The following is a 130,313-nucleotide window of genomic DNA, read 5'->3' on the forward strand; positions in this document are numbered from 1 at the left end:
AACTTTCTTCTCACTCTTTAAGATCTAGCCTAAAGGAACTAAGTCTGGCAATGCCCCATCAAGTATGAAAGAAGCAGGTATAGGAGAAATAAGGATGGAAACAGATAACAAAATATTGAGTACCTCTACTTCTGGGGTCAAATTCAATACCTGGATTCTGGTTGCAAGCTGCTGTCACCCATAGCTCCTTCAGGGACTGGCTGGCACTGCCCACAATTTGGATACAATCAGTCAAGAAGGAAGTGGGGCAATAGCAATGACTCAGCACATGTCCAGTGTGGTTTCTATCAGTATGAATTTTATGGAAGCCTGGCCAGAGTTTAAATCTGACTCTGCAACTGGAGGGCAGTGGCAATACTACCAACAATATTCCCAACTGGTGTGCAGCACATTGTACCCTCTACTTGTAGACATGACAACTTGTTTAGGATTTATTTGTCAATTTTTTCTTTAATATTTTTCCCCTCCTATTTTCAATTCTGGAGTCTTATAAAAAGATATGTTAATAGTATATTTGACGAAAAGGAAGGATAATTTAGCAGAGCTGTTAGGAACCCTTGAAATTAAAGTAGCCAAAGTCTTTCCATTATAAACCCATTTTCAGCTGTTTATAACTCTTCCCAACTTTAACAACTCAGGCTATACCTTTTCATGCCAGGTATCTGTCCAGGCTGAACTTTTTTATGCTTGAAAAGCTTCAGATGAAAGAGTTAACCTCATTTTTTGAAAATAGCTGAAAGGAAAGTAGGTAGTTTTGTCAATGTCAAAAATGTCTTCTGTTTCTTTGAAGAGTTTTACCATTGTGGTCGGTTTGGGGCAGATATTTGGCGGAGTACCTTATGTAGGTTCCATGAAAATCCACCTTCTTTTGGCAGAATTACAAGTCGCGCTGACTGAAGAGTGATTATTTTTCATTGGAAGTTCTGAAAAAAGTTGTTTCAATTTTTTTTCTAAACCATTTTTACCAAAACACAAATTTTTACCATAAACAAAAAGCTGTCTGAAAAATCAAATCAGTTTCTGTTTTGGTTAGAGAAACAGAAGATTTGTTATAAGTTTCAAGAAAATGCCATTTGTACACTCAAACTTTGTTAGAGCCTTGCTGATAAAATTTTAAAACATCCATCTGCACTGAGAGCACGTACCAGTCTCCCAGATCCTTTTACATGTCAACTGTATTGAGCATGTTCCCAAAGGCTACTAGGTATCCAGAAAGAATGCAGCAACAGCAGCTGCCATCCTCCTTTGACCTGAAGAAAGATGCACAAGGTTGGAAGCCAGCATAAGACCATGAGTTTTAGTCTTGGTTGTTTCACTATCTGGTACTAAGTTTCTGATGTTCATAGCCCCCTGCTATTGATCAAGATGTCATAGAAGGAAGGAAAGCATAATTTTACAAAGAAGTCAATTGAGAAGTTGCAAAAGGTCACTTCTGACATAGTTGGGGAGTAGAACCCATATCTCTAACATGGCATCTCTTAGCCACAATGCCTTTCCGAATGAATGTAAAAATCTGCGTTTAGCAAGGCTTTCTAAAACCACTAGCCCACACCCCCATCCAGAAACTAGTGTCTCTTCCTGAGACGACTTCTTCAGTGGAATACTATTGCCACTACAAGTTAGTAGTTCAAGTTGCATTTACCTTAAATTACCAGCATTAATGTTTTTATATGATCATAGAACAGAAATAGCATATTACTTGCCCTCAAATGTAGTAAGCACACAATAGTTTTGAAGAAATCCATTAATTCATCCAAGAATGAAAATAAAATCAATAAAATCCTGTATAGAATAGAATGAACAGAACGCACAAAAGAATGTCAGTAATTACAAAGTATGGAATGATATATTGATTTATTTCACTGGGAAAATATTTGAAACAAAATTATAAAACCACAGTTTTATGAACTATAAACATCTAAAGCAAAAAGTGATATTTGCAGTTTAAAAAATACATCCCATAGTCTCTCTTTTACCAAAGTTTTGTCTTCAACTAACTTGGTCTGTGTACAGGCAATTTGAGTGAGATAAAGAATTAGGAGCCGAGGCTCTCACTTTTCCTAGAGTTAACACAACCGATATCAATGTAATTTCTCCTGATTTATACCAGTATGAAAGGATATACAGATCCTAGGTGTCATACTGTAGTATATAAATGCATGAGTCTTTCACTGTTGGAGACTTTGCCTGGATAGGGTGACCACATGCCCCGCTTTGGCCAGGAAAGTCCCTTTTTTAAGCCCTGTCAGAGCACCCAAACTTTGTTTGTCAAAAATGGGCATTTGTCCTGTTTGCTTTTGCCAACTGTTCAAGTTGGCAAAAGCAACTGGGACAACTGCCCAATTTTGTCAAAAAAATGAGGTGCGGAGGAAGGTGTGGAGGGAGTGAGTGGTGATGTCAGCCCTGCGCTGGGGTGGTAAGAGAGGGCTCCGGGGATCAGCAACCACCAGCGTGGGGAGAGAGTCTCAGGCTAGCCCCAAGCAGTGTCCCATTTTCCCTCTGGGAAATATGGTCACTCTACGCCTGGAACCAATGCAAAAAAGACATCAAGGTAACAATAGTCTGAAAGACGCATTATCTTTGGGAGAGAGAAACGTCAGCAGCAGCACTACTGAACGACAAGAAAGAATAATAGTGAAAAGAAAATTAAATATGAGTAGGAGCAAAAAGGCCAGTGGAAATTTGAGTTGCCAAGGTAAGAGAGAGCCTAGGGACTAAAACTGTATTTGACTTTAAGGAGCAGTCTACATGGCAGGGTCCTTTGTAATGTTCTACCTTGCACATGCAGACAAGAGACACTAACAAAGTGGTGCTATAAAGCTCTGGTGTGACAGCATCTAGAATGTATTAATTAAAAAGACTGGAAAAAAATCTAAATGTGCTTCCACAAAAATCTGATTTAAAACACAGATCATTTAAAAAGTTCGGAGCCAATGTTTTTCAAACACAGTTTGCTTTGTAAGTGTCAAATCGATCTAGAAAGCAGGACATTTCTAAGCAATGTAAATGCAAAAGTTTTGATCTGAACATACAGGAAAAGTATACCTCTGGTGTTTGGATATCTCATCAATGACAATGGATTTTGCACAAACTTTAAAACCAAACAAAAACCCCATTGAGCATTTCAGTATGAAAAAAAATCTTGACAAACAGAGCAAATATAAATGATTATTTGAAATGATGACATGGATTATTAGACTGATTGTCATTAGAAACTTCCTGACAATGAGCTTTACTGTGGAATAAATTACCCTGGCAACTAGTTTTGATGAATTGAAATATTTTCTAAAACCAAACACTGTCATTGAAACATTAAAACTGTTCTGTAGGAGAAGGGGGGAAAACTCTTATTTTTACCTTCAACCTTTTTTTAATTTAAAGATAATTTGAGTTATTCAATTTAAATTGTCTTTTTCTGTTTGCATACTTTAATAGCTTACTGTTCCATTGAGCCCTGAGTTTCCATTTCACTTACACTGCAGATTCCTCCAAACCAAACTCTTTTGTCAGCAGACTTATTACATTGCCAACCACTGTAGACTATTAACAATCTTGTACTGTACACGTTTTAAGGAAATGACATTTTCTTTTCCTTTTAGTGCTTGTGAAGGAAAGAAGCAAGACCGACAGCTCTGGAGCTTGAAGTAACATATCCAGGGCACAGATGCAGAACAGGCAGAGGGTATGCATGTTCTTATCATCATCCCATTGAGGGAGCTAGTGAACAGAAGCAGCAAACAGGTGGGTTCTGTGAGAGAGTTCTCCAGGGGAGAAGTAACTATGTGACCGTTGGGGTGAGTTGGTCATCTGTCTTTATTTTTGTGCCTGCTTGATTTAAGTTTATAATGTGGTCTGTTTTGGGGAGCTGTGGGCTGTGTGCTGTGCATAGCGGCCTGCTAGGCAAGGCTGAGAGCTTCCTAACAAGGCTCTAGCCTGCCATCCTTTGATCTCTAATCCCTTTAGGATCACTTGATGAGGGACCAGGGCTAACTCAGGGAGAACAGGAGTTTAAAAAGCCAGCTCCTAAGTAACCAGAGGAACCAGTGAACAGAAGCAGCAAACAGAAGAGTTTAGTGACGGAGTGTGAGAGCCAAACACACTTAATTGACATTCTCTAAACTTAAGCCAATAACCACCCCTCATGGGGGAAAAAAAACATGCACAAAGAACAACAAGAACAACAACAAAAACAGTGCGAGTAAAAATAATGCAGGCAGAAGTCCAGCAACAGACTATCCAGTTTATTAGAACATAAGAACATAAGAAAGGCTGTACCGGGTCAGACCAAAGGTCCATCTAGCCCAGTATCTGTCTACCGACAGTGGCCAATGCCAGGTGCCCCAGAGGGAGTGAACCTAACAGGCAACGATCAAGTGATCTCTCTCCTGCCATCCATCTCCATCCTCTGACGAACAGAGGCTAGGGACACCATTCTTACCCAGCCTGGCTAATAGCCATTTATGGACTTAGCCACCATGAATTTATCCAGTCCCCTTTTAAACATTGTTATAGTCCTAGCCTTCACAACCTCCTCAGGTAAGGAGTTCCACAAGTTGACTGTGCGCTGCGTGAAGAACTTCCTTTTATTTGTTTTAAACCTGCTGCCTATTAATTTCATTTGGTGACCCCTAGTTCTTGTATTATGGGAATAAGTAAATAACTTTTCCTTATCCACTTTCTCAACATCACTCATGATTTTATATACCTCTATCATATCCCCTCTTAGTCTTCTCTTTCCCAAGCTGAAAAGTCCCAGCCTCATTAATCTTTCCTCGTATGGGACCCTCTCTAAACCCCTAATCATTTTAGTTGCCCTTTTCTGAACCTTTTCTAGTGCTAGAATATCTTTTTTGAGGTGAGGAGACCACATCTGTACACAGTATTCAAGATGTGGGCATACCATGGATTTATATAAGGGCAATAATATATTCTCAGTCTTATTTTCTATCCCCTTTTTAATGATTCCTAACATCCTGTTTGCTTTTTTGACCGCCTGACCGTATTTATTTGCTTTTTTGACCGTATTTATTGCACTGAATACAGCATGTATGATAGGTGGGCAGGTGGCATGTGTGCGTGAATTTGCTGCAAGCCACTCCTGGTTCCCAAAGACAGAGTATGGCCTCTTGAGAGAGGAGGGGCTTAATTGGAGGAGCTAAGGGAGAGACACTCAGAGTGGTCCTACCCCCAGTCTGACAGGAGGAGGATGAAAGTCTCAGGGAAGGAGATTGCAAGCTGGAGTGAAGGGAAACAGTCCCTTCATTGGGACCTTCCTTCCAAATGATGTCATGGTATCCCTTTCAGACTGATGATATCCATCTGTGGAAGAAAACCCCAGTTATTAGAAAGAGGCAGGTAATAGTTATGGGGGATTTGATTTATTAGAAACACAGATAATTGGATTTGTGATGATTGGCAGAACCACATTGTGAACTGCTGGGTTGCAGACCTCTTGAGATATGTAGACAGCTTTATGTGCAGTGCTGGGGAGGAGCCGGTGGTCAGTGACATAAGAAAAGCTAGGAGAGAGGATCTGGAGGTCAAATTTGAGATGCTAAGAAAGAGATTGTTTAGGACCTGATGGTAGCAATCTCTGAAATGCTTCCCATTCCACAGGCAAGGTCAGTTAGACACGCAAAACTACAGGGTCTCAATGTGTTAATGGGACAATGGTGTTTGGAGAAGGGATTTAGAAATATTAAGACCTGGGGAACCTTTTGGGAAAAGGAGGTGCCTATAAAGGAAGTATGGACTTCACCTAAACCAAAATGGAACCAAACTGCTGGCATGTAGAATTAAAAAGGTCAGAGGAGTTTTAAACTCAGGGCTGGGGGAAAAGCCTACAGGTGTGGAGGAGCACACTGTTTAGACAGGCACATCCCTTATGGGAGGATTTATTAAAAGGGATACTCTATAGCCTAGTAAAGAGTAGAGAATAGAAATTGATCAAGCACAGGCAGGAAATGAAGAGGAACAGCTAAACAAGAGAGTCCCATTCAATTACATCACATGAAGGCAGACAACTAAATATTGACAAATGTTATAAGTGCTTGTATACAAATGCCAGAAGTCTAAATACTAAGATTGGTGAACTTGACTGTATTTTATTAAGGGAGTGTATTGATATAATAGGCATCACAGAAACTTGGTGGAATGATGATAATCAATGGGACATGGTAATACCAGGGTGCAAAACACACAGGAATGACAGAGTAGGTCATTCCAGTGGGGGAGTGGAATTAAATGTGAAAGAAAGCATAGTCAAATATAGTAAACATCTTAAAGGATCTGAATGGTAGAAATTCCATGCTTGAATAATAAGAGTATAGCAGTAGGAATATACTACCAACACCTGACCAGGATGGTGACAAGTAATTGTGAAATACTCAGTGAGATTAGGGGGGGTGACAAAAAGCATAAAACCCAATAATAAAGGGGGATTTCAACTATTCTCAGATTGACTGGGGACATATAACCTCAGGACAGGATTCAGAGAGTATACAGCATTAATGATGGCTTCTTGGAGCAGCTAGTCCTGTAATGCACACAGAGAGAGGCAATTTTTGATTTAATCCTAAGTGGTGCACAGGATCTGGTCCAAGAGGTAAACATTCCTCAAGAGCTCAGTAATAGGAACCATAATGTAATTAAATTTAACATCCTTGTAGGAAGGAAAATACTAAAGAAACCCACCACAGAAGCATTTTTCTTCAAAAAGGGGAACTACCCAAAAATGAGACTAGTTAAACGCATATAAAAAGGAACAGTCACATGAGTGAAATGCCTGCAAACTGCATGGATACTTTTTAAACACACTGTAATAGGAAGCTCACACTATATGTATACCCCCCCACACAAAAAAAAAACCCTACAACACAACGCAAATAATAGGACCAAAAAGTGCCACCATAGCTAAACTAATGAGCAAAAAAGAGTCAAGTAGAGACAAAATGACATCTTAAAAACTGGAAGTCAAATCCTACTGAGAAAAACAGAAAGGAGCATAAACTCTGGAAAGTCAAGTTTAAAAGTATAATTAGGCAGTTTATCGAACAATTTGAAGGGCGACTAGCAAAACAACACAAAAAATTAAGAACATCAGAAGCAGGAAACCAGTCAAACAATCAGTGGGGCCACTGGATGATCAAGGTGCTAAAAGAGCACTCAAGGAAGACAAGGCTGTTGTGGAGAAGCTAAATGAATTCAGTGCATTGGTCTTCACTGAAGAGAATGTGATGGAGACTCCCCCAGCAAAGCCATTCTTCTCAGGAGACAAATCTAACACAATATATAAACCTACAAATTGGTTGTCCAGAGGATCCAGAGAATAGTGTACTTGGACTTTCAGAAAGCCTTTGATGAGGTTCTTCAACAAAGGCTCTTAAGCAGTCACAGAATAAGAAAGAACGTACTCTCATGAATCAGTAACTGATTAAAAGCTAGGAAACAAAAGGGTAGAAATAAAGGGTCAGTTTTCATAGTGAGGGAAACAGAGTCCCGCCAAGGATCTGTACAGGGACCAGTGCTGTCCAACATATTCATTAATGATCTGGAACAAGGGCTAAACAGTGAGGAGGCAACGTTTGTAGCTGATACAAAATGACTCAAGATAATTAAGTTCAAAGCTGCATATGAAGAGTTACAAAGAGATTTCACAAAACTGGGTGACTGGGCAAAGTAATGCACATTGGAAAACATAATCCCAGCTACACATACAAAACAATGGGTTCTAAATTAGCTGTCAGTAACATGTGACTTTTCAGTTTGAATTCTGCCCATACTTGTGAGCTAGGAAAGTATTACCATCACCAATAATAGCACAGAGATTAAGTGACTTTCCCTAGTTACACACAAATGATGTGGCAGAGTCAGGAAAGGAACATGCAACTCCTAAATCCCACTCCAGTGTCTTAATCAAAAGAGCATCTTTTCTACTGTTAGTATTTGCACTAACCCATGAACAGATCATTAACTGCAACCCCCCTCCCAAAAAAAATGCCCATGCACCTAAAGCACTTTTTAAATGCATAATTTGGTGTTCTGCTTTCCAGAATCACCAAAAGATGGGCATAGGACCCTTCCTTCAAAGACTTTGTCTCACTGAAAAGCCCAGTCATCTGAAAGAAGTGGAATCTAAACTGACAGATAAGATAACTCCAACACAGCAAAATATCTACAAAATGAAACAAAGTTGATGGGAAAAGAATATGATCAGCATCAAGGACTATGCTGACCCCTAAAAAGCTGGAGGTGGGAAAGCACAGTAATTGCTTATCTGTGCAGTTCAGTATATCCGCTATAACTCTCACAAGAGTGAGTGCCTTCATATACATTTCTCTTCGTATCTAAGTGACAATGGGGAGCTAAAAGAAGCAACTGCATGTTCTGGGACTTGGCACTGACTACAAATGTTTAACAGGCTAATCATTCTACATAGTGGCAGAATGATAGCTTTAAAATATATATATATATATATATATATATATATATATATTAAAGTTAAAATTGGTATTCCTAAGCAGGAAAAAGGCAAATTTGACATAGAATGATTCATGATAAGGTAATGACACTAAGGATTTGTTCAACAATAAAATTTGTGGAGCATGTTAATTTAATGGTTAGTACAAAGTTTAGTTATCAAGATTTATAGCATCCTTCAGTGAATCTGGCAAACAAATACCACACAAGAAAACTTCTTCATTTAACACTATTAGTTTAAATCATAGCTTTGAATGATTCGTGACCTACTGGTTGAAATATACATGTTCAAAAGCATGAGGATTGGAAGTATCTCTTATAATAAAAGAGAAGAAAATTGCTACGGCAACGCCAAAAGACATTAAAATAGTAAATAAATTGATGATTTAAAACTGTTGTCTCCTCTAGACACAATGCATCTGGTTTGAAATGCTAATTCATATGCAATAGTATTTTTGACTCCTGAACTTTTCACTGAATTCGAAATTGTCATTTTGAAAGCTAGCTAGTGTCACTTTCAGACAGTTATGTTTCACTGACATTGCTCTTCCGGTAGTTATATAGTTCAACTACTGTGTTCCACTTCCAATGAAAAGGAGCAAATGGGCTGGTTGAGAAGCTAATAATTCATTTCTAACTTCAAAATGGGGTTTTAAGTTTGAATAAAATAAGATACACTAAGAAGAGAATACCAAGAAGAGAAAAGAAAAAAAAATCAGGAAACAGTGAGAAATCAAGCAACTTTTCACCTGGGAATAACTAAGGATCTGTCCCCATATATGGGTCTGACCTTGAAACGTTTTTGTGTTCAGATCTCTCATTGAGGCCAATAAGATTTTCTATGCTGATTGATTGCGGGTTTAGGCCTAGACAGTACGCTCAAGAAATAAAATTGTCAATGGAGATAAAGCATTATATACAAAATCATGATATAATTTGTGCTGTGGGAAAAAATCTTATTGTAGCATATCAATAAATGTTTAAATTTATTAGAACTTCATCTTAAATACCTGACATACAATATTAATTGAATGCATAAAATAGAACATTTGAGAAATGTATATGTTCTAATCTGACATGCAATATAGCCAATTGAATCATTCTGATGCCTCATTCATTTATATCATGGCCTATTATACAACTCCAAAGAACTAGATAAATTCATGGAGGATAGGTCCATCAATGGCTATTAGTCAGGATGGGCAGAAATGGTGTCCCTAGCCTCTGTTTGCCAGAAGCTGAGAATGAGTGACAGGGGATGGATCACTTGATTACCTGTTCTGTTCATTCCCTCTGGGGCACCTGGCACTGGCCACTGTTGGAAGACAGGATACTGGGCTAGATGGACCTTTGGTCTGACCCAGTAGAGTCATTCTTATGTTCAGAGTTAGGGAAGGAGTTGTTGAGCCACTGACCATTTTACTCCTTTATAAAGGCTTCTGAAAACATAGCATCTGATTCTCCATTGCCTTGCACTTTGTGGAGTCATTTCCACCTTTGCAAAGTGGATGGGTAAGGCCAGAATGTAGCACTTAAATTCCACTTCAGCCTTTTCTGGGTTATACAATGGTGACAAAAATACACCTTTTAAAAAACTGAATTTATCACCTGGAATTTTCAAATGGGCTTGTTCTGGATAGGTCCTTTCATTAGGTGAAAATAATCTATAACATTTAAAGTTTAAATTTTAAACACTCAAGTTTCATCCATGAAACTTTGGCTGCTTTGGGAAACTATGATGCTAGCTGCAACTTCCATGGTAAAATTAACTCCTTTACACATGGCAAGCTCAAATGTAGTGCCCATATAAACCAATACTTCCACCATGGAAAACATCAGGCCAAAAAATAATTGTTCTGAAAGTTCAAGCATGTGAAAAAAAAACAACAGGTTGTTGATGTAACATTGACTATATAGTTTTTTCTGGATCACTTTAGCGACAGGTAATGGTAGTGTATGACATACAAAATATTGTTTATTGGACATTTCACATTTGTTTAATTTACTGTGGTCAGAGTTTATTTGCTCCATTGGAGACAAAGAAGATACAGATCCACGGAATGTCTAATTTAAGTCTTCATGGGGGATGACAGGCCAAAGAGCTTTCTAGGTTTAACAGCACTGCCTTTTATTGATTGTTGTGTTGTATGCACTTGGGATGTGTGTGTGTTTTTTGCATGTTGAATTGTATTGTTTGTACCACTGTCTTTAGTAATCAGTTTAATCTGTGTGTGCTGCACAGAGGAGAGGTGAAGGACTGGAGAATCTATTTTTCACCTCCATTGGATATAGGTACTTTTTCATAACCAGACACAGCCTGTGACTATTCCAGAGGAATAGCTTTACCCTCCTTTTACAGATAGAGAATCTAAGATGCAAAAAGACTTATTTATCCAAATTCCCATGGTGAGCCAATTGCAGAGCTGATAGTAGAACCCAGGAATCCTGCCTCCTCATCTGCCCTACTCTAGTGACATAGTCCTGTTTTGTTCCTGTCCTGTAACACATTTCAAAAGTGGTATGTTACAGGACACCAGAAGAAGCCCAGCGGGTGTGGGGGAGAGAAAGGGAGGCGGAGGACACAGACTTAGGGTACGTCCAGACTATCCGCCGTATCGGCGGGTAGCAATCGATTTATCGGGGATCGATATATCGTGTCTCGTCGAGACGCGATATATCAATCCCCAAATCCTCTCCTCGTCGACTCCGGAACTCCATCAGAGTGAGCAGTGGTAGCGAAGTTGACGGGGGAGCCGTGAGGACGTGAGGTAAGTCAGAATAAGATACGTCGACTTTAGCTATGGTATTCCCGTAGCTGAAGTTGCGTATCTTACATCGACACCTCCCCCCTCCCCCCCAGCGTAGACCAGGCCACAGTCTTACTCCTAGGTTTTGTAGTTGCTTAATGAAACATTGAGATTATGAGCACAAAAGGAACTACTATCCACTCAGGGCCTCCCCAAGTCAGACTGAGAATTTTCAGCTTGGAAAAGAGATGACTAATGGGGATATATAATAGAGATCTATAAAACAATGACAGATTATGGAAAAAGTAAGTGTTATTTACTCCTTCACAGATCACAAGAGCCAGGGGGTCATCCAGTAGGCAGTAGGTTTAAAACAAACAAAAGGAAGTACTTCTACACATCACACACAGCCATCGTGCGGAACTCATTGCCAGGGGATGTTGTGAAGGCCAAAACTATAACAGGGTTAAAAAAAGAATTAGATAAGTTCACGGAGGATAGGTACATCAATAGCTATTAGCCAAGATGATCAGGGATGCAACCCTATGCTCTGGATGTCCTTAGACCCTGACTTCCAAAAAAGGGGATGGATCACTATGATTGCCTGTTCATTCCCCCCCAGATTGGCCATTGTTGGAAGAGAGGATACTGGGTTAGATGGAATATTGGTCTGACCCAATATGGTCCATTTTTATGTTTCAGTGAGAACAACAGTCATTTGCCACATAAGAACCAGGATCAGCTAAACCTAGATTACACCTGACAGGTGTTTGTCCAGCCTATTTTTAAAAACCTCCATTGATGGGGATACCACATCTTCCCTTTGAAGCGTATTCCAGAAATTAACTACTCATAGTTGAAAAGGTTTTTTTCTAATATCTAACTTAAGTCTCCCTGGCTGCAGATTAAATCCATTACTTCTTGATCTACCTTCAGTGGATATGGAGAACAATTGAGCAGAGTCTCCTTTATAACAGCTCTTAATGTATTGGAAGACTGCTATCAGGTCAACCCTCAGTCTTCTTTTCTCAAGACACAGCATTCCCAGTTGGTTATCTAATCCTGATTTTTTTTGTTGTTCTCCTCTGAACTTCTTCCAATTTATCCAAATCTTTCCTAAAGTGTGGTGCCCAGAACTGGACACAGTAGTCCAGCTGAGGCCTCTCCAGTCCAGAGTAGAGTGGAACAATTACCTTCTGTACCTTACATATGACACCACCACTCCAGAATATGAGCCTTTTTTTCAACTGTATCACATTAACTCATTCAATCTGTGATCCACTATAGCCCTACAGATCCTTTATAGCAGAACTACCACTTAGCCAGTTATTCCCCATTTTGTAGCTGGGCATTTGATTTATCCTTCCTAAGTGAAGTACTTTGCACTTATCTTCACTGAATTTCATCTTGCTGATTTCAGACCAATTCTCTAATTTGTCAGAGGCATTTTGAATTTTAATCCTGTCCTCCAAAGTGTTTGCAGCCCTTCCCAGGTTGGTGTCATTTACAAATTTTATGAGTATACTCTCCACTCAGTCATCCAAGTCGTTAAGGAAAATATTGAATACCAGACCCAGGACTGATCCCTATCAGACTCAACTAGATACCCATTTTGACAGGGGACTATTAATAGTGACTCATAGTGGTTTTTCCAGGCAGTTTACCCACCTTATAGTAATTTCACCTAGACCACACTTCCCTAGTTTGTTTATGAGAATGTCATACGGTACTATGTCAAAAGCTTTACTAAAATGAAGATATATCACCTCTACTGTTTCTCCCCTCCCACCATACATTAGGCCAGTAACCCCATCAAAGAAGGAAACTAAGGGTACGTTTACACTTACCGGGACGGTCGACACGGCGAATTCGACTGCTCGGAGTTCGAACTATCGCGTCTGATCTAGACGCGATAGTTCGAACCCCGGAAGCGCTAGTTCGAACTCCGGTACTCCACCGCGGCAGGAGGAGTTGCCGGAGTCGACCTTGGAGCCGCGGAGTTCGCTTCCGCAGCGTCTGGACGGTAAGTAAGTCGAACTAGGGTAGTTCGAATTCAGCTACGTTATTCACATAGCTGAATTCGCGTACCCTAGTTCGACCCCCGAGCTTAGTGTAGACCAGGGCTAAGTTGGTTTGCCATGATTGACAAATACATGCTACCTCTCCCTTATAACCATGTTATCCTCCCAGTCCTTACAAACTGATTGTTTAATAATTTGCTCCAGTATTTTCCCAAGTATTGAAGTTATTCTGACTGGTCTATAATTATCCCGGACCCCTTTGTTCCCCTTTTTAAAAGTATGTTCTATGTTTGCCCTCCTCTAGTCTTCTGGGACCTCACATGTCCTGCATGAGTTCTTGAAGATAATTGCTAACAGTTCTGAGATTGCTTCAACAAGTTTTTTAAGTATCCTAGGATGAATTTTATCAGGCCCTGCTGATGTAAATACATCTAACTTTTCAAAATATTCTTTAACCAGTTCTGGAGCTACTTTGGCTTGAGTTCCTTCCCCACTATTGTTAATATTGTGTTGAGTGTCCAATCATTAACATTTTTAATGATGGCTGAAACAAAATAGGCATTGAACACCTCAGCCTTCTTCATGTCATATGTCACTAGCTCTCCTTCTCTGCTAAATAGAGGACCTACACTTTTCTTCATTTTTCTCGAGCTTCTAATGTATTTAAAGAACCTCTTCTTCTTGACTTATGTCCCTTGCTAGGTGTAACTCATTTTGTGCCTTAGTCTTTCTGATTTTGTCCCTATATGCTTGTGCATATTCTTTTGTATGCCTCCTTAGCAATTGGTCTTTTTTTTTCACTTTTTGTAGGATTCCTGTTTAATTTTCAGGTAATTAAAGAGCTCCTGGAGGTGCCATATTGGCTTCTTCATATTCTTCCTACCTTTCCTTCACATCAGGGTAGTTTGTAGTTGTGCCTTTAATGTTGTCCCTGAGAAACTGCCAGCTTTCCTGAACTCCTTTATTCCTTAGATTTTGTTCCATGGGGACCTTGCCTACTAGTTCTCGGAGTTGGTTAAAGTCTCCTTTTTTGAGGGCCATTGTAATTTTCCTGCTGTTACTCCTTCCTTTCATTAGAACAAAAAAAAATGTATCATTTCAGAATCACTTTCCACATTCAGAGCCTCACATGTAATGCTCTTAATCAATGTGCTTTACTATATTATTTTCTATCATCTTATCACAGCATATCTCCAGGACATCTGGAAGAGACTATACAAACATGTAATTTTCACTTTTACTGAACTGTACTTGTCTCTTGATAATGGTTTTAATAATTCACAATTACATGATATGCATCTATTAATTCTTTCAACCCTACAGGAGGTACCTAGTATTATTGCTCAAGAAACAACTTAATTAATTAACTGTTAAATGCTGTAGTAAATCATATAGCCCTTATACAGAATACATAATGGGAATATTTAAAAAACCTCCAGTTATATAAAACATGATATTAATATTGGACAAACTGTTAAAAGAACATAAGTAAGCTTGCAAAGTTAAACACTCAAAAGTTAGAAAACACTAGACCTCAGTCTGTTAAGTGGCAATCTGATAGCAATAGTAGGTTATCATCCTCTATGTCAATCAGCACTAGAAGGGGGTGATACACTTGGCCAGTGGGTTTCAAAGATCTTTGCTGGCAGCCGAGAAATGGTGAAACTCAGGAATCACAAATTTCATTCCAGGCTCAGGAGAGAAGTGTGCACAGATTCTTCTGCTCATTCCCCCCAAGCATGGTTCTCCCCATCTCCTGCAACCTGCCCTGTCCTGTGTCTTCCTCTGCCTGGCTCCTTAATCCATTCCCACTCTCCTCACCTAGCCAGTCAGTCTCCACTTCTCAAGCTTTTATCTGAGTTCCAGTTTCCTTGCCCAGTCATTTTTAATTACCCCTGCCTCAATCCAGTTCCTTTTCCCTAATCTTCTTGCTGAGCCAGTTCTAGTCCCTCCTCTCTTCCTGGCATCTGATCCAACCTGCCTCCCATCCCCACCACACATCCTGGCATCCTATTGCCCCTTCATTCCACCAACACTCCCCAACCCCATTGAATCTCCCGCCCCAGGCTCTACATCCAATCTTAGTGTCTCATCTCCCCATCCAAGCTCCTCATTCCAGTCATCTCCAACCAATCCAAATTCCCCCCCTCACATCCCAATGCCTGGTCAGATCTATTTCCCCTCTCGCCTCACCTCATCCCACTCTGAGTTCCACTATCCTTCCCCATCTCCACCCTAACTCCAATTCCACTCTCTTCCCCATGAGCCTCCAGCTCCACTTTCTCCCACGTCCCCCAACTTTTTGACCCAATCTACTCTTCCTGCCTTCAGATTTGGGTCTTATCTCCTTTGCACACAAATCAGAGAGTTTCCTTCTCAGGTGGCCTGGGCCCAGCGGGGGTGGGGGGATGGGGTGGGGGTGGGCACAGAAAGGGGAGTCATTGACAGCATCTCCCTGCTCCCAGTTCCACTGTCTGGACCTGAACCCGGCATAGTACACAGTAACCCAGAGCTGGTATTGTGGGGAACATCCTACTTAGCCCCAGGCAGAAGCGTTCTCAGGGAATTTATCTGTTAAAATCTAAGTCTGAGCAAGTGCAAACTGTAATTTTGGAAAGGCTTATAATTTGGGCAGATTTTCACAGGACAGCACAAAGTATATCCCTGACACAAAGGCACCATCCTACCAAATTTCAAATCCCAGCTCCAAAGCATGGACACACTGTAATGTTTTGTGGTTTTTGTTTGTTTTTTAAAGTTGCCAGAAATTTTTAACCTGGGTAAAACAGTTTTCACTTGTCTTGCTCTTGGAAATGGCTGAGCCATTTTTGCTAATTTCCAAAAAATATCAGGAGGAGGTAGACATTTAAAATTTCAGCTGAAATAGATTGGCAAAATTATAAACAACTGAAAACAAGGTCTTATAATGGGAGGTGTTGGGCAACCTTCATAAAAAGTAACTACCAGCCCTGCCTATAATTCTATTACCCTTATAGTTCAGACCTCTGATGAATGACTGTATTGACTTGTGAAAATTCACATCTCACATTTCAATAGCACTTCAACAACATTCTGTATTTCCTACCTTGCAGCAACTCCAAGTTGCCCCATCCCTTGGAGGCTTCAATCCTTTACTCCCTACTCCCTTCTTCATTTCATTCAGTAAAATGATCAGCAATTAAACAGATTATGCTGACATTCAAAGTGTCATTACTAAGCTTCAGAATTAACATTCTAAAGGAAATATTGAAGAGGAAAGGAGTTCAAGACTCAGTCATTATTTCAGGTTATCTGAAGCCTCAGGATGACAACACTGCATTGGGAGTACCAAGAGATCTAGAAACATTTGATTTTAAATGGAATCTTATATCCTACAGGTGCACAAAAATACATGAAAGAAGGCTAGACATTTGACACCTCTACATTTGGTAAACCCTGTCTGCAGTGTCACTTTATTTCTCAGTTCTCTGCTATTGTGTACTGTTTATAAAAACCCTTTAAACTTCTTAATTGTAGGCACAATTATATCTTTTCATGTATCATCTTCAATCTATTTAAATTATAGCCTCAAGGTTTTCTGTTGTATTTTGAGTTATGCCTCACAGTACTGTTTTCCTCATATTGCATACCCTTGTTCCCAAAGAATTTCATTGTTTTTACTATAGGCTTGTCTTCCTAGCCTAATTTTTGTTCCTGATCATTTTTCAATACTTGATTCCATTTACATTCCTTGAAAATAGTCCTGTTCTTTTTCCAAGAGAGAAAAGAAACTTCCTTCCTTTATGTATTCTGTTCTGCATATTTGTTTTCAGTATATATTGAACACAATAAAGCAGTTAAGGTATTTGGACAATTTAGAAATGAAATGTCAATGCATTATTATTGGAAACAGTAAACATGCACTGGATAAGCTGACACTTATTGCTACTTTTAAACAGAAACGGGTAGTTGTGTCCTCAGGGGAATTCTTAGGTATTCACAAATGGATCAACTGAATAAAGAAGAAGTGAATCAAAGAAAACAACCTTGGAAATAAGATTATGTATGAAGATATTTTTCATACAGATACATCTTTTGATTATTAAGATACAATGCAATGCAATTTTAGATTCAAATGCCTACACATTGTCATTTTGTACTAATATCTAAATCTAAGTTTACATTGAATAATCACTTTGTTTTTCCATAAAAGGGTGGGGGGAGGAGAAACACAAACATTTAAAAGTGAAACTGAGTACAACCTTCCTCTATTTCCTGAAGCTTTTTGCTGTAAAATACAAATCCATAACTGATTAAAAGCAAGTGTAGAATAAAGTTGATGGCTACTTCTTCTTTGGGTGACCTCTGCATATTCACATTTGAGTAATCAAGGCAGCTGTGCCTGGAGCTCTTGGAATCTTCCAGTGAGCAGTGTCTGTTGGCCATCTCCTCTCTCCTCCCCTTGTGCAGATTTCTGAAGGTATGAAAGGTAGAATGGTCTCAACCATTATTCTGCATTGTGTAACCATAACCTAGAGGTACTCAGTGTTCAGGGCTAGCTGCAACTCTGTCCCCTTTCTGGTTTCTCAGTGCACATCCTCAAATGTCAGGTCTCATTCCATTACTTTAGTTCAGGATCAGGTACCGTCCTGACTGTGTCAGCTGTTCATTACTGAACAGGCCCAAATAGGTTCTGGTGCCCACTTGGGGAACCTGTGGTCAGTGATATAGTGACCAACAACCTTTCTAAAACAAGTATGTTTATATTGGCCAATCGGGACAAAGCATTAGAGAAAATGAATTCAGAACAACAAATAGACTACAAGCATAATTTGTCCAATCTAGTTTTATTCTTCACTACAAACTGAGTTAGATGGGCCTCCCCTTTGAATTATAGGAAAGAACAGGCCAACTTACATTCTTTAAGGGAGCCAAGGAGCTCTTGGAACCCAGCCTGGGACCCATTTAGGCCCAGAACCCACAATGTATTTTTCCCTTTCCAGAAAGCTAGTTTGTTTTTTCCCCAACACCTTCTCTGTGTTCACTCCTGGGCCCAATCATCATATTCTCATCTGTCTTTCTGTCTCTGCCTCAAAGCGAAACTCAGTTTTACACAAACTGGATCATTATTTGAACTTCATTTGTCACCCCACATCTATTAAATAGTCCAGAAGCTGAAAGATAAGCTGATGTGTATTTTCAGAAGTCTTTCTTAAATAGGTGGGATGTGACTCTTTGCTGTGTGTATGACAGCAATGCAATATGTTGCTAAAGGAGATAAGCTGCAGTATCCTCACACAGTTTCTTGTTACTTTTATAGTCAGAGGTTTTCATGCTTTGAACAAAGTTAATAACTGTTGGATGTTTATCCCAATAAAACTTGAACTCTAAAGACCTATTCTCACCTGTGCTCTTTTACCACTCTAAGTGTAAAGAGGCCGTACAGTTGGCATAATCAATGTGAATGTAGTGTAAATGAGAATCTGGCCTCAAGATTTGAAGAGTTGTCTATTACTGTTCAACACTGAATTAGTTATTCCTCATTTATGAAATGTTAAAGTTTCTGGGGCAGATCCTCAGCTGGTGTCAACTTGTCATAGCTCTACTGAAGTCAATAGAGATTCACTGGAAAGTGGAATTCAACCTTAATGAGATTCAGATTCAATGGACTTGGCCAGTGCCTGTCTTATTTTTAAAGGACATGCAAGGGCTGCCATTAGGGTGCTGCATTCCTCAATCTTCTCATCCTTAACAGGCCTTAAAGGCTATCTATCTAAGGTACTTATATGGCTCTCACCACTGTACCATCTGAGCACCTCACCGTCCTTAATGTATTTATTCCTCACAGCACACCTGATAGGTAGAGAAGTATTGTTATCCTCATGTTACAGATGGGCCACAGAGTGGCTATGTGACTAGCCCAAGGTCACACAAGAAGCCAGTACCAGAGGAGGAACTTGAACTAAGGTCTTCCATGTCCTACTGCTGTAATCACTAGACCACCCTTCCTCTTTGTAAACACAATTTATGGCTATTACTCCTGAGAAGAGATCGGTAAATAACCAGAAAATATATTTTTATACACTAAAAAACACAAACAATTTTTGACATGCCATGTTCTGATCTCTATCCAATGTATGCCATTGAAGCTTATTCACACACATTCACTGAATAATGAGCAGATTTGTTAGAAAAAAAGTCTGTGAACCATCAAAAACAGAGGGCAAAATTAATCAAATGACTGTTCTTTACAGATAATTTACCTAATTCTATTCTTTGCCATAGAGATTTGGTCACCAAGACAGCATCACAAACAAAATGGTGCTTTTTTTTGCACATGCCTAGAACCATCTCTTTTTCTGATCATTGCAAGGACCCAATACATATGCAGCTGCCCTGAACTGTGATAATTACCATTTCATAATGAATCCCTGGCCTCACCTCCTTCTCCTGCAGCCATGGCCCCTTACTCAGGCAAACAGAGTCAGAACATATGAAATACTATGACAGATCTGTGCCACCAGAGGGTTCCTAAACAGGGGTGATTGTTCTGTGACCCAATGCGACTGCTTTAAGACTACCATGTCTCAACCATGAAGCACAGAGCAGCTGAATATCAGGATCAAACAATAAGAACACAAGCATTACTTAAAGAGAGAATTATTATGACTGAGACAACTAGATAGTGTGTCAATTCTGAGAAATCCTTTAAGCTCAAAAAGCACACTTAGTTTATAGGAGTGGACAACAGAAAATTAGGGCAAAGCTGGTCATTTTACCAAGCACACATATCACTCATATATCACTTTCTAAATTATGCACATAATATTAAAATTTTTGTCAAATGGCATCAAATATGTACAACTTCCTAACTGTTAGTACTACCTAGAGAACTACCTACAACTTAACAATCCGAGATATGGAATAGCAATTTTAAAGTTTATATGGCTTCTAGAGCCAAATAAATGTGTCTGAACCCAAACGAGCTATCAGGATACAGTTTGTTCATGTTTTCTTGACAACCTGATCTTTGATACATTCTGTGAAGATAAAGCAATCAACTGAGACTACAAAAATCCTTCATGTAAGATATATCTTACTGCTAATACAATATAGTCTTCTTCAGGGAGCCCCCTCACTGTATAAATATATTGGAACAGATAAACCTACTGAACCTACTAAGAAGCACCACTTTTATTTATATGATTTTTATTTAAAGCTAAACCTTATTATACCATGTTATACCACGATGACAAAAGGAGAAAAATGGGGCAACAACAGCCTTTCAGGCATGGAAGATGCCAAGATCTTACAGCTACATTGCATACCTACATCCACCCACATACACACACTCCCTGCAGATACATTTTTACTGAGAATGTATTTTGATGCATTAGCAGTTATTTAGGCTTTTTCTATCAGATGTCTAACAGTTAGGATGACATTCTCTTTGACTGTTATAAATAGCTCTATAGTATTTTCTGTTGAGAGGCTATGCCAGCTGGAGCATTAGTGACACTATAGATCACCTCATCTGGCTCATGTCATGGATCAAAACTATAGAAAAAGAAAAAAGGTTCTGACCTAGAAAACTAACATCTTTGATCAACCAGTGATGAACTGGTTTTTCTGAAGGCATAGAATGAGAGAGAGAGAGAGAGAATGGGAGAGTGAGATTAGTCAGCCAGGCTCAAAATGCACTATTTTCCTGCTATTCAAATCACTGATTAAATTTTGATTATTTCTTAAAATTAATACTGACATATAAATGTTTGTTTCTGTATCTGAAGTGACACATTTTTTCCTCCCCCAAGAGAAGGGATATGCTATTTCCCAGATCAGTTATATAATCATGGGAAATTAGTATCAGACTTGTACAAGCCTCAATCTAGACATTATCCTATATCCACATAATACCCACAAATATTAATATGCGATCCATACAAAGATAGGAAAGGACTGGTTTTAGATGCATTGATGTCATTCTTTCTTCTCACACTCCAACCAACAAGACAAAAAAAAATGTGTCAGAATGGCATTAGCAGAAGCCAGATTTACTGGCATGCTTCAGATGCTTCTGTTCTGGTGACACAAACTTGTCTCAACTACACTGTGAGTTTGCAAGTTTTTTTTGTGTCACTGAAGCAGTGCAACGTAGTTAGAGTATGCTGGTGAAATCTGGCCCATAGATGTTACTACATTCAAGGAACAAATATGTACTTTCTGATTTTAATTTTAGTTTAAGAAAACACAAGAAACAACAAAAACAAATGTTCTGAGAAAGCACAGCATGTCTCTCTACTTTGTAGCAGGTTGCAACAATGCAGACCAAAATGGCTTCTGAGTCTTCAAACAGCATCAGAAGACAGTTGGAATGGAGGTCATTTTGCAAATAGTAATATTACTGCACTAATTATAATTATTTTAATTTCACCTTTAAAACCAAGTGCATTATTTTCCCAAAAGTCAAAGAAAAAATAGGCAATGCCTAAAAAAATATGAGCTGCCAGCCTAAGTCTTTTTTTTTCTTGTTGATGTAAGAAGTGTAGAAACCTAGGCTTTTTCTGTGATTATTGATTTACTAAGTGTATTCGGTTTTAACGAACTGCTGGAACATTTCAATAAAACAAGCAAGCATAGGTTAAAATGTCTCTATCCATGCAGAAAGAAGGTACAAAACATCAGATGTTACCAATGCCAATCTTCTGTTCCATGTCAGGCAGTAAATTGAAGGCAGTACCAGAAGGTGCGCAGTAAAAAAATTCCATAAAACTTTGTCAATAAATTTTACTTGAGTAACATTTTTTTCAATCTGACTGTTAAAGCAGCAGTTGAAAAAAAAAACCACAACCTTTCCCAGTATAGCTGTCAGTTGCTTCCAGGAATATGGAACATTTTGCCTTTCGGGAAATAGTTTTTAGAATTTACCAACTACACACATAGGCTGAGCAATGCAAGGAATTACTATAATTTTGTTTTCCTTTTAGGTGACCTGATCATTGCCTCCTCCAGCATGAATGGAAATGAGTAATAGAATGAAGTTGGGTATAGGGTAAACACAAATGTGGTGTGTTATCACCATGATATGCACTCTAGGTGCTCTTCAGAGAGAGTGGTGTGAGGCTAGGATGCAAAGAGATGAGGCTTGCTCCCAAACAGTGCCACAGGGATTCTTGGCAAGTTTAATAGTGATTGCTCAACATAAATGTATTTTGGTTCCCTCATCACGCACCAATATCATACAGCATTGAGGAGGTGGAGGTGTGGAGGGAAGCTGCTAAAAGGAAGGCATTGACAGCACAGCTCCTATGTCCCCAAGCCCTGCTACACTCCTGAAATTAAGACCACCTGCAAGAATGTCTGTGGCCTCCGGACTCTGAGCTCTGGGCACTACATCACCTGAAGGAGAGAGGGTTGGCTTCTAGTGTTCTTTGCTAATATCTCCTAATCCCCAACCCTTCCCACTGACTGATTCTAATACTTCCAGCAAAAGCAGCCTAACCATAGTCATCTCATCAGCCTCATAGAACAGTTATAATGAAAACTCATATCACTCTACACTTGGATTGTGCTTAGAATATTGGGGGGCTCTAGAGACAAATTTGAGGTGAGGCACTGTAACACTCCTCTTCTGTAGAGGTACATATTCTTTTGAATATTCTCTTCTCACCCCTGCTTTCTCTGCATGGCCTTTTCAGTTAAATTTGGGAGACATTCCTGAAGATCTGCTGCTGTTGCTTTGCAATACCCTGTTTGAACAAGCACTACAGGGTCTGGAATATTAGATGTGAGGCACCTTCCTCTGGAAAATGGATACTCTGATGACATATTAGCAGCCATAGAATACATAGAAATGGTATGAAAAATATTTTTACTTTGATTTTCCCTTGTTCCTGAGTAGACCAGTGTTCCAGGCACCCCAAAGGGGAAAATCATCAGTACACTGATCTGTTATTTGCATTGTGATTTAGTGGCTATATCTATATAGTTTCTGGGATTTCTATGCCTAGACAGGTATCAGTCATCTTAAAACAGTAAGAAAACCTTAACCCTAACATCTCAGACTATATTAGAGCAAAACCAAGAAGGGCAAGACTCCAGTAATGAGGATATTTCTTTATGCAAACTTTCAGAAATATATTAACATTAACCAGCCATGGTTATTATGTGCCGATATACAATATTCCATTATTTTGCACTGTTAGGTCTCAAAAGCTTATTATTAATGGCTCATTTTTCTAGTTCTAATAACAGCCTATAAATGGCACAGTATTTTCATTAAAAATCTCATTGTTGGACTCCATTTTGTTGGCATTTCATATACACTATACATCATAATGAACTGTATGTTTGTGGGTATAAACAGTACTGATAGCGGTTCAATTACAATGAGATGTTTAATAATTGTCTGCTAATTTCACTTTGAGCAAGTGTTCTTTGTGTTTCAAATCTGATCTGCTTCTAGATCATTAAAGCACCAATAAGCTGCTATTGAACTTTTTTCATGTGTCTAATTAAAGATACAGCTTGAATTATTCATGCACTATGGTATCCCATGAATAATTTATGCAGAAGTTTCATTGACAAAACTTAATTTTTAACTTCAATAAAACCTTAAACCTTCTTACTTTTCAAGGTCTTTCACAATAATCTCCTTATGACTTTTTATAACCGTTACCAATTAATGTCACAAAAATGAAAGAAAAAAATATTAAGACAGGTTCATGAAATTGGTTTGGTTTACCTGAACAGCTTAGTTATAATGTCTGTATATTTTTGAAAGCAGGTCTGATAAAAAGGACGGACCATAATCTGATTAGAACAACATGATCTCACAATCCAACCAACCACTGGAGAATGGACAGATAAAAGGGCTAGTCACAGCTAGAAGAGGAGCATAGTTAGATATATAGCATATTAAAACAACAATAAAAGGTTGACTAGTGATCCCAATAAACGCTGAAATTTCATCCTCAACCTCCCTCTTTAAGGCCTTTGTATTGCTTCTGGCTTCAAAGTTAGGAGGAAAATTATGTGGCAGTGACAAACTGGGCACAAGGGGAGGCTTTGGCAAGCATAATGCCCCCAGCTATGAGGAGTTGGTAACTGTTGTTACTCTACTGAAAATGCATAAGGCCTGGTCCACACTAGGACTTTAATTCGAATTTAGCAGCGTTAATTCGAATTAACCGTGCACCCGTCCACACCAGGAAGCCATTTAATTCGACATAGAGGGCTTTTTAGTTCGAATTCTGTACTCCTCCCCGACGAGGGGAGTAGCGCTAAATTCGACATGGCCATGTCGAATTAGGCTAGGTGTGGACGGAAATCGACCTTAGTAGCTCCGGGAGCTATCCCACACTGCACCACTCTGTTGACGCTCTGGACAGCAGTCCGAGCTTGGATGCTCTGACCAGCCACACAGGAAATGCCCCAGGAGGGAGAACCTCTCTCAGTACCAGTGCTCACACAGCGAACGGGAGGACAGGTGGCATGAGGAAGACAAGCAGGTGACTCAAATGCTGCTTGGACTAATGAGGGAGCAAACGGACACGCTCCGGCACCTTGTGCATGTTCTGCAGGACCGCAGGCAGGAGGACAGAGCCCCCCTGCAGTGTATCTGCAACCGGCCTCCCCCGCCACAAAGTCCCATACCCCCCTCACCCAAAATAACCAGAAGGAGGGGCGCCAGGGGGCGTTAAAACTGTCACTGCACCCCAGCAAAGTGCTCAAGTACCCAAAAGCTCTCATACCCTAAATTTTGAGAAGTCCTTTCCTTCACGCCTCACCCAAGCCCCCGTCCCAGTTTCATCCCCTAACTGACTAGTTGATAATAAAAAATACTTTTCTGTTAATTACTGTTTCCGTCATGTTCTTTTAGAGGAGACTGTGTTTGAAGGGGGGGAAGGGGGTTGGTAATTGGACAGGACAATCACCTTTACCAGGGTACAGACACGGGGGCAGGATCAGCAGCAGGTCACACACACAGTGCAGTCAGTAGGCACCCTGGTCGGTATGGGAGGTGGTTTCCAGGTTCTGTGTGGGTGGGGGGATGTGACTTTGTAGCAGGGGAGGGCGGTTACAGATCTTATGCAGCGGTCCTTGTCCTGGACCGCTGAGTCACGCAGCAGAGGAATCTGTATCCGTCCTCCCCCGCCAAAAGGTCACATAGCCCCCGCACACAGAATCCCAAAAAGGAGGGATGGCAGGCTCCATTGAAACAACCAGTCCTGCACTGCAGACCACTCTGGGAGCAGGAGCCTGTCATTCCTCAAGTTCAGAGGCGGTCTTTACATCACCGCACACCCTACCCAGCACAGTCTGCGTCCCAGTTTCAACCCTTTAATGCAAAGTCATTAATAAAGAAACCTTTTTTAAGTAACAATGGAACATGTATTTTATTTTTACACGTGTGTTGGAAGTGGGGGAAACAGGGTGAATGGGGTATGTAACTGCAGAGGACAGTCAACAGTAACTGGGTAAAGAAACAGGGGCAGGTTCAGCTTCTCTGTAAAGAAGCTGAACAGTCACAGGTCACGCTGCTCGCTGGTACTTGAAGAGTTCCTTGTCGCTGTCCAAGGCGCCTGTATAGGGCTTCATGAGCCAGGGCATTAGCGGGTAGGCTGGGTCCCCGAGGATCACTATAGGCATCTGCACATCCCCAACAGTTATTTTGTGGTCCGGGAAGAAACTACCTTCCTGCAGGTGTCTAAACAGACCACAGTTCCTGAAAACACGCGTGTCATGAACCTTGCCTGGCCACCAGACGTTGATGTTGGTAAAATGTCCCCTATGCTCCACCAGTGCTTGCAGCACCATTGAAAAGTAGCCCGATTTCTCAGCAGCTGACTGTGGAAGAGGTGGACGATAAGGTGCGAGGAGGTGAAAACGGCCATAACTGCAGCGGGCTCCATGCTCGCAGTGCTGTGGCGTCCGCGCTGTCACTGACCAGAAAAGTGCACGAACACATTGCCCGCAGGCGCTTTCGGGAAGGGAGGGAGGGCATGATTGACAGTTCAATGATGACAGTTACCCAAAAGCACCCTCGACACATTTTTTCCCCCAGCAGGCATTGGGGACTCTACCCAGCATTCCAATGGGCAGCGGGGACTGCGGGAACTGTGGGATAGCTTCCCACAGTGCACCGCTTCCAAAGTCGATGCTGGCCCCGTTAGTGTGGAATCACAAAGTCGAATTAGTGTCCTTAGTGTGGATACAGACATTCGACTTTGTAAGGTCGATTCCACAAATTCGAATTAAGTTGAATCGAACTACCCTAACTCTGCTGAAATGCAGGGACACGGACCGTTACTCATTACTATCAAGACCATGTCTTACTGAGTCACTAGCACTGCTTTCTGTGCTACCTTAAGGTCTACTTCCACAGCAAATATATCTACACACAGATACCCTGCACTTCTTAGTTCCTAAAGATAAATTATGGTTACCTCTCTATATGACTGTGGGAGGAGCAGCCCTGGTATACCCCTCCCTTCCCCACAAAATTCAGCACACACACAATGATGGAATAATTGGTCCTAATGGTCAAGATTTTTTTTTAACTAATTCTTAGAGGAAAAGCATACTCATTTTGCTCTGATGATCAACCTGGAGTTATAAAGCTAAAATGCATTTTCACCATGAATAATTTCTGAAGTGTGTTTGAAAAATTGAAGTTCAAATTTCGGTGTCTAGAATTTGTTTTGATCACAAAGCCTGTGCAAAATGACCATGAGAAAATTAGGATTCTACCTTTCATTTTGATTTCATGATGATCTAACTGCTTTACAAAAATTAGGTCAGATGAAGAAATCAACCTGCTAAGTTTTCTCAGTAAACCATTTCAGAACTAAGTTCCCTACTAACAAACTCTGGGGAGAGATATTGATAAAGGAATGTGATTTTGCACATATATTTGCATGAAGCTAACTGACAGACGTGTGTGAAGTATCAGATAGATATAAATGCCTTTCTGACCTTGTGCATGTAAGTGGCCATGTACACTCAATTAATACACCATTCAAGAAGAGATACCCAGTATTTATGTACATATTCTAGGCTCATGCAAATGTACATAATTAAGAACACCTAGCGTAATGCTGAAAAATCTGGGTCCTGATTATTTACCAATATTGATCTCTAAATTCCAGTTACTCCTGCTTATCTCTCTAAGACTATCAACCTCTATCTAAGAATGATACAAATGAAACACTAGAATTATTAAGCGTCTCCAGAGAATCAAGGAAAAAGAATTCATAAAAAAACACGAGCGTGATTTAAAGCTCCTCTATAAGTATGACTGGGACAATCCATCATGTTGTGCAAGGGTAAATTATGTTGTAACATGTTAAAATTATTTTGAATAGTTAACAATATATAGATAAAGGAGGGGAACCAGTAGATGTAATTTACTTAGACTTCCCAACAAATTGTGATAAAAGCCTCTCAGAAGAGGTCATTAAGGGAACTTGGCAACAATCACAGTGTCAGAGGTGAAGTTCTGATATGAATTAAAAACTGTTTAAGAGATAGGAAGCAAAGTGTGAGAAGAAATAGGCAATTCTCTCAGTGAAAAGAGGTTAATAGCAGGCTGCCCCACGATCAGTATGTGGACTGGAGGTGTTCAGTGAATAATACAGAAAATATTATAATGGCATTAAGCTTGTATCAATAACTTGGTACATCATCACCTTGAATATTATTTTCAGTTTGGTCACATATCTTGGAAAAGGTAGAGCAGAAACAGAAGAGTTCAGAGGTCACTGACCTTGATTAGAAGTGGGTGAAAGTGAAATTTATTTTTAAATAATATCCAAGTCAGGGATCATTAGGTATAGAAAAGAGAAAGGGAAGATTAAATACTACAGAGAAATACTGGATGTCAAATTATGAAAGATCTAGGAAAGGCTAATCAGATTTTCCAGAATATATAAAAAATGTGATATTCAATTAAACTAAATGGTTAATCAGTTTAAAACAGATACAAGAATTTTCTTGCTAATGTAGTCCATATTTAGCTTGTTTCTCAGAAGATATTACTAAGGTAAAAGTCTTTGTAAAATTAAGAGAGATTCCACAGAAATAAAAATAGAATCTTCAGAAAAAAATTAACATTACAGGATTATTAGAAACCATAGTACTCCCATTTCATAAAGGAGATCCTCAGCCTTGGCCAGGAAGACATCTTCCCTCACAGCATGGTATCTCATTTACTAAATGCATTGTCAAGGGGTTTTTTTGCCTTCCACTGAAGTACTGGTCATAGGTTACTGTCAGAGGCAGAACATTAGTTAGGCAGACCATGGATTTGTTCCAGAATAATAATAATATCTGTTACCATCATATCCTTCCTCCTAATCTCTTTTTCCTCCAACTTGTATTAAGCACCCATGACTTACTGCAAATGTGCTTGCCTGCAATGTAGAAGACTATCAGGTTAATGATAGTTTTGGCAAAGCTATTTTTTCTCTGATTTGTAAATGTTCTAATGAAAATCATTTTAAAGAACAACCCACATCTTAAAACAAAAATCTATACACTCCAAGAAAACACAAATCACCATGTATAGTGCAGCAGATTTTCAACTAGCCAATACTCCAGTGTTATGAAATCAAAGCATCATGGGACAAATTTATAAAGATTCAGATGAATGCATAGTGGGATTTTCAAAAGCACCTATGCTCCTAATTGCATCCGGGGAGTTAGATGTGTAATCTCAGTACAGTGAGGAGACAGCCCTTTCCCCCTGTCTCTTAAACCTCACATGAGGGAAATGCAGTGGGATTCCAGAAATGGGCTGGGACAAGCTATGGAGGTGTGGGAGGGCTGATGGCAGCCTTCTGCCAGGTGGAAATAATTAAGGAAGGCATTATGACTTGCACTGTATGAATTATGTTAGTTCCCAGATGAGTTAAATAATAAAGTTTGTAGACTAATTAAATCACATCCATTGCATCTTGTCTTTCTTTCCAATAGTCTGGGAAAAGCCCACTGGGCACTTTGCTACATCTTTAGATGCCTAAATACCTTTCAAAATATGGCTTATACTTATGGTAAAATTGTGGCATAACAAAGAGACTAAGTAGAATTTGAGCCAGCTGTTGGGATCCATGAAACCTGCAGCCAGGGAGATCCGAATTCCTAAGTATGCACAATTGGAGGATGGTCTGAAATTTAATGGGAGACTTGAGTCTACTGCTGCCTACATGAACTGACTGTCGAATCTAAGGAAAGATGAGTGTACATCACTGTCATAGATCCAGATCTAGTCTTCTTTCCCAGTCACATAGGTGGAGGAAGAGAAATGAAGAACCATAATCTAGCTGACAAGAATCAGATTCAGTGAACACTGAATTTTGTTTGCTATAGATCTAGAGAGTACATAGCCTGCAAAATTATGTCACTGTATTTAAGGTGGTTGAACAAGTACAAATAAAATAAAAATGACCCTGTTAATCACTCAGAGCTTAAACCAAATGTGATCTGAATATATTACGAGATTCAGAAATGTTTAATTATTTTTTAAAACCTCTTCAGTCCATAAACTTGATTACTCTCAGAAGTAAAAGTGCAAAAATACCAATTCTCAGTTTTATCTACAACCCAGATGGAAATAAGAAGTCCCTAGAATCCTCTATGAAGTTATATTTCTGCCACATTTACCGTCCAATTCTGAGTAAACAAAAACCCCAAATAAGCTGTTTTATCTAAACCAAAGCTCCAGTCTTGAGAGGCCCACCCTTCACTCTCTGTAACTTGACGTAAACCTTTTATACTTTAAAGGACAGAAATATTAATCTCTAATTTGTTTCAGTGTATCACGATACCTGTGCCAAAAAAAAAAAAAAGTATTCAATGGCCCTACAAATTTGTCTTGGATTTTGTTGAGATGACTTGGTGATTGCACATTGAGTGATACTACAAAAAATATAAAGAACTAAAGCATCAATTCAAGAGCACTTAGTACATTTCATTTTATATTGCCTGCTAAGTGCAATGGTGAATCTTTAGAAAAGATTATGGTTTTGTTTCTGTAAGTAATGTCTGAATAGATCAGTTTAAAGAAGAAAAATGCATTCCCTATATTACTGATAACATTATGGGGAGAGGGGTCATCACCATGTTGAGTAACCATACCGAGATTGTGAGACAAACCTTAAAATAGTTCAGAAGTGTAACTTTGAACTGATAATCATATGAAACCTGGGACCAGCTGGCCACTATCTATAGACCTATTCATATATTATGTTTTGATTGGCCCTGTTGTTTTGTTATGTTGTTTGAATTCTGAAATATTTATATATATTTTGTTACAATTGAGTCAAAATTGGGAACATTTTCCTGTTTAAATGTATGCCACTACTACAAGTTCAGATGAGGCATCACTATATGATTCTACTGCTACCTGTTTACGTGTACCAATTGGTGGAATGACCATTGTATGGTTTGCTATAGCTTGCATTCTTCTTCAGGATGTAAGATTCATCACACTGACTTTTACTTCTCAACTTCTGAACTCACTGCTGTTATTTACTGGCCTATGTTACTTCTCAGTTTTGTTTCTCTCTCTCTTTTTTTTTTTTTTAAGGAGCTTGATTGACAAGATGCAGAGAATTTATGCAGAGCAATGGGTATCCCGTGTGAACTCTTCTCTGCATGCCTATACCCAGGGATCAGGAGGGAGAAAAGCATAAGTAGAATACAGGAGGAGAAGGGGTAGGACCAGAGCGGCTGCTTTGGCTTAGCTCTGTGTATAGGTCGTGTCCTATATTCTAGGAGTTAGACATTTAAAAGCAGCCAGGTTACCCACCGGGCTTTGGCAGAAACGTAAAAGAGCAGAGGTTACTTTTAAACTTGGACATTGAAATATATTTCTTGCAGAGGATATAAAGAACCTTTTTCTTTATCTGGTGGCTGGGAAGTTCTTGCTGATATACATTCTCTTAACAGATTTATCTTACTGACTATGCAATCAATATGGAACTGTCATATATACTTGTTCCTGCTAACAGCAGAAACTTGGATTATTTGCTGAATTAGCCAACAATTTTTAAAGGCCATTTGGAACCATCAAGTTGTGCAATAGCTACCTATGTAACTGTGATATGTTCTTTATACTCATCCTCCTTCCCCCTACATTCCTTCTTCCTTTTGTTTTTCCCCAGACTCATTTGTTAGTCTCTGCCATGAAGAGTTTACGGTCTATCGCTACATTGGCACAGCACATAACATAGTGGTCCTTTTTCTCTCCTCTCCCAATAAATATTGATAGTTGCCTCTAGGTTCCACAATAATACAGATAATAAGGATACTGAGTGAGAGATGTATACAAACAGCAAGGTTTTGCTACCACTAAATAAATAGATAAATAGACTTTAAGGTCAGAAGGGACCATTATGATCATCTAGTCTGACCTCCTGCACAACGCAGGCCACAGAATCTCACCCACCCACTCCTGTAACAAACCCCTAACCTATGTCTGAGCTATTGAAGTCCTCAAATCGTGGTTTAAAGACTTCAAGGTGCAGAGAATCTTCCAGCAAGTGACCCGTGCCCCATGCTGCAGAGGAAGGCGAAAAACCCCCAGGGCCTCTGCCAATCTGCCCTGGAGGAAAATTCCTTCCTGACCCCAAATATGGCGATCAGCTAAACCCTGAGCATATGGGCAAGACTCACCAGCCAGAACCCAGGAAAGAATTCTCTGTAGTAACTCAGATCCCACCCCATCTAACATCCCATCACAGGCCAGTGGGCATATTTACCGCTAATAGTCAAAGATCAGTTAATTGCCACTACACTGGCAGAAGCATACTTCTTTCCATGAGTAGCTCCATTCCTTTCAGTAGGGCCACTAATGTACTATTGTGAGTGGGAATGCTAGAAGCAAGCTCCAAGTTGTTAATTAGCATGTACAGTTTTAGTTTATAGAAACAAATCTTTGGAATATTATCATCAATTTAGAGTAAATTGGAGCTTCTTTAATAAAAACTCCATTTGGAGTTCACATCACAGAAGGCCAAATAAGGCTGAGCTACAGGCACTGGAAAGGTTAATCAAAATTAACTTTTTATTGATTTTCAAGCTCACTCTCTTTATTAAGTATGGCTGTGTTTGTTAGATTTTAAAATTAATTTTTGTCTTTCACTGTGACATGTTTTCAATGGAAGTTCTGTCAGGATTTTTTCTTTGGATTTGGCAATTTATATTCTGCAAATGGCTGTTTGGTATTCAGAAGCCACTTTGCCATAAAGGTTCAAAGAATTTTTCAATTTCCCACCCCCTTTATCTATGAAATGGGAATTTCAATAGATATTTATGGTCTGACTTGCATGCTAAAACTATGTAAGCAGCTAATTAAAAAAGTCACTATCCATCAAATACAGATCAGTTCAGAAAAAGTAATTCAGAGGCTCCCATTTGCCATTTCTATCTCAGACAAGAACAAGGAGGTGTCCAGTGAAATTAACAGGAAACAAATGTAAAACTCATAAAACATATTTCCTTTATACAGACACAACACAACTAATTTGTGGAACCCACTGCCACAAGATATTAAAACCAATAGTACATTCAGATTAGACACAAATTAATATTAAAGTCCATAGTTATTTTAAAATTTATAAAAGTGATACAAATCATCATGGGCAGGGCACAAGTCAATCAATAACTACCTGACTTTAGTAATACTCCTATGACTGGGTTTTTCATAACTGCCCATTACAGATGTCTTGCACTTTCTTGTGCAGTATCTGGTATTGGCCCCTGTTGGTTAAAGAATACTGGATTAGATAGATCACAGACATGGTCCAGCATGGAAATTCTTATGTTCCTAGGGCTTTAACAGTCAATGAAATTCCAGATTTTATATACTGTTTCAAGAATTAATTGTCTGTGGGTAAAACTGTTAAATCCACTAATTCAGTCATTATCACGTGTTATCTATCAATCATTTTTCCCAATACCAAGAGAGACTGAGCCGCAATGAAATGTATTGGATATTGTTGTCAATGTCAAGAGATATTTGCAAGTACAATACATTAATATTTTGGTATTCAGAAATCTTGAATTCAGATTTGTCAATATATGGGACAATATCTTGGCACAACATCGCAGGTTAGAATTTGTAAAAATTTTAGGTGTTTATCATACTGGAACAAAACCATTTTTGACCTTACTGCTGCACCTGACCCTTGGAGACATGTTTAATAATGCACATAAATTATGGCAATATTTCAGCATAGCCACATAGCAAATTGTATCTTATTGCTTAACTATCCCCACATCATGTCACCTATTATTGCTTATTGAATAATACTCTCTCATCCTTATTCTCTTTGTAATACTCTTAGCTGCTTTGTATTGTGAAAGATGATTGCGCAGGAAGTGCATATTGATCCAGGAAACATACCATTTTAAGAGTAAAAAAAAAGGGTGGTATTAATAATGAAAAAAGGAATTGTTCAGATCTTTGTTACTGCATACAAAAAATTGCTTTGGATAACAAAAGTTTTCATGAACCAAGTTATACAGCACAAAGGTTTGCTTGCACAAAATGTGTGCACTCAAAAAAGTCTTGTTACAGAAAGATCTCATTATGTGCAATTTTAATCCATAAAAAGTTGAGCAAAAGCTCCTATGTTGCATTTTTGCTGGAATAAATTTTGTGCATTAGCCTACAGAAAAAAAATTAGGCTTGAGCCAAAAATGCTATTAAGACCTCATTAACTATGAAACTCCTACACAGCACAGTGAAGAATACATTTATGAAAAGCAAAGAGGCTAGAAGTTTCTCTTAGCAGCATTTTGGCTCCATTTTTCTTCCTCTACTTAATGTTCCACATAACTGTATTTTTGTCATTTTGAATAAACCACTGGTGTGCCTATTTATATAGTTATTTTATTAAAGTTACACTGACAGTGAGCCTAATTTTCAAATAATGATTCCTGGAAAGAATGTGAAACCCCAATATTTGGATTTTCAAATCTGCCTTGTGGCTTGTGAATGCCTTTTCTGAAAACAAATTTGAGCATCCAAATGTGTTATCTAGATGCCCTGTTAAGGACCTCATGTTTGGAAATTGAGCCAGAATCTGTAATTGATGGTTAAAGGTTTGATGCAAGTGATGGGAAACTAGCAAGTTAAGGTTTATTGTTCAGGAATAAGTTTTACTTTTGACTCCTGTGTCAGTCTCTATGGGCACTGTTTCCAAGTGACGGACCCATGTCTGTACTTATTTCAGAGTGGAAACTTGCAATTCACCCCCAATATAAGGCTGAGTTACCATCTTATAGAACTCGTGTCCCAACCATATTACTTCTGCAGATACCATGGGATTTGGGCCCTGCTATAGATTTGTCTCCAGGAGCTTGTGAATTGTGTGAAATTGCACTTACTCAAGATAGGATACCTGTTTTGAAGAAACTATGAACAAATAAGTAAAGAGAAAGGGATTAAAATAACGAAAGTTTAAATGCATATTTTCCTATCTCAACTTAGCCTTTTCTTCTTAGTTTAAGGTGGTTCCCCTTGGCCCAGGAATCTCTCAGCATTTGTGCTGAATGAGACAGGCTGCATCCATTCAACTTCTGCCTCTTTGACCCCCAATCAGTACATCTCTCATAGGTCATGGGCTGTTTATCAATTTCAAAGTTCCTTTGTTCCAAACCTCCTGCCTAGGTTTTCCTCCTTTCCCAGGATGTTGGTGAACCTCCAAAGGAATTTGCCCAATCACCAATACATAATATAATATAGGCATCATCTAAAACCATGGTCTGCCTTCTTGCAGTCCCTCTGTACCCCCTAGTACTGAGTTAACTCTTAAGATTTCATATAGCACCCACCCACTCATAACCAACAAATAGAATCCCCACAGTATTAATAAAAATGGCACAGATAGCTCCCATGATCTTTGCAGAAGTGAAGGGAGTTTCAGGGATTGGAGGGAACAGGATTTGATGGAAGATAATTTTCATGTTCAGAATGAGGATGATTTGACCTATATGAACAAACTGCTCCTCTTGATTCAAAATATTTGAGAAGCTCCCTTAGGAGTTCTATTTTTCATGACAACCTCAGAAGTTAGCATTTTGTGAAATCTTTAAAAAATGTTGCATTAGTGTGTAGACTGTAAATAGAACCAAGTATTAATTTAAATATGTGCTAAAAGAGGAAAACAAAAATGTGCTATGACAACTTGACAATAAGGATGCCTATGAAAGCTCACAACAAATATACTGTTTTCCACTTTTCAGATGATTACTGAAGCAGACATCATACTCAAACATGGTTATTAATTTGGGGTTTTCTTTTTTTCCAGCACATATTCTCATGTCAGATCACCTCTGATGTTTACAGGAGTCATATCAGAAACTGTCCTTGATCAAATCCTCTAGTGTAAAAGCACAAACAGTCCTTCAAGGAATGTACATTTTCTTAGGCTATCCTTCCCTCTCCCCATCATAAAGCATTTTTTCAGCTATTTCAAGGAATTTTATCACCCACCCATAACAACCCATGTCTTCTTTACAGTACAGAGATCACTGTCTTAACTAAATAATGTAGCCAGAGTTTTCATTACATTTCTTCAGAATAGTAACTAATAAATAATGTTACTATACTGTTAACATTATCTAATGATCAAAGGAAAAATCTGAAAGCTTTTAAAACAAGATGTTATACTCTGTGTGGGAAAGACGTCACATACAACTGGAGCTGTGAGAAAACCAATTTTTTTTTGTTTCAGTGGCTGAATAGAAACAATCCATTCATTTCAACCCCATGTGAAAAGTTGTTGCATTTTTTCCAAATGGAAAAGGTAAAAAGTAAAATTAAAAAAAATAGGGAAGGGAGGAATCAAATGAAACATTTTGATCTACTTGAAATGAAATGTTTAATTTTTCTGAGGGTCTTGGGGGTTACCTTTTAAAAAAAATAAAGTAAAATTTGAAATGAAGTCATTTTGAATTAAAGTTGAAACTTTTCATTTTTTAAAGTGTTGAAATGAAACATTTCCAGGTTTTCAGATATCCCTCCCCTTCCATGGAAATAATTTGATGAATTCAACACAAATTCTATATATTATTTGTTCGCCCCAAATCTGCATTTTTCAGCAAAAGAAGTTGCATCTGAAAAAGTTCACCCAGCTCTCGACATAATTATTATGTAAATCACAAATGCACACTTGGAGGCGTCACTAGATCCCTGGTCCTTCAGTTCTCCAAACATAAGTATTAGGACTAAAAGAAAACTCATGTAACAACAGTAGTAGCACCTTATCTTCTGTGGGCCCACCACCAGAGTTTTATGTTTATTCAGTCCTTAAGACATGTAAATCAATCCAGTGTTTTGTCAAAATATAACCTTTAGGGCATTTTCACCCTGGGGAGAGCTGGCAGACATAAAACTAATGCTCCCTGACAGACCTTCTACCTGAGGAGGGCAGTTATACATTCTAGCTGGGGGGGGTCCATAGGAATCCTGCCATTGAAGGCTACCTAGGATATGTGCCAAATCAACTCATCTCCTGGCTGACCTTGCACTGCCCCGTCCTAGCAGTACAGGATGGCAATTGGCACCCTGATGGAGATGGAGTTGGAGTTGAAAGTGGCTTGTGCTGCTGTGCTCTGGCAGCTGGCAGTCATCCACTCACCAGGGTCCTTTGTTCTGTGCTCTGCTTATGGAATCCTGATGGGGAATTTGTCCCACTTATCAAATTCAAATATGTCAGTAATCATTAAACATAAAACATTAAAAAACAGCAAAATAGATTATATCCAAGCACAGGAAAAATGCCTTTACCCCATCAGAAGCTGAATAGATTTTTCCACTCAGACAGCAGTTGATAGGAGGTTGATGTACCCGAGTGCAAAATAAAACTGATAGTCAACAATATATGAAAAAACTTCATTAATTAATTAACAGACAAGAAAATGAAAAATGACTACACATACTCTGCATAACATTAATGAAAGTGAAGGAGAAATAAATAAGGATTCATCAATTACTTATTACATCACTAAATATTGCACACAGTACAGCCAGATCTTTAAATACACAAAAGAAATATTTATCCCTTTTCTTGGGTTTTTGTCTATAGTTATTTTTGCAACATAATGTTTGCTGTAATAATGCTGTAAATTGCTATAATGATTCCTCTGTATTGACCCAGGAATTTGTGGCTGCCGTAATACGATGAGACTATCGCAGGTGGTTTCTGACTCAGTGAACTTGAAGATGGCAGATTCTAGGAACAATCAGTGGGCTAGTCTACACTAACAAGATATTGCAGTTACAGCAATACTGGAATAGCTATACCAGCCCACTCAGGGAGATGCATCTGATACGTGTATTAGGAGACCTTTTGTCAATAGTTAAATCAGGACATGACTATTTTACCAGTATAGCTGTGTCTATGTGGCGCAAGGGAGGGGAGGGGAGGAGGTGGTCCTTGATGGCATACCTATGTCAGTCAAGGGTGTGGATTTTTCACCCTCCTGACCAACATAGCTATGCCAGAAAAACTCTGTAGTGTAGACCTGGCCTGATTTTTTCTTTGCTACAGAAGTAAAATTTGAGTAGCAACACTGAAGAAAGTGACCTCCTGGCAGTATAGAGCCTATAAAGCGTTAAGGCTGCAACCTTTGTAACTTTGCAATATATTGGTATATATTGAGAGCAATCTACGGTTCAAGAACTAGACTCTGGTCATCAGCAGTAGGTACATCCATATGTTAGCATAGACTGAAGAACAGAACTAAATCTGGATACAACTGATCACAACAGGATGGAGGCTATAAAATAGGGAGCCTAAAATATGTACCACCTGTATATGGCAGAATATTTAGGATGACTTAGAAGTAGGTTCATTTTGGCAAAGGGCATTGGGTAAACATTGCCTGCTATGAGTTTAGTAAATAAGACTTCCCATGATATCATGACATAATATAAGAAACATTAAATTTGCAGATAATACAAAGTTGGGAGGTATTGTCAATATGAAGGAGGACTGGAATATCATACAAGAAGATCTGGATGACCTTGAAAGCTGGAGTAATAGAAATGGGATCAAATTTAATGGTGCAAAGTGAATGATCTTCGACTTAGGGACTAACAACAAGAATTTTTGCTATAAAATTCTGGACTTATCATTGAAAGCGACAGAGGAAGGGAAAGACCTTGGATGTATTTGGTTGATCACAGGATGGCTATGAGCTGGTAATGTGAATCAACTGTGAAAAAGGCTAATGCAGTCCTAGGAGGCATCAGGCGAGGTATTTCCAGTAGAGACACAGAAGTGTTAGTACCATTATGGAAGGCACTGATGAAACGTCTTCTGCAATACTGTGTGCAGTTCTGGTCTCCCATGTTTAAGAAAACTGAATTCAAACTGGAACAGATGCACAGAAGGGCTACTAGGATGATTAGAGGAATTGGAAACCTACCTTAGGAGAGGAAGCTCAAAGAACTTGGCTTGTTTAGCCTAACCAGAAGAAGGCTGAGGAGAGACAGAGGAATAAATGCCAGGGATGGGGAGGAGTTATTGAAGTTAAGTGCCAATGTTGATTAAAAAACAAATAGATATAAACTGGTCATCAACAGGTTTAGGTTTGTAATTAGATGAAGGTTTCTAACAATCAGAGGAGTGTAGTTCTCGAACAGCCTTCCAAGGGGAGCAGTGGGAGCAAAAAACTGGCTTCAAGATTGAGCTTGATAAGTTTATGGAGGGGATGGTTTAATGATGCTACCTACAGTGTGACTGTTTGTAGCAAATATCTCTAACAACCGGTGATGGGGCACTACATGGGGAGGGTTCTGAGTTACCACAGAGAATTCTTTTCCAGCTCTCTGGCTGGTGGGTCTTGCCCACGTGCCCGGGATCTTGGCATTGGGAAGGAATTTTCCCTAGGTGAGACTGGCAAAGACCTTGGAGGTTGTTCACCTTCCTCTGCAGCATAGGCCACAGGTCACTTGTAGGTTTAAACTAGTATAAATGGTGGATTCTCTGTAACCCAAGATCTTTAAATCATGGTTTGAGGATTTCTGTAACTCAGACAGAGGTTATGGGTCTATTGCAAGAGTGGGTGAGCAAGGTTCTGTGACCTACAATGTGCAGGAGGTCAGACTAGAAGACCACGATGATCTCTTTTGGCCTTGAAGTCTGAGAGAATCATTTGGGTTTTGGTTGCTAAAAAACCTAGATGACTTTCAGAGGCCTGCTGTAGAACAGTGGAAAATTATCACTATCTTTATTAGTCATCTAGAAGATTGTGGGTTTCTTTCCCCATTTAAGGAAAAGTTTGACAAATATTGTATTATATAAACAATAAAACTGGCATTTTGAGGCTTTTGTCCTGAGATGAAAAATTTCCTTTTTAAGATCACAGTAGTACTATATTTCAAGAGTGTATAGTTACATAAGGAAAGAGAATCACAGTAGCAACCACAGCTTGAATACAATTATAGAGTTGTAAATTATGGTATTGTTCAATGATTCCATATTTTTGTGGACCTAAAAGTGTGAGATAACGAAAAAGTTGGGGAAAAGTGTCTCATGGATTTTTATGAAAAAACATTAACTAATTTTTCCCACCTCTACATACAACTCTGAGAAATTAGCTCACAAATCTGCTTAACCAAGTCTTTCATACCACTAATGGAAAATTTTACTTAGGAATCTGACTGGGAGTTTTGCTTAAATAAAAGCCGAATATTGGCTTTGCTTGGAATATATATATCTCCATCCCTCCGTCCCTAGCAAGGCCAATATATATTATATTTATTAGAATTTGGCCTCTATAGTTAAGACGCCTTTCTATCAACTTATAGACATACAAACTGCAAAAAAATTAAGAAGTATGGAACAAAATGGGTCCTATGCTACTTTCATTGTAGGGAGTGGTAAAACTCCCAATTTCAGTGGGAACTGGAATAGGTCCAATAATGACAATTGTATTAGATAGTCAGATTTTCATCTATTTATTCATCACACCATCTAACATTCTTTAAATTAACCACCTGTGTACACACAGTTCCCGATTTTGCATACAAGGTTTGAATACACAAAGAATGTGTATGTGTTTTTATGAAGGCTGGTTGAAAATTAGCTCCCATGTCAGTGCAGTACATTTTTATGCTTTTTCATTGATGCATATTCTCATCTAACATGTATATGTACGTATGCATGTACAGAAGAGAATTATTGCCTCAGCCTAAAAAAGGAAAATCGTCTCAAAGATTTCTATTTCCAGCCTTCATTATTATTTTTTTCAAAATTCATCTTGCAATAACTTGTAGAAGGTAGTCAAATCTAGGGATTGGATTGGCTTAAACCTCAAATTTCAAATCTGGATGCAAACTTCTGCCAAGTTTGAGGGGTTTTGGATTTCTTTTTCCAGCTTGGTGAATTATACAAGTAGGTCATGTTGCATGAATCCAAAGTTTCAGGGCTTCACAGCTAGTGTTTCCTTTAGGCCCCACCCAGATCTGACTATACCATTATTTAATATTGCAGTGTTTAATAAAAGAGACTCTGTTCTAAAGCCTCTAAATACTAAGCTTCCGCTGTAAAGCTACAGAGATCAAAGAATTATAGGTTTTGGAAGTCTACAGGTTTCCATATGTATTTACTGCTATAAGAGTTATTACAATAGTGTTACTTCAGGGCCAGTCACTACTCACACAGGGCAGTACCCTGTACTCAATGATTAGTCCAACAGTAAAGTGAAGTTTAAATTCAGTTGTACATTGAAATCAATGGATCTACTCACTGAGTAAGGTGTTACAGAATGTGAGAGGCTGCTCATTGATTGAGACCTTTACTATATTCTATGTTACCAAAAAACCTGCTAATGTTTTTAATATAAACTACCCAATACAAAGATACTGTATTTTCCACTTTGAATATCTTCTGTTTTAGAGAAAAAAGAAACAAAAATAAAGTCTCTAGGAGACAGCTAACAGTATGTAAAGCTCATATAGTCTGAACTGAACACACAATGACTGCCTGTCTCTGCAGAGGGCAGACTCCTTAAGGAGATAACGGTTATCAGTACACATAGGTAAATAAGCCACCTCCTATCATTGTTTCCCCCACTTGATATATATTAGAGCGATACAGAAGCCGGAATTTCCATTCCATCAACAATGTCACAGTTCCAAAATACTTTTTACATGTTGAATCAGAATAAGTAGTAAAAATGTGACATTGTCCATGGAATGCAATTTTTTGAAAAGTTCTGGGAAGGGAGTTGTCTGGCTGGCAAATGAGCTAGAAAGCCCCAAGGTCCTTCTGCCTGCCAAGGTGTATCCTGGGAACTAGCCAGCTGGGGAGTGACTGTCCAGGGAGACCAGTACCCTAGCCAGCCCTAGAGCCAGACAGCTGGGGAATACTGGAACCCAGGAACCCTCCTGCACACCAGGAGAACAGCCTAGGGAGCATGGGAGCCTAAGGAGCATGGCTGCCAAGGGAACATGGGATCCCAGAGAGCTGGGCAACGTGCCGGCCAGCTGGCTGGTGAGTGAGTGCACTGGCAGGAAACAAGGCAGGGTGACATTTCAATTCTATCAAATCAGCATATTCTGACAGAAAATTGTTCCAGTCAAAATTTTTCTTTTAGCTCCAGTTTAAAAAACAATATAATATGATTTGTTTCTACTTTGTTTATTATTTCCCCATCTTCTGACCACTACTTAACCCTCCTCAGGTATTTTCTGAAAGGCAGTTATCTTCAGAAATCAGTGGAAAGCAAATTTTACCTGTATCTGTATATACAGTCAGTTGAGCAATAAACTAGTCTATTTCATCTTACACAGGGATTGGCAAGTCCTCCTCAGATTTAGAAGTATTCAAACTACTCATTAAAACAGCTAAAAAAAGTCACAGCTAACAATCCATTCTACTTAGTACCAAAATGACTATTTTTAACTTAATATGGTAGAAAGGATATATTTCAATCAAACTCTAATGTTTCCAACCTAATCACACTCTATTGTGTTTTCTCAGACTCATTAAACCCTATATATCAAGGCTGCTACATTACTACTATTTGTGCTTACCTGGCAACATCTTCAGAATGCCTGCAGTTATTAAGAACAAAAACCCCTCAATATGCAATTTAAGCAACAAAAATTATATGAATATAATACTAATCAGTCTGAACATTAAAAAATAGTACTAAGGCACACTGTCCTAGAAGAAAAAGTCAACTGGTTCCATTTCTTGTTTGCATAAAACACGACGAAGGCCGCAGAGGTGAGAGAACATGCTGACTTTCATTACACTAAGGATCTGATTGTGTGATGTGCTGAACACCATCGACAATGATAATTGAAGGTGCTCAGTACCTCCCCCAAGACACTCAGAATCTTGCAGGAATGGGTCACAATTGAATCATTTCCCATGATTAGCAGTGAGATCAATAGAGCAAATAAATTTGTAAACAATAATTGATGCAAGAAATTTTTCTTCGTCTTTGTTTGCAAGCAGATTGTGATTTTCTCAGCTTTGACATTATTTGCCCAATAATTCTGGTGAATAATTCTGCATTGGAAGATTGTTCACAGAATTAATTGTGTACATTCAATATTTCAAATTTAATCTACACTTCGCTAGTCAAATAGATCACAAGGAATGTTTCTTCACACCCCTCCCCCCAGTTGGAGAAATGTCTTCAGTAAAGTTTCTAGTGCAAATCTGTGCACTTACAAATCCTAATGTATCTGTTCGCAAAGATTCTTCAATATTTGCTTACAATATTCCATTTTCACAAATATTCCCATTAGTAAACTCATTCTCTAAAATATTTGTGAAAAATGAACACAAAAAGGCATGTGGAAGTGTTGGAAGGCATGTGGAAAGCACATGCTGTTTGAGCTGTTCCAGAGCTGAAAGCATGATCTTTTATCATTTGAGCTAAAGGATTATGTTGTGTAGGTGCGAGCTGTAACAGACTCTTAGCCTCTGTGAATTAAAGGAAGACAGACAGTGGATTACATGGACATAGCTGAAGCAGATCCATTAAAAAATTTGAACAAATATTGGTGGCTAGCATATTGGAATGTCCACCCAGACCTAGAGATCAAGAATTGTTATGAAATGTTTAGTAATAAACATAAGAAGGTGTCTACAAACTAGAGAGTTTGACTCATCCTTTTTGCAAAGTTTGGAGGATGATCTTGGGTTTTGGGAGATGGGAGCAAATTGTAGAGGCTTCATGCCAACTGTGAACTCCTGCATAATGGGGAATTTTCAGCCTATTATATCTGACTGCTTTCTGGCCTGGTGCAAAAGGTCTGGAATGTAATTGAGAATCTGACCCTGTGACTTTTACAATAGTGGAATATAGTATTTTTCTTGGCCAAACCCCAAATCTACATCTCTTAACTTAATCCATTATTTTCATGGCATGATGAGTTCTGCTGATCTGTGTAAAATTCAAATTTGACAATCTGCAATTCGGCATTAATCTTCATCATTATGATGTACAACTTTGAATTTCACCAATGCCAAATTTTACTGGGTGAAAATGATTTTTGATCTAAAAAATTAACTACTCTCACACATTGCACTCTATAAACCAAACAAGGATTCCATCAGCAATGTGACTACTTATTTCCCCCCCCCCCAATTACTGCAGATGCATAGAAATAAGTCACTAATAAGCAATTAATATAGCCCAAAGTATCCCTAAGAAAAATTCTAGAATTCTTAATATATGACAATTTAAAAAAAAATGTAATGATACCCCTTTTGACCCAGGTGGTTAGTCAATATTTGGGATGCCTTGTGCGTTGTTTCAGTCAGGAGGAGAAACTGATGACAAAGTCAGTTGTTTCTTTAATGCAATTCTGTTTGTTTAAAAAGAACATATACAAAATCCTGTTTGCCTGAACACAGTAGGAACAAAGCAAAAATAGAGTTTCTGTGCTTACGGTTCCAAGTCTCTTTCTGGCTAGCATTCTTCCCAAAAAGTTTCTTCTTGGAGTTCAGGGTCATACTGCAAATGCATATCTTTGGCTTTCTGGCTGTCTTCTTTGTCTTCTTGTGGCTTGCACCACCCTCATACCTGAACCAAAACAATATCTAGCCCTCCATATTTGCATTTATCCCTCAGCAAAACCCTCTGCACACATCACTCAGCTTCTGACCACCTTCTGTACGATCTGTGTTTTGGGTGCTAGCTCCTACTGTTCCAGCTATCTTACTCCAAAAAGGAGGCAAACAATTTCTTACAATTATCCTGAATGAAGAGTATGATCATGCCCACCAACTTCAACACAGGTTTGCCCAACCTCTATAGCAACAATAGATTTTACAGCAAAGTTATCTCCAGGTCAAATATTTGGCTTCCCTGGCCTTTTAGACTCATAGGTTATAAGACCAGAACGGACCATGCAGTCTGATCTCCTGCATAACACAGGCCATATAAATTCCCTGAACTAATTCCTGTTGGAACTAGAGCATGTCTTTTAGAAAAAAATCCAATCTTGATTTAAAAATGTCCAATTACTCTCACTATTAAATGTGTACCTTATTTCTAGGCTGAATTGGTCTAGCTTCAACTTCTAGTCTTTTGATCTTGTTATAGCTTTCTCTTTTACACTTAAGAGCACTCTGTGATAGATATTCCTTGCAATGTTATATTAAGTTTATGTATCACTGCAAGCCAGGGACTATATGCAACTCCATAGAGGAAGGTTACCACAACTCCTCCAGGAACTGCAAATAGTGTGTATGGGGGAGATTAAGGTGAATAACTTAGGTTGTAAACACCTCCACAGTGGTACCACTCCCTAAGAAGGTTTGCATATACTAGGTCAAAATGTGTTTTTCAAAGACCAGCAGACTCTCTCCTCCACCCACTAAAAAAGATTTTGGCATAAAAAAATGGTTGTGTTTAAACTGATTCAGTGCATTTTTTCTTATCCAGAAAACATACAGGACCTTCTGTCTAAGAGGGCTCCCGGCCCTTGTGGAATAGTTGGAAAGATTTTGGCCTGCTAGTGTCCCATAAGACTGATTAGTGTTTAAATCTGTAATGCTTTTACCTTAAGAATAAATGTGCCTGCCTAAAAAGAGCTGTGTGGTAACTAGTTACTGCTGGAAATGCACTATTCCTAGCCCTAGGAAAGAAAACAACAGGTGCTGGCCATTACCCACAGCATGTCAGTCTGCCAATCAGTCTAAGGCAGCCTTAAACTCTCCCCAGGCAGAAGGGCAGGGACAAAGTTCCCTGCCCAGAGACAGGTAATTACTGGACACCTGACACCTAACTGGGGACTCCTGAAGTGGACTGTGGATGGTGGTAAGCAAGATGCAGATGAAATTACCCTCATCTATCAAATTTCAGCTTCCCAGAAAGGTACTTATAGACTGTGATCACTCCCTAACTTTTTTTGTTAAAATAAGGAGATTAAACTCCTTGAGTCTTTCAGTTTAAGGCATATTTTCCAATCTTCTAACCATTGTTGTGGCTTTCCACTGAATCATTTTTCAACATCCTTCTTGAATTGTTGACACCAGAACTGGACACAGTATGCCAGTCGTAGTTGCACCAGGGCCAAATATAGAGGTAATGCAAACTCTCTACTCCTACTCTATAGTCTTCTATTTATACAGCCAAAGATTGCATTAGCTCTTTTAGCCACGGCGTCACATGGCTGAACATGAGCTCTCAAATTATTCAACATGACACCCACATCTCTTTTTTCACAGTCACTGCTTCCCAGGATAGGGGATTCTATCCTGTAAGTATGGCCTGCATTCTTTGTTCCTCAATACAGCCAAATGTAAGGTCATGTACTGTAACATGTTATTATTTATGCCTTCCCTAACTTTTGGTCATCTGCAAATTTTATCAATAATGATTTTATGTTTTCTTCCAGTTAACAATGTTAAGCAAAGGGCAAAGAAGATATGTTGGACTTCACTAGAAATATATGTGCTCAATATTGATTCTCTGTCCAGGCCATAAGGTTTCACCCAGCCCACTGGGACATTAGTCATGGATCAAAAGCCAGTTTCTACCTATGAAAAGGATTAGAGCTACCACAGTCTCCATCTTCACCTATTGCTGTCCCATGGCAATGACTGTCTCCATGCTCCAATAGATAAGGTTAGGAGTTAAAGCTCCCCTCCATATAAACTCAGCCAAAAGAGTGTTGACTGTTGCTGCTTGTAAAATATGACATGGTGCCACTAGATACTACTGACAATTGCTACACTGGCATCGCACCATACAAGCCACTTGCACTCACCCCTCAAGCCAGAATTGAATGCTCAACTTCAAAATGTCAGAACATATATAAATGCAGGTCACTGATTCCTTAGGCAGCCATAAGAATTTTTCCACATGCTCCTAGATGCCCTCCCTTTGATGAACTTTGTTTGGTCACAAAAGTTGCATGGTTTCCCTATTAGCCCAGACTACCTTTTGTGGTCAAAATTTTGAGTCATTTTGTGATAAAAAAATTGTTATATTTTGTTTTTTTCTGAGCCAGATAGGAGAAAAGGCTGATAACAGGGAACAGATCTGTACTGCTTCCTACTGCAGTGCAGTGTATATCAGTAGCCACTTCAACATGCATCAAACAGCCATTTGTCAGGCAGAGCCACTCCATCCTTATATCTCCAAAGACAACAAGAACAGTCCATCTTGCGGATATATAGGTGGCAAAAGCAGGTCACTGGTCATTTTTTGCAAGTCACCACCAAAAAAGGGGTAGAATGGGATTGTTTAGGACAGGGGGGCATATGATTTAAATGAAATAAGTATTCAGATTCTGACCCTTTTCAGATCTTTCAGCACTACTAGATATGTCAAAAATGTAGACTTTCCTGGTGGACAATTGAAGCTTTTACAGCTTGGGTACTGTCATGAACCAAGAGTACTGGAAGGGCATGATTTGAAGAGAAATATTCTTTATGAAAGAATCTGAGCCAGCAGCAAGGGTCTTTTATGTTACTATCATTAACCTTCAGTAGAAATGTTAATTGAGATAGAATAGTCCCACATTTTGTTTTGATTGCACTGGGAAGCAATTTTGAACTGAAATATGTTTGTATGACCTTCATTTCGTGACATATTTTAAGCTAAAACAGTTTTTAACCACCATGTACAGCAAACGTCCATAAGGTGATGTTCACAGAATACAATTTACTCTGCAATTGCACCTTTAATTGAAGAATGTACTCTGGTGTTCTGCAGAAATAAATAGACTCAGCAAAAAGCTCATTGTATGATGAAGTGTGAAATGAAGTTTTGACAGTCTGCATACCCCACACTTAAGCAGCAATCAACTGCTGCAGAATTATATAATCTTCAGCATGCTGCTGTACAGGGTGAAATTAACTAGTCAAATACATAATGAAGTACAATATTAAGTATGAACGAGGCAGCAGAAAGCATCTTGAATGCATTATGGCTAGACCAAATTATGAAATATCAGTTCAGTTTCAGAAAGGAACAGAAGATTAGCATTTCTAAAAGGAAAACATTCATATTTACCTCTCAACTAAAGTGGGCAAAGTTGTGTGTGCATCTCTTTTGTTTTTTGGTGAGAAAAATGCATATTTTGGTCAACTAAAATAGTTCACATATGTGGGTCAATTTCAGTGATTTGTTTCCACAGAAAAGAAAAATTTTGGAGACATCAAAATAGTTCATTTTGACTTTTCTGAAGTGAAACTTTTCAACTTTTTGTTTCAGAATTCACCTGAGTTAAAAAAAATGTTTTAAAAGCTTTGAAATTAAAAATGAAGGATTTAAATTGTTGGTTAACAAACTGCTTTATATGTACATATAAGTACTTTTGGACCTGCACTTGAACTGAATATTTGATGTTTTTGAACAGCCCTATTCTTGACCACTACATGCTGTAGGCATTCAGGAATTAAGAAGGTATCCTATAACATTTACTGCACCACAAATTACTTCAACAAAATATTAAGTTGTTCGGTAGGTATTTTGGAGATATAGCCAAGTTGCACTCTTCTGAACATTCATGAAACCATCTATAGTAGGGCTGGGCATACTGATTTAGAAAATTAAATACTATTTTCTTTACCCAAAATTTGAACTGAACCAAAGTATTAGAGATTTTGTTTTGGAGGTTCAGAAACATTTGATAATGGATATATTTTTTCAAGAGTACCCATTAGGAACTCAAGTCCCACTTGCAAAATGGACTTTAGCTCCTAAGTCATGTAAGAGCTTTTGAAAATTTTACCCAATATCTTGGTGTGTGGTTTGTTTTTTGCATGCTTCTGCACCTTCTGATCTCAGCAGGGCAAAAAAATCAGATATTGCTTCACTTGTGGCTTGTTCTTTTTGCAGTATTTTAGACCCGATCAAACCAGTACACAGCAAATAATGAGAGAGCTTGGTTGTCGTGGAATTTCCTACCCAGGGTTTTTACCCAAGAAGTCCAGATAAGTTTAAATGAGCAACTGAACTTTGATTTTTCTTATCCCAAATTAAAGGGAGTGTATTTAAAACAAGCTTCCCCTTCTCGAATGTGACAGTCACAGTAGTGACAGTAGTTAATTGACCACAACATCCTTCAGCACAAAAGTGCCTGGCTTAAAATTGTATTGATAACTTAGTAAGTAACACTGTCCTTCCATGTAGTAGGGGACTCTCTAGGTGACTTCTGAATCCTTGTTCTAGGACAGTGATCCTCAGCATATCATTGATCCCTCTTTCAGCCTTAGGAGCAATGGGAGATCCTTGTGTTTATTTTACATCCTCTGGCAGTTATTTTGGGATAATTTTGTTGCTTTTCAGAGGATTCTTTGCATTTCCACTACTGGATAAATACAGTCATACAAAATAGAAGTAAGCCAGCTACCAGGGAAGAGTAATATGGGTCTTGCAGATGTAAGATAGGTGTGACAGAAATGGCATAGTTAATCATAGAATCCTAGAATCTCAGGGTTGGAAGGGACCTCAGGAGGTCATCTAGTCCAACCCCCTGCTCAAAGCAGGACCAAACCCAACTAAATCATCCCAGCCAGGGCTTTGTCAAGCCTGACCTTAAAAATCTCTAAGGAAGGAGATTCCACCACCTCCCTAGGTAACCCATTCCAGTTCTTCACCACCCTACTAGTGAAAAAGTTTTTCCTAATGTCCAACCTAAACCTCCCCCTCTGCAACTTGAGACCATTACTCCTTGTTCTGTCATCTTCTACCACTGAGAACAGTCTAGATCCATCCTCTTTGGAACCCCCTTTCAGGTAGTTGAAAGCAGCTATCAAATCCCCCCTCATTCTTCTCTTCTACAGGCTAAACAATCCCAGTTCCCTCAGCCTCTCCTCATAAGTCATGTGCTCCAATCCCCTAATCATTTTTGTTGCCCTCCGCTGGACTCTCTCCAATTTATCCACATCCTTCTTGTAGTGTGGGGCCCAAAACTGGACACAGTACTCCAAATGAGGCCTCACCAGTGCTGAATAGAGGGGAATGATCATGTCCCTCGATCTGCTGGAAATGCCCCTACTTATACAACCCATTAGCCTTCTTGGCAACAAGGGCACACTGTTGACTCATATTCAGCTTTTCGTCCACCGTAACCCCTAGGTCCTTTTCTGCAGAACTGCTGCCCAGCCATTCGGTCCCTAGTCTGTAGTAGTGCAAGGGATTCTTCCGTCTTAAGTGCAGGACTCTGCACTTGTCCTTGTTGAACCTCATCATATTTCTTTTGGCCCAATCCTCTAATTTGTCTAGGTCCCTCTGTATCCTATCCCTACCCTCCAGTGTATCAACCACTCCTCCCAGTTTAGTGTCATCTGCAAACTTGCTAAGGGTGCAGTCCACACCATCCTCCAGATCGTTAATGAAGATATTGAACAAAACCGGCCCCAGCACCGACCCTTGGGGCACTCCACTTGATACCGGCTGCCAACTAGACATGGAACCATTGATCATTACCCGTTGAGCCTGACCATCTAGCCAGTTTTCTATCCACCTTACCATCCATTCATCCAGCCCATACTTCTTTAACTTTAACAAGAAGTGTAAAACCACTATCGATATTGGCCAGGAACCCAGAATTGTTGTCTCAGATAGGGAGCAGGCATGAACCTCTTATCTCACACCTTGGGAGAAAAAACAGCTAATGAAGTGAGAACAACCACATCTGGACCCAACACATGGCTGGGGAGACAGGGAAAGAGATCAATGATTTGCCATTGCCATCTTTTCTGATAGGGTATAGTAGAAAGAATTTACCACCTTCATTTTACTCTAACTAAATATAAACATAATTACCATAATTATTTTTTGCTGATTGCCTGATACGATGATCCTAACTACTTGCTTTATCCAGCTATTTATCACATATGCAATTACAGCCTCTTTTGCATCTGACCAGCCATCAATTTCTATAATATAGTCATAATTGTATGTTATGTAATTGCTTTGACCTGATAATGAATGTTTTTATTTCTGACTTTTGACTCATTCCTGGTGTATATGAGTCAGCTAGGCAATCATAATGTGGGAACTTCCTTTCCAGTGCTATCTGGGTTCTTTTAAGTGATACCCTATTAACCTTGAGGTATGGGACTCCTAGGAAGTCTAAAAATTGCTTTTTGATTTGAAGGTTATAAAAAGAAAAACTAGTAGTTGTGTAGTTAGGCTGCTTTAAAACTAAAAGTCAAAATGCTATTAGTGGCAATGGGAATACAATTTAGATCTTGGACTACCCAAAATACATAGCAAACCTCCCCCCAAAAGCAGACCACATGGACACGTTATGTGTGTTATTTTAGTAAAGAGAAAATTCATTTTTAATCAGTCTCTACTGAGAAGAATTCTGTCCATTGGGCTATGTAGTTATACTGAGATACTAGGTTCACATATATTCTTGTGCCTATTTTGAAGCTCACATTGACTATAACTCTGTGAACCAGTGTTTGCATATGTAAATAGTAGGGCTATCAAGTGATTAAAAAAATTAATCATGATTAATCGTGCAATTAAAAAAATTGTGCTTAATTGCACTGTTAAACAATACCATTTAAATATTTTTAATGTTTTCTACATTTTCAAATATATTGATTTCAGTTACAACACAGAACACAAAGTGTTATAGTGCTCACTTTATATTTATTTTTTATTACAAATATTTGTGCTATAAAAAAGAAATAGTATTTTTCAGTTCACCTAAAATAAGTACTGTGGTGCAATCTCTTTATTATGAAAGTTGATCTTACAAATGTAGAATGTACAAAAAAAACCTGCATTTAAAATAAAACAACGTAAATCTTCAGATCCTACAAGTCCACTCAGTCCTACTTCTTGTTCAGTCAGTCACTCAAACAAGTTTGTTTGTTTATGTTTTCAGGAGATAATGCTGCCCACTTCTTGTTTACAGTGTCACCTGGAAGTGAGAACAGGTGTAGCCGGCGCTGCAAGATATTTACTTGCCAGATGCGTTAAAGCATCTGTCCCTTTATGTTTCAACCTCCATTCTAGAGGATGTGTCCATGTTAATGAGGGATTCTGCTTGATAACAATCCAAAACAGTGCAGACTGATGCATGTTCACTTTCATCATCTGAGTGAGATGCCACCAGAAGAAGGTTGACTTTCTTTTTTGGTGGGTCGGGTTCTGTAGTTTCCACATCGGAGTGTTGCTCTAAGACTTCTAAAAACATGTCCACACCTCATCCCTCTCAGATTTTGGAAGGCACTTCATATTCTTAAAACTTGGGTCGAGTGCTGTAGCTATCTTTAGAAATCTCAAATTGATATCTTCTTTCTGTTTTGTCAAATCTGCAGTGACAGCGTTCTTAAAATGAACAACATGTGCTGGGTCATCATCCAAGACTGTTTTAACATGAAATATGTGGCAAATATGTGGTAAAATGTGGGTAAAAATAGAGCAGGAGACATAAAATTCTCCCCTAAAGAGTTCAGTCACAAATTTAATTCTCATTTTTTTAAACAAGTGTCATCAGCATGGAAACATGTCCTCTGGAATGGTGGCTGAAGCAGCACACAAATGTTTAGCATATCTGGCATATAAATACTTTGCAATGCAGGCTACAAAAGTGCCATGCAAATGCCTGCTCTCACTTTCAGGTGACATTGTACATAAGAAGCCTTCAGCATTATCTCCCATAAATGTAAACAAACTTGTTTGTCTTAGTGATTGGCTGAGAAAGAAGAAGGACTGAGTGGAATTATAGGCTCTAAAGTTTTACATTGTTTTGTTTTTGAGTGCAGTTATGTAACAAAAAATAAATCTACATTTGTAAGTTGCACTTTCACGATAAAGAGATTGCATTACAATATTGTATGAGGTGAATTGAAAAATACCATTTCTTTTGTTTATCATTTTTACAGTACAAATGTTTGTAATAGAAATAATATAAAGTTATCACTGCACACTTTGTATTCTGTGTTTTAAATGAAATCAGCATATTTGAAAATATAGAAAAACATCCAAAATATTTAATAAGTTTTAATTGGTATTCTATTGCTTAGCAGTATGATTAAAACTGCAATTAATCATGATTAATTTTTTTAATTCATTTTTTAGTTAATCGCATAAGTTAACTGATATTAAATTGACAGCCCTAGTAAATAAATGTTTAAAGAGGCATTTAAATATCTAAACATGCTAATAGTGAATATTTACTTTTTGTGCCTATGCTGTATTTTAAGCCTCTCAATAAAAAACTGGTACATAAAGTAGAACCATTAAAAAGTAGAATGATTACACACACACTCTCTCTCTCTCCCACCCTAGTGCCCCCCCCACACACACCAGGTTCACTGTCACAGGAGGTTCTTTGTAACTAGATCTTCTGTTTTCACATTGCAGCACTTCAGCTGAGGAGTGCTTAGGGCACTGCAGGGATGGACAGTTCAAGGATGCATTTGAGCCGCTCACCCCCTCCTGCTCAGCGGGTGGCTGGTCTCCTGGCCTATGGCCTGATCTAAATTGAATTAGCACCAACAGCCCGAGAGACCATTCTAGGGTGTGCTGGGGACAACCTGGCCATATATCTTTCACCAAGAGCCAGAGAAAGGTAGAAATGTAGTAATTGCCACCATGGCCTTACCCCGGACGAGTATATCCTTAACTGAGGGAATACTCAAATGACCAGTGAAGATGGATTTAGGATTCAGAATGGCTGTATTATGGCTTTGCTTATGAAACAGTAACAATATATATTTATGCTGTGATGGGCTCCCGGGTCAGAATAAATATGAGGAATGATGAGAGCTAAGACTTTTCTGAATAATTTTCACATAAATCCCTAATTATAAGGAAAACTGCTAACTTGGGAATAGATTCTAGGCACCCTTTATATGGGCATGCAATGGTAGGGAGCCTTTCAACCTTCTGCCCCACCTGCATAAAGGACAACTAGAGTTGCAGCCCCTGAACTCACGCTATATGTCACACAGTCAGACACAAGAAAAGTTGTAAAACCCTTTTCTTCTCCTAATAATATGAGCTATATTTCTGTTAAGTATCCAGTGCCTGAAATAATTTGAGATGTAACATGGATGCCCTCATTGTTTGTTTTTGGTGTCCTGGATATTGGCCTTTATGTTATAACTTTACTTCAGATTTACCAAATTGCTAGATTTTTAATTTCTGAAATTAGAGCTATTCAACTACATAAGCCAGTAAGTCATAGTTCAGCTCCCTTTACACTCTCTAATTACCTGAAATGTTTTGTTATATACAATACTTGTGACAAGAAGATTAGGTAGAATTAGAGTAACAAGAAGAGAGAAGTAGGTCAAACACCCAATAGAAGAGTTTCTTTTTAAAACGGTTTTGCATGCTGGAAACAGCAGTTGTAAGTTCTGGTTTTTTCCCCCATTCCAACTTTGTATAAGCTTTGGATAATTAATTCAGGAAATGAATGTCTCATGTCATTTTGAGTAATTAATTAGCAGATACTTTTGAACAACATTGGGTAGGAGAAATTAGTGGGTACCTTTTAAAAAAAAATACATATACACATCTGAAGTTATCATCAAAATCACTGCTGCAACGCCACCCAGCAAGTCTTCTGTACCACTTAAGCAAGTGAGAAACGCTACCAAGACCTTGGACTGGTCCTCTGCACAGTGGTGAATTTCCCCTTGGTGAACATATCACATATGTTAATTAGAATAGTTTATGAGGAGATAGCTTTGATAGTTAAATAGAACTGCAGATAGAATATTTTTGTTTTGTCAGTTCTGCAAACTGACCTGCTACTTTCCAGAGCCATTACAGTAAGGAAACATTAAAAACTTCATATTCAAACAAGGGTGCAGCTAGTACATGTAGGGAATGGAAAAACATTCCCAAATTGGCTGAGCTCAACTGAAATTAAATCTGAATATTGTGGGTTCTTGTTTGATCATCTCAGTATTGCAATGAAATGATATGTGCATGACAACTAGTAAGATTTTTGCTTGAAAAAAAATTCCCATTGGAAAAAAACATTATATATATATACACACACACAGACACACACAGATTTGTGTTGGCCAAAACATTTCACAAATTGTAATGAATTTGACAAATAGTTTCAGTGGGGGGAGGTGTTAAAAATATAAACATTTGATTTTGATACACTCAAAACGAAATGTTTTTGTCTTTTGTTATTTACTTCATTTATTTTTCTAAATAAAACATTTGAAATTTGTATAGCTCTAATTATGTCATCTCACCCTTGAAACTTGGCTTGATGATGTCATTATGTTACAACACCTGCTCTGAAGACATTCTGCTCTAAGATCCCATACAGAGTTTGTGGGAAAAGACAACGCCCACTTCTTCCAATGGTTTTTCTTCTCCCACCAGAGGGGATGATACCTGGAAACAGCCTCACCGGGAACCTCATGAAATTTCCTTCTTCCAGACTCCCCTTTCACAGGTTTCCCCCTCCCCCACCACAAGGTAGTGATCAGTCCCCCCATTTTCAGTATATTCTGTGTATATGTCTGTCTGTAGGGATTTGATACTTCCCTTCTAGCTTCCCTTTCCCAGCGAAATTCCACAGCCAATGCATAACTTTCCATTCTAGTCCTTCTGGGCTGATGCCAGATATTGTTTACTTTTATCCTATCTGAGAATTCATTCACTCTGTTGATTAGCTTATTCAGGGCTGAACTGAAACTGTTAGAAGCTGAGGATCTAGCAATATTAATGCTCACAACAAGTGACACTCATATAGGCAGCAAAGGTAGGAGGCTTGCTGGAAATAGAAGCTCTCTGGCTCCCTCTATAAATAAAAAGGGAAAATTGAAGAGATTCCTATGTGCTGCCAGATTTCATTTGCATATATATTTTAAGGCTAGAAGTAATCAGTGTAATCATTTAGTCTGTCCTCCTAAATGATTGGCAGGGATGGTGTCCCAAGCCTCTGTTTACCAGAAGCTGGGAATGAGTGACAGGGGACGGATCACTTGATTACCTGGTCTGTTCATTCCCTCTGGGACACCTGGCACTGGCCACTGTAGTAAGACAGGATACTGGGCTAGATGGACCTTTGGTCTGACCCCGTATGGCCATTCTTACATACTTTCATTAAGTACTTAAAATTGTGTTATTTTGAGTTCCATTATTTTATGCCACCATCTGAGGTGGATAGCAATGTATGGGAAACCAGGCAGGCTACGACCTATACAAGTGACGTTCCTCTGCAGCTTCTGTACCGCATGGTCCAGCTTAGTCCCTTCTGTTTGGCTTCAATGTAAATTTTTTGGAGGTCCTATGGAAAATCAGATGGTAAAGAATACTCAAGGCATAATGCCTTAATTACTCATTTATCTTTTTCAAAATTTGAAAATATAAATTTTCAAATTTTGAAAAAGATAAATGAGTAATTTTGACAAAATAAATTTAAGCAGAGAGGTGGAAAGTTAGAATTATTAAACATAAACAGTAGAACTGAAATGCTTGATTAGATGGCCTACTGGAAAAGGTACACCAGACTTAGAATATTAAGCTGGCTGATCATTCTTGCTTTATAACCATTGGCTTCATCTTCACAACAGGAATTGGATCTGTACCTGATTGAAATAAATATGAATGACTACTCCTTTTTATGTGCTTTACTAGAACAGAAAAGAACTACTGGGCCATACCAGCTGGTAATTTTAAATGGTAACATACAAAGATTCAAAGCCCTATTTTCCCCTTATTGTATGATTCTTCTCCACAGAACCATATAATCTCAAAAGGAATCCTGTGATCATAGATCACTAAGCCGGTAGTAGATAACTGGAATTTTTAAAAAAAAGAAGATCTGTCATTGGTTAATCTAGTTCATCACTTTGTGTTTCCATCCAGCTAATGACAGGTGAGACCAAAAGATTTTGGAATATGTAACTTGTGGACATACAACTTCAAACCTCAAGGCTGTCTCTCTTCTAGGAGAGCTTTGTGAGACATAATATGCGATGGGGGCAGCAGCTGCAGCTGAACAGACAGGAGGCCACTAGCCCACAATGCTAAAGCAAGAGTTAATTAAGTAGGAACCATGGTTTGTGGAATATCATGTAAGCAACACTATTATTTATTTTCAATGGGCTCTTATGCTTCATGATCTGAGACCTGATAAAGCTCACTTCTCTAAGAATTGCATTAATTAATACATACATACTTCAGCTGTGAAACCAGCACCTGTGCATGTGCACACAAAATGTGATGGTTGAAATTTTTCCTAGCTTTATTAAGCATTTACACAATGGTATTGCAGTGGCTGAACATCTTAGAATTAACAGCCTCAAACACTTTAGTTACATAGTTAGATGACAAACAAAAATTACTTAAAACCAACCTTCACTTTGAACTATACACTATACATATTTATACATATAGTATAAATTCTTTAAAAAGAAATTTTGCAAATAAAACTCTGTTCAGATCGTCTTAAAATTATGGTAAACTGTATCATGGGAAAACAAACAAACAAAAAAAACCCAACAAGACTCATTCCCAGTGTTGGATCCTTTCATTCTTTGAAAGCGTAGCATCAGTTGCTCTATTGACGTTTAGATTTAGTTTCTTTCAGGTTATGTATGAAAGCAATATTAGTGCTCACAACAATTGAGGGCCTTGAGACAGAGGGCCTGATTCTGTCCTCCTTTACACTGGTTTTATGCCAAAATTAACCACTACAGTGGAATTGTGTTTCACTTATTCCAGTGTTAATGAGTTGAGATCAGGGCCACCCTGTGGGAAACTGCTATGCAACCATCTCCATGCTGCCAATGCACTTTAATACCAATTAAATGTACTCTTCCCTCCCCCTGCCCTTTGAGCATCTCTTATGCAAATCAAGCTAAATTGATTTCTGGTGGTCTAATTTGTAATGGAGAGTAGGATAAAAATCAAAATGTGTCCTTAAAATGCAGTTTGAACTCCAGTTGCCTGACTGGCTTCTCATCTACCCCACTTCAGTATCACAATCAGGACCCAATCAACTAAGATAACTCTAGAGACTATCCTCTGCATCTGTAGGGGGCTCCACAGAAGTGCAGGGGTCTACTTGTGTTTTGTAATAGCTAGGATCAGAACTCTTAGTGTTATACATATGTATTTTTTTGTATTTAATATCAGCATTTCAGATATACTTAAGTGAGCACCAGTGGTTGAAATAGAGCAGATGTGTAAAACAGAAGACAACTTACAATTCATTAAGATTGGTAAACAAAAATAAATTGGTTTTAAGTACACACTAAAGTAATAATATTAGCTTCTCAACATAAATATGTCTTAAGTCTTCACTATCTACCTGAAGTACTGAGTAACTGACAGACAGAGGGTCAGATCATCAGCTGGCATAAACTGGCATTTGACATCCAGCTATGGATCTGGCCCAGTAGGAATTACAGAATCAAAGCATGGGGTGTAACTTCTAACATTTGAGTATCATGTTTTACAGGAAAATATAAAATGTAAATTGCAGACTATTCACTGTTATAAGTTAATTGGGATGGTCATTTTAGAGCTCATAAATTACTCCCAATGACTAAATCCACATGCTCTATCCTGACAAGTTTATTTAATAATACTTACTATAATGAACTAGAACAGTACATATTGTGGTTTCTTTCTGCTTCACTGATATCATTGACAGATTATTGCTACTTTTCATCCACAAAGAGTTGCCCCTTTATTCTCTCTCTTATATCCTTCATTAGTATGCCATCTTTAATATTATGAACCAGGATTAATTTTCTCCAAATTGATGGTCATTTAGGCTTCCAATATTCTTCCTACAACATTCTCATCTAATTTAGTGTACTAGTTTGTAACATTTGCATCGTCCTTCTATTGCAAATGCAATGTGCAATACTAGAAGTTTCACTGGCATTTTACATCTGTGTCACACACACACACTCCCCTCTCCCCCCAAACGGTTACATAAATTGGCATGAGGCAGCATTTTAATCCTTTGCAGCATAGAAGGATGAGGATGTCATGCTTTTTATGCCAGGTGGCATAAACAATTGTGCAAGTGGACATTAAAATCAGTTACGGGCTTGGACCAACACTCCTTAGGATTTAATTTCATAATTGACTTCCCATTCACAGCTAAAGTTACTTAAGGGCCAAATTCAGTAACCATTTCACCATTTTAGAAAAGGTAGGAAAAGATAACCATGACAGATACTCTTCACAGTTAGAACTCTTCTCTCGAGCTTTCTTGCAAAGGCAAGCATATTTCTGAAAGGTGAACTGATATTGCAGATGCAGATTGGTAACTTCTATACATGGGGGAGGGGGGAAACTGTCACAATACAAATTAATCAAAAATTAAAAGGTTCACAGACACTTGTCTATTTCAATTGTGTCTAGAAAAAATATGACTGGATCATTGATAAGGATGAAACATTCCATTTTGACTTTATTCAGATTGGAACATTTTGATTTTTCCATTTTAAGATGACTTTTCAATACATTTAAAAAAAAAAAAAGGAATAAAGCATTTTGATTGACCTGAAACACAATTTTGTTTTGCAAGAAATCTTGACACTTTTGGTTTTGTTCTGAAATCGAAAGAAAATACTTTTGAAATCATAAAATTACCCTAGAAATCGAAAAATTGTTAGCTCTAGTTAGGAGTCAAGAATAGAGATCCATCTACATGACTAAGACAATATGCTAAACAGAGATGGTCATGTGAACACCATATACCAAATACCATGTAAAGTTTGCAAAAGTGATTTAGGCATTTAGGCACTTAATCCTGCTGATTTTCAGGGAGACATTTTTAAATGACTTTGAAAAAATGTAGCGAGTCTTTTGAAGATACATACGTGATGGACAAGGAAGTGGGAGCAATATAGAATTATAGTAAATACAGTGAACGTACTTGAAAAGTTTTATTTCTAGAGGTACCAGTTCTGGAGGCATTCCTTATTTGAAATAGGTCACTGAACTGGTCCTCTCTAAAATTGGAACTGAAGTATTAAGTCTTCCCAATTCTGACCAAGGGATTGTGTGTATAGATCTGTACTGGAATGCCAGAGTAGGAAAGGTTTTAGGCAGAAACTTTTCAGTGAAGTAGACAAATTAATTTTAGGGATAATATTGTTTTGCTTGTTCTAATCAAGTTCCTTCATCAATGTCTAAGAGAAAATGACCTATGTTGTTTTTTTTAAAAAAAAATCATCACAGGACACTGCTAAGTGGCTTAGATTGCTATTCTAATTTCACACTGCGTCTTAGTAATTCCACTCGAGTCCTTGGAGTCATACTGGCATAAGGAGGGATGCACACCACCCAGGGATTCTCACTACACAAGAGAAATGCAGAAGTTGCTAATTAAGGCATCTTTCTGATTCTTTTCAGTCACTGAGTATAGGGAAGGATCAAGTCCTGTGGGATGAGGGAGAGGGTGAAGGATGATGGTAATTTGCCCTGGGATATCAAGAGCCATAAACATGTAGTATACAAGTCCAACAGGAGAGAAACCCTGGTGTGTGGTAGGTACTGCTTTGTACAGATTCCTATGATATTCTCATAGAAGATTGTTTATAGTAGTGAATGAAATTGGAAATGTTGCTAATGTTATGAGAAAAAAGTATTTCCAATATTTGCACAATCCTGCAAATATTAACTTTCTCTAACATGAACCAATGGAGGGCCTCTGTAGACCCATATGTTACTGCAAGATCACACCTCAGACTCACTTTAGATGGTTCAGAGACTGTAACTGGCAGGCATGTATAGCAGTAAAGAGAGTCACTCAGAGGTGACTGAAATTGAGAAAGGCCTGACAGTCTGGGTTATTGGAAAATAGAGTCTAAAAGATATGAGTAATTTCATTTTCAGTCTTTTCTATTAGGCAGTTACAAGCCTGAGCTGTACCTAGATTAGCTATTGCCAATTTAGGCTAGATATGAATTTGTCATTTATTTTTAATTTTTAATTATTTTTTCCCTTTTCACTCTGTTTTTAATTTAGTTTCTTCTATGACACTTGAGTCTTAGACCCTTTGGGGGTAATTCATGCACAGCCAACCTAAAGGGAGAGAAAATGAACCTTGGACCTTTGAGGAGAGGTAATGAAATCTAGACTTAAACTCTTTACAGTTCTTATTCAAAGGCATGAGGCAGAAGGGCCTGTACTTAAAGTTGCTGTTGATGCAATACAGGGTGAAAACCTAATGAGGAGTGCAGATAAAATAGAGGTGGAAGAAATGATCAGGCTAAGATAAGATGGCTTAGAAGATACAGACTTCAGGTTTTTTGAGTGAACTGAACTTTTTCCTCTTTTGGATAGAGTAAGGAGTGAGATGTACATGGCTCTGGCATGGAACACCACTAGCCTAGGGAGAGCACCCAAATGAACCTTTAGGAGAGATGAAAAGTGTTTACTTCTCCCACTATTGTTTGTGTTTGTGTGTCAGACATCCATAAAACAAGGGATGCTATCATGGCATCTCCAGCTCATCTAGAAATAAGAGATGCTGGAAGTCTCATGAAAAAACCTTGTCTCAAGATTTCCAGCCCAACATTGCAGGTGTGAGGAGGATAGTTCAAACATACTGAACTTTCAGCTACTCTTTCAAATCAAAGAATTGAATCAGCTGAGATTCACTTAGTTTTTGGTAAGGTTTTACAGAATAATATGCTCAGCCTGCTCTATTCTTGGAAGATTTCAGTACATACAGACATCAGTAATAAAAATACGACTTGGTTGTTAGCTAATTGAATTTGCAGCTACCGACTAGCTTGTCACTTGCTACTCAAAGTCAACATTGCTTAGTATTCAGTTAACAAAATATCCCTTTACCATCCAACACGAAAACTTCAAGCTTATGGGAAAAAAGATAAGATGACAGTGGCCAGTTGGCATTTTGGATTGGAATGGCTGACAGCCAGTTGGCTGTCATTTCTTCAGCCACAGTGGAATGGAAAACACATTTCTTGTTGTATTTACATACCCATTTCTTTTTGTAGTTTGCCCCAGGAATGAACTAATTGCTGCTGTAAAAACTATTCCCACCTTACCCAGAATCCATCTATAAACCCTGGGAGAGAGAAATGTAAGTTAGTGCCAGCCTTTTGGTTTTGACTAACCAATTAATTGTTGGCTGCCAATTAGCTTTTCACACTGGAACAGTCAGGAATGAAAGAAGTCAACTCATGTAAATTAGATTCAGTATCTATTTATTCTGATCATTTTCTGTTTCATAAAATCATAGACATTAAAGTTGCAAAAGACCCCTTAGGTCTATCTCCCTACCAGGGCAGGATTATTCTCTTTTGTATACATACTAGTGTATTATCCAACCTAGTTATAAATGATTCAAGCGATGGGACTGCCATGACTTCCCTTGGGAGAGTAATTCAGATCCTCACAGATTTCAGCATCATGAAGATTCCCCTCAATCACCCTAAATGTTTTCTTAATTTACTCCTTGTTTTGTAAAACTTCTATACAATTCACCTTTTTGCCCCCTGCCTCTTTCCTGTGCATCCTCAGGTCAAGCACATGAAGTAATTCCTATATTCCCTCAAGTGTACTAACTTCAGTTTTCTCTTACCCTCATTTGAAGGGTGCTTGGAAAAAGCCTTCTCTCTCCCCTTCATGTTTATGAAACAAATCTGTCCCTCAAAGAGCAGTGCTGGCACACAAGTGCCTGCCCTCAAGTTACTTAGTGAGGGATGTTCTGACCCATGTACTAAAGGCCTCTCTATTTTGACGTACTGCTTTTTATAGAGGAGCTCTGAACAAAGTTAATGAGAAATTTCAGTTATAACCTACTTTTATGAATATTAAAGAAATTCCCACACAGTTAAACACAAAGGAGTAATCAGTCATTCGATCCCACAATGGGATGGAGAATCTACCAAAGAACGTAGTTCCTAATATATATTAAGTAATTAAACATCTTTGATATTGGGCCTCCACCTGTTTTTTTTGCAATTGGGTCTTAAGGGTATTGTGCCTTTTTCTGTTTTGTGTATCACTGAGCTCACTGTCAGGTGCACAATAAATAATAGAGTAGCTCTAAAACTATCATCATTACAGTGGCAAGAGCCTTTGCACTTTGGAATCTAATAAAAGACCATCTAATAGCTGATGGTGTTTACAGAACACTGAGATTTGCCATTTTATGGATGGCAAATAAAGATTAAATCAATTAAAAGAAACTTTACATTGACCATCATTTAAAAAAAAATAACTAAGCATATGGCAATTATGTGGTGCAGACTCACGTGTTGGCATTCTAAATAAAATTTTAGCTCAAAACAACTGTTCTCAAAAAGAACATTATGTTGCCTAATCTCTTCATAAGTAAAGTTTCCTATGAAGGGAAGCTCTTCCTATCCCACAAATATTTTTAAGTTTCAACAACTTGACTGTCCCAATTTGGGATGAAAAATTGAAATCCCCAAAATGTTTTACAACAAAAAAATTAACACACACAAAGTCAATTTGGATCAACTAATTTCATTTCATCCTTCGTCCTCCCTCCCAGCATTGATTTCAACTGGAAAACCAGGTCATTTTGTTTGACAATTTTGAAAAAGCTGAACTTTGTCAAAATTGAAAGTGTTCATAATTCAAAAAAATGGCATTTTTCAGTGAAAAGTGATTCACTGAAAAAAATTCTGACTTATTCCTGAGTAGAAATAAATATGCTACATGGTTCTGAATTTGAGCCTATGCACTTCTGTAAGTAATGGGAAACAGAGATATGTTTATGTTCCTGTCTCTGTATTAATGATGGATCTGCATGACCAACCTGACAAAAATGAATTAGAATTCTGCGTAGGGAATAGTTTATTTGTAATGAGGTATATATGATTTGAGGATTTATGAGGTTGGGTAGAGTTTCAATATACATGAGGTTTACAATTGAGATGAGAAGTCTTGTAGTAGCAAAGAGAAATATTCCTCTGCTAATCCTGCTTCTAATAAAGATATTAGTCCAGAAGTAGTAGAAGAGTAGTTCTGAAAACATTCCTTTCACCTTGAATTTAGGACTAGAAATAAACCCAAGATTTTTTCCTCCCTCACTTTCTACTCAGGCAAACTCCACTAACTTCAATGGGATTGTAATACTGTCCACTTACACAGTGGCTTTCCTCTGAGGGTCTAAAAAAAACAGACCACAGATTAGAGTGGTGATGCATCTTAACCTCCCCATAATTATAAGTAAATAAGGCCTGGTCTACACTAGGAGTTTATGTCGAATTTAGAAGCGTTAATTCAATTTAACCGTGCAACCGTCCACACCAGGAAGCTAATTAGTTCGACCTAGAGGGCTCTTTAGTTCGAATTCGGTACTCCACCCCGACGAGGGGAGTAGCGCTAAATTCGACATGGCTATGTCGAGTTAGCCTATGTGTGGATGGAAATCGACCTTAGTAGCTCCGGGAGCTATCCCACAGTGCACCACTGTGTTGATGCTCTGGACAGCAGTCCGAGCTCAGATGTTCTGATCAGCCATACAGGAAAAGCACCGGGAAAATTTGAATTCCTTTTCCTGTCTGGCCATTTTGAATCTCAATTCCTGGTTGGACATCGGGGCGAGCTCAGCAGCACTGGCAGCGATGCAGAGCTCTCCAGCAGAGGAGTCCATGCAATCTCAGAGTAGAAAGAGGGCCCCAGCATGGACTGACCGGGAAGTCTTGGATCTGATCGCTGTGTGGGGTGATGAGTCTGTGCTTTCGGAGCTGCGCTCCAAAAAACGGAATGCAAAGACCTACGAGAGGGTCTCCAAAGCCATGGCACTTGGAGGATACAGCCGGGATGAAAATCAAGGACCTGAGACAAGGCTACCAAAAAATCAAAGCGGCAAACGGACGCTCTGGAGCCCAGCCCCAGACATGCCGCTTCTACGAGGCACTGCATGCCATTCTCGGTGGGTCTGCCACCACTGTCCCACCAGTGACCGTGGACTCTGAGGATGGGATAGTGTCGACGGGCAGTTTCTCGGCGATGTTCGCGGATGGGGAAGATGAGGAAGGGTTTGTGGAGGACGAGGCAGGCGACAGTGCTTACAATACTGCTTTCCCCGACACCCAGGATCTCTTCATCAGCCTCACAGAGATCCCCTACCAACTCTCCCCGGCCGTTAACCCAGACTCTGAATCAGGGGAAGGATCAGTCGGTAAGTGCTATAAACATGTAAACATTTATTTTTTTAAAAACAGGAATAAAAACTATATGAAAAGAAGGTCAATACATATAGGGATCGAACAGAAATCCTCTTGGGACAGTTCCACGAAGCTCTCATAGAGGTACTCGAAAAGCCTCCGCAGGAGGTTCCTGGGGAGAGGTGCCTTATTGGGTGCTCCGTGGAAGCACACTCTTCCGCGCCAGGCCATCCTGAAGTACAGTGGGAGCATTGCCTCGACCAGCATGGCAGCATAGGGCCCTGGTCTGTGCAGGGATTCAGGCAGCATGCGCTCTCTGTCTCTCCTAGTGACCCGCCTCAGGGTGATCTCGCTCGGCGACTGCTGCATCTAATTAGGGGAATTACTGTAATGTTACTATTGTGAATGCTTGACTTTTTCTTTGCATAACAATGACCGTCGTTTAACAGCCACGTGGTGGAGGCTGCAGAGGAAAAGCATACAGGGATCTTTCCCGGGGACAGCCGCGAGGGGCTGGAACAGAGTCAGACTTTATGCTTTCCAGATTGCTTGCAGCAGGAGGGCCCTGCTATCCATTAACTGTTAAGCAGCCTAAAGTTTACGGCTTACCAGGCCTGGCTGCTACACGGATTCTGCTGTCCTGCCCCGCTTGTCCGATCTCCAGTGCAAGACCCCAGGCAATGAAAGCGAATGCCGAAAATTCGAACTTGTCCTGAGAGCACATGAGATAGGTGCCCTGTATGGTCTTGTTCACAGAAACTGAGTAGACTGTGTTCAGTGTTGGCAAACATGTATCTTTGCAAGGAAATCACTTCCTTTTTCCCATCACACAGCTGCGGCTCTTTCCCGAACTGCCCCGGCATCCCCCTCACAGGCTACTCAAATGCTGCTTGGACTAATGAGGGAGAAAACGGATACGCTCCGGCGCCTTATGGATGTTCTGCAGGACCGCAGGCAGGAGCAGAGAGCCCCCCTGAACTGTATCTGCAACCGTCCTCCCCCGCCACAAAGTCCTGCCCCCCCTCACCCAAAATCACAAGAAGGAGGGGTGCTAGGGGCCGTGAAAATGTCACTCCACCCCAGCAGAGCGCTCATGTACCAAACAGCTCTCATTCCCTAAAGTATGAGAATTGCTTCCCTTCCTGGCTCACCCAATCCAAAATCCCAGTTTCATCCCCCAACTGTGTAGTTGAGTATTAAAAATAGTTTGCTGTTCATTACTGTTTCCGTCATGTTTCTTTGCAAAAGACTTTGTGTGAAGGGGAGATAGGGGTTTGTTAATTGCATAAGACAGCCACCATTACCAGGATACAGACATGGGGGCAGGATCAACAGCAGGTCACACACAGAGTGCAGTCACTAGGCACCCGGGTCACTCTGGGAGGTGTCTGCTGCCCCAGGTCAGTCTGGGAGGTGTATGCTGCCCCAGGGTCCGAGTGCCTGGCATCCACAAATGGCAAGGCAGGCTGCCCTTACCATGCCCTTCCACCCTAGCCATGAACCTCTCCGATGCCCTGAGCCCCAGCCAGAGCCATCATCCCCCTACACCTACTCACACTTCCCACACATCCCTCACCCCTTCCTGCAAACCCACCCCTTCCTGCACACCCTCCTGTAACCGTCCTCCCCCCAGAGACCGCTGTAGGAGCAGGAGCCTGTCAGTCCTCGAGTGTAGAAGCGGTCTGTACATCACTGCACACCTTACCCACCACAGTCTGCGTCCCTGTTTGAACCCTTTAATGCGAATTCGTTAGTAAAGAAAACTTTGTGAATTAAAAATGTTCCAATAACTTTATTTTTAAACGTCTGTTGGAAGGGGGGAAACCTGGGGAACGGGGTATGTAACCGCTGAAAAAAGTGAATAGTAAGTGAAACAGGGGCAGGTTCAGCTTCTCTGTAAAGAGACTGGACAGTCATAGGTTACCCTGCTCTCTGAGGAACCTAGCTTTCAAAGCCTCCTGGATGCACAGCGCTTCCCGCTGGGCTCTTCTAATGGCACGGGTGTCTGGCTGAGCGTAATCAGCAGCCAGGCGATTTGCCTCAACCTCCTGTCCCGCCATAAAGGTCTCCCCCTTGCTCTCACAGAGATTGTGGAGCACACAGCAAGCTGCAATAACAATGGGGATATTGGTTTCGGTGAGATCCGAGCGAGTCAGTAAGCTCCTCCATCTCCCCTTGAGATGTCCGAAAGCACACTCCACCACCATTCTGCACTTGCTCAGCCGGTAGTTGAAGAGCTCCTTGTCACTGTCCAGGGCGCCTGTATAGGGCTTCATGAGCCAGGGCATTAGCGGGTAGGCTGGGTCCCCGAGGATCACTGTAGGCATCTCCACATCCCCAACAGTTATTTTGTGGTCCAGGAAGAAACTACCTTCCTGCAGGCGTCTAAACAGACAAGAGTTCCTGAAAACACGCGCGTCATGAACCTTGCCCGGCCACCCGACGTAGATGTTGGTAAAACGTCCCCTATGGTCCACCAGTGCTGGCAGCACCATTGAAAAGTAGCCCTTTCGGTTAATATACTGGCTGGCCTGGTGGGCCGGTCCCAGGATAGGGATGTGAGTGCCATCTATAGCCCCACCGCAGTTTAGGAATCCCATCGCGGCGAAGCCATCTATGACGACCTGGACGTTTCCCAGGGTCACTACCTTTGAGAGCAGGAGCTCAATGATTGCGTGGGCTACTTGCATCACAGCAACCCCCACGGTAGATTTGCCCACGCCAAAGTGGTTCGCTACTGACCGGTAGCTGTCTGGCGTTGCAAGTTTCCAGAGGGCTATGGCCACTCGCTTCTGCACAGTCAGGGCTGCTCGCATCCGGGTGTCCTGGCGCTTCAGCGCAGGGGCCAGCAAGTCACACAGTTCAAGGAAAGTGCCCTTACGCATCCTGAAGTTTCGCAGCCACTGTGATTCATCCCAGACCTGCAACACTATGCGGTCCCACCAGTCCGTGCTTGTTTCCCGGGCCCAGAATCGCCGTCCCATAGCATGAACATGACCCATTGCCACCATGATCTCTGCGGCGCGGGATCCCGTGCTTTGTGAGAGGTTTGTGCCACTCTCACACTTCATGTCCTCACCGCACTGCCGGAGCCTCCTCGCCCGATTTCTCAGCAGCTGACTGTGGAAGAGGTGGACGATAAGGTGCGAGGAGTTGACAACGGCCATAAGTGCAGCGATGATCGCAGCAGGCTCCATGCTCGCAGTGCTGTGGCGTCCACGCTGTCACTGACCAGAAAAGTGCGGTAACAGATTTCCCGCCGGCGCTTTCAGGGAGAGAGGGCGGGAGTGATGGTTGAATGACGACAGTTACCCAAAACCACCCTCGAAACATTTTTCCCCCAGCAGGCATTGGGGGCTCTACCCAGCATTCCAATGGGAAGCGGGGACTGCGGGAACTGTGGGATAGCTGCCCAGAATGCACCGCTTCCAATGTCGACGCTTGCCCCGTTAGTGTGGACTCACAAAGTCGAATTAGTGTCCTTAGTGTGGATACACAAATTCGAATTCATAAGGTCGAATCCACAAATTCGACCTAAGTTAAATCGAACTACTCTTGTAGTGTAGACATACCCTAACTCAGCTTCATTCTCACAGGTGCCACAAGTGCCCACAGAGATCTGGATGGTCACGCAGTGTTGGCTCACCCCACACTAGAAATGAGGGGGAAAACAGCAAAAGTTTTCTGAATAAAAAGCATCTGTATAAAAGGCAGCTACAAAAATGTATTTTCCCTCAAATATTATTTTTCCCGTGTGTAAGCAAATGCTGTAGTTGCTATAGGAGTGCTGTGCAGTTGTGAGTGGGAGAAGGGGTAGCCTTGATGACAGTAAATGAAGGGGGAGCTGGTCCATGAGAAATTCTTATAGAAAGGTGAGAAGAAAAGCACTTGGGTATCTGTCACAGGACTGACAACTTCTAGTTGCATTGTTTCCCAGGGGGAAGTGACCACACACCAGCAGGATTGAGCATGTAAAAAACTGTGTTACACTAGAAGCCAGGCAAATAGGAATTATCTTCACCACTATGAAGCTTTTTCATCTTTTCCATCCACCAATGAGAAGTAATTCACTAAATACATAAGCAACTCTGGGTAGATTAAAAGGGCCATTTCAGAATAATTACATTTCAACTTGCTGGTGCAATTTTAAGGGTTGTTGTTTTAGGGGAGGAGGAAGGAAGTTGGAAGGTGAACAGTGACATTTGATTTCACCAACTCTGAAGATAAAGACTCAGTTTGAGATTTTTAGTTTTGCTTAGCTGTAACTCACAACCTAGACCTTCTATTTCCAAAAAGCAGACTACCTTGTTTAAATGAGCTAGTCATTTAGCCCCCATTAATCCCTTCTTGTGGGACAGCGGTGGTCATGAAAAGGAAGAGTCCTAGATGTTCTTTTCCAAATTCTTCAGTCTGGGTATGAGGTTTGGGGAGGGGGTTGACTGGCCCTGGATGAATTAGATGATCCCTCTATCTGTGGATCTGGGAGAAATGACAGGGCCCCACATTTCTACAGCCAATCCCACCAAAGGAGGACCACACATGCTTACCAAAGTGAACATTCCCTTCAGACTTGGAATGCAAAGAATAAATCATAACACAAGTTGGGAAACAAAGGAGACTGTGTACCTTGTATTTTAAGGAGCAATAAGAAATGATTCCTGTTGTCTGAAGATAAAAGAATTTTTTTAAAAAATGTTTAAATTATGTTTGCTATGCACTTTGAAATGGAAAACTACATAAAACTAAGACAAGGTTCCCCTGTAAATGAAGACCATGGATCATAGCATTGTTTGGAATAAAAGGAAAAAAAAGTCAGCCACGTGAGTTATGTTGTAGAGATGCCTTGACCATGTATGTGCACAATACAATGAGCAGATCAAGATCAATGTCAATCACAGACTATAATGGGAGGGTTTTTAAATTTTACCTAAACTCTTATCCTTGGAAAGCCAAGGTCTATTGTTGCTCAGCTTGATTTCTATACATTACCATATTTTACATTGTGCAATGTGTTGGCACCAAGCAATTCAATTCAGCCTCTTAGGTCTTAATATAGAAATATGAGACAACACAGTAGTTGCTAATAGGAGACTTATCTCAGCCTTTAGAGGTAAATAGCATTTTGTGTTAAAACTCAGATAAGCTCTATTCATTCAAGCTGAGAATTGTACTAGGTACAGCAGCTATGAGGAATAATTTAGGAAGAAGCTAAGAACTGGAAGTAAAATAATGAAGTCCAGTGAATCTTTCTTAAAATAAAAACCTCCACCAAATAATATTTATACCAAAGGAATTATGTTTGAAAGCTTTCCCTGAAAATAATATACACAGTTAAAACAAACAAAAAAACAAAAAAACCACACACACATACACTCAACAACAGTCATCCACAGCAGGGAAAACGTGCAGACAAAGCTCTGGGACTGCCATTGTGATCAAAAAAAAATAATAGAAGAAATCATGTTGGCAAAAACAATTTTAGAGCAGTTTAAATTAATTTTCAGATGTCTCTGTTTCTTCTAATTCTCCAAGGTAGAATCACTGACGAGTGCCTATGTGTGCACCTTTTATGAGACAATCACAGTGGCCAGTTTATAGAATGCCTTTGAATACTGACTGGCAAAGGCATTTTACAATGAGTAATGAGCAGTCTACGCTAGAAGGCAAGTTTATGGGACCATAAACCTAAATATAGAGACTGGGCAAGGAAATTGGATTTCAGTAAAATATAGCAATCATAGGGCTGTTTTTGAAGTTTACAAATTTGTTCATGGTTCCTGTGAAAATTTGAGCAGAACATAGGAACAATTTATTGACTCATGTCCAAGGCTAGGAGTATCATTGTAAATACTTTTTTGGGGGGGAGGAGGGGAAGAGAAGGGTTCTTAATACAAAATGGGTAATGAGTAAATTGGTGCTCCCTTGCTGTGAAACTAAGATCTGATTGATCTAAAGCCCCTTGAAGTTATTGGGAAGACCCATTTAATCAGCTTTGGATCAAGCCTCTCAGCAGAATTATGGGGAAAATTGAGATTTTCACTTTGAATATTGGAATACAAAAATATTATGCAGCTGCAAGCAAAAATTTCCTTTGGTTTTGAAAAATACATCCAATGGAAATTCATTTCTCATGAGCCTATAATATGATCTTTTTAAAAAGGGCACAATGTTGTTGTTTTTTTCAGGGGGGGGTTAAGTTTTGGCCAGCTGTAACCTAGAATGATCATATTTCAATTAACAGAGAATTTTAAAATAATAATAATAAAAAAACAAAAACAGAAAGCAAAACATTCAGTTTTAATATATCCCAAACAGATCCTCTTCATTCCACCTTGAGGAGATACATAAAATATGTATTAGGGCAAAGAATTAAAAAATATTAGGCGGACTCTTCAACTATTGTGAAATTGCTTGAACTATGCCAATTTACATGAGCCAAGGATCTCACCAATTATGTATATGCACTAATCAAAAGTAAGCCACACTCATCTTCAATTATTTTCCTACTGGCAGACAATAGGGATAATGCCTCTATATTATGTGATTAGATCTGTGCCTAGGAACCCAAGACACTTCCCTCCCACCATGAAAATTACATTAAAAAGCCGCATCTTAGATTTTGTTTTGTATGTCTAATGTAGTATATCACACTACGTCCATACACAGGTTTTCGAACCACTTTAATTATATTAAAGGAGATAAAGGATGAATGTTTAAAAAAATAAAAAAATAGTTCTATCTGCACAACCCCTAGATTATACAAATAACTGTGCACAAAGTAGATCTTATATCAGCATAGCTTATTCTCATTTTCATACAGGAAGGAGAAAGCTATTCTGGTATAGTGTCTACAGAAAAAAAGAATCCTAGAGACATTATTCATCTGCAGACTGGGCTCTGCATAATGAGTTGCTGATGACACAGAGATCAGAAAGGTGATCAAGCACCAAAAGAAACAGTAAGAGCAGAGAAAAAGAATAAAGAGAAAGAAAGAAGAGCAGGAACACAGAAAAACAGGGCAGAAGAAAGGATGGAGAGAGAAAGAGGCAAATGAGACAAAAGAAGATGGGGGTGGGGAAGAAATTTCAAAGCACTTCCTAAATATTCTGCATTTGTTCATGTGTATGGAAAAAAGCACTGGTAGCCCTGCTTTCTGGAGCTAATTAAAAAGGTTTTGCCACAAAGAAGGAGTTTCACCCTTCCTTGTAAATTGACCTAATTCTCAAGGTTTGTGGAAGAAACAGTAACGGATGTATTCTACGCTCAACTATGATTGCCACAAACTGCCAGGTCAGCCGTACATTTTACTAAGTGAAATACATGGAGTTTTGACAACTTCCCCGAGCAGTATTCATTTTGATTTGTATGCTAAAAGACAAACAGATCAATAGTTCAGTGCCTGCCCAGAAACGAATATTTCGTCTGCAAGGTTCTGATAATGAAATAATTAGCATTACATAATAAACATTTTTCATAGTTTGTGGTGAAACACTGAATGACTCACATTTTGATGAATTATACTCTACTCATTAAATATGGGAGTCCAAACAAATGTAAGCATGGAGAAAGTTTGATACCTAAGGCCTGGTCCACACTAGGACTTTAATTCAAATTTAGCAGCGTAAATTCGAATTAACCGTGCACCCGTCCACACCACGAAGCTATTTAATTCGACATAGAGGGCTCTTTAGTTCGAATTCTGTACTCCTCCCCAACGAGGGGAGTAGCGCTAAATTTGACATGGCCATGTCGAATTAGGCTAGGTGTGGATGGAAATCGACCTTAGTAGCTCCGGGAGCTATCCCACACTGCACCACTCTGTTGACGCTCTGGACAGCAGTCCGAGCTTGGATGGTCTGATCAGGCACACAGGAAAAGCCCCGGGAAAATTTGAATTCCTTTTCCTGCCTGGCCAGTTTGAATCTCATTTCCTGGTTGGACATCGGGGCGAGCTCAGCAGCACCGGCAATGATGCAGAGCTCTCCAGCAGAGGAGTTCATGCAATCTCAGAATAGAAAGAGGGCCCCAGCATGGACTGACCAGGAAGTCTTGGATCTGATCGGTGTGTGGGGCGAGGAGTCTGTGCTTTCGGAGCTGCGCTCCAAAAAACGGAATGCAAAGACCTACGAGAAGGTCTCCAAAGCCATGAGAGACAGAGGATACAGCCGGGATACAACGCAGTGCCGCGTGAAAATCAAGAACCTGAGACAAGGCTACCACAAGACCAAAGCGGCAAACGGATGCTCCGGAGCCCAGCCCCAGACATGCCGCTTCTACGAGGCACTGCATGCCATTCTCGGTGGGTCTGCCACCACTGCCCCACCAGTGACCGTGGACTCTGACGATGGGATAGTGTCGACGGCCAGTTCCTCAGCGATGTTCGCGGACGGGGAAGATGAGGAAGGGTTTGTGGAGGACAAGGCAGGTGACAGCGCTTACAATACTGCTTTCCCCGACACCCAGGATCTCTTCATCAGCCTCACAGAGATCCCCTACCAATCCTCCCCGGCCGTTAACCCGGACCCTGATTCAGGGGAAGGATCAGTCGGTAAGTGCTTTAAACATGTAAACTTTTATTATTAATGGAACAGGAATCTGAACTATGTGAAAAGGAGGTCTATATATATGGGGATAGAACAGAAATCCTCCTGGGAGATCTCCACGAAGCTCTCCTGGAGGTAATCGAAAAGCCTCTGCAGGAGGTTCCTGGGGAGAACTGCCTTATTGGGTGCTCCGTGGTAGCACACTTTTCCGCGCCAGGCTTTCATGAGGTACTCAGGGAGCATTGCCTCCCCGAGCATGGCTGCATAGGCCCCTGGTTTGTGCTGGCTTTCACGCAGCATGCGCTCTCTATCTCCTTCAGTGACCGTCCTCAGGGTGATCTCGCTCAGAGACTCCTGCATCTAATTAGGGGAATTACTGTAATGTTACGCCTGGTCCAAAGTATTTTTAAAGAATGACAGATGGCATAGCAGAGACGCAGCACGCTGCTGCGTGACAAGCGTAACGGAAAGCCAAAGAATCAAATGGATGCTCATGGAGGGAGGGGGGACTGAGGACGCAAGCTATCCCACAGTTCCTGCAGTCTCCGAAAAGCATTTGCATTCTTGGCTGAGCTCCCAATACCTGTACGGTCAAACACATTGTCCGCGGTGGTTCAGGGCATAGCTCGTCAATGTACCCCCCTCCCCCACCCCCAGAAGGAAAAGGAAAAAAAATCGTCTCTTGACTCTTTTAAATGTCACCCTGTGTGTACTGAATGCTGTTGGTAGATGCGATGCTGCGGCACTGTACTGTAGCATCCTCTCCCCCCCACCTCATGGGTGGCTGACGGTGCAATATGACTGATATCCGTCATCATCATCAGCCTTGCGGTAGATGGTGTAGTGCAATACGACTGGTACCCATCCTCGTCATCAGCCCATAAGTAGACGGCCTGCTAACCGTCTTCAGCATAGCAACAGGGGGCTGAGCTCCATCAGCCCCCGCCCTTCATGTGTAAAGAAAAGATTCTGTACTGCCTGGACTGTCATAGCAGCAGGATGCTGTTCTCCTCTCCCCCACACTGCTTAATGTCCTGTCTGGACAATCATAGCAGCTGGAGGCTGCCTTCCCCTCATTTCATTTCACTAACAAGTCACTGTTTCTTATTCCTGCATTCTTTATTACTTCAGCACACAAATCAGGGGACACTGCAATGGTAGCCCAGGAAAGCTGGGGGAGGAGGGAAGCAACAGGTGGGGTTGTTGCAGGAGCACCCCCTGTGAATGCCATGCAGCTCATCATTCCTGCATAATCTGACACGGAGCGGCTGTGCTCTCTGGTTCTCTGATACACTGGATCTCTACTACACTTGCCCCATATTCTATGCAGGAATTATTCTATTTTTACATACCATAAAGGAGGGATTGACTCGGGGAGTCATTCCCAGTTTTGTCTTTTGCGCCCCCGGCTGATCTCGGCCAGGGGCACCTATGACAGCAGCAGAAGGTATAATGCAATATGACTGGTAACCGTCATCACATTGCCAATTTACAATGGCATGGTAGATGGTACAGTATGGCTGATAACCATCTCTGCTGTCATGCAAAAGCAAATGAATGCTGCTGTGTAGTGCTGCTGAATCGCCTCTGTCCGTAGCATCTAGTACACATATGGTGACAGTGACAAAAGGCAAAACAGGCTCCATGGTTGCCACGCTATGGCGTCTGTCAGGGTAATCCAGGGAAAACGGGCTCGAAATGATTGTCTGCTGTTGCTTTTCCGGAGGAAGGAATGAGTGACTACATTTACCCAGAACCACCCGCGACAATGAAATTTGCCCCATCAGGCACTGGGATCTCAACCCAGAATTCAAAGGGTCGGGGGACACTGCGATGGGGTGGGACAGGGGCAGAGTTTATGCTTTCCGGATTGCCTGCAGCAGGAATGTGCACGAGATAGGTGCTGTGCATGCTCTTGTTCACAGACACAGACTAGACTGTGTTCATTGTTCGCAAAAATGTATCTTTGCAAGGAATTCACTCCCTTTTTCCCATCACACAGCTTTGACTGTCTCCAGACCTGCCACAGCATCCCCCTCACAGAGGCTGGCAAAGATTAGGCGGCGAAAGAAAAAGACATGGGACGAGATGTTCGCTGAACTTATGGGCTGCTTCTGAGCCGAGGCGGACCAGCAGAGCCAGTGGAGGGAGACCCTCTCTCTGTACCAGCGCTCACACAGCGAACGGGAGGAGAGGTGGCGTGAGGAAGACAAGCAGGCGACTCAAACGCTGCTTGGACTAATGAGGGAGCAAACGGACATGCTCCGGTGCCTTGTGGATGTTCTGCAGGACCGCAGGCAGGAGGACAGAGCCCCCCTGCAGTGTATCTGCAACCGCCCTCCCCCGCCACAAAGTCCCATACCCCCCTCACCCAAAATAACCAGAAGGAGGGGCGCCAGGGGGCGTGAAAACTGTCACTGCACCCCAGCAGAGTGCTCAAGTACCCAAAAGCTCTCATACCCTAAATTTTGAGAAGTCCTTCCCTTCCTGACTCACCCAAGCCACAATCCCAGTTTCATCCCCTGTCTAGTTAATTATTAATTAAAAATACTTTGCTGTTAATTACTGTTTCCGCCATGGTTTTTTTACAGAAGACTGTGTTTGAAGGGGGGGTGGGGAAGGGGGTTGGTAATTGCATAGGACGGTCACCTTTACCAGGGTACAGACACGGGGGCAGGATCAGCAGCAGGTCACACACACAGTGCAATCAGTAGGCACCCTGGTCGGTATGGGAGGTGGTTTCCAGGTTCTGTGTGGGTGGGGGGGTACATGACTTTGTAGCGGGGGAGGGCGGTTACAGATCTTATGCAGCGGTCCTTGTCCTGGACCGCAGAGTCACGCAGCAGAGGAATCTGTATCTGTCCTCCTCCGCCAAGGTCACATAGCCCCCGCACACAGAATCCCAAAAAGGAGGGATGGCAGGCTCTGTTGAAACAACCAGTCCGGCACCGCGGACCGCTCTAGGAGCAGGAGCCTGTCATTCCTCGAGTTTAGAGGCAGTCTTTACATCACTGCACACCCTACGCAGCACAGTCTGCGTCCCAGTTTCAACCCTTTAACGCAAAGTCATTAATAAAGAAACCTTTGTTAAGTAACAATGGAACATGTATTTTATTTTTACACGTGTGTTGGAAGTGGGGGAAACAGGGTGAACGGGGTATGTAACTGCAGAGGATAGTCAACAGTAACTGGGTAAAGAAACAGGGGCAGGTTCAGCTTCTCTGTAAAGAAACTGAACAGTCACAGGTCACGCTGCTCGCTGCTCGCAGGTACTTGAAGAGTTCCTTGTCGCTGTCCAAGGCGCCTGTATACAGCTTCATGAGCCAGGGCATTAGCGGGTAGGCTGGGTCCCCGAGGATCACTATAGGCATCTGCACATCCCCAACAGTTATTTTGTGGTCCGGGAAGAAACTACCTTCCTGCAGGTGTCTAAACAGACCACAGTTCCTGAAAACACGCGTGTCATGAATCTTGCCTGGCCACCCGACGTTGATGTTGGTAAAACGTCCCCTATGGTCCACCAGTGCTTGCAGCACCATTGAAAAGTAGCCCGATTTCTCAGCAGCTGACTGTGGAAGAGGTGGACGATAAGGTGCGAGGAGGTGAAAACGGCCATAACTGCAGTGGGCTCCATGCTCGCAGTGCTGCGGCGTCCGCGCTGTCACTGACCAGAAAAGTGCACGAACAGATTGCCCGCAGGCACTTTCAGGGAGGGAGGGCGTGATTGACGGTTCAGTGATGACAGTTACCCAAAACCACCCTCTACACATTTTTCCCCCCAGCAGGCATTGGAGGCTCTACCCAGCATTCCAATGGGCAGCGGGGACTGCGGGAACTGTGGGATAGCTTCCCACAGTGCACCGCTTCCAAAGTCGACGCTTGCCCCGTTAGTGTGCACTCACAAAGTCGAATTAGTGTCCTTAGTGTGGATACACAAATTCGACTTCGTAAGGTCGATTCCAGAAATTCGACTTAAGTTGGTTCGAACTACTCTTGTAGTGTAGACATACCCTAAAGTAAAAGTGACAAAAAGTTCATTTGTCTCTAGTACAGTATTAAGAAAAAAAAGACAAGAAACTGCTGGTTACTAGTGCAATTACATTCCTAAGAATAGAAAGCTTTTTCACGACCTAAAAACTGGCTTTTCCTAAGAAAGTACAACACTAAGGAGAGAAAGAATAATCTTGGGTCAAAGATGGAAGTGGATAAACTGAAAAGATCTGGACCTCAAGTTTTGTTCAGATAAGTACACAATAGTTTGGATGCTTATCCAAACAGCTTGAATCTATAAACATCTAGACATCTCATGAAAACAGGCTCTCCCACAATAGTTTTGGTACTTCATGTGTCCAAATAGATCTATTGCCTTAAAAAAAAAAAGATAGCAGATGTACCATTGTATGGTACCTGTTAAATGTTGACTACAGTAGTATGTTAACAACTTCTCTTGTGGTTTTCCACATTTCCTCTCCCAGTTCCATGTAGAACCTGAAATGCATGAACTAAAGAAAGAAAGAAAAGCTTTCACAGACCTTTCAGAACTTGTTTGTTACATTCTTTGTTTACGGATATACATATTTTCAGAGGTAGGGAAATAACACATGAAACACATGTGTGTGTGTGTGTGTGTGTGTGTGTGTGTGTGTGTGTGTGTGTGTGTGTGTGAGAGAGAGAGAGAGAGAGAATGAATGAGTTTCCAGTTGGAATCTGTCTCTCTCTCTCACACACACACACACACACACCCTTACCTACAAAAATTTCTAACAAATGATTTAAAAAAAAAAGTTTTGTTTATCAAAGTTTTCCATGGGGACTGCAACCCCCATGCACAGCACTGAGCACATTCAACACAAAGAAGATAAAAATTACTCAAATAAGTTGTCCTCCCAGCCCCAAACACCAAAAGGCTCAGTTGTCAGTCTCTGCTTATGAAACACCCCTGCTGCTCTAGTTTTGGGAGGTTTTGATCAGCGTTGAGATGCACTGCTCTGCTTCAATTTGTTAGAGTTTAAGGCCAGAAGGTACCACCAGGTCATCGTGTTTGACCTCATGCATATTACATGCCAATACCAACACCTGCACATTAACCCAGTAGCCTAAACTAGACCAAAGTATTACAGCCCAGAGGAGATTAGATTATTATGTGCCACAGACAGATAGAGGTGTACCAATGTCTGAGGCCCCTGCAATGGCAGGTAAGTGATCAAGTCAGATGTACACAGATAATCCTGGAAACTGACTTGCGCCCACAAGCTGCAGAGTAAGGTAAAAAAGCCCCAAGGTTACATCCAGTATGACCTGGGGGAAGAAGTGTGGTCAAATGGAAGATGAAGACTGACACAACATGCAAGTTTTCACAGTGTTAGTCTTCACTGTACCTGACTCCAGCTACTTTCATTACTCATGAACACAACACTAAACATTTACTAAGCTTCACTACCTTTCCTCAGATAATATAAAAAATTAAAAAATAGCAGCCTTGGTTCTCATAGTACAAATGTCAAGCTCAACTGGAAATGCAAGTAAACAGACAGCAGAGAAGAATCAAAATCACAAAGCAATTGTATATAATTTATTGGAACTGAAAATACAGGACAGTGGCATCCAAATGCAGGATTTGACTGCTACAGAAAGGAAGCAGCAGCATGTTATATGTTGCCTTGAACACAAAGAAGCAAGCAACAGGCTGTTGACTTCAGCATGTGCCAATGTGATAAGAGCGGTTTTATCAATCAGTGAGAGCTGGGGGTTATTTGAAGGGTTGGGGGGGAGACGAGAACAAAAGCTTGAACAAAATTAAGCGCTGAGCTGACTTTGGTAATTTGCAAGAGAAGCTGTGCATATAAGTTGCCAGGCATTAGGTGAAAGCATGCAATTTACACTGTAGTTTCTGGTAACAGAAATAAACTCAAGGGTATTGTGTCATCTCAACACTTTGAAAGAAATAATCAAATGTTGTTAAAAAAAGAAATCATAGGAATATTTTGTGAAAATGTCCTAAAATGCTATAGAAAGTCCAGCATTGTAGCCGGATGCAAACACCCATAAAATTAGGTGAAACTTTTGAAACATGACTTGAGTATGATCTGCATGAATTTCTACTCATTCCTGCTCCATGATCCCAATATTGCATTCACCTGTGTGAGTAATCCTAATGCTATGGGAATTGCCTGTTTGTAGGATTGCGGATGATGCTGTCAACCATCTTGTAGATAGAATCCAGGCACAGGCAGGCACGCAGCAGCAGCAGCAGAATTTAGTCCTTTACCAGGGGGAGGCGGGGCGGCTCTAGGCATTTTTGCTGCCCCTGGTGGGAGGGATAGCTCAGTGGTTTGAACAGTGACCGCCTAAACCCAGGGTTATGAGTTCAATCCTTAAAAGGGCCATTTAGGGACCTTAGGCAAAAATCTATCTGGGGATTAGTCCTGCTTTGAGCAGGGGGTTGGACTAGATGACCTCCTGAGGTCCCTTCCAACCCTGACATTCTATGGTGAAGAAATAGTTCAGGGCACTGTAGTTTTAAGGGCCACTGATTTTACTATAGATAAAGTTGTCTGTATTTATAGTTGCCTGTATAGCCCACCAATTTGATAGAACATTAATACATAGATGTTCTTTAGAGTATTCAAAATCTAGATTCAGATCCATTGTGTCTGGCTTGAATCCACACCTAGATGCTTCTAGCCATGAGTTTGTGAACTAGTTGTCTGATGAATGTTCATTTTAAGCAAAAAGACTCCCATAGCAACTCAATATATATTAAGTATTGAGCAAGATTAGAAGGACCAGCCAATCATCTGCATATCGTACTAGAAAAGTAGGCACAGTTACAATATTCACAGTCAGCTACATCTTAACTGAGAAAGGACATGGCCTTACAATAAGTGCCAGGCTATTTACAGTATGCTAATATTCACATTACAAAGAAAAATTATGTACTCTTTTTTGCTTTTATATTCAGGGCTTGAGTGTTTTTATAATGTCATACTCCACAGGTCTTGATGCATAATACTTAGCAGGTAGAAGAAAAAACACATACCATAAATGTTACTGAGCCATCGAATTAGAAAGCCTGTGCACCGAGAGAAGATTTAAAAAAAAAACTGTCAAAAGTTAAAAAAAAAAAAAATCTGTTCATTAGCTGCCTACCATGAACAAATAAGGAACATATACAATAAGACATACAAAATCTGAGTAAATACAGCTTTCAAATGTTTAGTCTATCAAGATTGTTTGCAATATGTCAACGTTATTTCACTTTAAAAATATAAACTGAAATGTTTCTGCCAACATCTGCTTCTACCACTTACACTAAGCATGCAGCAAGTTCTGGTGATAACATGACCTAACCTTCTTTGCAGCACGCTTCCATTTTCTTTTCTCTTTGATGGTTAGAAGTAACAATCTGACTTGATTTAATCTTAATCTTTCTGAGAGAATACCACGTTATGATATATTACCAACTCAGTGTATTGGTAGATAAGTGACTTGCAAGAGTACGTAGATTAATATTTTATGTTTTATCAATGAAACAGTTTAAGAAAATAACAGAAAGGAAATGCAAGTAAAGAGATAGCGGCAGTGAAATATTTTTAGTTGTTACAAAGCAGAGTTTCAATTGTGCAAATACACTAGGGAAAAATCTGCTAGCATCATCTACTCATGCTAAACTTGAAGGAGTTATATTTAGTGTTACAGGTTAGTAGCCTCTCTCTCCCCCAATTCATTGGTTGCCCCCAAGACATTGTGCTATTTTTTATGACTGTCATTTTCAGTTTGTGGTCTTATTTAAGTGCCTCTTGTTTGCCAAATTCCAGCAAAGCATATAGTGTATCAGGGATGGGGCTTAGAATTTCCCCACCCCTTGTGCATCCTACATAAGAATTCTCAACACTGTGCCTGTGACTGTTCCCTCCCTATTCACCTGGAGATGTTAAGCTTTCCAAAGGAAGTAGAGGGGTAGGGAGAAGATAGCAAAGACACTAAAATGAGAGCTGCTTTGACAGTGGAAAAATGGGCGGTGGTAAACACTAGGGAAGCTTGTGACTCCAGATTGTTCTCTGTTGGTGGGCAATTGTCATCTAAGTGTGCAAAGCCATTAAACAGGTCCTATTCCACAGGATTGCAACTCTGTGAAATGTGCAGAAAACAAAGTTGATCTAATAGGCTTCGCTAACTACAGTGGGGCAATAGATGCCTCCCCTCTTGCTTCGGAGTACATAAACAAGGAACCTTTCAATGGTTATGCAAATGTTGGTGAATCCCAAGGAACATTTCATCAACATTAACATTGGGTGGTAAGAAAAAGGTGCACAATATATGCATACTTACTAATAAAGGACTTTGAGAAACTGCAAACAGGGACATTCTTTCCAACGCTACTTGAGATTCTCATGTTTCCCTGACTCATGAAGCCATACACTGGGCTGCTAGACATGCACAAGAAAGATCACCATTGATGTGGGTGCAGGATGACTGTAGAGTATGCCTTTGGTTGATTAAAGGGCTGGTGGAGAGGTCTCAGAATGCAACAGGATGTCACTAAGTATACCTATGGTTATTACACCATGTTGTGGTTTAAATAATATTTGCAAAGTCAAGGGGAAAGTATTGGAGGCAGCATGGACGGGGTGGAGAGTGGAAAGATTTTTTATTTTGACCAGCCTGACACAGACAGCCTGTTACCAGAGCACTTTGAGGCACTGTGTAGTGGAGGGAGATCTCCAGATCATGTTTTGAGAGTGGGTCATAGCCAACCAGTGTGCTGTTTTGCAAATAAACGGGGCATAGCCAAGTGGTGATTTGATATAATCTTGTGGTGTGGTTAGGGGCTAGTAGTTTGGAGTGTTTACATGATTTTTTTTCCTCTCAAAACAGACATGTTTTTCACATAATAGAACTATATTGTACAGTAGCAGTACTAAAAAAGATTGTTAAAAGATTAAAAAAATCAAGGTGGTGGCCACTCTGAGATGAATCCCAGGTCAGTGCAGATGAACTCATAGAAGATTTTATTTTCCACTGGGGTTGAACAGGACAGATACTGTCACCGGGAATGCTATTGCCTGCAGGACATATGGCAGAAGAAATTGCCCATGCAGTGTAATGGCTGCTGGGGTGTGGACCTTGGGATGTTTGCTCCATAATACTTTGGAGCATCTGAATTTGTCCTCTGAGGAGCTACACAATGTCTTGATTCACTTCCTGATATGTTTCTCAGTCCTGCTGCCTTTCTTTGAGCATGCATTCCCTCCATTCCCTGATCTTGCAGCCTGGCCTCAACAACTGAGCAGTTCTAAAACAAGGTATTCCCTTGTGTCTCTCTTTTTTCCTCCTTATCCAGGTCAGTCTTTCAACAGGTGTTGAGAGGATGCCCCTCAAGAATTCCTCAAAGTACTCTGACACAACTGGACAGACCTTGTTAGATGTAAAGGGTTAGCAGACATCAGGAGTATGTGTCCCATATAGACCTGCTTAAGAATATAAACAAGGTCACATTCACTAATATTTGCTTCAGGGCCACGTAACAGCATGTTGGGGTACTTTTCAAATCTTCTGTCCTTCTATCAGGGGCAGGAGGCAAGGTGAGGAGGGGCCCTAGGCAAGTGTAGGATAGTAAACACTGCTAAAAATTGCAGGCAGTGATATTAGTTACATATCCTTCACAAGGGCAGGCACCAGAGGCACAAAGGCAGTTTATGCTCAAGACAGCTGATGCTCAAGACAGCCTGTTCACACTGGTGGAATTCCTGGAACTCTTTGCAGAGTGGTGGGAGAAACATGGCTGCTCTTCCTAGAAAGCTGCAGGCAGAGACCAAAACAGTACTTTGCTTACAATGTTTTAGCGAATGCATGCTATAAGACAAGAAAAAGATGTCTTGGCCAAGATAAACCTGAAGCTCCACAAGCTGAGAAGAACTGTGGTTATCAGCTATTGTTGTGAGCCAATTGAAAGCAAGGCCCCTACACACCAGCAACACACCCTTTCTACCTCTTTCCTGAATCTAATCTAATAAAACCAGCCTGCAAATAACTTTCAAACTGGAAAACATGCATCCACTAAGTTCACCTGTAAAGGGTTAAAAAGTCTCACTGCTATGCATAGGTAAAAGGAAGTGAGTGGGCACCTGACCCAAAAAGCCAATGGGAAGGCTAGAACTTTTAAAAATTGATAAAAACCTTCCCCTTTGTCTGTCTGTGGTTGTTCTCAGGGACAGAGCAACGATGCTGTAAGAAGCTTTGGGCCAGATATGAAAAATCTGTATCAGACCTAGAAACTACTCATTTGAAACCCCAGATATGTAAGCAGAGCAGGAAATGTCTAGTAAGATGCAATTAGGTTTCTCTCTTATTTCTTTATCACTTGTGGATACCTTTGTGCTAACCCTAGGTGCTTTTGTTTTGCTTATAACCTTTAAACTAGAGCTCAAGAAAGCTATTCTTGATGCTTAACTCTTGTGTTTGCTTTGTTTAAATCTAGCAATAGCCTGAGTTTTCCCGATGTATTTTCTTTCTTTTATAAAATTTACCGTCTTTAAGAATAGGATTGGAGTTTGGTGTCAAGAGGTTTGTGCACATTTGTTTGTTTTTTTAAAATTAGCTGGTGGCAACAGCTGATTTGTTTTTTTTTCTTCTCAGCTGTTCCCCAGAAGGGTGTGAAAGGGCTTGGGAATTCCTTCCTGTAGGGTACCCTCAAGTGAGTCTTCCTGGTTTCTCAAAGGGTTTCTGCACTTGGGTGGTGGCAGCATCTACAAATCCAAGGTCAGAGAATATCTGTAACCTTGGGAGTTTAATACAAACCTGCAGCAGCAAGAATTAATTTGTAGTGTCCTTACAGGCCCCCCAGCTTCTGCACTCAAAGTGCCAGAGTGGGGAATCAGCCTTGACAGCATTCTTTTGTATTTTCAAAATATTTAATTTGAATGCTCAGATATCGGTTTAAATATGTTTCCTTCTTAGTTTCAAATGCACCGAATGTGCTTTGCTTTTGTTTTACTAATATTTGTTTCGGTCTGCAACATATATGTACTTGGGTATGTTTTTACTTGCTTCAGGCATTCTGTGAATTTTTGCCTAATGCTGCCCTTACTTTAAAAAAAAGTAAAGAAGACTTAAGTGTAAGTGCCTTTGTTTCTTGCCCATGCACTATTGGCAACAATTTTGACAGGGAGCTGGGTGTAGCTTTTATTAATTTAGATGGAATAAATGGGCCAAAGACTTAACATAACTCACTATCCAACATTAAACCGTGTTAAACGAGGTTTAGGTTTTGAAATAGAGACCTCAGCCTGCTTAATACCATGTAAAACAAACATTCAAAATCCTTTAAACCTTTCATTAAAGATAAAAAGGGGTGGGGGGAGGTCAAAGCATTTGAAATGTAGAGTATTAAATAAGGACTCTATTTTAACATCCCTGGCTCCTTTTCACTGAAAAGTTTTAGAAGAGGGTGGGGAAACCCTCTTGTTTGAGGGTGTTAGATACTATCAAGGATGGTAATAACTGTCCTTTTGGCGAAAGGAGCAGTTAGCAGAGATGCTGATTCTGATATACAGATAGGTGACAGGCATTAGACAATGTTCCAGTCTATTTTCATCTCAACTAAAAATCATTGAATCTGAACATACCAAGCCCTCTTTATTAATAGATCTGGAAAAATAGGTACAGTTTTGTCTATGGCCAACCTGTGCTAATTGCTGATTTAGAATGGGGCTTTTCCTCTAGGCACTGAGAGTAGTGATAGTGAATACAGGATGGAGCCTGGGCAAAGATACCATGCTTGCTACACTGCTGAAAAAGTTACTCAGCCATAAACATTTATAGATTGAAATAACTAGTTATAATGTATTAAATTATGCCTTGAAATGTCAATCAAGAATAGGATATTACAGGGGAGAGTGCAAATGGAAGTCAGTACGTTTTAGAGCTGTAACTTCAAACTGTCATTTTTGATGTATTAGAACAAGAGTTTAAAAAAAAAACCAACCAACCAACAAAAACATGTTGGATCTATATCAGGGCTGTATTAAAGAGATCCTGGCCTCCTCCCCAAGATACAGACAACATTCAAGTTTGTTTGTGAAACACCATCTTATCCTGTCAGCATTTCAGACACATGCAACCACTGAATTCATCCCGGGTATAAATTATAGCCCGGATGAAATTGACACAGTATAACTCAAGCAACATTAAAAAGGACACCTGCTCTAGTCCTAAAACATCACATCTATATTTGGTTAATACAACCTTTGTTTGTGGATGTGAACATCCATTTTCTTAGAATCCACTGCTTCCAAAGAAAAAGCCCATTATTCCTATTTGTATTTAAAAGTACAACAACTTGCCTTTAGGAACCACTCAAGGACCAGACAAAATGTCATATGAGTCTTCTAAGAAAGGTGGAGCAGAATTTTAGTTCATGTATTTGGAAATATTTTGGCATCATTTCTTAAATTTGTCAATTGCCTCATAAGAGTGGTTGCTGCACTAAACTGAGTGCAGGTTTCACTGAAACCAGACTGAAAACTTATGCCAAAGTAAGGAAAAACCATGATGGTTGTTACTTGCATCCTTTTTTCCTGAGAATCATCTACCAGTTTGATAGCTGACAAACCACATATGAAGAAAAAAAAAAGAAAGCAACACTAATTAATCCCTCTTTAAGATTACAAACTGGAAAAGCTTTTAAAAAACACACAAAACCATCTGCTCTCCAGGCAGATGTTTTCCACAGAGCTATCACACAGCTGTAATAAGGAAATATTTATAACCATCTAAAGTTTCCTGCAGTTTTCACTAGTACTTTATCAAAACTGTACAATAGGATACCTTCCACCTTAAATTAAATGTCAAAAATACTGCATAAGAAACAGACATCTGACAGATCTGAAAGACAACACGACAGCACAGCTCATAATGTCAGCCTAATTTGTCTAAAACATGGTGGGAAGGAGGCTGTAACAGGTCCTCTGCCTGCCCCTCTTCCTGGGGCCCACTGGCTGCCCCAATAAAGCTCAGATAGGCTTCTAGTTCTGCAGCACCTGTGGCTTTATTTACATCATGTTCTCCCACCACCAGTGATATACTATATACAGAGCTTGTAGGCCTGACACTCTTCTCTCCTACACAGAGTCTGCCCTCAGCCTGAGGACTGACCTTCCCTTGGCCATCCACCCTTCTTCTGCCTGCCAGCCAGCCTTTATAGCCCTTGAATCCTCAGGCCCACAGGTGCAGCCAATTCTAAAGGGCAGGCACCAGACTTCTCCCCAGCCCCAATCTATTTCCCCTGATTGGGGCTGGCTGAGCAGGGGCTAATTAGGTGCCTTTGCACCAGCACCCTGCTACAGAGGCAAATAGCTGCTTATTTCAGTATCAACCTTATTTCCCACTACATGCTACAATATACAGTCTTCGAAATGTAAATATGGTGTGAAAACAACTTTTTAAACCATACAGCTGCACTATTGGTAACACCAGAGCAGATCACAGATCAGACAGTATGAGGATTTAGGGAAGCCCCAAACCCAATCTAGATGTCTCTTGCTTTGACTTCTACTCCTCCTAGTTAATGATCTCAATCCTGTGTGAAGGCTAATGATATGTCTATGAAAGATTATGAGGGAGTGTCTCCAAATCACAAGGGACTGGGTTGTGAGTGAGAGAAATTCTAGGTGTGCCCTGGAGGCAGGGGTTGGGAACACTGTATGGCTGTGTGCAGCTGTTCACCAGAGATGCTCTCTAATTTGTTTTATTCCTCTCACATTCACTGGTTTGTTATTTAATAAACCCCAAGATTTACAAGAGGATTTTAATTAGATTTTTGTATTGCTTCCCCTTCTACTGGTCCTTTTGATAATGTGATGTGGTTCTGCCTAAATCTCCTCCATCTCATTTTAGACCTTCTCAGTGAACTAGCCTTGTAACAGCAGCCCTTGTGTCTGCTCTCTACATTTAGACTTGAAATGGCTGCAGTTAGTCAATAGTTTTGACAGCTTAAAACTTTCAATTTTTAGCTCATGTTAGCAAAGTATTACCTTATTTTGAATCCACTGTTAACATGTAATATTTGATTCATCCTATTTTGACTCATTTAACCCTACATCAGAGCTGCTTTCATGGAACTTTGTGCCACCATGAGCTCAGCAAAGCTTCAGTGAGGCTCCATATGTGCTGATCCATGTGCAGAATTTGTGCCATGCAACCAGATTCTCAGCTGGTCTAAATCACCATAGACTTTCAAAGTCCTATGCTGATTTATGCCAGCTGAGGATCTGACCTTTAATATTTTATTGCTATAAGATGTAATTAAGCTTTATGTTCTCTTTTGGACTATTATTTTTACTGTTTTGCATTCAATTGAACAAAATATTATATAACTTGAGCTTCAAACACTGGAGAGGTATCACCAAGGTCCCAAAATCCCTTTCCCAAACTCCCTTACCATATTTATCATCCTATTTTGCCCATATAACCATGTCAAGTTACCAAACTCTGAATTTTTCCCTCCTTTTGTGTCTCTTCTGTAAATGAGTGCCAGAACTGTGCACTGTATTATCTCAAGTATTTCATTATAATTATGGATTAGTTTTGTCTGAGTTGTTTCATACCTCATGTTCAAGTTTAACATAGCCATCCAATTTGTACCTCTTCTGTACAATTCTTCTGCTAGACTTATAAATGAATGGGTAGGGATATTGGCCTTAACAATTATCTTCATAGAAATCAACTTCTCAACTCAATTCAACCCCAAACACTTCCTCCAAGTACCTCCTCCTTTCAATAGCCAACAAAGTCATCCACTCAAGTCAGGAAATACCTTTAGTCTACCTTGTGTTGACTGATCTCTACAGAACATTATTTCATATAGTCCCACTTAAAGCCCTATTAAATTTTAGGTTTTACATTCAGTAATTTACAATAGTTACATTCTACTTCCCATCCAATATCCGTGGGATTGTCTTTTGAAATACAGATTTCACCAAGAATATAAGAAACATGGAACATGATATTTCAAAAATTGCAAGGTTTTACTTTGCAGAATACTTATTTCTTTGTAGATTGGACAGTAGTAGATCCACTTGGCTGATTGAACATCAGAAGCAACTCTTGCCTTCATGATGCAACTAACAAGCACAGTTTGGGCCGCTTATGAAATGTTAATGATTAAAGATGAAGAGAATTGTGTAGGTTCTTAAGCTTTAATTTCTGCCATGGCAAATAGATGCTCTCTCAAAGGAGATTCCTTTACAGAGCAGAAGAGGAAATAGTTTTGAGTGGAGAGAGAGAGAGACCATATTATCCACATTTGACTCATTCATGCTTTATGTAATCCCTTCAGACTGTGGATGAAGCACATCTATTCTACTAATAACTAAGATGTAGGTAGGCCATATAGTTAAATATATACAGATATAGCCAGCCCTTTCTAGTATACTTTTATGAATATCTTTTCCTATAATTGTTTTCAGATTGCAATTTGTAAAAAAAAAAAAAAAAAAAAAAAAGCTGCCACCAATTTTTAGTTTAAAGAAATTGTAATCAAAGGGGAGATTTTCAAGGGCACAAAATGGGACATGTTATAGTAATCAGGCCTACAAGTTTACCCTAATTATGAACTTTTTACAATTGAGCTTACAAAATGTTACCAAAAAAATGTTGAAGAGCAAAGGTGCAAACCTAAGATTAAATAGCACACTAGGTCCACTAATATAATTCAAGAATTGTTACAATCATGCCTGGTAAATGAGAAAAAAAAATCAATGACTCAAAATTGGTATTGTAGAAATTTGACCTAATTGGTAAACAAAGTTAAGTGGTTGGCTATTCTGCCCATATTCCCCTCTGTGGGTCCTTTTAAAATATTATTTTAAAAGAAAAAAAACAACAGGAAGAGTGGAAAAAAATTAGACACAAGGCAGCTGACGAAAATGGGGGGGGAGAGAAGGAGTGAGCTTAACCATCATGGCTGTTATTCCCACCATCTCTTATGACCCCAGGATCCACTATGACACCATCAGACCTTTTTCCTGATTGAGAGAGGTGACCAGGCCAGACCAAGTCAGAAAGAAGGCCCAAATGATATTGATCTCTATCAGCTCTGGAGGAATCTTGAACATTATGAGACTGTCACCCTTTGGGAGTCCCTTTTATCTTCCACACCTTATTTCTTTATCATCCTGTCTAATAAGAGTCCGGCTTAGCAAGCCAAAACTGCATATTTTGCAACACAGCTATATGCCTTGTGAATAGGGGCAACTGTGGTGTTTTGGAGATCACCTAGACTCGCAAGGGGTATTGTCACTGCCTGCCCTGTAACATTATGTTGTGCATAGTTCAATTCCCTGACCCCAGTAGCTTGCTCACAAACACAAGGTCTCACCCTGACTTCCAGAGTCCTAGTTACTCCTTTCACAGTGACACCAACATCCCTTACAGTACAAAGTCTTCCCAAATCCATCCTCCTTAAGTTCTTAAGTACCAGACCCCTGGACTTCTCCCCTCTGGTTCATCACCCCAAAGGCAGGAAAATGGCTCCTAGAGATACCACTTACTATGTACTCCTGGCGGAATTCTACGCCACTGTGTGCATGCATAATTCACGTGCTGTGCATATTTTTAATTTTTTTTGCCAAAAATAGCTTCTGTGAGAAAGTTGCCACAGTTCTGCCTTTTGCCCACCAGAGGGTGCTGTGGCACTAGAACAGAGCAGCCACTCCCAGCCAGCTAGAGAAGAGAAAGTCTGCAGTACTTCATAGCACCTGTTGGGCCAGAACAGGAAACAGGGGTTAAGAGGAGAGAGCAAGGGACTGCTCATAAAGGCTTGTAGGGAAGGACAGACTGGGGCAGGTGCTGAATGGGAGTGGAGGTGCATGGCCACATGGAGATGAGGGGAGGGGGCTGGCTGAGGGAGTTCAGGAGAAGGGGGTGAAGGGCCACATGGGGAAAGGGGGGAGTACATATGAGGGTGCAGGGACACTTGGGGGTTTGGGACAGATGTGCCTGACTGAATGGGAGAGGCTAGGGTCTGCATGGGGGAAGCTCCTTAACAATCCCTTCCCACCCCCCAAAAACCCCTGTTCCATACTTTTCCAAATATACACAAAACAACCCTCCAAGTTCACACCCAGGCTCCTTCAAAGCAATTACTTCCCTCTCCCTCAACTCCTCCATTACCCCTGACTCCCCCAAGCCTTTGCATTGCTTCTGAGAGGTGCAGGAAATATGGTTCTGTATTGTAGTTTAAATGAATTACTCAGAGTTTTGTATTAATATGCCTAGCAAGGAATCTATTTGTTAAAAAATATTTCCTGATTTTTTTGTTGTCTGTATTGTTACAGACATAACTTGCTGACAGATATTTTGAAATAAATTACCAAAATAATTGAAACTGGTGAGAGTATATTCTGTTATTATGACAAATAAAATATGCAGAATTTTAAAATAGTGTGTGCAGAATTTAATTTTTTTGGCACAGAATTCCCCCAAGAGTAACTATGGTGCATGTACACTCCACACGGATACTTGCTTGGCATAAAAACAAAACAACAAAAAATAAATAAACAGACAAAGATGAAATTGTAAGGGAAAGCAAACATACAAGGGGCACAGAAAATAAACAGACAATCTCAGGCTTTACACTTCCATATTAGACAAAATCTCTTTTCTAATGCAAGTTACCTATTGGCTCTTAAGTTTCCCAGCATACCCATTAGCTATGGTGGGGAAGATGGTAGGTGGGGCGGGAGGGAGTGCAGCGTTCATAGACAGCCTCCCACCTACAGACAGTCCCTCAAATTCTGGATGGACCATGGGATGCTGTTCCAGGAAGAAGGACTGCTAAGCAGAGATGGGGGAAAGGGAAGGGCCTATTTGAATACAGACTGGCTAACCTAGTGAGGAGGGCTTTAAACTAGGTTTGAAGGGGGCAGGTGACCAAAGCCCACAGCTAAGTAAAAAACATGGATACTTGGGAGAAGGGTTGGAATTTGGGGGAGAGGGGAGAAGGGGAGCATGGGTTGTTATAGTGGAGATAAGGGAGAGACAAGACAGAACTGGGGTGGGGGAATAAAATCAGTATCTTAGATGTCTGTATCCTAATGAGAGAAGTATGGGGAATAAGAACTCAAAATGCTAGTAAATAAAACACAACTATGACTTAGTTGGCATCAGAGAGACTTGGTGGGATAATACGCATGATGGGAATATTGGTATAGAAGGGTACGGCCTGCTCAGGAAGGAAAGGCAGGAGGTGTTGCCTTATATATTAAAAGTGTATACACTTGGACTGAGGTTGAGATGGAAATAGGACTTGTTTTTTATCCCTTTTATTCTTAGCTAGACACTTTCAACAAGGGTGATGTCATGGAAGAGGTCTACTACAGACCACCTAACCAGGAAGAAGAGGTAGATGAGCATGGATTTAAACAACTAACAAAATCAACCAAAGCACAGGACTCGATGGTGATGGGGGACTTCACTACTCAGACATCTGTTCGGAAAACACCACAGCAAGGCACAGCTTATCCAACAAGTTCTTGGAATGTATTGGAGACATTTTTTTTTATTTCAGAAGCTGGAGAAAGCTTCTAGGGGAGAGGCTGTTCTAGATTTGATTGTGACAAATAGGGAGGAACTGGTTGAGATTTTGAAAGTGGAAGACATCTTGAGTGAAAGTGATCATGAAATGGTAGAGTTCATGATTCTAAGTATGGTAGGAGGGAGAACAGCAAAATAAAGACAATGGATTCCAAGAAGGCAGACTTCAGCAAACTCAGGGAGTTGGTAGGTAAGATCCCATGGGAAGCAAGTCTAAGGGGAAAAATGGTTGAAGAGAGTTGGCAGTTTTTCAGAGACATTATTAAGGGCACAAGAGCAAACTATCCCAATGTGTAGGAAAGATAGGAAGTATGGCAAGAGACTGCCCTGGCTTAACCAGGAGATCTTCAATGATATTTAAAAAAAAAAAAAAGGATTAGAAGTACTTAATGACTTCTTTGTTTCGATTTTCACCAAGAAAGTTGGTGGTGATTGGATGTCTAACATAGTGAATGTCAGTGAAAATGAGGTACGATCAGAGGCTAAAATAGGGAAAGAACAAGTCAAAAATTACTTAGACAAGTTAGATGTCTTCAAATCACCAGGGCCTGATGAAATGCATCCTAGGGTACATCCAGACTACCCGCCATATTGGCGGGTAGCGATCGATTTTTCGGGGATCGATATATCGCGTCTCATCTATACACGATATATCAATCCCCGAACGCGCTCCCGTCAACTCCGGAACTCCACCAAAGCAAGCGGTGGTAGCGGAGTCGACACAGGGATCCGCGGACGTCGATCCCGCGCCGTGAGGACCCAAGGTAAATCGATCTAAGATACTTCGACTTCAGCTAGGCTATTCACGTAGCTGAAGTTGTGTATCTTAGATCAATAACCCCCCCTCAGAGTGTAGACCAGCCCCTAGACTACTCAAGGAGCTAACTGAAGAGATATGAGCCATTAGCAATTACCTTCAAAAATTCATGGAAGACATTCCAGAAGACCGAAAAAGGGAAAGTATAATGACAATCTATAAAAAGGGAAATAAGGACAACCCAGGTAATTACAGACCAATCATCTTAACTTCTGTACCCAGAAAGATAACTGAACAAATAACTAAGCAATCAATTTGCAAACAGCTAGAAGATAATAAGGTGATAAGTAACAGTTAGCATGGATTTATCAAGGACAAATTGTTTCAAATCAACTTGATAGCTTTCTTTGACAGAGTAACAAGCCTTGTGAATGCGGGTGGGGAAGCGATAGACATGGTATATCTCGACTTTAGTAAAGCTTTTGATACTGTCTCACATGACCTTCTCAAACAAACTAGGGAAATGCAACCTAGATGGAGATACTACAAGGTGGGTGCAAAACTTGTTGGAAAACCATTCCCAGGGAGTAATCAGCAGTGGTTCACAGTGCTGGAAGGACATAATGATTGGGGTCCCGCAGGGATCAATTCTGGCTCCAGTTCTGTTCAATATCTTCTTCAATGATTTAGATAACGGTAGAGTACATTTATAAAGTTTGCTGTGCTTATAAAGTTTGTAAGTGCTTTGGAGGATAGGATTAAAATTCAAAATGATCTACCCACCCATCAGCCCTTCACATGCTCCCCCCCTCTCTGTCCTCTCCCTGTTTTGCCCCTTCACCAAGACCCCCTCCTCCCCCCAATGCTCCCTGCTCCTCAATAACCCCCCTGCAGGGCACATCGCACTCCCAGTACTGTGCAGAGAAGCAGCCTCTGGTTGGAGCACTCAGCTCACCAAAAGCCTGGCTGGCAGGCTCCTTCCTTCCCCACTGCCTCTGGCTGGGCTGATGCCTGGGAAAGCCCAAGACACTGGCTCAGAACACTGGCCAGGAGGAGCCAAGCCCTGCACAGCACTGCCATGGGGCAGCCTCTTCGCCCTTCAGCTAAGTTCTGGAGTGAGGGGGGAGGAGGAAGCAATTTCCAGCGTGTTCACTCCCAACTCTGCAGGCTCCACAGCAGCCTCCCAGGCAGAGGCTTAGCACCCTCTTCACTCAACCACCCCACCCTTGTGTCTTGCCCCCAAGGAGTGCAGGGCTGCTCCATCCCCTCCCCACCCTCCCCTGCTGAGCCACCTCTCTGGCTGGGTTCGCTGAAGCCCCTGCAGTCAGGTTACCTGGGCCCTGGTGCATAATGCATCCTTATGGCTTAACCCTTTAGTGCCTGGGCTGTAGCCTGGGGACAGGAGGTGGCTGGGTTATGTTGGTGGCCAGCAGCAGTCTTGAGGAGTTAGCTGCCTTTTGACACTCTGTGGGCAGGAAGGGACAATCTGCTTCCAGCCACATGGGAGCAGAGGGGTGGGGGGGGGGGAAATTAGCTTTGCAAAGACACAGGCCAGGTCATCCCTTTCCCCCCCCCCCCAGCTGGAAGCAGCTCCCATCTCTTCCCTCCCACATGGTGCCAAAAGGCTGCTGCTGGCCAAATTGTGGTGTGAACCCTGGAAGAAATCTGGGGAGGGGGCATGTGACCCTGCATGCCCCCCCTCCCACGTGTTGCCTCAGGCATATGTGGTGCCAAGTATCAGGAGAGGCGGGTCTGTCCTGGACGCCCAGATAGGCGTGGAGGACGGAGAGTGCCAGGCAGAGAGGGTCACGTCGGTCAGAGAGAGGTGTATAGGAATATATGTGTGTGTCACCCCTCCCCATGTGAGCCCTAAAGCCTTAAAGATAAGAAGGTAAATAAAAAGAATCCAACTACACAGTATTTATTTTGAACAGAGGCTCAGTTAAGTTGATGTTAATTTGAATGTTTATACTGCATAGTTCTGATTGATTGCCATTGAACTAGCTTGCTGATTAGTAATTTTACCAGGTGTCCCATATTCAGCATCGGGAAATATGGTCACCCTAATGTCAGCGTACCTGTTGGCTGCAAGGGGAAAATGGACTGCCATTCAGTTCTGCTTTCTTTTGCTTCTCATGGACAGCGAAAAGGGTTGAGATGATACATCTCAGTAATTTCTCAACACTAGAGTACATAATAGAGTACATAAGGTGGCATTGAGAGTACCGAAGATGGGCTCTATGGTCTCTTTTTCACACCTACATGTCTGTTATTTTCTCTTTTGTCTCACATGGTTGTGGGTTGCCCCCAACCCCGACCTTGTCTTGGCCTTTTCCTCAAAATTCTGCCCCTCTCCCAAGATCAGGTAGTAAATCATGGACAGTGGAGATCAGCATGGTCTTGATGCCTCTGTATCCCTTCAGTGTATTCTTTTTTTTGGCTTGGGTTTGGTCTGTCCTTTTGGGAAGTTTTGAAAAACTCTTAATTAGACAGGAAGGTTAAAAAAAAAGCAAAGTTGTTCTTCCAGTCCTATTTTAAAGGGTCATCCAGGGTGGGTTTGAACTGCTTCACTCATTCTGTGTAATAATTTTCCTTGTACAGAATGAAATGTCAGTCTTCTGAAGATATGGCTGTCATGAATTCACCTGACAGACTTTTTAAACTTGACTTCTGTCATGTACAGTGGCAAGACTGAAAGCTGGTATTATTTACAATCAAGCAAAATAGTATTTGTTTTAGAGATATTGAGCTGCACACTAGTGAAGATAGCAGTGAACATGAGACACCAGCTGACATACTGGCAATGTTGATTTCCTTTTGCTTAGTGGCACATGTTTCTTACATTCTCTTTGGTGAACCAACCCTGTACTGAGGCATTTCCAAAAGCAGAGGTAGTTATTGTGTAATCATGGGAAAAGAAACGCAACAGAGGCCAAGACATGGCTAATATCGCAAAGCAAGTAGAGCTTGCTTCTCTTAGTTGTAATATGTTCATATATACATGTCTGACTTGAAACTTTCAACTTCTCAAAAACTAAGACCTAGGTTCACAATGATACATTCTTTGAGATGTTAAGTCTTTCATTTGTTTTACCACTGATTGCTCTGACCTTTACTAAGTTTTGATTGCTCAAAGCCAGTGTTCTGGCTGTCATACCATAACTGACAGATATTATTAATTCCTCTTCTAAGTATTGAGCTGAAGCCCACTGAAATCAGCATCAGTCATTCCATTGACATCAATGGTCTTAGGCTGAGATCATTATGGTTGACACCCCTGTTTTATTAAGGGCCTCATCCAAAGCCCATTGAAGTAAATGGAAAGACTATCACTGATGGTTTGGATCAAGTCCTTAAATTGAGGGCATCAGTCATTTCTGAAGATTCAGAGATGTAGTCCCTGCTTAACAAGCTCTCTCTTTAAACTAAAAGACGTCTATTTCATAGGGAATTAAGTGAGTTTTATTTTGTATGGTCCACAGCAAAGTTATGATCATTTTCCAACCCAGGATGGGTAATATCAGAGTTAGCAGCATCCCAGGCATAAACTTCACTGGGTAAGGTCCCAGGAGCAGGTCTTCAGTATGGCCTGGGCCTTTACCAAGAAATGCTCACCAACCAACTCGAAGTCACAATGAAAACGTGCAAAGTAGGCATAGCACGGTCACTGATGTTCAAACATGTGGCTCCACAGTCACATGGCTTGCAAAAAGGGTGATTGAATGTGACACTTAACATGCCATACAATTGTATTAGAGCAAAACATTGCTCCCCAAAATTTCATGATGTTTATTTCTGAAAAGCTTCTTTATAAATCTAGGAATTTTCAGTTGTATTATTTTGTACACAAACAGACCAATATCTATTTCTACTATTCCCAGGAACAGATGAGTCTGATTCAACAGGCTGTTTCTCCTTCCTCACTCCTTTGCTTTTAGTTGTTTTTAAACTGAATTTCAGTCACATACAGAGATTTCAGGTGATTAAAGTGTTAGTCACCTAAGAGGTATGGAGTTGGATTATTCAATTTCAAATTGGTACGCCTATTCATGACTATTTTAGAGTGTGAGCACCTAAGTTTTTCCACAAGATGTAATGGTGAACCATCATGCCACATTTGTGCATTTACAAATTGAGTAACAGCATCTATAAATTTCCATCTGAATTGTATGTATATAAATATGGGACTTGTGCAGGTCACGTACACAGATATTGTGGTGACAATTTAGATGTCTGCATTTGGACTTTAAACAAACTAGGTTATTGAACAGATATTTACTGACCCAAGCAGATCACATTTAACGCAGATTTTGGCATTTAGACATACTATCTAATAATTACTGCATTATTGAATGCTGCTCTGCTTGGCAACTTATTGTCTATTGCCTTCTTTAATGCTATTTTTTTCTGTCAGACCATGAAATATTTGATTAAAAGGATCACATGGGCATACTTACATAGTAAGTCTTACAAACTTGTAAAGAATTGTAGACTAATAATTGAATAAAGAATATCCATTTTAAAAAGTCTGAAGTTGCACATTAGTCTGCTGTAACTCTGAATAAGCCATTGCTGAATTATTTTGAAGAGTTCACTGCCTCTTAGAATCATAGAATATCAGGGCTGGAAGGGACCTCAGGAGGTCATTTAGTCCAACCCCCTACTCAAAGCAGGACAAATTCCCAACTAAATCATCCCAGCCAGGGCTTTGTCAAGCCTGACCTTAAAAACCTCTAAGGAAGGAGATTCCACCACCTCCCTAGGTAACCCATTCCAGTGCTTCACCACTCTCTGAGTGAAAAAGTTTTTCCTAATATCCAACCTAAACCTTCCCCACTGCAACTTCAGACCATTACTCTTTGTTCTGTCATCGGGTACCACTGAGAACAGTCTAGATCCATCCTCTTTGGAACCCCCTTACACCAGCTTCCATTCAAAGCTTATTTGGGGTGTATGGGGTGTTCAGGGAGGGATAGCACCTCTGGTGTAGGGGCATGTCATGTCCTTTCAGGGCAGCTCGTCCACCTTTGGTTCCCACCTGTCACTCAGCTCTCACCTGTGGCTCCTAGTAGCTGTAGCATGCGCAGCGGCCACACCCCGGGCAACAGCTTCGACAGGCTGGCTAAACCAGGTTGAGGGTAGCCGTCAGGCATAGACCTTCGGTGAGATAGGGCCTTGTCTATCCCGAGCATGTGAAGACAGACTCCGGCGGATTGAGTGGATGAGACCTTTTGGAATAGGACCAACGGTCATGAAGGCGGTTTCTGCAAGCGACGTGGTACGCTAAGAGCACGGCAAGACGCGAAAGACGCCCTGGTCAACCACTGTGCCCAGCCCATCTCCAACCGTCTCGACTTTTGTCCTGCCATTGGAGCAAGATGGAATCTGGGAAGAGAGAGTGAGGCTGACTATGCACACCTCTCCCTCACTTTAATCCAATTCACGCGCAAGTCTTGACATCCCTCCAATTCCCGTAAACTTTAAAGTCCTGTGGCGATGGGCGAGCGACGAAGCAGCAGGTGTGGATACACTGGGAGCTGTAGCCGTGGACCTGCACACAGGCGGCTCAGGTCTAATGGTCATCTTCTTGCTGACCGAAGCAACAGCTGGATTCGGCGTCTACCTGAGTGACTGAGCAGCCCTCTTTAGGACTGCACTGCTCACCTCCGTAGTAAGAGGAAGGGGCTAGAAAAGGTGCCCTAAACATTGTTTGCTTCATAGAACCCTGGCCAGCTTACCGTGGCTGGAGGGGATCCCATCTTATGCAGTCGAATAACAAAATTTCAAACAACAAAATGCAAGGTGACACCACTCATTATTGGTACATGGAATGTACGCACGCTTCAAGACAACCCCTCAGCAGATCGACCAGAAAGAAGAACAGCTCTGGTCGCCAGAGAACTCGCAAGATTTAACATTGATATTACAGCCCTGTGTGAAACTCCTCTAGCCAACAAAGGTCAGCTCACAGAAACAGGAGGTGGTTATACATTCTTCTGGTGTGGACGTAGCAGTGACGAACGTCGTGAATCTGGAGTTGGCTTTGCGGTTAAGAATCATCTTGTCCGCAAACTTGCCAGTCTTCCCAAGGGCGTGAACAATTGACTCATGACAGTGCATCTTCCACTACCGAGAGGAAAGCGAGTTATACTAATCAGCGCTTATGCACCCACAATGACGAATCCGGATGAAGTAAAGGACAAGTTTTATGAAGATCTCGATGCCCTACTTTCATCCGTGAAGTGCACCGACAGGCTGATTCTACTTGGCGATTTTAACGCGAGAGTAGGATCCGATCACTCTGCCTGGGATGGCGTCATTGGAAAAAATGGAATCGGCAAATGCAACAGCAATGGCCTACTACTATTGAAGACATGTGCGGCTCATGATCTGATCATCACCAATACCATCTTCCGCCTACCCACTCGCAAAAAGACGTCCTGGATGCACCCACGTTCCAAGCACTGGCATCTCATTGATTATGTCATCGTGCAGAGGAAAGACAGACAGGATGTAAGGGTGACTAAGGCCATGCCGAGTGCTGACTGTTGGACTGATCATAGACTTATCATCTCTAAATTAAGCCTTCACATCAAGCCAAAGAGACGTCCGCAGGGAAATAAAGCTGTGATGAAAAAGATCAACGTCAGTAAACTGAGGAACCCCAACACAGCAGCTTCACTAGTAGAAGATCTCGACAACCAACTCTCAGAGCTGCAATTAGAGGAAAACATTGAGAGGAACTGGGAAAGCTTCCGAAATATTGTGCACTTTTCTGCATTAAAGGTTCTTGGACCCTCACACAGGAAACAGCAGGACTGGTTTGATGAAAACGATGAAGAGATCAAGGCTTTACTTGCTGAAAAGCACCGCCTTCACCATGCTCATCAGAACGACCCGTCATCAACGGCTAAGAAAAATGCTTTCAACAACATTCGCAGGACCATACAGAGCAAGCTTCGTAAGATGCAGGATTCCTGGTTGAGTGCCAAAGCAGATGAAATCCAGAAGTTTGCTGATAGAAACGATGCCAAACGGTTCTACGAAGCCCTTAGATCCTTGTACGGACCTCAGCCTTCAGGGAGTTCCCCTCTACTGGACTTAGATGGTGCAACTCTCATTACTGAGAAGACTCTGATTCTACAGCGTTGGGCTGAGCATTTCCAATCCGTACTGAACCGCCCATCTTCCATCAATAATGAGGCGATTGACAGAATGCCCCAGGCGGATATTAATTACAGCCTGGATGTTCCACCATCAGAGACTGAAACCCTACAGGCCATCAGTCAGCTGTCTAGTGGCAAGGCCTCAGGATCTGATGCGATTCCAGCGGAAATCTATAAGGATGGTGGTGCAATGCTTGTTGACAAACTCACTCAGCTGTTCCAGTCCTTCTGGAATCAAGGGTCCATTCCTCAGGAATTGAAAGATGCATCCATCGTACACCTCTACAAGAGGAAAGGAAATCAAAAAGTCTGTGATAATCATAGAGGAATATCACTGCTTTCTAGCGCAGGTAAGATCCTTGCACGAGTGTTGCTGAATCGCCTGATTGACCACCTGGAACAGGGTTTACTACCCGAGACACAGTGCGGCTTCCGCAAAGAGCGTGGCACTGTGGACATGATCTTCGCAGTTCGGCAGCTCCAAGAGAAGTGTCCAGAGCAGAATCGTGAACTGTATACCATCTTCGTGGATCTTACCAAGGCTTTTGTAGAAGCAGCAAAGAATCCTGTGGCACCTTATAGACTAACAGATGTTTTGCAGCATGAGCTTTCGTGGGTGAATACCCACTTCTTCGGATGCAAGCAGTGGAAATTTCCAGGGGCAGGTGTGTATATATAAGCAAGCAAGAAGCAAGCTAGAGATAACGAGGTTAGATCAATCAGGGAGGATGGGGCCCTGTTCCAGCAGCTGAGGTGTGAAAACCAAGGGAGGAGAAACTGGTTCTGTAATTGGCAAGCCATTCACAGTCTTTGTTTAGTCCTAAACTGATGGTGTTAAATTTGCAGATGAACTGGAGCTCAGCAGTTTCTCTTTGGAGTCTGGTCCTAAAGTTTTTTTGCTGTAGGATGGCCACCTTAAAATCTGCTATTGTGTGGCCAGGGAGGTTGAAGTGTTCTCCGACAGGTTTTTGTATATTGCCATTCCTAATGTCTGATTTGTGTCCATTTATCCTTTTCCTTAGAGACTGTCCAGTTTGGCCGATGTACATAGCAGAGGGGCATTGCTGGCATATGATGGCATATATTACATTGGTGGACGTGCAGGTGAATGAACCGGTGATGGTGTGGCTGATCTGGTTAGGTCCTGTGATGGTGTTGCTGGTGTAGATGTGTGGGCAGAGTTGGCATCGAGGTTTGTTGCATGGGTTGGTTCCTGAGCTAGAGTTACTATGGTGCGGTGTGCAGTTGCTGGTGAGAATATGCTTCAGGTTGGCAGGTTGTCTGTGGACGAGGACTGGCCTGCCACCCAAGGCCTGTGAAAGTGTGGGATCATTGTCCAGGATGGGTTGTAGATCCCTGATGATGCATTGGAGGGGTTTGAGCTGGGGACTGTATGTGATGGCCAGTGGAGTCCTGTTGGTTTCTTTCTTGGGCTTGTCTTGCAGTAGGAGGCTTCTGGGTACACATCTGGCTCTGTTGATCTGTTTCCTTATTTCCTCATGTGGGTACTGTAGTCTTGAGAATGCTTGGTGGAGATTTTCTAAGTGTTGGTCTCTGTCTGCGGGGTTAGAGCAGATACGGTTGTATCTCAGTGCTTGGCTGTAGACAATGGATCTTGTGGTGTGCCCGGGATGGAAGCTGGAGGCATGAAGGTAGGCATAGCGGTCGGTAGGTTTTCGGTATAGGGTGGTGTTAATGTGACCACCACTTATTTGCACCGTGGTGTCTAGGAAGTGGACCTCCCGTGTAGATAGGTCCAGGCTGAGGTTGATGGAGGGGTGGAAGCTGTTGAAATCATGGTGGAATTTTTCCAGAGTCTCCTTCCCATGGGTCCAGATGATGAAGATGTCATCAATGTAGCGTAGGTAGAGAAGGGGCGTGAGTGGACAGGAGCTGAGGAAGCGTTGTTCCAGGTCGGCCATAAAAATATTGGCATATAGTGGGGCCATGCGGGTGCCCATAGCGGTGCCACTGATCAGGAGATATATATTGTCATTAAATTTGAAATAGTTGTGTGTGAGGATAAAGGCACAGAGCTCAGCAACCAGTTGTGCTGTGGCATCATCAGGGATACTGTTCCTGACAGCTTGTATTCCATCAATGTGTGGGATGTTTGTGTAGAGAGCCTCTACATCCATGGTGGCTAGGATGGTGTTTTCTGGAAGGTCACCAATGCATTGTAGTTTCCTCAGGAAATCAGTGGTGTCACGGAGATAGCTGGGAGTGCTGGTAACATAGGGTCTGAGTAGAGAGTCCACATATCCAGACAGTCCTTCAGTGAGAGTACCAATGCCAGAGATGATGGGGCGTCCAGGATTTCCGGGTTTGTGGATCTTGAGTAGTAGATAGAATAACCCTGGTCGGGGTTCTAAGGGTATGTTGATTTGTTCCGGTGTTAGTGTAGGGAGTGTCCTGAGTAGATGGTGCAGTTTCTTAGTGTATTCCTCAGTGGGATCTGAGGGAAGTAGCCTGTAAAATTTGGTATTGGAGAGTTGTCTGGCGGCCTCCTTTTGGTAGTCAGACCTGTTCATGATGACAACAGCACCTCCTTTATCAGCCTCTTTGATTATAATGTCAGGATGGTTTCTGAGGCTGTGGATGGCATTGCGTTCTGCACGACTTAGGTTGTGAGGCAAGCGATGTTGTTTTTCCACAATTTCTGCCTGTGCACGTCGGCGGAAGCATTCAATGTATAGGTCCAGACTGTCATTTCGACCCTCAGGAGGAGTCCATGTGGAGTTCTTCTTCTTGTGCTGTTGGTGGGAGGGTAACTGTGTATCAGTGCGCTGTTCAGTGTTGTCCTGGAAGTATTCTTTGAGTCGGAGACGGCGAAAGTAGGCTTCCAGATCGCCGCAAAACCAAGGCTTTTGACACTGTCAGTCGCGAAGGTCTGTGGCGCATCATGTCGAAGTTTGGGTGCCCTGACAGATTCATCCTGATGGTACGTCAGTTCCACGACGGCATGACGGCTCGTGTTCTGGACGACGGAGAAGCTTCAGAGGCCTTTCCCGTCACAAACGGCGTCAAGCAGGGGTGTGTTTTGGCACCGACCCTGTTCAGCATAATGTTTTCAACTATGCTGTCAGACGCCTTTCAGAACAGTTCCTTGGGAATCAGCCTGAGATACAGGACTGATGGGAAACTGTTCAACCTGCGAAGACTCCAGGCTGTCACCAAAACAAAGGAGACTGTGCTAAGAGACCTTCTTTTTGCTGACGATTGTGCCCTGAATGCTGGATCAGAGCAGGAAATGCAAGCTAGCATGGATAAATTCGCAGCAGCATGCGATAACTTCGGCCTCCTCATCAACATAAAGAAAACCGAAGTGATGCACCAGCCAGCTCCGAAAGCCCAACACCAAGAGCCCACCATCATAGTGAAGGGACAAAAGCTGCAAGCAGTGGACCAATTTACATACCTTGGCAGCACCCTTTCTCGCGCAGTGACAATTGACATTGAGGTCAACTGCAGAATCGCTAAGGCAAGTTCTGCATTTGGCAGACTGTTGACCAACGTGTGGGACCGCCGTGGAATAAGCCTTGCTACAAAGCTTAAAGTCTACCAAGCAGTAGTGCTAACTACCCTGATGTATGCCGGTGAGACTTGGACTGTATACAGGAGGCACGCTAGGCAACAGAACCACTTCCACATGACTTGCCTCCGCAGACTTCTGAGGATCCGGTGGCAGGATAAGGTGCCAGATACAGAAGTCCTCTCCAGAGCAGGCCTGCCGTCAGTTTACACTCTGCTTATGAAAGCCCAGACACGCTGGGCAGGCCATGTTGTAAGGATGCCAGACCACCGCATCCCCAAACAGCTGTTTTATGGTGAGCTGTCTCAAGGAAAGCGATTGCACGGGGGACAAAAGAAGCGATACAAAGACACGCTGAAAGCCTCTCTTAAGTCCCTGGATATTGACATCACCTCCTGGGAAACTCTGGCACAAGACCAATCGACATGGCGTACGCTGATCCACCAAGGCTGCCAGACATCTGAAGCCAGAAGGATAACTATAGCACAAGAGAAGCGAGCACTCCGTAAAGCCAGAGCTGTAAATGTTGTAACAGTGGTGCCCACACATGTCTGCCCGACATGTGGCAGAACATTTCGTGCCCGTATTGGCCTTATCAGCCACCTGCGGACGCACTGTGGACAGCTCACAACCTGCTAGATGTCAAGGTCTTCTTTGAAAACGATGAATACATACATATTTGCACAAACCCCTGACTCTAAAAATCTTCAAAAATAGTAACTTTGAAGTAGGGTGACCAGATGTCCCTATAAAATAGTGACTGTCCTGATATTTGGGGCTTTGTCTTATATAAGCGCCTATTACTCTCCAATCCCGATTTTTCATACTTGCTATCTGGTCACCCTATTTCCAAGTCAGAATGTGTGTGTGTAGTCTGAACAGGATAGACTTTTGGTTTAACTTGAGGTTAATTTGACAAGACTTTTTTGAGATTATCCCTTATTTTAAGGCTTCTTTGCTACACCTTAGTTCAGAAATAGTTTGGCCTAGAATATTCAAGTCCTTATATGTTTAGGAAGTACTCCATTGTTTGAGATATTTAGAACTGAACTAGGCAAAGCAATAGAAAATATCCTGTAGATTAACAGGATTCTCTCAAACTTCAGGGTCCTCACCCCAAATATAATTCCTGACAATAAAAGCAAGGAAATTCAAAGTTTAGTCTGATATTTCAGTCTTAACTTATGCTATCATGGATAATCATTGACTTCAGGGCACCACCTACTCCTTAATATTCAATTTCCTGGCCTTCCCAATTGGTGTCACAAAGCTAATGTGTTTTTAAATGTAGTTTTTTTGTGTATTAATATGACATATTGACCTTAATTTCCTACTGAAATGCACTTGCTTTTTATGTTCATTCATAGATTGAATGTATTTACATAACTACTAAGCATCAAAAACATTCATCTCTAGGGGCATGCAGTTGTACATAAATGTGAACAAACACTGTGCTCAGGTATCAAGTATCAGAGGGGTAGCCGTGTTAGTCTGGATCTGTAAAAGCAACAAAAAATCCTGTGGCACCTTACAGACTAACAGACGTTTTGCAGCATGAGCTTTCGTGGGTGAATACCCACTTCTTCGGATGCAAGTCTTGCATCCGAAGAAGTGGGTATTCACCCACGAAAGCTCATGCTGCAAAACTTCTGTTAGTCTATAAGGTGCCACAGGATTCTTTGTTGCTGTGCTCAGGTAGTATATATTATATAAACTGAAACCATACTGGGAAGTGAGGGGAGTGGAGAGAAGCCAATCAAAGCACAAGTGTCACTGGAAACTTGGACTGGCCACTTTCCATCCAGTTCAAATTTGCTCACTCTACACCTAAAATAAAGTTTCTTAAATGCCAGCCCTACACACTCAACCTACAGATTTGACTTCAGCAGACTTTGGTTCAGAGCCTCAGACGTGCCTGATCTGCAGCACTATGGGGAGTAGAAATTACTGAGCTCTCCATTAAAAAAGCAAATACATGGCTACATACATAATGGGGCAGATCCGTTGAATAAGGAGATGCTATTGTTAAGGGCTGTATAAGTCATGATACAATAGTTACAATACAAAATTACAATAATTAAATTAAATTCTCAGATATGCAAGACTGCTGTGCTGTGCAGTGCAGGCTAAACTTGGAGTAGGCTTCCATTGTGGATAATTTCATGTTCCCTTTGTGTTGCTGGGTTAATTATATTTTCTGTATATAAATATTGTCATCTGTCTACTATTATTACTGTTCAGCAGTAACAAGACAAATTTACATTTTTACTCTTATTTTTCTGACTTGGAGCCTTTATAGTTTACTTGAGCAAGCTTGTAGTACTCCTGTCTCTATAGCTAGTCTATGTGGGTTGCGTGGTAATTTGGTGTAACCACACTGAAAACCCTTTGGTAGGTGATGAAGTAGGGCAGTCTTTTATAAAGCTAAGTCAGTACTTAAATGACTAGGAATTCCTAGTATAGACCTAAATATTTCTTTTTGATCTCATATTATGGTAAGCAGGTATGAATCTTGTAGTATTTAAAATTAAAGATTTCAGAGAAGGAAATAAAATGGTCTATATTTTAATATTCAGGGAGTAGTTTCTCCTCAATATTTTAATATTCAGAGAGTGGGATCTGATTCATGAAGCAATTTAAATCTACTCCTCATGCTAAAACCTTTTGTGCAACTTTTGCAATAGAGGTGTGTGAAGAAAGCAAAGATTTGGTTTCAGAATCAGTTTTCTGGAACTCCTCGGAAGAGTGAAAATTCCTTAAGCCCATGATAGCAAACAATTAGGTTTAACATTTCTTTCTAAGTATTATTATAAGATAGCCCAAAGCCTGTAAGTAGAACTGGTTGAAAAAATAATTCTAGGGCTTATGAATAATTCTGCATGGGGAAAATTAACAAAACCGAAGTTTTTTTCTTGATTTTGTGGAACTTTTAGAGGAGATATTTAGACTAAAAACTGAAACATTTCTATTCAGAATGGCACTTCAGGGCCTCTTACCAGTTTGGGTGCTTTATGCTCTCATTCTCCTCTGCAGACTTGGTTCCCTGGTTGGACTACATCTTCTCTAGTACACCATGTTTTCTCCTCTTGGTGAAGGAAGAGGGTATGTCCTAAGAGTCCACTTGGCTGTGGTGCATCATGAAAGATGTAGTCTGACCAGAGAACATAAGCTGGGGGATAACAGAAGCATATAATATCTGAACTACAATTCCTGTGAGCCACTGTGGTGCCATCAGTTTTAGCTGATATATTCCACTGAAACAGATCCTTTATGAAAAATTACATTGTCAGAAACCCAATGTTCTACTGAAAGACAGAACAATAGAATATTTTTGGCCAGCTCTAGTTCTAAAGTAAATTAAATGGTCAAGTAACTGTTCTATTATTATAGAAACTCTAATTGTACAATGTGAATGTCAAGCATCCATATGCCCTAGTTATTTAGAATCTTAGACGATGCAGCAGCTATGAAGTTAAACGTGATTAGAGTGGCAACCATAGGAATTAAAATTTCAGCTACAGAAGAAAAATACAAAAATGGAGACACTTCTGTCTATTAGTATATAAAGTAGCTTTTCCATTTTTGTTGTTTCACACATATAAACAGATTATACCCAATATGGGCTTGTGCATTTGTACATTATTTTTATAAAAAGCACATTTCCCCCTCCAACACACAAACCTTATATTGAGTGCTAGCTGGAAAATGAGAACCTCCACAGAAAATTTTCTACTTCTTGTTAAAATCAAGCATTTGGCTTTTGGTGAAAATTTTGTTTTTAGTTTTATATTTGTCAATAAAGCTCTCATTTACTCATTGAGAAAACCAATTTTCCATTTAGAAAATTTGATGCAAATTTCTCCCCTTATTTAGGGTCTCTCTCATTATTTTAGGAGCCAGTCTTTCTCCCACTGAAGTCAACAGCACAAGTTCTGGTGTGTGATTGTCTTTCCTGAATAAGCATAACTCCTGCAGCACACCAGCAAGTCTGTCTGTCTGCAGTGTGGTAGGGATAGGGAATGTATTCAGGTTCTTATTGATTTTAGTAGTGTGTGCTGTGCAGGAAAAGGCCCCTATATGGGATTAAAGGTATTTTCCAGTTAAATGTAAATAAAAATGTCAATATTATAGCCACATTTTGCTGAATGAATTTTCTTGATCCTCATACCATATCCAATTTCATTTTTTTATATACAGCATCAGCACACATACAATATAAAAGCATAATCATGTTCTTAAAACAGCTAAGTAAAGTGCCCTGGAGACAGCAAGGTATAGGATTTCTATCACAACACCCAAGAGTATGAAAAGAATAATTTTATAGCTTGGATAGGTCCCCATTAAACAATAGAAAAACACCATAAGGTTTTAAAGTCTTTCCTCATATTTTCATACCACAGAAAACAATAGACACATAATAAAGAAAAAAATGAGCTACTTACCAAATCTTTCTTTGTTTTCAGAACTTAGCCAAACCCAGGGAAGAAAAGAAATGGAATGGAATGGAATGGAAAGAAAGAAAAAAGACTCATCCACTCTAACATTTTATAGGCCCAGCTGTTGTGATTTTTGTTAAAGTTAGTAATTTGTCTCAGCTGAACCCAATAATATTCCCCACATTATTGGGATGTTTAACAGGGGAAAAAAAACTGTTGCAGCTTTCCTCTTCAGGGAAAAAGATTTAACTCCATCCCTGCCAGTCATCATATGTAGTCTATATATGTTCCATCATAGAGCATACCCTCAGAGTCTGCAGAGGTGGAAAGTATTCATCATGTGATTGCCTTAAGTAGTACAACATTCATTTTGCATAAATAAAAACTGCAAAGGATTGAACACCATGGTATGACCCCAATCCTGTAAACACGTATGCGATCTGCAACTTTACTTATGCAAGTAGTTCAGTAGGCCTACTCACACAAGTTAAATTACACAAAAGTGAGGCCCAGATCCACAAAGGGCCTTAATCGCTTAAACCCCAGACTTAGGCTACACTGCAATCATAACACCACTGCTTAGCTACCAACTAACCTTAAATTTGCTCTACACCTAAAATTTTCCTAGGCACCAAAGTTTCTGCCTCTGGACAGGTGCACTGCTGCTGCTTCACTCCAGGTGCCGATAGCCCACCAAAGCCCAACCATGAGCCCTAGAGAAAGATAGGCAGAGGAGTGCCTACCTTCAATGTGTGTGTTATATAGGTGTGTTCTGAGCATGACTGTTTAAGTGTTTATACATAGTGAAACAAATTCGGCAAGTAAGATTGATCCCCCTCCCATAGCTCAGTGGTTAGTGCTCTCTCCAGAGAGATGGAATACCTCTATTCAAATCCTTTTGCTGTCTCAGACAGAAAGGGGAAATGAATCCGGTCTCCCACATCCAGGGAAGTACTCTAACCACTAAGCTAAAAGATATAAACAAGGCTGCTCCTCTTCCTCTGGTCATTCTATGTGGAGTGAGGGAGGCACTTAACTCATTCTGACAAGAAATGATTTAGGCTCCTAAACTGCCTGGCTCCACAAGAGGGATGCCCAGCTATAGATTACAAGAGGAGAAAAGTGCATCCCTGCAGCCTGGATTTAGACACCTAATTCGGTAGATGGCTGGAGTTTAGGAAATACCTACCTTTCATGCTGGTCTCTCCCATAAGATACTTTAGGCAACTCCCTACCTAACATTTGTGGATCATGTTCTTAGGCACCTGTGTCTCCCCATTCATTGTATAGGGAGTTTAGGTGTCTATTTCAGCCTTTGTGGATCTCATTGTTGTTCCAGACATTTTCTAGACACCTTTGGGGATCTGGGCCTAAGTGTTTACAAGCCTGGGGCCTTAGAGTTTACTATGAATTCACCTCTTTCCTTAATGCTGTCCTACAGACTCTTATTGAAGGGGTTGCTCAGTAAGCATCTTAGCTTGGCAGCTGGGTAAACACAACTCTAGGGAGGAAGTGGTAATGGCAATGAAAGGAAGCAGGGATAAAGCAGCAGTAGCCAGAGAAAGAAGTGAAAGAAACTTCATTTCCCACAATTATAATACACCTCTACCCCAATATAACGCTGTCCTTGGGAGCCAAAAAAATCTTACTGCGTTATAGGTAAAACCGCATTATATCGAACTTGCTTTGATCCGCCGGAGCACGCAGCCCCGCCTCCCCAGAGCGCTGCTTTACCGTATTATATCCAAATTCGTATTATATCAGGTCGCATTATATCGGGGTAGAGGTGTACATAGAAAGGGTTTATAACTATTATTTACAGAGTGCTGTAAGTGTATCTGTGATGCTGGCAGACCAGGAGCCAGCTCATGCCAAAGCCCTAGGTCAATTCACTTTTTTATTATTATAGATCAAAGTGATTGTTCAATGTAGAAGAATGTACTGGTGATTAAACATCATGAAAACTAATGGGATGTTACATGCATTGTTTTCACTTATCTGTATCTTGTTAATACTTTGCATTGTATATGACTCCCAGTATCTAAATAACCTTCCAAACATGAAAGAAGCCTTGTGTAATGCAAATTAAGGACACTTATCAAAAAGATAATGCATCTTGAGCACTTCAAAGTGAGTAGTCATTGTATAGGGCATTCAGAGTTCAAAAACTCTAAAAACATCCTTCTCCTATGGCCATCAAAGAAGAAAATATGTGATAGCTGTCCTGTCAAATTGTTCTAAGAGAACTAATATAAATATAGATACAAATGAAAATCCCTCATCTCTTCATTATTTGGATTCTAACAAGGCAGAATATCTGAAAATCCCTAGAGTTATTGTGTGTAGTCCTGAGAAACTTTTAGGAAACTGTCAGATCTCTGCTACAATTTGCAATTATAGACTATGACTCATCTGTACATATATTTACATGCCCTAACCTCTCAGTAATTCTCATTTATTTTCTTAGCTAATAAACATTTAGCTATTTTACTATGGAATCGGGTACTAGCATTGTCTTTGGTGTGAGATCTAGGATGCAACTTGACCTGGATGAGTGACTGGTCTCCTGGGACTGGGATTAACCTGGAATATTTGTGATTTTTGGTGTAAGTATCCATTTATCTCATAATCAAGCTTGCCTAGGTAGCAAGACAGACTGGAATATCTAATGAGACTGTCTGTAATTCCATTATAAGACTATTGTGGTCCTGTGGGAGTCCACATTTGGTACTGGGTTGATGAAATCTAGTTATAGAACATGCCACTACTTTGGGATGTCTGCCACGCTTTTGACAGTCTGCCTTGAGGTCAGCACTCATTGGTGTGAGTCCTCCAGACAGAATGGCAGTATTGAAATGTGCCAATTGTAATAATTTTTGCCCCAGTGATTTCTGATTGTAAATGCACAAGCAGGTACAATACTAAACAATAACAAACACAGAGAGAGTGTGGTAATGGTCTTTATAGTCGGACGGCATCACAGAACAGATTATATTTTTTTCAGAAAAGGAGACAGGTGCTTGGTAAACACAAACTGGGGTAGTACTAGCTCAGTCTGAGTGTTGTGACTGAATGAAAATATCTATTTGTATAATGAACTATATTATTGCATTTTTGACCTCTATGCTGTTTGAAGTTTGCCTCACTATATATTATCTCATCATTTTTCCACAGCATCAACACAGATCCTGTGGAGCAAGTGATTTCCCATATCAGGACTGCCCTTACTAGCTTGGTAATGACATTAGATAGCATGCATTAAGTATTTTCATTTACTTCTTTGGCATTTCTCCAAAGTGGAGGCTCAGTAAGCAATCATTTGAGGAAAGCCACAGTTCAAGATAACATACTTGTCTATAAGGTAGTTCACTGTTCTACATTGAAGCACAGTTCCTCCCTCTCTTCTCCAATTAGAAGTGAATGTGTTCATGAAATAATAAAGTTCAGGATTCTTAGGTATGAATGGTAGGAGGAAAAACAACAGACTGGTAGGAAGAAAAACAGCAGAATAAACATAATGGACTTCAAGAAGTCAAGCTTTAGCAAACTCAGGGAATTGGTAGGTAAGATTCCTATGGGAAGCAAGTCTAAAAGGGAAAAATAGATTGACAGAGTTGGCAGTTTTTCAAAGAGATATTAAGGGCACAAGAGCAACCTATCCCACCCCACAGTAAAGATAATAAAGTATGGCAAGAGACCACCTTGGCTTAACCAGGAGATCTTCTATGCTATGTACCTCAATAAAGAGTCCTACAAAAAGTGAAAACTAGGTCATTATAGAAGATGAATATAAACAAACAAAACAAGCATGTAGGGACACAATTAGAAAGGTCAAGGCACAAAATGAAATTAAGATAGCTGGGACATAAAGGGTAACAAGAAAACATTCTACAGATACATTAGAAGCAAAAAAAGGACCAAGAACAGGGTAGGCCAATTACTTAATGAAGGGGAAAAGACAATAACAGAAAATGTGGAAATGGCAGAAGTACTAAATGCCATTTTTGTTTGTTTTCACTAAAAAGGATAGTAGCAATCAGCTATCTAGCATAGCGAATGCCAGTGAAAATGAAGTAGGATCTGTGGCTAAAATAGGGAAGAACACAAGAACATAAGAACAGCCATACTGGATCAGACCAAAGGTCAATCTAGCCCAGTATCTTCCGACAGGTGTCCCAGAGGGAACGAACAGAAGAGATGATCATCAATGGTCCATCACATCACCCATTCCCAGGTTCTGGCAAACAGATGCTAAGGGACACCATCCCTGCCAATCCTGGCTAATAGCCTGTGATGGACCTATCCTCCATTAATTTATCTAGTTCTTTTTTTAACCCTGTTATAGTTTTTGCCTTCACAACATTCTCTGCCAAGGGGTTCCACGGATTGACTGTGCAATGTGTGAAAAAATACTTCCTTTTGTTTGTTTTAAACCTGCTGCCTATTAATTTCATTTGGTGACCTCTAGATCTTGTGTTATGAGAAGTAGTAAATAACACTTCCTTATTTACTTTCTCCATACCAGTGATGATTTTATAGACCTCTATCACATTTTTCCTTAGTAGTCTCTTTTCCAAGCTCAAAAATCCCAGTTTTACTAATCTCTCCTCAAATGGAAGTCATTCCAAACCACTAATAATTTTTGATGCCCTTTTCCAAACCTTTTCCAGGTCCAATATATCTTCTTTTTTTTTTTTTTGAGATGGGGCAATCACATCTGCACACAGTATTCAATATGTTGGCATACCATGGATTTATATAGGGGCAATATGATATTTTCTGACTTATTATCTATCCCTTTCTTAATGTTTCCCAACATTCTGTTCACTTTTTGACTGCCACTGCACATTGAATGGATGTTTTCAGAGAACTATCCATAATGATTCCAAGAACTCTTTCTTGAGTGGTAACAACTAATTTAGAACCCATCATTTTATATGTATAGTTGGAATTATGTTTTTCAATATGCACTACATTGCATTTATCAACATTGAATTTCATCTGCCATTTTGTTGTGCAGTCATCCAGTTTTGTGATATCCTTTTGAAGTGTTTTGTGGTCTGCTTGGGACTTTACTATCTTCAGTAGTTTGTTATCATCTGCGAATCTTACCACCTCAGTATTTACCCCTTTTTTCAGATCATTTATGAATATGTTGAATAGGATTGGTCCCAGTATAGATCCCTGGGGGACACCACTATATCCACTGGATCTCCCTTGTCCACATGCTTGTGATCACCTCAAAGAATTCTAGTAGATTAGTGAGGCATGATTTCCCTTTACAAAAACCATGTTGACTCTTCCCCAATAAATTATGTTCATCTATGTGTCTGACACATTTTTCTTCTTTACTATTGTTTCAACCAGTTTGCCCAGTACTGAAGATAGGTTTACTGGCCTATAATTTCTAGGATCACCCCTAGAGCCTTTTTTTTTAATTGATGTCACATTAGTTATCCTCCAGTTATTTGGTATACAAGCTGATTTAAATGATAGGTTACAAACCACAGTTAGTAGTTCTGCACTTTCCCATTTGAGTTCCTTCAGAATGCTTGGGTGAATACCATCTGGTCCTGGTGACTTATTACTGTTTAGTTTTGGAACAAATTGAAAAACCTCCTCTAATGACACCTCAATCTGGCACAGTTCTGAGCCTTCCTTTTTAGGTGAGAAATCTGAGGGTTTGGGAATCTCTCTCACATTCTCAGAAGGAACAAGTTAAAAATTAGACAAGTTAGATGTCTTCCAGTTGGCAGGGCCTGATGAAATACATCTTAGAATACTCAAGGAGCTGACTGAGGAGACAGCTGAGCCACTAGTGATTATCTTTGAAAAGTCATGAAAGATATTTCAGAGGACTGGAAGTGGGCAAATATAGTGTCAATCTACAAAAAGGAGAGTAAGGATAACCTGGAGAATTACAGACAAGTCATTATAACTTCTGTACCCAGAAAGATAATTGAGCAAGTAATCAAGCAAGCAATCTGTAGAAGGCAGTAAGGTGATAAGTAACAGTCAATGTGGATTTGTGAAGAACAAATCATATCAAACAAGCCTAATAGCTTTCCTTGACAGGGTAACAAGCCTTGTGGAGGTGAGAAAGTGATAGATGTAGTATGTCTTGACTTCAATAATGCTTTTGATACTGTCTCACATGATCTTCTCATAAATAAAATTAGGGAAATATAGCTACTCTCTGAGCTACTCTCAGGGCAGGTCTACTCTACAGCAGGGATTGATGCTCTGACTACCACAGTCGATTTAGAGGGTCTAGTAAAGACCCACCAAACCGACTGCAGATCACTCTCCAGTCAACCTCTGTACTCTACCCCAGACGAGAAGAGTAAGGTAAGTGGACGGGAGATTTTCTCTCATCGACTCCTCGCAGTGTAGACCCTGTGGTAACTTGACCTAAGGCACGCCGACTCGAGCTATGTGAATAATGTAGCTGGAGTTGCGTAGCGTAGGTCAATTTACCATGGTAGTGTAGACATAGCCTAAGATGGATGCATAACTGGTTGGAAAACCATTCCCAGAAAATAGACATCAGTGGTTAAGAGTCAAGCTGGAAGAGTATATTGAGTGAGATCCCACAGGGATGATTTAGAGAATGGCAGAGAGAGTATACTAATAAATTCTGCAGACAATACCAAGCTGGGAGGTGTTGCAAGTGCTTCAGAAGATAGGATTAAAATTCAAAGTGGTCTGGACAAATTGCAGAAATGGTCTGAATTAAGCAGAATGAAATTCAAGCAGGAGAAATGCAAAGTATTACTGTTAGGAAGGAACAATTAATTGAACACATACAAAATGGGGATGACTGCTTAGGAAGGAGCACTGCTGAAAGGGACCTGGGGCTTATAGTGGATTTCAAGCTAATATTTCAAGCAAATGTGTGTCAACAGTGTAACCTTGTTGCAAAAAAAAAAAAAAAAGGAACATCATTCTGGAATGTATCAGCAGGAGTGTTGTACGTAAGACTGTAAGACTTGAGAAGTAATTCTTCCACCCTACTCCATGCCTCAACTGGAGTACTGTGTCCAGTACTGGGAAAGATGTGTACAAATTGGAGAAAGTCCAAAGGAGAGCAACAAAAATAATTAAAGGGCTAGAACACATAACCTGTGGGGAAAGATTGAAAGAATTGAGTTTGTTTAGTCTGGAGAAGAAAAGACTGAGAAGGGGCATAACAGTTTTCAAGTACATAAAAGATTGTTACAATGAGGAGAGTGAAACAGTTCTCTAACTTCTGAGGATAGCACAAAAAACAATGGTCTTAAATTGCAGCAAGGGAGGTTGAGGATAGACTTTAGGAAAAACTTCTTAACTGTCAGGATAGTAAAACACTGGAACAAATTACTTAGGGAGGTTGTGGAATCTCCATCACTGGAGGTTTTTAAAGAACAAGTTAGGCAAACTTCTGTCAGGAATGGTCTAGTTATTACTTAGTCCTGCCTTGAGTACAGGGGACTTGACTAGATGACCTATTGAGGTCCCTTCCAGTCCTATACTTCTGTGATTCTAGCTATACTCTAACTACATTTCTATAACTATTTAGGCCCCCCTCGTAATGTTTAGCTAGCCTCAGTTCCTGTAACAAGTTATCTTTCAGAAAAAGTGCTTTAACAATTTTGGCTCTTCTCCACTGATAGTATGGTTAAAACTTGACTATCAATCTTTAAAAGCAAAAAAAACCAGTCACAAATGGCCAAAAGGATCAAAGTAAGAAATGCTTTTTAATTAAGAGGGAGAAAAATGTTAATATGATAATAATTAGGAGTGAGACTTCCAAATGCAGTTCCCTATCTGTGGTCGATAGAGTTAATAGTCCAGCTACAGCTAAAAAAAAAAATCAATCCTGTCTATGGAAATATTTGAAACTATAATTCCATTTCCAATCTAGTTCCACTCACGCCACAGATTGGTGCACAGCAATCATATGAAGATTTTTAAAGGTTTCCCTGCTTTTCAATTAAGGCTCTGAGCTAGAGTTAATGGGTATGTTTCCTTTGACTTATATGGGCTTTGTATCAAGCCATTAACCAGCCAACTTTGTGCTCTGTCAATTTCAGTGCTAAAGACTAGATCTATTTATTATTGATCAAAATCTTTAGAAAGTCATGTAATTAGCTATATAAAGAAAAAATATCACTTGAACCAAAGATTTTATATACACATCCTGGTAAGATGTCAGATTAATTCTCTAGCTGCATCTTTATTAGTATTAAGTATCTCTGTCATATCCAGTGCCAACTGCTTAAGTAATAATTCCTATCTAGGTGGGAGAGGAGATTCATGAGATTCCCATTGAATATAATGAGATTTTTATGAATTGCTGATCTGCAATTTCACTTCTCAGGTCAGAAGTGAATGTAGCTTGTCATTGCAATACACTGGAAATTATATTTCTACCTTTCTCTGCCAGTTGTTGTGAACCAACCAAAAGCAACTGCTGTAGGTGTGCAGTATCTTCAGTTTGCTTATTGCATTAACATTTCAATATTACCTCTTCTCCAGAGTGGATTCTGACCTACTTGCCTGATTGCCATTTGTTGTAACAGGACACCACCAGGATACTCCACTGAATGAGCATCCCCCAAAGAGACTCACTTGAATTGGAAGCAAATAGAGGAATCCTCCTTCATTTCTGATTGCAGGTCAAAGTTTTAGTCTTCATTACCATCAACAAATATATCACAAATCTTCCTTCCCCCAGACACACGCATATTCTGGGAAAATGCAACTAACAAAATCTAGGGCAAAGTCCCTCAGAACTGAACATTTTTTCCCCCAAGGGGACTCATTTATGAAGAGGATTAAACTAAGACAAAGCATGACTGCTTTTAAAACCTGCTGCACAGACCATTTATTTGATAAAAGAAATATCACAATAAGAGAGGTTAGGAAAAGACTAGGAAAAGGAAAAAAAATAACAAAAATACACCAGAGAGAGCTGCCTAGATCTTGGGAAGAATAAAGAAATTAATTATCTATTAAATCCATTATGAACAATCATCATGCAGATATTTTTTGCCTCTTCATCATTTAGATACTATGGTGATAATTAGATACTGATGTAAAAGTATTGCAAATGGAAGTAATGGATTTTCTGTGGAAATCATGGAATTAGGAAAAAGGGGCTTCTTTATATAATTATTATTCATATTATTTTAGCATATAAGACACCTATTCAAGGACCTGGAACCCATTATGATAGGTACTGTACAACCACAGAACAAAAGGACATTCCCTGTATCAAAGAGCTTACAACCTAAATATAGGTGTGGTGTGTAGTTGCTGGTGAGTATTTGCTTCAGGTTCGGGGGCTGTCTGTAAGCAAGGGCTGGCCTACCTCAAGGTGTGTGAGAGTGGGGGATCATTTTCCAGGATAAGTTGTAGATGGTTGATGATGCGCTGGAGAGGTTTTAGCTGGGGGCTGTACGTGAAGGCCAGTGGTGTTCTGTTATTTTCCTTGTTGGGCCTGTCTTGTAGTAGGTGACTTCTGGGTACCCATCTCGCTCTGTCAATCTGTTTCCGCACTTCCCCAGGTGGGTATTGTAGTTTTAAGAATGCTTGATAAACATCTTGTGTTTGGCGCAAATACAGTTGTACATACGGTTGTCCATACGTTGGAGCAAATATGGTTGTACGGTTGGCTATAGACAATGTATTCTCCTCTGAGCCATTCAAACTCTCTTCACTCAATGCCATCTCATTATTATTGAGTCATGTAATGTACAACAGCATTCTATGTGGAGTGTGTAAGTGGCTAATACTCCATGGAATATGCACACATTAAGACATTACATGTTAAATTAATTAATTATATTTCTGTTATCTAGTAATTTCGTTGTCATATTTTTTGATCATCTACACTTCAGCAACCACACCATACATTTATTTTTAGTATCATCATCTGAAGGTTGTCCCCCAAATAGTGCTGGATGAATTCAGAAGACAGAGACTTAAAACTTTGACTATGGTTAATTTATCTCATGTTGGATATCCTGGTGAGGTATGTAATAATCATTTAAGACAACTGATTTTTGCAGAATTTGACATTCCATTTGCATTAAATAAAAATAAAACTTTGTAGATTTTTTTCAGTTCTGCTTATCACACAGTAATCATCAGGAAGAGCTTTTAAGAAACTGTGTTCATTGTCAGGTCAACTGCAGGGAATTAATTATACCATAATTTGCTTATACTTCCTCCATTACTGATTGGGAGGCATTGCCAAGGCAAGTGGTTATATTAAACAGGTCTCCCTAGCTATTATAAAAATTCTTGGGAGCACCTGAAGGAACCCTTACCAACCTTCCATAGTTAAGGAACCTTGGATACCTCGCCATTTTGATGACTGCTATTCATATCTTTACACTAAACATGGTGATTACATTAAGCACTCCCAAGAACTCTTATTTTTTTTTCCAAAATGACTTATTCAAAGATGGGTCAGAGTTTATCCCATCACCCCTGTGGATACAGAGGACATTTTTACTCCATTCTAGCACTGCATTAGCTCATTTAATCTTAATTTACCTCATTGTTAAAGTGAACTATAGGGCTTTTTAATCCAAGAAAAGAGGCAAGCTCATTTATATAAATTATCCACATACTCATGCAGGAAGACCCAATCCTACAAACATTTACTCAAGCAAGTGGTTGCATTAATTTCAATGGGACTACTTATATACATTAAGGTTTGCATGACCTGGTCTCTCTTTTGCATCTTTAATCAGGAATTGTTAGTTTTGTTTTGTTTTACTGTCTCCATTCAATAAGTTACTTCCTACAGAACCATAATCTGTCATTTTTTTAAAAAAATAATTGTAAGACTTACATGGCCCAAACATTCATGAATATTTCCTCCAGAAAGCAGCACAATTAAGACCTGATTAGATTTTTCTAAAAACAATTTTTATCTGATTTAAGAACAGCATTTTTGCAGCCACCAGAGCTACAAGGATGAAAATAAAATACTTTCAAAATTTTAATTCAATATTTTTAAAAATAAATTATGGTTTTCTAAAGGACTGTGATTTTCTTGGATAAATATGTATTTAAACTTTTTATAAAAAGTATATTTTTCTTTGTAAACAACCAGACATAACCTCAAGTAAAGATATAATTAGGCTTGATATTTTTTAACGCATTTATACTTTACCCTTGAGAGTAAACTGGAGCAATACAGTCTCTCAGGCAAAGATATACACTAATTAGGATTGATTTTTTTAACTGTGCTATATTTATGTAATTAATGTAATTAGGCAATATTTTTAATTATATCAAGTAATTATGTACAGTCTATAGGCAGTTTTTCAAACATTAAAGGAAAAGTCCTGTTCGGTCTTTTGCACAAAGACTTAATTATTCGTTTTTTACTGCTCCCTTTTTGGTTTTTGTTCCACTTTAAGGCCCTGATCCTGCAGTTTGTTCTGTGCGGGTGAAACTCTGCATGTATATGGAGCCCAGTTTATGTTGGTGGTGCTCTGTTTAGACTTGAACTTACCTGACCAGTACTCATTGCAGGACAGGATATGTTTGTAGGTTTAGCATGTGCCCATTAACCAGGCTCTGGGAGATAGTCAACTATAAGTTTTAAAAAATTATTTAAAACATGTATTTCCCTCCTGGATAACATTCGCTTAGTAATTCTTGTTACATTAAAGGTAACACACACATCATTCTGTGGTATCAAAATATAGTGAACTTGATGAATTCTGGTGTTTGTGTTGTGGCATTCTGAGGTATCTTCAGTGAAGTGAAAGTACCAGGAGGCTTTCACAAGGAGGAAGAACTACTACTACTTTTAAAAAATGATTAAATGTATTTCTCTGCACAGGCTGATTATTGGAAGTATTCAACACTGAATTCAATGCTAAGTATTTAGTTTGCCATAAAATTAGATTTGGAAAAAAAAAAGAGAGAGAGACAATGTGCTATAGGGGACAAATTGGCTGGCAAGTGGACCTGCTGATCAAGATCTTTCTATCTTCATCTAAAATTATGATTAAAGCATAGGTATCCCATTTGTGGTCTATAATTACCCAAGTATATCTTGATACAGCTTTGCTGAAATTTTTATTCTAGTGTATGCACTAATGTTGTTTTAAGGGGAAACAAAGACAGCAGAAACTTGATGAATGCCCAAATGGCAAGAACGCTTCTCATTTATCATCACAAAGTGTTGTTTAAAATGTAACCCTCCCAAGGACAGAATTTATTCTTATTGGGTGATAATTTTCACAATCACATTTTTATTCTCTTCAGGTTGGTAAACCAGAGGTTAGAACAGAACTTAAGAACCTGTGGCTTACCAGCTGTGGTCTGTCTGCTAGATGTCTGGGCATATACAACACTTATTTCCTGTCAAAATGTCACAAAACTGTAAAAGGCAGGTATCATAATGTAGCCTGATCCTTAGTTGTTACAAAGCTTTGGATTTTTCAGACATTCTGATTCCCCTTAATACTAAATGCATCCACTTCTCAGGGTCTCCAGTTCTGATGCTGTTAATGAACCTAATCTTGCATGTGAATGCAATACCTTTCTACTCAATAAACAGAATAACTTCATCATGTCTGTATGAGGGGAAAATAAATGTTGGTGGACATCAGCACCTGTCAGGTTGGTTCTAATGTATCTTTAATAAGCAGATATTTGGTGTCAGTTTAGTTGTCAGTTGATAGATATCCATATCACAAAAACACTTCCCAAAGAACATCGGAGGATACATCTACAGCCCACAGCAGCGAGCCTCTGACCCTGGGTCAACAGACTCAGGCTCAGGGGGCTCACACTAAGGTGCTAAAAAATAGTTGCATAGACATTTCAGCTTGTGCTGGAGCTCAGGCTCTGAAGCTTAAGGCCAGGCTGGGGGTGGCCTTCAGAGCCTTAGCTCCAGCCTGAGCTGCAACTTAAAAAAAAATAATAAAAAAAAATCTATCTATACAGTTGTTTTAAGCATGGTAGCACAAGCCCAGTGAGCCCAAGTCTGTCAACCTGGGCTTGGAGGTTTGCTGCCATGAGTTACCGCTGCTGTGTAGATATGCCCAGAGGCACCAAGAAATGGCCTAGAAACTACCAACAATCTCAGCTTGTTAGATCTCTAACAATGCACCAAAACTTGCACTACCACTTATTTTGCTGTGCCACTTTTAAGGTAAAGAGAAATCTTAATTCTCTAGGGCTAGCAACTTTCATGGAGCATAAAATTGACTTTTAAAATTCTTCTAAACATGAAACAGTCAACACTGTATATGTTGAAATTTCTTGTTGACTACATTTTCATTGCATTATAAGTTTTCAATAGACAAGATAAAAATTTTGCATCAATTATTGGGACAATAAAATATTTTACTTCAGTGATAGGTACACCCTATTTTGGTCAAGACAAAGTTTAAGAGAAGTGTACAACTGGTATAAGCTTGCAAAGCAGATATGAGCAACTGAAGCATGTTATTAAAATCCTTTTAGATTACATACCAAGATATTACAGGATGGTTTGTCCCCAGAGAATATCTACTACAGGAAAATCAGTTTCTTCTAGGTAAAGCCACTTTAACTGTAAGAACAAACCCTTTTTGCCTTTCATGCAAAATATTTTAGGTTACAAAGCATTAGACTACAAATGTGTGAAATTTTTCTAACAATGAAAAGTCATCATGGTTGCTTTAAAATAAGGGATAAGAAACATACATAAACCATGTAAACTATGCAAAATGAAAGTGTGGAGAGAAAGTCCTCCTAAGTAAAACTAAAAAATATCAAACATGCTTTCACAAAGTAAAGCTTGTCCCTACAGAGTAAAGGGCCTTATACTGCAACAAAGGCACCATTTAAGGAGGTTCAGCATTTGTTTCACAACACGTTGTTTTTTATCACCCTTTTAAGATAGAATAGTCCATTTTGCCCATGACCATTCCAGTTTCCACTTGCCATTGACAGTACACTTTGGGCAGTCATATCCGGCATAAGGACTTCCCCATCCCACTGTAATTTTGCAATATTTAATGAATATATAGGTTCTATTTGAATAGACAATAATAATAGAACAAACCTGGAGTGTTTTAGTGACTCGGGAAGTATGAGCAGTTCATACCGATGTACTGTAGTTCAGTTATATAAGTGCAAGAAGCAGCTTAAATGATTATGTAAGACTTGTAAGACAATGGAAGTTAGCTTATCCCTGTACTGCATCCAGTCTAGTAAATTCTTTAGTTTAGACATTCCATTATTTAGCCCTGTCATGACTTCACACTTAGCTGATTATTGGCTTAGCTAAATTTGTACTTGCAATGGCTGCACAAAGCCATAAGTACATTTTATTTTCTCCACGTGGATACACAGCACCTAGTGGGAGTTATGAGCATTTATTATGGAAAGTAAAAGAAACTGTTAAGTGTTGTCTTTGTAAAACTGACCAACTGGATAGAGGTTGAGTTAACTTCAGTCCCTGTCTAACCAATTTTAATTCATAATAAGGTTAGAGAGGAAGCAAATGTTAACTACCAAAAGAAAGTTGACACAGAATGTGTATATGACAAAATGGTGGCAGCGTTTGGGATCTACTTGGTAGCATGTGAAGCTTTTAAAAACATTATTGCAAGAGCTTACACTTTTGCTCTTTAAACTGAAAGCCAAGACCATATCTGTTACGGTAAGTCTGCACAGCCCCTAGCAATGAGCATCCCAGCCCAGGTTGACAGACTTGGGCGAATGGGGCTCAGGGTGGCAATTTAAAAACAGCTTAAAAACAAGGGGGAACTTCAGACCCTGAACTGTAGCTCAAGTTGCAACTTCAAAGCATTGGCTATATAGCTGTTTTTAGAGCACTAGCCTGAAACTGTCAACCTAAGGGTGACCAGATGTCCCAATTTTGTAGGGAGAGTTCTAATATTCAGGGTAGTGTCTTATATATGCACCTTTTACTCCCCACCCCCCATCCCAATTTTTCACACTTGCTGTCTGGTCACCCTAGTCGACCCAGGCTGGAAAACTTGCTGCCATGGGCTGTATAGACAGTTTATCTTGGATAAAAGCTAGTTAGCAAGCACAAATTACAAACAGCTCATGAGAAAGCAGCAAAGTCTGTCTGCTACTGATCAGCAGAAATTGGAACTGATGGCCATGCTGTGCTCATATGTTGTGAGGCAGGATGGGACACCTGCTCCAAACACAGAGGGGTGTGGGGGAAGGAGGGGGAATGTCCCATTTTCTCTTGCAGAGCATGCAGCGACTGACCAGATGTGGCGATAGATCATCCAGAAGAGGTAGTTGTGTTAGCGAGAAATCCAGAGCTGAGAAGGCTGCAGTGGAAAACGCTACTCGTGGAAGACAGACAGATAGAGCCAGAGGCCAAGCATCAAAGCAGAGCTGGTTTAACAAAAGCTTGCTGACCGGGACAAATGTAGATGGCTTGAACAGGAGGATGAAGTCATGCCCATGGGACCCTGGAGGAAGGACATAAGGGTGTGCCTGAGCAGGCGCTAGCGAGCAAACATATATGGATATGAGAAATCTCACTGCCCTGCCAGCAGCCTGAGTCAATATGGACACCACAGAAGGTGCTGGAACTCTGCTTATGGGAAGTTAATTTTTTTGAAGTGTTATCTTTTGTAATGCTATAACAGGTTTAAACCCAGAGGGCTTAGGTGCAAGCCCACCATGGCCAGACTCAGTGGCCAAGGGAGTGAGCTTTCTGTCTACCCTCCCACGAGAAACTGAATCAGGGGTGAGTGTGTTTGTGGCCCACAGTCTGCTGGGAGCAGTTAGGCACAAATACAGCTAGGAAGTGCCATAATTCCACTAGGACCAGGAAAACTAGGCATAGCTAACAGATGCTATAATTCAAAACACCACCTGGAAAGGGGAATTGAGGCACACCCATAAAGTGATGGTGTCAGAACTCCCCTGGAACAAGGGAGACGGTGTAGTAAAGAGTGCTGCCAAATTCATGCTACCCAGTAGAGGGTGTGAAATGCCCCAAGAGCTCTCTTCTTTCACAGGGTTGGAATGGCATAAGTAAAACCCTGCTGAATGATAACTTAAAGGGAAGACCTTCCCATAAAGAAAAAAATAGGGATTCATTATAATTCCATGGATTAAAGGTATATGCTAATAAACGTACATTTTCAGAACTGGTTAATCGTGTTATCTTGATCCTTGTGTTCTGGTCTCTTGAAGATCTGAAAAGTAATGTAGCAATCAGATTCACTAGCCTGTTAATCTCACTTTTGTTTTATTATGGATTAGCTTGGTCTAATTGTAAATTTATTTCATAGGCAAAGAAAATGTCTTTTCCCCCTCTTGTGTGAACAAAAGTAGAAAGTAATTCAGCTAGATTTTGCTGCCACTACTTTTTAACAGAAGTCACAAGAGAAGGTAAGTGGCAATAAATTCAGACAACAGGTCACCAGTATACAGCTGGCAGGTTGGTGGGAATTTAAGACATGGGTTTCAGATCAAATTTTTTGGTACTGAAGAGGCTGATGCTTCTATTATTTTATGACCTTCTTATTTGTCAGATCAGAATAATTTGAAAGGTTTATAACCAGTATCAGAATCATAGCATATACTTGATCTGTTATTGTAAATCTAAGTGTTAGATTGTGAGGAAAAACAAAGGTCTGAAACCTGATTTTTTCAAGCAGTTCTGTTTGCTTTATGTCTCCATCAGAATGATGAGGTATGAGATATCAGGGGTCATGTGCTACCCTTGACCAAGAATGAAATACTGAAATGCTATTGATTTCAATGGGAGTTGCCTGCATGAACTGAAAGCAGTATATGGCCCCACCATGCCACTATCTATTAAGTCATCAAAGCAAGGCAAATGGGGGGGAGGGGGAATCTCCATTCCGAAAATTGCTTTTTCTTTTTTACATGAATAGAATACCAGTTTCTGTCCTCTGCAAATAAAGCCTTCCTGAATAACAGGTATAAAAGTTATTCAGCTTTTAACTGAATAGATTATTACTATGTAGATTAATCATCATGATTTCATTAACAGTAATGTAGTTAAATTGCAGCAGCACAGATGTGGGGAAAAACAAAAAAACCCTGTTTAATAATTAAATTAAGTATGGTATAAAAGATGGTTATTCACATTCTATTAAGAAAGTTGTTAATATCCAGGGGACGTTTACCATTTAGAAGAAACAGGCACTTCTTGGCTACTTGAGTGATCTTACAAAAATTGAGTGCTCACTGTATTGCTCACTGTATTTGCTCAGCACCAAACATAGTTTCACATTTTAAGTATGAAACTTAGATTTATTTGACTTCATGAGACTTTACCTGAGTAGTTTCAAAAGACACCATTAACCTTTCCATTCCAATTTTATCATCATATTTATTGCTATGGGATGGAAGCTCATTTCAGATGTCTTTTATAGAGCTAACAGTACCATTTCTTGTGTTGTCATCTTAATCCTTTTTTCCTCCCTCTCTCTTGGCTATCGATCCTTGCAACTTTGTCCTCTACTCCTAATTTAGACATTTATATCCATCAGTTTAAGAAGTTATATTATCATTTAGATTGTGGTAACACCCACAATGTTCTAGGATCTCTTCCAAACACAAAAACAGCCTGGTCCCTGCCTCTGAACACTTTATAACCTGAGGCACAGGAAATAATCCAAAACACATACTCAATAGGAGCAAGAGATCTGGGAAACAGTAATGCTGGAAGACATGTAGGGGTGAGAGTGAATCTCAAATCAAACATGCTTGCAGAAATGCCCAATGAATGTTTAGATTGTATGAAGGCAACACCTCACAGAACAGAAAGGAATAAACCAACTCTGTAGTATTTGTTCTAGTTAAATTGCACCTGGAATGGTGATTTACACAGACGTGTGCTATAGAATTCAATAGAGTATGATTAAGTATCTATAGATACTTAAACTAACCTCTCATTGCATCATTCCATCGGTTACCTCTTCTGCATCACATGTAAACTGCTGGTTTTTACTTTCAAAGCCTTTGAGCTTTGTCCCATGCTGCTCCTCACACTTGGGAGGTGCTCCCCATAAATATCCACAAAACTAATTATCCTACTTCAAATCCCTCCTCGAAACTCTTTTGACAGGATTCCTACAAAAAATATTGACAATGGCTAAGCTGCTGGTATGCTTAGACTGCAGCCTGTCATACTGACCTATATGGTCTCCTTGTTACCTTGTACTCCTCTAGTAGTCTGTCTGCATCCATCTTTTGCTTCATCTATCCTTAGATTTAGAGCAGAGACTTTTTGTTCTGTGATTGTACAATACGGACCAGGACCTTGTTGTGCTACATGACTGGGGGCTGCTAGGTGCTCTGATAATATAAATAATGAAGAAGAATTCTACATCGGGGACATAATCTATATAGTAAGATTTTAGGATTGTCACTGTCTGTGTCACTCTGCCTAGAATGTCTGAGTCAGTGTGAAGCAAAGGAAATAGCTACAAGCATGGCTGAGATCCCTTTTTGTTTAGAATAGCACCAGGTTCAATCAGCACTGGGATCTGCACTCTGTTATTGTCCATGGTGTACATTCAGACAGCAGCACAAGCATTCATATAGTTTATAAACTTCCATTTATGTTCAAGAGCATCTTATTGGTTTGATGCCTATTACATTCTATAGGAGTTTTCCATTAGGGAAGGCGAGGCAGTATTTGTACCTTTGTTCTCCTCAGGGGAATGCAGCTCTGAACTATGGTCAGAGTTGCAGAGAAGCACCATTGTGGAGGCTGCACACTGTGGATTTCCTCAGTCAGCACATTCCCAGCCAGTTTTGGGATTCCCAGTGGCTGGCTTTGAGCAAGGGTTATCAGTGCCTTCTGTTTCTGTAACCCCTTTCTCTCCAGGAAAGATCCAGTGGGCTATGAACAGGACAGGGAGCTAGGAACATCCAACTTCCAATCCCAGGTTTTTGAGGGCCTGACTCAAATCTACTGAAGCCAACAAAAATATTCATCAATTTCAACGAGCTTTCAATCAGATCCAATACTTACTTATCTACAGAGTAAGTATGAGAATTAATGAGCTGATGTATGTATCATTATAGCTATATAGGTGCTATGTACTATTCATTTTAAATGATAAAGTATCCAAGAGTGTGCTGAGTTTGCTTCACTTCTTGTTAAAAAGTGATGAAGCCACCTTCTTTTGAAAATTAATATTTAAATCTTAGTTAGGAAGCAATAGTTTCAGTGAACATTACCTTCCCCACTAAAAAATTCATTGCATAATTTCCAAGTAACGTGGCCCTTAGCTTTATCATTACTGATGTTCACTCTGCTGGAGGCACATAATATGTTCATCCTAGGGAGGATCTTCTGAGGGTGTCAGCACTGATGAACATTGAAAGATCTTGACATAAAAAAAATGAAGTGACCCACTGATCAGTATGTAAAATATCACACAAAATCCACATATTTCTTGGAAGTTAAGAAACATACCCTATACTTTTCATTCAATTTTAGTAGTTTTCTTTCAGTTTTAATTAACCAGTCTGTTTCCGCAGAACATATTCCCCATTCACATTCCCATTGGACAATTGCTTCCAGCAACAGTTTTACTCCAAAAGTTTCACAGACACAGCTACTTACCATTGTTGCCTTCTTGGAGCAATCTGGTTGCCTGCTCAACACCTTCCTACATCCTTCTCAGGTAACTGGTGTCTTCTGGAGATGCCCTTCTGGGGCTGTAATTACAGTCTATCAGCCAACTGTAATTAAGAATGATCAGTGTCTGATATGTTCCAGGAGAGACAGAGATCCTGCCTACTCTGAAGACTGAGGACTGGGAGCCAGGGCACCACCCAAAGACAGAAAATGGATGAGCAGATATCCAGCACTCAAAGGATACTCTGATCTACTCAATCTCAGGAGGCTTTTCAGTGGAGGGAAATCACAAGATTTTAGATGAGAGTGCACTGAGAGGGCTTCTTGCAGGCTGGAGGCAGAGCTATGTGAACTAAATCTACCCATATCTACTGGACTTCCAGAAATGGCCTCAGAGCCCATCCAGCCACCAGCTCATCACAGCATCGGACTCGGGAACATATTTTCAAAAGATCATATACAAGAGTGCATGTCATTGATGCACGTGTAAAGATGGCATGTGATATGCAAGTGTCTATCCTTAAATTGTTACCATACACCTTAGCAGAGAGTGTTCAAATTTACAAATCTTGTGCTATATCTGGCATTAAATTACATTATGTCTCAATTATTGCAAGTTTTTAAGGCAATGACTGTTACTTCTTATATGCTTGTATACCACCTAGCACATTCTGGTAACTACTAGGGGAAAAATACAAGGGAAGGATAGTCTTGCAGTTAAGACACAGGCCTAGTAATTAAAAGACATGGGTATTAGTGCCAGCTGTGTCACATACTTCCTGTGTGCTCTTGGGGGAAATAATTCAGTTTCCTGTTCTGTAAAATGGGAATAAAAGCATTTATTTATATCATAGGGATTTGTTCATTAATATTTGTACAATTCTTTGAGTTTATTGAATGGAAGGTGCTTTGTATTTAATACAGATTAGGCTTAAGCACACATGCTTATTTCTAGCCATGTCACTATACATACCTGATCAGGCAAAACAACATTTATAATAGGTGGATTTTCCACATAGATGACTTGTGCTATATAACTAGAACAGAATTTTTCTTCTTCCTTTTTCTTATACATAATTTAGGCAGTACAAGACATAAGTCTATGCCAAGATCCTGACACTATTTATAAATACATATTATTGTTTTAAAGGATGCTAAAACCTGCTAGAGTGCTTATTCCTTCACCCTCCCACTTCCCTGGTCCTTGTCGTGTCAGAGAGCAACAATACCCGAAGTCCGAAGGTGCAAACAATTTGATGTTTATTGGGGTGAACTTCCAGCAAGCTTAAATCCAAGTTCCTTTTTCCTTATTTTCGAATCCCAATTTACTTCCTGTTTGCCCCTAATTTATATAGTAATAGTCTTAGCTATACCTTAACCAATCATTTTACTTAAGTTTACCTAACCAATCCTAACATTATAACATAATTAGCTAACCAATTATATCCCACCACCTTAATTAGTTTACACCCAGAAAAATTAGTTATACAGCAGACAAACAATTAGAGAACCAGGCAGATTAACAATAGAAAAAGTGGGCAGCCATAAAGATAAAACATACAGAAATGAGGATTTCACAACCACAACTATTAAGAAGTGATTTCTTGCCAGACAGGATGCTATCAAATTAAGTTTTCTTTAACCATCTTTACCTGGTGGTGATAGGCATTATCAGGACAGGACTGGATTCCTAACAGCCCAATACCACCTTATTTCAATGTGACTAGCTTGGAATGTGAGGATGTAACCATATGCTTCCCAGCTTATGGCTGCCTCTGCTGCTTAGCCAAAGGCTTTAGCCTAAGAACCAGGCCTCAGACTATCCTAGTGAGAGAAGGCTCATACACAAGCAGACTGATTTTGATTCTTTGTTTTATACCTCTATAATGAGCTAAATGATAACAATACACCAAAGTTCTTAAAGTATAGACCTTTACAGACAGGCCTGAATATCTAGATCCTAACAAGACCCCTTGAGTTCCTGCAGTGGAAAATGAAGTACAAGGCAAAGTTAGTAAATCTTTCCTAAGATTAGTGAATGTATATCTCAGGCTAAATTCTCAATCCTCAGTGCCTATGACCAATTACGAATTTTGTGCATGCACAATTTGGGTAGCAATGTATCAATATTTAGCTTTTTATGCTCTTTTCCTGTCTGTGAAAGTGACTTTAGTCCTCTGGACAACTCAGCTGAGAGATATTTCTGCTCAATTTTGTTTAACCCTTTGACTCCAAATACATTAGCACCTAGTGCTAGGAACTAGCAACAGCAATTGCTAGAGTTTAAGGTCATCAATTGCTCCAAGACTTACTTTTAGTGCTGTACTTTATGCGCTGAAGTCATTATGACACACTCCATTGGTTTAATGTGTTTAGAGCATAAAAATGCAGTTTATCTAAAAATGCTGTTAATTAAGAAATTTTCTTTGCAAAGATTGATTTTTATGAAATACTGTATAGGTTTCTATATGCTGATGCTTACAATTCTGTTTCTATACATGCTGAGAAAACATTCATCTGACATCAGAAATATGCATGAAAGGAGTGTTTTATCAACCTTGCAATGAACTTTAGATAATACAAGTCTTTAAAAAAGATGCATTAAACTGCAAATAAAGTTAGGAGTTTGTTACCAGACTTCCTCCACTTGAATCCTTTTGGTATTCTACTCTCTAGAAATGTTATGATATCATTGCATAGGGCCAGAATCTCTACATAGTTATGACCCCTTTGCACCACTCAGGTGGCATAAAGGGGCCATAGTGTAGCTGAAAACGCCCAGCTAGTGTAAATATACTGTATCTGGGCCCTGTACCTAGGCCTTTGCCCCCTTATATAAGGGGATTTAGCATGGCTTGGTATTT

General features: G+C 40.3%; 1 long non-coding RNA gene and 1 pseudogene across 1 annotated transcript in view; one reads left to right on the plus strand and one right to left on the minus strand.

Annotated features, from left to right (window-relative positions):
- Positions 1–2,508: 2,508 nt before the first annotated feature.
- Positions 2,509–103,749, plus strand: LOC120407279 (annotated as a pseudogene).
- A 17,926-nt stretch (positions 103,750–121,675) lies between these two features.
- The window catches only part of LOC120407504, a 9,085-nt gene continuing 447 nt past the window's right edge, over positions 121,676–130,313 (minus strand). The window contains exons 2-4 of the long non-coding RNA XR_005600069.1: positions 127,435–127,553; positions 123,964–124,021; positions 121,676–123,286 (exon numbers count right to left, since the gene is read on the minus strand). This is a non-coding gene — a long non-coding RNA (uncharacterized LOC120407504). The remainder of the gene's footprint in view (positions 123,287–123,963; positions 124,022–127,434; positions 127,554–130,313) is intronic.

The sequence above is a fragment of the Mauremys reevesii genome, linkage group 6 (assembly GCF_016161935.1).
Source record: "Mauremys reevesii isolate NIE-2019 linkage group 6, ASM1616193v1, whole genome shotgun sequence".
NCBI classification, from domain to species: Eukaryota; Metazoa; Chordata; order Testudines; family Geoemydidae; genus Mauremys; species Mauremys reevesii.